General features: G+C 35.1%; 6 protein-coding genes and 1 long non-coding RNA gene across 17 annotated transcripts in view; 3 read left to right on the forward strand and 4 right to left on the reverse strand.

The window, feature by feature from the left end:
• Positions 1-13,870, reverse strand: part of LOC126823434 (general transcription factor IIH subunit 1) — a 34,369-nt gene extending 20,499 nt beyond the window's left edge. The window contains exons 1-2 of one of the 4 annotated variants that reach the window (XM_050552282.2): positions 13,853-13,870; positions 3,579-3,774 (exon numbers count right to left, since the gene is read on the reverse strand). In XM_050552282.2, coding sequence (XP_050408239.1) covers positions 3,579-3,732 — 154 coding nt within the window. In that variant the 5' untranslated portion in view covers positions 3,733-3,774; positions 13,853-13,870. Of the gene's footprint in view, positions 1-3,578; positions 3,775-4,458; positions 4,873-13,852 lie in introns of those variants that run through there. The other 3 variants (XM_050552280.2, XM_050552281.2, XM_050552279.2) reach the window with 3 other exon arrangements.
• LOC126823450 (protein pitchfork) lies at positions 4,903-20,320 on the forward strand. The gene is made up of 6 exons (XM_050552315.2): positions 4,903-5,061; positions 11,570-11,721; positions 15,804-15,902; positions 16,761-16,903; positions 18,949-19,075; positions 19,630-20,320. The coding sequence occupies exons 1-6, from the start codon at positions 5,055-5,057 to the stop codon at positions 19,693-19,695; spliced, it is 594 nt and encodes a 197-aa protein (XP_050408272.1). The 5' UTR covers positions 4,903-5,054; the 3' UTR covers positions 19,696-20,320.
• A 3,391-nt stretch (positions 20,321-23,711) lies between these two features.
• On the reverse strand, positions 23,712-40,549 carry LOC126823432 (zinc finger CCCH domain-containing protein 11A). 3 transcript variants are annotated; one of them, XM_050552274.2, is made up of 17 exons: positions 37,659-40,549; positions 36,458-37,181; positions 35,927-36,046; positions 34,795-34,906; positions 33,930-34,061; positions 33,581-33,688; positions 32,587-32,676; positions 32,285-32,386; positions 31,040-31,111; positions 30,597-30,725; positions 29,796-29,891; positions 29,478-29,603; positions 29,139-29,279; positions 27,937-28,001; positions 27,645-27,807; positions 25,617-26,430; positions 23,712-25,027 (listed from the first exon to the last, which is right to left on the reverse strand). In XM_050552274.2, the coding sequence occupies exons 2-17, from the start codon at positions 36,509-36,511 to the stop codon at positions 24,892-24,894; spliced, it is 2,460 nt and encodes an 819-aa protein (XP_050408231.2). In that variant the 5' UTR covers positions 36,512-37,181; positions 37,659-40,549; the 3' UTR covers positions 23,712-24,891. The 3 variants fall into 3 exon arrangements, with proteins under 3 accessions (XP_050408231.2, XP_050408234.1, XP_050408233.2); XM_050552277.2 differs by having other exon boundaries at positions 29,796-29,919; XM_050552276.2 differs by lacking the exon at positions 33,581-33,688.
• A 5,524-nt stretch (positions 40,550-46,073) lies between these two features.
• On the forward strand, positions 46,074-50,897 carry LOC126823451 (thyroid transcription factor 1-associated protein 26 homolog). Its single transcript, XM_050552316.2, has 4 exons — positions 46,074-46,327; positions 47,766-47,937; positions 49,364-49,439; positions 50,385-50,897. The coding sequence occupies exons 1-4, from the start codon at positions 46,234-46,236 to the stop codon at positions 50,559-50,561; spliced, it is 519 nt and encodes a 172-aa protein (XP_050408273.1). The 5' UTR covers positions 46,074-46,233; the 3' UTR covers positions 50,562-50,897.
• Positions 50,898-53,478: 2,581 nt separating this feature from the next.
• Positions 53,479-78,925, reverse strand: LOC126823439 (tRNA wybutosine-synthesizing protein 2 homolog). Of its 5 annotated transcripts, none has more exons than XM_050552293.2 (7): positions 62,517-62,549; positions 62,136-62,220; positions 58,582-58,934; positions 58,004-58,154; positions 57,335-57,444; positions 55,905-56,062; positions 53,479-54,022 (listed from the first exon to the last, which is right to left on the reverse strand). In XM_050552293.2, exons 2-7 carry the CDS (start codon positions 62,180-62,182, stop codon positions 53,498-53,500), a joined length of 1,344 nt encoding a protein of 447 aa, XP_050408250.2. In that variant the 5' UTR covers positions 62,183-62,220; positions 62,517-62,549; the 3' UTR covers positions 53,479-53,497. The 5 variants fall into 5 exon arrangements, with proteins under 5 accessions (XP_050408250.2, XP_050408249.2, XP_050408252.2 ...); XM_050552292.2 differs by having other exon boundaries at positions 62,478-62,545; XM_050552295.2 differs by lacking the exons at positions 62,136-62,220; positions 62,517-62,549 and adding an exon at positions 78,905-78,925.
• An 8,469-nt stretch (positions 78,926-87,394) lies between these two features.
• LOC126823443 (DNA damage-regulated autophagy modulator protein 1) lies at positions 87,395-121,593 on the forward strand. 2 transcript variants are annotated; one of them, XM_050552299.2, is made up of 9 exons: positions 87,395-87,568; positions 102,778-102,899; positions 107,943-107,996; positions 113,559-113,626; positions 114,697-114,845; positions 119,341-119,518; positions 119,701-119,759; positions 120,039-120,197; positions 120,724-121,593. In XM_050552299.2, exons 1-9 carry the CDS (start codon positions 87,521-87,523, stop codon positions 120,838-120,840), a joined length of 954 nt encoding a protein of 317 aa, XP_050408256.2. In that variant the 5' UTR covers positions 87,395-87,520; the 3' UTR covers positions 120,841-121,593. The 2 variants fall into 2 exon arrangements, with proteins under 2 accessions (XP_050408256.2, XP_050408255.2); XM_050552298.2 differs by having other exon boundaries at positions 87,402-87,568; positions 113,544-113,626.
• A 10,296-nt stretch (positions 121,594-131,889) lies between these two features.
• On the reverse strand, positions 131,890-138,972 carry LOC126823454 (uncharacterized). Its single transcript, XR_007681168.2, has 7 exons — positions 138,940-138,972; positions 137,120-137,199; positions 136,869-136,901; positions 136,410-136,460; positions 135,692-135,766; positions 132,502-132,561; positions 131,890-131,990 (listed from the first exon to the last, which is right to left on the reverse strand). It is a non-coding gene; the product is annotated as an uncharacterized LOC126823454 (long non-coding RNA).
• Positions 138,973-139,221: the final 249 nt, after the last annotated feature.

Consider the following 139,221-nt stretch of genomic DNA (forward strand, 5'->3'; position numbering starts at 1 on the left):
GAGATTCGATAACGAGTTGGCAGTTCTCACTAATGTAAAAGCAATTTGCTGAAAATTTCATTCAAATTGATCCTCTATGAACCGAGAACTAAGCGATTGAAATTTCCGCCTAGCCTCGATCATCATTATTTAAGTCAGTACGATAAACAGCATAGTCTCGATTATCCATTTAATTGTTAAATCGTAAAGAAAAGTTATGCAGTAAATCGGCTCATAATCCACTAAAGATCGCAGGCTAGCGATGCCATCTAGAGTTGATTATGGTCTGGATAGGTTAATTAATGTCTAATTAATAATTTAGATAACATTTCAGGCCTAAAGAAAGACCTGCAATAGACAGATTTAGCTCTTGCATAATGTATGTTTAAGTTAGAATGTCAAAAACGCTAACAACAATAACAGTCATAAACTCAGAATCACAATAGTACCTGAGTATGCCCTCTGCGTTTATGTGGTTATAAATTATTTTATAATAAGTGAAGTATAATAAGTGAAATATAATAAGTGAATATAATAAGTGTTTTCCTATCTTTTGTTTTTCTCATCTATGAAACAATAAGTAATTTCCCTGATAATTGTGTGCTATTATATAATAATTACCTTCTATATGTCTTGATGAGTTTCCTTCTGATCTGTTACTATAAAGTTTCCCCTAACCATTATTGGCTAATCAGATGTAATTTATTTTGTATGTTATTATAAGTTTCCCTTTGACCTGTAACCTTACTATAATTAGTGGTTCCCCAAATGGTTTATTGGCTATAACTAGTTGTTATATATTTTGTGTACAAGGTTTCATAAGCTCTTATGCCTACATCGAAGATTGACTTAATATATACTATTCAAAAAAAGTAGGGGATATTTGATTTTGGGGGCATAATACTAAAATATGCAAATGACTACGAAAACAGTCACTATAGAACCTAACAGAAGAAACATTTCCAGTTACATGTGACGCCCAAACGCACCAATAGCTACCGCATGGAATGCAGGTGATGCTTGGGATCATCATGGGGGTCCAACCCAAGATTTGCACGACTCTGACTTTTAATGTTACAGTCATTGTGGCATTGAATTCCAGGGTGGAAACATCAGTTTAATTGTTTTAGTGACCAGAAAACAAATTTTGATATGCGTCAGCTTACCCAAAATGAAAGGTTACGTGCCCTTGGCATGCTACAGATCGGCACAACACAGGCGGTTGTGGCGCGGACGATGAATGTTTCTCAGTCTGTCATAAGCAGGCTATGGTCCAGATACCGTGATACACAATCTGTACAGGACAGACCACGCTCAGGTCGACCAAGGGCGACAACTCAAGCCCAGGATCGATTTATCCGTACCTTGGCCTTGAGAAATCGTGTCATCACAGCAAATCAGATCAGTGCTCGTCTTCAAACAGACACTGGTGTGAGAGTGAGTGGCCAGACGATTCGGAATCGACTGCATAGGGGTCACCTTCGCGCCCGACGTCCTCGCGTAATCCCTTGTTTGAGAGATCATCACATTCAGGCAAGACGTCGTTGGTGTAGGGATCGTCAACACTGGGATAATCGACGCTGGAGCAATGTGATGTTTTCAGATGAGTCAAGGTTCACTGTTGATTTTTTGGACAGACATAGGAGGGTGTGGCGTCGTCGAAACGAGCGCTTCCAAGACGTTAACGTCATCAGACATAATCGATTTGGGGGTGGTTCTGTTATGGTGTGGGGAGGCATCACTGTTGCTGGAAGAACGGCTTTACATGTTGTTGCAGGGCGTGTTACAAGCCAGTACTACCGGGACAACATCTTGGCAGTCCATGTTTTGCCGTTCGCACGACGTCATGGCCGCCGTTTCATCTTCCAGGATGACAACGCAAGATGTCACAGGGCCAGGATCGTTACAGGTTACCTCCAACAACAGAACATCACCACATTACCTTGGCCAGCACTGAGTCCCGACCTCTCCCCCATCGAGCATGTCTGGGACATGCTTGGACAGAGGTTACGTCAACGTCAACAACGTCCTGCCAATGTCCAAGAACTTGCTGCTGCGTTGCAACAGGAATGGGACAATCTGGACCAAAATGACCTTAGACGTCTCATTAGGAGTATGCCACATCGGATCGATGCTTGTTTGGCAAACAGAGGAGGATTTACCCGTTACTGACTTGGTTGTGATGCTGCGGTAACTTTGCTGTTTGACCCCGGGTATCATTTTACCCTTATAATGGTCAGTCTGTGCCTTACTTAGTCTAACGATCATTAGGAATAAATCGATGAATGTGAACTTCATTTCATTTTGTCATTTGTTTCTTCGTCAGTTTCATTAGGTGACTTTAATAACACTTAAAAATCAAATATCCCCTACTTTTTTTGAATAGTATATTTAATGGTTTCCCTATTGATTATGATTAATTAGTTGTTACTTGTTTTTGTATACAAACCTTGTACATTATTTTCATTATCATTTGCTTGAAAACATTGAGAGAACCCTCAACGAAACGTCACTTTAATTAAAATAGTAATTGTGTTCCATATTATGTTTTTGTATTAGTGAAAATCAGGTTAGAATTTTGGAAAGAACTATAATGGTTACAACTGATTAACGTCCCTTGGTGTGTAGGCATTGTATACAGGGCTGCCGACAACCAGTATCGCAGCGCAATTTGCGATACATATTTTGTCCGTTGCTAACCAAAAATTAAAATCTAACGTTTTTGATTCGCAGTTACTGCGAATCATTAATATGCCTGTCATTTTGGATATTGACACAAGAATAATCCACATTTTGAAGACTAGAAGGCTTACTCAACACTTTCAACGTGTACAAAATGTTGAATAAAATTTTATAAACAAAACTGAATTCTCCGTGTGACATTTTCTTCTTGAACTGCCCAGACACAATACTATATAACACAGGGACATAACTCTATGAATAGGGACTATTAAACCGGAAATAGGGAATCGAGTAGTACCACTCACGTTGTGAGACATCAAGTAATAATATCATATTCATTTTGAAAGAAATAAATCCAGTGTATCTCCCACGTATTGTAAATAAAATATAAAAAAAATAAACACATGTTAACGTATTGTAAAATGATAAATCAAAGAAAAAATTCCCGTAAAATATTATTGTTTATATCGCGTGTGTCTAGTTAATCGAGGTGCGCCCGATTGAACAAAAATAATAATACACGATAAAAAGCAGACGAAATTGTTTTCTAACGAAGATTTCTAACGTAACAAAAAAATTACAATTAAAATGAGTGGGGCTTCGGAAGTCACTGTCAAGAATTGGCTTCAGACGTAAGACCTAACTAAATGTCTACATCGCATTCACAAACTGTCACAAGTACTTGTGGCAGTGCTAAAAAATCTAAGAATAGTCAGAATGGAATCTAATCATATTTCAATTCGTTATGAATTAAAGTAATATCTTGTTATTTAGGTGTTTTACGTTGAAACTGAAAAACTGCTAATCAATTTTTAAATTTGCTAATCAAATTTGGCAAAATTGGACTTTTTGATTAGCAGTGCTGCTAATCAACTGTGAAAAATTACCGACAACCCTGATTGTATATAAATACTTACATTTTATATCTGCATATAAATGACTGATAGTAAAAGTATCTTTGCCACCTGGCATCCATGCCAATCTTTCTCCCATCATATACAATGTTCCATCAGTCTTTCTTTGACGAACATGGTTCACAATTAAGAGCACTTCTTCAGAAGATCGAGACATGTTTACAAGTAATTCTATCAAACTAACTACACACAGATATATCTGAAATAAAAAATATATATTATAGTCTGCACATGGGTTAAAGATGCATTATGTAAAAGCTAAATCTGCCTATTGTTTACAATGCTATAGGCCTATAAATTATTATATGACAAGCCCATCACAACTGTAATTGTCAGCCTAAGAATTCCTGACAATCTATAAATGGCAATCTACCACCCTTAAAATTTTTACAAAACTGTGCTATTCCACAGACAAGAAGACAAATAGAAAATGATCCAGAAACATATTTGTGACAGTCTAATTTTCAAAATCGTCTGCTGGAGAACCATGGAACCCTGTCAGAGCACTCCCAAGCTTTCAGCACTTGCTTTGACAAAAACTGATTGCCCACAAAAACTGACTGACTCATAGCTAGTTATGCACATCTTTGGTTGGAAAATAGAAATATCTGCCTCTAGGCCAGCTAGTATTCAGTAACCACTTGGATTTAAAAGATGATTTATTTGCACGAATATGCATATCATTAATGCTCATTTGTAGCTGGATGTGAGAGAATTTGAATAGATAATAATAATCAATTTGTGATGAAAAATATGATGGTTTATGCTCTGTTATTGCCGTTGTGATTCACGAAAAAGGCTCTATAATTTAGGTCCTTATAAACTAGTCCAGTCATTTCTAATCTCAGACACAGGCAGTGGGTCAAGAAATGAGGCACGGTACCTGATTAACCAGTACCTTTGACTTGTATTCTAATTGTAATGTGGTATTGTCTTCTTCATAAACTTTTCGGCCAGTGATATAGCTATTCAATTTAAATCAAATAATGAAGATGATTGCCTAAACTTCGATCAACGAAGATTGAGAAGACTCGAAGTCGAGATGGTAATGATAATATTTTTTTTTTAAATGAACCGGAATCGACAGAAAATATCTAGAATAAGCCCATGTTTGTTGTCTTCGCTACGGAAACTACAGTCACTTAAATTAAATCATTATGTAAGATCAGTTCTATTGAGAAGCATGATATCGTTGACAGTTAAACGTAAAGCCGACAAAATGTTCAACCATAACTGCATAACATGCCTTTAGAAGTTTCGTCCATGACCCGGTTACCGGAAATAGGTCTTATTTACGACATCCAAACGACCACAAAACAGTATTTACGACGTGCCTGAAATCTTACATAGTTACCGTTTTCGTACATAGCAACCGAAGACGCTATTCAGAAAACTTGGATAGTATTACCAAATTTTCGTACTATTTGTATTACTATAGCCTTTCAAGCTGTAATTGTGTTTCTCAAGAAACAAATAGTCATGCAGGGTAAGTTTTTACGAACACTATAGGCATAGTTCAAACTAGAATTTCTACTACTACTTCAGAGTAGGCCTTGGCTTACCTCTCTCTCTGACTCTAGTAGATCTACTGTAGGCCTACTACTACTGTCTGAACCATCGTAAATTTTAAACAGATTTCTTAGATTATGAACAAACTACTTGACTTCGGTTATTATAAACTTCCCGGTGTGTTTGAAATTACCTCCGGTTAAATAAAATTCATAGTAATAGTACAACTAAATATAATTACGTCACTTGTCGGGACAGATCTGAGATCATTTCGTATGGGGTCTCAGTAGTCTCACTCTCAGTAGACTGAGTAGTCTCAGCAAGGCTTGTCTATCGTAACGCCAACAGGGTTCGGCTCTTTCACGACAATTCAAATTTTGTGTATGAATTATAAGCTATTGCTCTCGGACCCAGTAATGAGTTTATGGGCTTTTACAAACATAATAATAATACCCCCGTAGTCCAAACATAAATGTGGAAAAGGTGATTTTGAGATTATGATTAGCCTATACATTTTGTGTATGAATAAGCTATTGCTCTCAGACCCAGTAATGAGTTTGGGCGTTTACAAACATAAATATACGCCTGTAGTCCAAATACGCCCGTAGTCCAAACATAAATACGCCCGTAGTCCGTTATTTTTGTTTCCGTCTTGTATTATATAATATATATTTGGTTAGAGAGTTGGGTGGGATTATTTCTTTTGAACACACGTGACGTGCAGAACAAAAATGAAAAAGAGCGACATTCCTTTAATATTTCCTGATGAACTTAAAGTAGCTAAGTCTCTGAGTCTAACTCAATATCGTTCAAAGTCTTCGACATTGAAAACACAAATTATTTGTCACTTTAATTTTTTAAAATCAACATCGATGTTGTGATCTTATCGGGAAAAGATGGGCTTCTGATATCCAATACAGTCTTAAGACCAACTAGAAATCAGCCAGATTTCTTTAAGTTTGGGAATATGACCTCAAAGATTTGTTGAAGAGAATCCTGTCATCAACCTCTCAAAGACAAAAAATTGTCGCCCAATTATTATCTATTCAGATGGTGTATTGTATAAGTGTCATATTATACTGCTCTATATTTAGAATGTAAAACTTAAACTAAAGCTAGATGGGTTTGGAATCTGATTCTATGAGATTTGAATAAGAGTATTAAGAGAATAAAAAAAACTAATTAATCAAATTAAACATAGAAATAAACAAATTTAATAACAATTTACTATAATAAAAAAATTTGATTCAAATATTACATAATGTAATAATAAGCTTATTAATTAGATGTAATCAGGCGCGGGTCCAGGATTTTTTGCAGGGGGGGGTCTAGGTTGGATAATTGCTTAACTTATTGCGGTGCGCATAGCCCACTGCCGCGAGCGTCGAAGGCGCTAAATGTCGTAAGAGGGGTATGGGGGCCCTCCCCCAGAAAAATTTGGTAAATTAGATTCAATTTGGTGCATTCTGACGTATTTCTGGAAGGTAAATTCCAAAATTACAGGTCTAAAAATCGCCAATAAAATCGCATAAAATGTCCTTAAAATGTTGATGGGGAAAGCTCCCTTCACAGACGAGGAACAAAATATCTTCAGATACCATATTATGGTTGTTCTTAACAAGCTTTATTAGAAGTATCAATTTACTATTAGAGTAACCAGTCCATTTAAAGTAGCTAAGTCTCTAACTCAATATCATCCAAAATCTTCAACATTGAAAACACGATTTATTTGTCAAATTAAATCAACTTTCATGTTGTGATCTTACCAGAAAAAGATGAATTTTGATATCCAATATTTAAGACAAAATAAAAAATTTACCATTGGTACACGAATCGTGTTCCATAATGCGCTTCAGCCCCAGTTGTATCAGAGACTCGAGGGACGAGGCTAGACACATTGCACCAAATCAAACGGCGTATGTAGACTGGAATAACCAGACACTAGAAATTTGCACTCGCTTGAGACTGCTGGCTTATTTCGCCGAACATAACTGATTTGAAATTGGAGTAAAAACGGAAAGCATTGAATGTAAATCAGTTTATATACATTCATAATTTCATATTACAGTATTATATGCGTTGCAACCCACTTTTGTCAATTTCTAGGTCCCAAATGTTAGCGATATTGCTCCTTTAAGTATAGGAAAGTTGGTCGGGGTTTTCCAGAGCACAAACTTCCACAGACGAAAAATCTATACACTTGGTTTACTGTTTTTACTTTCAGCGCATAAAAATAAATAATATAGCTTGCAATTGTTGCACAGGCTTAATCATAAATGTAGAGGTTTACAGGAAATTTTCACACAAAATTAAACAGATTTATCTTCCAAAAATTATGTGGGACCTTCACTTTAACTGTGCAATGCAGAGAAAAGTCGGCGAGGCTTTTTTCTGATGAACTGTCCAACGATGTTCTCGACATTTAGCTGGAGCTTTCTGTTAACGTTGATGAGCACCAGGGCACTCTGGCGTTCTTATCAACGCTGCCGATAAAATTAAAAAGCAAACACAACAATATTCAACGTCAACAGGCGAACAGCGTTAATAAAACTCTTTAAATTTCAATAAACTTATATTTTCATACAGTACGGTATTAAAAAATTGCCGTCGTCAATAGGCGATTTGCCATGGGGTCAATTGGTCCCGATGGCAATTTATGCTGTCGACATTTTTGGCTAATTGTCAGAGCTGTATGTGACTATTTGTTTTTTCCCACAATGGAATGAAAGTCATGACTCAACTCAATGTATACAAACTCGCAATTTTTGGGTCAGATTCAGGCTTTTAGATTTAAGTTTCTCGGACCCTTCAAATTTTCAAGCCTGAGCAGGGGGGGGGGGGGGGTCCGGACCCCCTGGACCCCCCCCCATCTCTGGATCCGCACCTGGTAATATCTACAGCAACTTGTCTAAGCCAGGGTATAAAATATCTTACATTATTTTACTCATATACTTTGACGTTGACCAATTAAATGATTTTGGAACTTTTTCCTGTGGAGATTAATATTCATTAGTAAAACAAGGGTTGTTGGGCACATTACCATTGTATAACTCTTGCCAATTATATATTTATTTCTATAGAAAGGGTTCAATATCGAAATATTAATGGCCTATTGAGCCATCGTACAATACTATTTACAAACTTATCAATTATCATTAAAAGTAAAAGAAAATCTGATCCAAAATTATCTATGTTGGTGCAAAAATATGAACATTTACTGATTATTTACAAACAGGGAAAAGGTCACACCAAAACAATCTACATGTATTTGTTATTTGAAGGAGCTAAATCGCTAATATTAAAATTTAGGACCATGAAATTGACACAAATGGTTCGCGAAACAAATAATACATGTAATATGAATGTATATAAACTGATTTAGTATTTATTGTGCATGCCCTCCAGATAGGATGTAACCATTTGAATGACTTGTGGAATATGTCTAGCCTCGTCCTTCGAGTCCCTTGTTACAAATGGCGCCGAAAGGCATTCGTGAACCAATGGTAAAATGTTTATTTTGTCTTACAATTTTATGGAAGCCTATAACTGCCATTCATAATTTCTACTTTTCGCCCCTTCAAAACACGAAAGTCGAAAAGTGACCTTGAAAGTAGAGACTACATCAACTTCCGAGGCGAAAAGGCGACAGTACGACAGCAAGCCAGAATCATAGGTCGCTAATATCGCCATCAATACTAGACTTTATCATACAGACTATTTTGTTAACGCGAATTGCATGTATCCAAATGTGACCTGGTAAATTGAGACCTCAACAACTTCCAAGGCGAAAGTCGACAGTACGACAGCAAGCCAAAATGATAAGTTGCTAATAGCGCGTTGTGTTTATTTCCTAAATTCTACTTTCCGAGTTGCATTATGGCTTTGTATGCGTGTTGACGCCTTCTTACTGACATCAATAAATACAAAAATATGACTAAGACGAAAGTCGACAAGACGGTACACAAGCCAAAACGCTAGTCAAAAATAAGAAATTAGGAAAAAACGAGGGGTGCTATCATCGCAGTGTATTAGTTCTTAATTTCCTATTTTCGAGTTCATTTTGGCTGTATAGCGTGCTGTCGCCTCACATTTTGTCGTAACTTCTACTTTTCGACTTTTTGACTTTCGTGTTTTGAAGAGACGAAAAGTAGAGATTATGAACAGTAGTTATAGGCTTCTATACAATTTGGATATCATAAGCATAGGCCTATCTTTTCCCGGTAAAATCACAACATCAACATTCATTTAAATTGACAAATAATTTGTGTTTTCAATGCCGGAAGACTGTAGATGACTTGGCTACTTTGATATACAGTGTGAATTTCAATATGAAATATATTTGAAAAAAGCGGTTGCCATACAAGAGACGCCCACATTTCGCAAGAGGTGGACAGAGAACAAGCTAAAAAATGGGGTCATCATCCAGGCAGACACGGTCTGAACAAATCACACCGCACATCGGTTTAATTATCGGCAGATAGTCCCATGTCATTCTATTTCTCTTTGAATATTTTTTCCGTTGTGCAAAAACTGTTCAGAATTTTGCATCTCGGTAACACAATTAAATTCTGAAGATCCTGGCTTCGTTTTGAAATTCACAGGGCAATGTACCCAATGCGAGTGTACTCTCAGTTATTAACTATAGGCCTATATTATTAATATTAATCACAAGTACAACTCCATTTTGAAATCCACAGAGAATGGAATTTTCTGATGGCATTTCGTAGATCGCGATAATGCCTCAACCGATCAACGCTTTGAATTCTATTACCGGTACTGTAAAAGGTACCATGCCATATGAGTTATTGTATGCTACACAGACAGATGCAGTGAAAATGTTTAAATTTAGCGTGAAACTTGAATGAGTTTTTCCCCACGGTCTGCATAATTAACACACAAGACCCAATAATACACGCAATCTGTGATATCTCTTTTGACAAGTGATTTTTTGTTTTAAATACATTTTTATAAAGACGATAAACTATGTTTAGACATCCCAAACTGTTCTTATCAACAATGTTTGGATTTCAGTATCTGTTGAATAAACCCTCAAAAAGTAATTTAATCAGGAATATTATGGACGTGAACAGTCGGAACATGAATTTGTATATGGAAATTATTGAGAAGCAGTGGCCTTTTTTCATAATTTTTGTGGTAATCATAAAACTTTGAAAATGGACTAACAACAGCTGTGCATTGGGATTAGATCCCGCGTTATGAAATATTATCAAAAAGAATTATGCAATAAAGTGTGTTTATTTATAAGTGTTAGCCACAGAGTTGCATATAATTGACAGGGATGTAGGGCTTAATATAATTTATTAAAATATATATAATATACAGGGTATAATTTTACAATTATGGGGTCATGATGATGTGAAAAGCAATATTTACGGGTATTTGTGTAATCGGTGATATATTCATTGCGAATAAAATTTAGTAGACTGACAATCAACTGATTCCAAATTAATTTTATTGTCTTCAGTTGCCATTTTTGTTGCCCAAACTCAAACAATCGGAAAGGTTGCACGTTGTTGTGATTGCAGCACACGTGATTGTCAAAATTTGTCAACCATTGCCCCCTTCAACATATTAAGATGGTTTAGCTCATCACGTGACATGTACAATGTTGTGATGAACTAGTCGAAAATATAAGCAAAAACATTGACTTTTCAAGAGAAACCTTTTTTTTTTTCGTTGTGATATTCAATTGTGCAATGGATTTTATTCAACCGGAGGTGATTTCAAACACACAGGCAAGTTTTTAATAACAATTATTCAGTAGTTTGTTCAAAATCGACGAAATCCATTTAAAATTTACATTGGTTCAGACAGTAAGTACACTAGCCAACTACTAGGCAGCTGTTAACCTAGATTTAGGCTATATTAATAATAAGTAGAAAGGCCGTCTAGTGCTAAACTTTTTTGCCTAGGCCTAGTCTTTGACTTTTATACTTTAATATTAGTTATAAGCCTATAGTATAGACCTAAAAAATGTATTAATTGTTACACTGCAACAATAACTTGTATTTATATATGCCAGTATATAGGCCTACCTTAACCTAGCCTATGCCATTATAGCAAGTTTAGGCTTGCTATATGACGCTAAACAGCTAGGATATCTGGGTTTCACTTCCTGTGATGGTGTTGGCTGTGAAAGTTCCTCACCTCAGGAACAGTTGTGCAGCTATAAGAGTAAGATTGAGGGCCTGGCATGGAAATCCAAAATAGAGCAAACAGCCCTGCCCCTGACAGGTAAAATATGCCTCATGAGTCAAACTATTGCATGGCATAAGCAAGCTTATGTCTTTATTAGCTCAGTTGGTGCAGAAAGGTATGACGTTCAGCCCAATTTCATTTAATTAGATGGTGTGAGTCTGTACTACCTATTAATACTGTACTGCGCTACTGGTTGTTAGAACTTTACGAAGGTTGATAGTTTTGTTATTCAGTTATTTAATATTAGAATAACACTATATTTTCAGTGGAAAATCAACCCAATGTCAATGTGTCATTTATGACAACTCTGGACAGGGAATTATTCCCTACGAAAATGCCACCGAATAGATTTGGGAATGAAGTTGTTCCACTGCGAGGTGCACCACATAGAGGACCCGGATGTTATGAAAATGAAGAGGTGACATTGAAGTTTAAAGTTTAATCCGTTCAACATTAAAATTATGTATCTTAATATTAATATTATTACAATACTTTAATATATATTTGTATTAACAAATGTAATTTTTAAGCATACAACCTCATTAAGCTTTCATATTTCATATGAAAGCTTATTGTTTCTGTTAAGATTATTATTCTTATTTATTTTTTGGGGTTATTTTTCCACAAATCTTATCTTAGAATCTAACCATGGATTTTTTTTATCTGAAACTTTGCCTAAGTAGTAGTATTGTCCACATTTTTATAGTGGACGTATATTGCGGTCTGTGGTTTGCCTACAGGCCACAATTCTTAACTGATCATCTTGAAACTTTACATATTTATGCCTTATGTCCATTTCTTGTATTTGTTTGTTTGTTGTCTACAGACCGCATTTCTTAACGTATCATCTTGAAACTTTGCATATTTATTCCTTATGTCCTGTGTTTCGCCTACAGGCCACAATCTTTACCCTAAGGATGATCTCTATTGTTTTTTGGTGAATGGCTGACCATCAGGGACAGAGCTACACCCTTGTTTTCTTTGTGTGTCTGTGTATTGCCTACAAGCCACAATTCTTAATTGTGTTTTGGAACTTGGCATATATTACTTATAGGCTAAGGATGGAAACTATTGATTTTGGTGCATGTCCCAACTCCTAGGGGCAGAGCCACGCTCAATTTTTGTCTTTACCCTATACAGGCCGCAATTGTGAATGGATCAGCTTGGAACTTGGCATATGTATTCCTTATTTTTATAGCCTAAGGGTGGCAACTATTGATTTTAGTGCATGCCCCGACCCCCAGGAACAGAGCTACACCCAATGTTTGTGTTTTTTGTCTACAGACTGGAATTCAGAATGAATCATCTTGGAACTTGGCATATTTATTCCTGTAAGGAAAGCAACTATTTATTTTGGTACATGTCCTGCCCCCCATGGGTGTGGTACCACACCCACTTTTTTGTCTGTAATAGTCAACAGATTGCTATAAATTAACCAAATTTGTTCAAATTCAGCATATCAGTCATTTCAATAACAAGGTGGTACCTATTAGTATTTATATTGTTCCAAATCCAACCCCCAGGGGCAAAGCCATGCCCAATTTTTTTTATTTATCATCTACAGGCTGCAATTCTGAATGGATCATCTTCGAACTTTGCATATTTTTTCCTTATACCATAAAGACAGCAACTATTTATTTTAGTGCATGCCCCTACCCCTGGGGCGGTGTCACACCCACTTTTTTTGTTAATATTTAGTCTCTAAATTTGGCAAAACAAACCCAACGCCTAGTCTTCTTTGCCTCTTGTCATATTACAATCATTGCAGCTATTTCATAATTCATTCTCTTCACTATAAAAAGTACCATATCAATGAAAGCAGGAATGTGGATGTATATTGCAGCGTTAGTGATGCTTTAATTAGTTTTTTTTTATTATTACCCAAGGCTCTACAATGCGACTGAAACACTCGCATATAATTTGCGAGTGAATTTTGACAATGGCGACCAGATATTTATAAATGCTAGGTTTCTGGCGAGTGAACATATATCTTGAAGTTCCCAATTAACACTATAGCTATCTGAACTTTTCTCCGTAAAGATAACGTAATCGGAAATGATCCCGGTCGACTGTCACTCTTGTATAAGGCCCGTTCTCACGGTGCAACTTGTAGTAACTACTTGTAGTATCTACTTGTAGTTGCTCCATCTGTGGTACAAAGCGTTCTACCCAACGAAAATTTGGGAAAAGGTTAGAGCCGGTCTAAGATACGAGAATTAACATTGGAGTCAATGGGGAAATTGTTAGTGATCTGTGGCCAAATGAGTTGATACGACTTGGAATCTCGCGATAATCTCGTCTTGTCTTAGCATAATGGCGTCATCAAGCCATTTATTTGATAAATAAGAACAAAAAGAAAAAGAAAACCCAAATCCGTCTGGGTTAGACAGTGGATACTGCGTAGACCCACTGCCAGTGCGTACCGTCTGCTAGAAATTGAATAGGCCCACTCACGTCATCGCTCGGTCGCAGCTCTCCTGCATCTGCATGGCGATCATCGCCAATGCAGCCTGCCGCACGTCTCTCTTAAAATAAGTCTTATTACTCACATAATAATAATTGACAAAATTCTCTGTCTCAGCTTTGCTGAGCGGCTCTTGATGGGTGCGCTTCGCGTCCATGTTTATCAACAACAAAGGGAGAGAACTCGTGTTTGTATTAATACTCGACGTCTCTGATTGGTCAATTTCATACGATCTGTTGACTGAAAGAGGGAAGTTTCTATTTCGCTCAACTCGCTTTCAACTGGTTGGGAGCTGGTAAAAGTTGGTACGACTAGGGTGTTCTCACGCTGCATCTCGGGTCGATGCTACAAGTAGTTACTACAAGTCGCACCGTGAGAATGGGCCTTTACTTCCTGGTTTGAAATTGGGTCAACTCTGCGAGGTAATTCTCATGGCGCATGCGCTGTATTTATCGGAAGTTTACGAGACAGCTGACAGCATGGCTAGCAGACGAATCGAACCTATATCGTCTTACTTTACTAGTAAAGTAACTTCCTCTCGCAGTGAGTCTCAGTCGGGGAAAAATGATGATAGTCATGCTACTGACGCTAGACCACCCTAACAAGCAAAATTACAAGCTTCGCCGTCATCGTCTCGCAGTGAGTCCCAGTCGGAAAAAAAATGTTTAAAACATCTTTTATTATTATTATAGCCCAATATAGGACGAAGAGTTATGTATGTTCATGATATAATTTAGCTATATCATACGACAAATTATTCTAATCTTCAGACTTGGCAACTGAAAATTTTGTTTGGCTAGTGGTTTTGAAAATTTACTTATGTTTGCACAAGTAAGTTCAAAATGCTGTGTAGAGCCTTGTTACCACTCTCCAGGTCACAGTCCTTGACAGATTTTTAAAAAAATTGTAAGGCCTTTTAATTGAGCCATGAGGCAGACCCCAATCAAAATTTGATTGTATCATTCATTTATGTTTGAACAATTTGATAAAATCTTGTGAATGCAACAGGTCCTAGAGTTCCTAATAATAGAATTCATTAAAACTTGGTGGGATTTTTCCTTAGTATTAGTATTAGTAAAGGAAAAACTTTATTGTGAACACCATACAGGACAATGATATAAAACAAATTTATATATGGAAAACAATCACTGGGTTTATTTCACATATCAGATACTTTTAATTTAGTAAAACTATCCGCCGATACAAATATCAACAACAATTTGTATACTAAATTGTAAATAGACATATGACATGTGTAATTGTTGTATAGCATTTTTAATGTACCATATTTTAATTTAAACACCAGAACCAAATGCTGTTTGACATTTTGTTAACTTACTACAAAGCAATTTTATTGAGTGTGATGTGTCATAAATTGTAATTTTTATTGAAACAATTTACTTTTAAATCATATAAATCGTACCATTCTGCAATCTTTTGGCAGCGTTGAATCACCAGAAATTTTTGCAAAAATATTTTCACCAAAGCCGCCATATTAAAGTTGTTACATCAATATTTTACTTCTTACAAAAGAGAAAACAGCAAATTAAATTCAAAATCATGGCAGTTATTTTTCGTTTCAGTTTATAAATCTGTGATCTGAAAAAGTTTCTTTTGCGTAACCAGAAAATCGGTTGCATGGTTTTGAGCTGTCATCTGTAATGCCTGCTTTCATTTAGTGAGAGCTGGTGCTAAATTTTCAAATATTTATAGAGGTGATTAAAGTCAATGAAAATGATATGCTTAAATGTTAGGTGGGGTTTTACTGTCTATGGCAGTTAGGGTTCATGTTTCATCTTTTTTTACTGAAAACAACAACCAGCCGTTGGTTTCCTAGATAACAGGATAATATCAACTAATGGGAAATCAGGTCCTGTTCTTTTGTTTGTATGGGTGGGATCCGGTTCTATAAACCTTTGCCTATTGTTTATTATAATATGATGTTTGTCGTAATTTTGTTATATGGTAGACCTTTAAATTGTTATCTAAAATATTTTTAAAAATTAATTTACTTAACCTATTACAATTTTTTACAGAAAACAAATTTTTGGTATGGTGTTGAACATAAGATTACTAGTGAGAAAGGTTATACACTGGGTGCAAGAACAGCTGCAAGAATCCCAAAACATACTGTAGTAAGTTGACTTATAAAGCTTATAGGGGACCCACAGAACTTATAATGTACTGTGTTAAACTGTTATACATATGGCTAGTGTTTCACAGACAACATGTAGGCCTATCCAGTAAAGAAATTTATAATAATAAACTAAAGAAACATTATGTGAGATTCAGGGAAAGAGCTGGCCGTTCAACCCATAATAGTTCAAAAAAGGGAAAACGATTGTTATGAAAATTTCAGTCAAATTTAGTTTTTCTGAACAATGGCCGATAATTGCTGATCGTTGACAGAAACTTTGCCCACAGTTCATATCGTCAACCACAAGTAATTACTTGCCCCGCAATAATAAAGAAAGTCTCCATTGTCGTTCAGTATTTTAACAGCAGTTCCAGTTAGTAACATCATGTATTACCGGAAAATTTTGGCTTGATTGGCCATATTATTAGCATTTAATGCAGATATGGCTGGCATTGTCTAATCTACTCAATATAACTATAAGCCATCTGATTTCTGTAGAGAGTTGATTATGGGCTTGTTATGTGAATAAATGTCTAAATTACAATTTACCGACCATATTTGAAGCCATAATAATAGGTTTGGCAATAGACAAATTTTTCTCTTGCATAATGACTTTTTAATCAACTTAATCAATTGAAGCTTCACATTCATGAGCAGACATTTTAATTGACTTTTAGCCTTTTTAGCAGATATTGAAATATTTATTTTAGTTAATAACCAAATGAAATGATTAAATTTATTGAATTCCATGGTAAATGTGTTTTAATTTATAATTTGCTTATATTACCTCATTCTTTTACTGAATAAGAAAATGACAACTATTTATGAATTATCATACATTATCTTATAATTTTAGATTCAGAATCCTTGCCCTACAACGTATCAGAAAACATGTACAGACCCTAAAACATTTGAAACCTCTAAAAAACCTTTCGAAGTTGGAGCAGAGAGATTTCAGACAAAAAGAAGTTCAACATCTATTATGGAAGCAAGCCCAGGGTAAGAATGTGATGCAGATACATTTACACACGATCTATTTTGTGTTCCACATGTCATGTTTTGTCACTATTTAGGGTCCGTTATTTTATGCTGTTGTGGAGGGAGGCAGCTTCACAGAATTGCACCATTTTTTTCTGAGACAAAAGAAAAAACAGAATAACTCCAACATAATTACTACTGAGCAAACTAGATCCTTAATGCAGAGCGGAGCAAGTCCTAATTTATTTTTTATTTTTTTTTAACTTTTCTTAAAGGGGAAGACCAACGATTTTCAACAAGGTTTCCATAAATCTTAAATATATATATATTGATAAATAATCCCCTAACACAAACAAAAAAGTTTTTGTAAGCGAGAAATTAATTTTTATTAAAACCAGAAGTGACATAGTTGGTTCAACACGCTGACTGGGCTCTATAGTAAGCATACAGATTTGGCATAAGTTTACTGCTGTATTGTGTTCACGCGTCGTCCTTTGGGCAAAAATCTGATCAAATCGGTTGTTTATTAGGATATCATAAACACGAAATTTATGTATTTTTAACGTTTAGTACACAAAGCCATCGCATAAATTCACTCATACTAAACTGTACGCTGTGCCTCAATTCACGCCACATGGCTAATTGGTTACATCACATGGTTTGATTGACAGCTTGCAAGTGAGAAATATTTCGTCTGCTTGAATTTTTATGTGCATGCTGAATTTGCTGACGGTGTTTTTATTTATTTCAACGGACTTGTGGCACATATATATTCAAATAAATATATAAAATTCCAAAGTATGTCAACATCAGACAGCAACGTATTGGAATATAAAATATAACTTCTATGGGTGGTCTACAGTAATGCCGTAAAAACATTCGAGCCCAGCCATTCTCAAGAGGAAATGGAAGAAAAAAGGAAAAGCCGTTCACGTCGACATTATGTGCCAAAATGCACTATATTATATGTCTCACATGCCCATAACTTTGATCTGTTTATGTTGAAAAACGCGGTCAGCAAGCATAAAAACATCGAAGCAGACGAAACACATGTCACTTGCAAGCTGTCGATCAAACCACGTGATATAAACAATTAGCCATGTGACGTGAATTGAGACACAGTGTACTGTTCAGTATGGGTGAATTTACGCGACGGCTTTGTAATTTGTGTACTAAACGTTAAAAAAAGCATAAATTTGTGTTTATGATATCCTAATAAACAGCCCATTTGATCAGATTTTTGCCCAAAGGACAACGCGTGAACACAATACAGCAGTAAACTTGTGCCAAATCTGTATGCTTACTATAGATCCCAGTCAGCGTGTTGAACCAACTATGTCACTTCTTGTTTTAATAAAAATTAATTTCTCGCTTACAAAAACTTTTTTGCTTGTGCTACAGATAGAATTATTTATCCATATATATTAAGGTTTATGGAAACCGTGTTGAAAATCGTTGGTCTTCCCCTTTAATATTTTTCCAAGAAAACTCTCACAGCAAAGTGGACTAAATTGTGCAAATACTCTACAGGTTGCAATAATTAACAGATTTTGTTCAAATTCAGCATATAAATCATTTCAAAAACAGGGTGGTACCTATTTATATTGTTCCATATCCAACCCCCAGGGGCAAAGCCACAACCAAATTTATTGTCTACAGGCTGCAATTCTGAATGGATCATCTTGGAACTTTGCATATTTATTCCTTATACCGTAAAGACAGCAACTATTTATTTTCGTGCATGCCTCGACCCCTTGGGGTGGTGTCACAGTCACACCCACTTTTTTGTTAATATTTAGTTTGTAAATTTGGCAAAAAATCCCAAATGCCTAGCCTTCTTTGCCTCTTGTCATATTACAGTCATTGCAGCCATTTCATATTTCATTCTCTTTGATATCAATCAAAGCAGGAATGTGAACGGCCGGTACTTGAATATGTAAAGAGCTTGAGTACCAATAAGCCCAATATCAAACACAGGACATAGCGGTTAATTGCCATGAAGTTTATGAGATCAAAGTGTTAAATTGTCTGATATTAAATAATTCCTTTATGAATTTCTACTTTAGACCTGGTACCTATGATCAAAGTAATCCTAGAAATCGACAAGTACAATGGCACCAGTCTTTTGGGGGAGCTCCAGTTATGTTACCAGAGATTAGTGTTCAAAGCACAATTCATAAAAATACTGATAAGGTTGGTATAAATAATATTGGTAGCTATTCATACAACATTCCTGATTTACCTATTTTTACAGAATAAGTTTTAATCCTTAGTGGAATTGTCCATGTGTCCATGAGGGCATTCTAGGAGTATGTTTTCAGTCACTTTTTTACATTTAAAGCTTGTGAACATGATACAGGACTAAATTTGTGGTGGACATTTTAAAACTAATTTGAATACATGTAGTTCTTTGTGCATGTAGTATTAACACTTGAATAGAAATTTTAAAAATATCAATTGCAAATTGTGAAGTTATCTCCATTTGTTGACAATGATTTTAAATCTGGAACGGACCTGGTGGTGGGCTCAGGCTGTGTTTTCAAAATGGATGTTTTTTGTTGAAATATTAATACATGTACTTCTGTAGTAAGCTGGGAATTGATTTAGATAGTTGAATCATTGTATGATGATGTTCTTCAAATCTGTTTTCAAACCATATAGTTAATAGCTTCACTTGGAACAATCTGAATCTTTTCTTGCATCATTCATTCATTCCAAATTATCTTTTGTTTTTTTTGTGTTTTCAGTTATTTAGTACAAAAGAAGAAAAAAAATTCTTCAGAAAATTGGCATACTTAAAACTCTACTATTGAAGAACAGTTTAATTTGTTTTTATTTTGCGAAAAGGAAGAATTTCAATTTAATGTGTGATTGCTAATAACTTTAACTGTAACAGTGAAACCTATATGTATTGGGCTACATTTGGGAAATTTTAAAAGATGTAGTCCAGGCTATTCAGACTGTTGTTATAAAATTGCTTCCTGCCTATAATAAACACAGCCTGGAAAGTATTGGATAGCAATCGAGGGTAGAAAATCTTTTTACAACAAACCCTATTCTACTTAAAAAAATTTCTGAATAGAATATTTCCATCTTTAGAATTCGCATCAGATAATATAAATCTCTCTATCAATTGATACAGGACAATATTTTAACATGCCTAAATTTAAAGAAGAACTGCCAAAAAGGAAAGGATTTTGTGTAGGAATAAATTGTCTCCGTGTCAGTTTTCATTTCCTAAAGAATGTCAAGCTTTCAAGTGTTCCTTTTATTATTAATTGTTATTGGTTGTTTGTGACGATTGTTTTCCCATTGATCATGTAAACTCAAAAACAAGAAAATAACATATCTTTATATAAAATATTAACTAGGCCTGGGAAATTGTTAAATTGTAAAACATGTACAAAATTTTGTAAATAAAAAATATAATCTATTGTATTTTGTAGTGACAATTCATTTTTATCCCACATTCAATTTATTCATTAGTTAATAATGGAGATCAAGGGCGTGGATTTGTCATAACTTTTGAGGGGGACGGGCAAACCCTGGAACCTGGAACATTTCATTACCAAACCAAAACAATAATTACGGACAGTATACTGTACCATTGTTATTTCGATGAAAGCTGTAACTAGGGGTAATATGATGACGATATGGAAAAATTGACCACCTACAATTAAGGAGGAATATATCGTGAAGATCAGTAACTGTGGCGAGACCCAAGACAGTGGTTAGATGGCCTGGCGATCAAAATCATGGGGAGGGGGGGACAGGGGGGTACATCCCTCCCCCCCCCCCCCCCAAATCCACGCCCATGATGGAGATCCATGATTGACCAATCGACATTGTATTTGTTATGAACTTTCGCACATGATTTGCTAATCGACTGAGAATCTTCTTATATTTATATTTAATTTGGTCAAAGTTGAAATCCATTCTCCCATCCCTGCAGATGTTGCACTGTATGAATATAAAACAGAACAGTCTTAACGAAAATTATTTTGAATATAAATGCACTACAGATTATGATAATCAAATATTAAACACACCCATTAGTCATATGTTTAAGTCTGTACAAATGCAAAAGTGAAGAAAAAAATAGTTCTGGCAAATTCTAGATCATAACATCCATTGACATGAAGGGTCTATATCTAAGGCTAAGGTAACAGTGAGTTCTTATATTGCGCCCAGATCCATCCAAGTTAATGCCCAAGGTGCATTTAGCTCTCCACTTATCACAAGATAAAAACACAGTTAATGTTAATAGACAGGTGAAAAAAATGAGATGAAACTAGAGCCATAACTCTTAAAGTTATAAACGTACATTACTCGACCACGGACCGACAGAGGCAACAGCAATATACAACCACATTTCCATTTGGCCATATAAAAACAAACTTGTAATAATAATAATAATTTATAGGCCTATGACATGTTTTTTTTTTATGTTATGGCTGATCGACCTAGATCTTTTTATTTTAATTTAACAGTTCAGTCGACAGTACAAATGCAAAAGTGAAGATAAAAAGATTCTGGCAAACCCTACAAGAGATTGGTAAAATTTTTCTGTAACACTCAGTAAACAACACAGACATTGTACGTGCTCTCAAAATGTAAGATATTGCCAGGCAACGAAACATACATGTCCACAGCTGCTAAATCGTCCGTGCAGTCGACAGACTGAGCATTTAGTACATGACACTGATATCAATTTCATATAAGATGGATGTTCACAAGGTTTGACAAAGTGAAACAAGGGCCGTAAATGTAGACATTATTAACAGAATTTGCTTAATTAACTTCGGAAGGCATCTTCGATTTGGGCTACAAATCTTAATAAAGCATTTAAATTTAATACAGATCATATGATAATTATTGTAGTTATAGAGCGTTCACAAGGTTTAACAAAGTGAAACTAGAGCCATATAGGTCTAGAAGTTATAAACGAAAATCACTCCACCACAGACTGACAGAGGCGACAGCAATATATAACCACATTTCCATTTGACCATATAAAAAAATAGAACGTAACCCAAAAAAAAAAAAAAAAAATGGCAATAATTCAAAAGGATGGAAAAGAAATAATGCGACCGGTCTTAAAGGTGATTGCCTTCTGAATGGCGTTTCTTTATAGCGATAGTCTGCCAGTTGTTGCCAGGAATATCATAAATGGAAAATTCCATGCTTGAACTGGTCTTTTAAAGTTAACAGGTACAGATTTGATGATATATTTAGACTAAAAACACATTCAAACTAATTTATCTTTCAAAATTTTTCTTCAAATCCCTCTCAAAATCACTTGTCGTTAGTCATTGTCCATTTACCATAAATATTGAAGCCAAAGTAAATTCTTGGATTATCCTCGGAAAACTTTTTTTTACAGCAGTTTAATCGCAGTCTACTGGACGTTTAAGTCTCTTAATGTTCTGGCAACCGTTAGCCATTGGAGTCACGGTGACTCAATGAGTAAGCGCTAACACCCTTACCAGGAGGCCTGGGATTTGATCCTGGTGTTTGCCGAGAAAGTTCTCAAGATTTTCAAGCATGGTTTCCCTTTGACAGAGAGCCTGACACATAAAAGAACCCTTGACAGTTGGAATTCGAAATAAATTGCTGTCCAGGCAAAATTTCCATCATAGCACACTGCACGGCATATTCCAGAAGGAATGGTCCAAAAAATCCCACTCTTGCCATTGCTGGATTGGATTCTGATACTTAAGCTTTTGAGGGCGTGTCTCTATTCTTCCAGTTCAATCAAATCTATCCCAAGTACAGCCCTTCGTTTAATCTGGAGTCTTCCCTAAAACTATTAAAAACGGTGAAGTGAAAGTATTGTTCGTCTCCAAACAGTTTTGTTTGCATTGTATCCGTTTTGATAGCCTCATTTGTCATGCAATTAGTCTTTCTGCAATATTCTGCTATGGACTGGTTAATTGGGCGTAATAAAATCGTGAGTCATGACGTAACATTATGTAAACATATTTGGTCCAATTTGGAGCTCTGTTTAAAGCATTATGATATTGTAACGAAGTTAGCTACTGGTTGTTAATCGGACTATTGACCAGTCATAATTATAATTTTGGAACAGAAATTTGCTTCCATTACAGCAGTGTTAAGTGGGAACAGCTCTAATCAAACGTAACACTACACGGTGGACACCCATATTCATTAACCCCAGTCGATGCAGAAAAACAGGGTGTTAAACCTCATTTCATTTCAGATCAACACATAAGAGGCACTCTTTATGTCACTTATTGGTGCTGCCAGTTAAAGGCACTCTTACAATTTTTTTCTGTGGGCATCCTATGGGTGTTTTTCAGATAATCCAGTATATTTCTAGAAAGATTGAGTGTCTCTATTTTCCATATATACCATACTTTCATTGGAATAACTTCCCTATAAATAATTTCATTATTAAGTTATTATAAACAAGGGAATTGTAAAGCCTGCAACCTCATTTAACAGTTTCTAAAACTTTAATGTGGAAATACTAGTCACAATTTTGGTGGATGGGGATAATTCAATACATCTTTTTAATTTAACTTTATAGAAATTATTGAAGATGATCAATCAACTTTATTTGAGAAATATATAAAATTTCAGTCTAAAGTGAAGTTGAATCTGTTGGATTTAACCAAACTTGGTTTAGAATGATGATGCAGTCCCAATTAGAATCACATCAAGCAGACTTTTGGCAGGCAAAATCTGGTTTATCAATATCACTGGAAACAAGGTTACCTTGTCTACACAAGTGGCCTATGAAAGAATCATTTTTCCAACACAACCCACCCATCCAATTTTACATCACATATTCAAAGAGAAAGTCTGATTAAACAAACTGAAATAATAAATTTTATTATCCTCCTTGTCTCTGAGGATTAAACAAAACAAAAATTTAACAATGCATACAGTATAATTTACATTCAATACTTTATGGTGATAGGCTGATCTTTTGACTGTTTCAATGCACGGACAAAATCAAACATTTAAATCAGAATTTTTGATAAGCTTTGATACAAAGCTGATAAATAAATGTACACTGCACTATGACAGTTCCTTGCGCAAAACATAAATCTATGACTGACTTTAAACAAATAAAATATATAGCAAGTTGCTATTGAATTCATAATTCTTTTAAAAACTTTAAAACATGTATGATAAACTAACTTAAAGTCCCTAAGGTAAATCAATATTTGAAGTTACCCCTTTTGTTATATCAAAAACAAGACAATAAATGCACTATTAATTTTTTTAATACAAGAACATCTAATTTCTCACAATAACTTGGTCATAATTTTCACATTGTAATCTATAGTATTGTACTTTTTTACAATTGTAAAACTTATTATGAACAAGTTTTATATGCTAGCTTTAAAACCGGTAAATCAATATTTGAAGTTAACCCTATCACATCGTAAAAGGGCTTTAATTACCGTTTTCATTAACATTCAAAATCAAAAATAAAAAAAATCAGTGATATACACTCTGCTAAGGGAAGTATGGATGACATATTTTACATATATATATTACAAGGAAATCAATAATATACAGAAAAATATACAGATATAAATGTTTTTGGGTTTTTTATCTCAGTACAAATGTTTGTTACTGTATTTACGCAATCCATAATATAATTATTATTGTTATTTATAGTAAAAAATCTAACTGGGCATAAACCCTACCACTCATGATTTTCTTACTACAAAGTTTATAACCTGACATTGTTTTGTATGATTATAAATGAAACTGAGATCTCTTAATACAAATCACTGTGTAACTTGAAACGATGAAATATTTCAATATATGTAACAATTTTACTCATTTATTCTTATCATCAATTAGCACTTTCATATTGTAATTTATACATCTAAAGTTTATACAATCAAGACGAGCGACATGATAAAATTGCACTTTACTTGTAAGGGTTATTTTCAAAATATATTCAAACAGTGTACACAAGCTTGAAAACGCATAAAATAATTATTCTTATTATGAACATCTGAAATTAGTTAGGCTAACAAAGCATCTATATCTCCTAAAATATCGTCATCGTCAGACGACAGCGTAAAGTTTTTGTCATCATCTCCAAATAATAGATCTTCTTCTTCAGACATGTTGAAAGATTGTCGTAATTTCTTTTTATCACTGAAATAATAAATAAGAAAAGATAAAAACATCAGACTGGGAAGATAACAATTTTTAATGTTGAACCACCTGATTCCGCCAAGCTAATAATTAATAAGCTTTCTGTGTTGTTTTGTATGTCTCATTTTGAATTCAGCAAATATTAGAAAGCAGAATTGAAAATAAAATGAAATGAAATGGGGTTTAACGTCCTACTGTTCTGCTCCGAACTGGGCTAATGAAGACGGGCATACGCCATACAGTGTGCTATGAGGGAAATTTTGCCCAGACAGCGGCACTACGGCCTACTCTTATATCGAATTCCAACTGTCAAGGGATATTTTACGTGCACGTCAATGTGTACACGGGACCTTCGGTTTTTCGTCCTATCCGAACAACTAGACAACTGTCCTTATCAGGCCCTCCGTCCTGCATCACTGACAAGGGAGAACCACACCAGAAAATCTAGATGAACTTTCTCGGCCAATGCAGGGATCGAACACCCGACCTCCAGGCTAGCGAGCCAGCGCCTTACCCACTTAGCCACCGTGATCCCCCTATTAGAAAGCAAATCTTTAAACTAAATGGATGAGATCTTAACTATACTAACCTGTCTGATCCGACACTTGTAGATTTTCTTTTAACAGCCAAGGGTATTGGGACTGCCTCACTACTTTGATTAACACTTGAGTCTACATTTACTTTCTCAGTTTTAACATTTACACTTGATGTTACTTTTTTAGCTTTAACATTTGGAACATTTACACTTGATGTTACTTTTTTAGCTTTAACATTTGGAACATTTACACTTGATGTTACTTTTTTAGCTTTAACATTTGGAACAATTACACTTGATGTTACTTTCTCAGTTTTAACATCTGGAACATTTACACTTGATGTTACTTTCTCAGTTTTAACATCTGGAACATTTACACTTGATGTTACTTTCTCAGTTTTAACATCTGGAACATTTACACTTGAGGTTACTTTTTCAGTTCTAACATTTGAAACATTTACAGTTGTGTTGATATTTGAAGCAGAAACAATAATTGGTTTGATTCCAGTCCCTTTGTTATGTAATTCCTTAGACTGTACAACTGATGGAATGCTGGTTTCTTTTTTCAAATGGTTTGAGTCAACTAATGTTTCTTTAGATTTTTGTTTGCTTGGAGATTGATGTGTAGATTCTGTATTATTATGCGAATTATTTGACCCAGACGATGGTGAAACTATGGCCACATCTTTGATATAATGAGAGGATGTGCCAGTTGAAACGACTGGACGAACAATTTGAGTTTTGATATCTTTTGCAGGTAGTGATTCAGAATCGTTTTCAGATTTGGTGGGTAATGGTGTGACAAAAGCTGATTTCTTGTGTCTGAATGGTAGGCTTGCAGCAACAACTTTTGGGGTCGCCATTCTTTCTATAAAATAAATTTAATCATTGATTAAGTTCAAGGATAAACAAAGAGATATTCATTCACAAAATCTCTCTCAGATCACAAAATTATTCCAATTGATCAATTCTTTTCTATTAATTTAACACCAACATTTTTATTTGCCAAAGCCGATAAGAATTAACTTGAATTTAAATTTATTCTGTGTATGGGACATTTTCTTTCGTTGTTAAAATCAATAAACATTTATTTTCACTGCTAAATACATAGATCTTCATTTTGATATCATGTTGTCATGTGGCTAAATACGGATAAATTCGGGTTTGTCACATGGTCAGAAAAAAACAATGTTTATCACGTGAATAGGGGAATTAATATGGGGTATACCCATGATACTATAAATATATAGAGCCAGTTTACATTTGATACCAAAATTGCAGCCCACACAAAGTGAAATATTCACCAGTCAAAAAAACAATCACATAAAGTAAGTAGTGGAAGTAGCTGGGACATTGATCACAGCGCATGTGATATTTCCACTAATTTCCAGATGTCAGTCTTCAGTTGAAAGGGGTGAAGTAGATCAACTGCTTCAAGTTGGATATAAACAGATAAATAATCATTGAAAGGGAACTATAAACTTAAATAATACCAAATGATAAATGAATGCAAGCCAATCATAACATTGAAATGTACATTAAAGATGCATTATGTAAGAGCTAAATCTGCCTAATGCAGATCTTTCGTTTGACCTCAAATGTTATATAAATTTCGTTTGACCTCAAATGTTATATAAATCATTAATTAGACATTTATTTACATGCCATACCCACTCTCTAGAACTTCGGATGGTTTTGATTTTAACAGATTTAAATACGATTGGAAGTTAATGATATAAATTAAAAATGGATATCAAGATTTTGTTTATTACATAACAATGGTAGTAATGACAATGTAGACTACCATGTTCTTTAAATGATAATAAAATACAAAAACAAAATCTTTGTCAAATATTGGTATGACCAGTAGGGGACATATTCCTGCCTTTCTTAGCTCAGCACTTAGTTTACACTTACTTTTTTTTTAATGCTTGCTAATACCCAATACAATTTTCAAAAACAGATTTAAAAAAAAAAAAAAAACAGTTTTCATAACATTCTGCTGGATGAACAAAACCACAAGGCACACTTAAATCAATAATTATGAATGGCAACAGAACTCATGACACCATAATAACATACCTTTTTGATTTAAATCAAACACAATCGGGGTAAAGTTAGTACGTGTTGATTTTTTAGGAATGTTTTTCTGTATCTTCACTTCCATCTTCTCCTCTTCTTCCTTCTTCTTACGTTTCTCAGCCATTAATTCAGCAAAGGTTTTAACTCGAACTTTTGATTTCTCCTAAAATTCAGAGAAAAATAAAGTTATTACAATGGTTTATTTTACAAATTTCCTTATAATATTTTTTATAGATTCAATCGATAATAAGTGGTAACATTTCACAGTGTAAATCAAAAGATAAACACTTACAGGTGATTTTTCAGATTCAGGACTTGAAGAAAGCCGAGATCTCTTTGTTGGCGAAACACTGGTTTCTGTCAAAATAAAAAGTTAATAATTTAATTAATACAAATTTACAGAGAATATTTTTCTATATATTCATAAATAGAAAGTTTACTTCAAAACAAATGTTTACTGCCCAGTCTTACTCTCTTACTGATCAGATTGTGTTCAATTGTAACCACTGTTACAGTAAACATTATCAAAAGACCATTATTAGGATCAGAGAATATCAAATATTGTAGTTGATTCCTTGACTCAAGCAATTATTAATGGCAGTTTGAGATGCATTGTGTAAGATTTAGATAAAGAGCTGGTCGTTCTTGCAATAATAGTTCAAACCAGCGGTTGCCAGGCAATATACACCCACATTTAGCAAGAGATGGATAGAGAACAAGCTAAGAAAAAGAAGCAATTTTTCGTACAATCAGGGACCACAATCCAGAAAGTTATGGTCTGAAATGCACGAATGTCGAAAGGGACTGAGATATTTGGGATATAAACATAATTTCAAGTTTCATCAAAATCAGATAAAAATTGTGACGTCTAGAGGGTCCACAACCTTGATATTACATACTTTTACACTATTTGCTTACAAGGAGGAGCCATTTGTCCGGCAGTTTGGGTCTGACTTCCACGAAATTCAAACACAACTGTCATTAGGGTGTAACGGTGATATATTCAAACGTTTTTTAAATCGGAAAAAATATTTAAACTCTAGTGGGACCAAAAGTAGAGTGTCCATATTAAAAAGGCAAATTTACCTTAATTTTTTAAGCGGTTTCTTGCAATTTTTAATAATAAAAAAAGCAAAGGTTTGGCAAAACCATTTACAGAAATGCATATTAAAATGAAAGTCCTCACAGCTTGTTAAAAGAAATGGAATGAAATGGGGTTTAATGTAACACTGAGCTAATGAAGACAAAGGTTGTTAAAAAGATCATTTTTGATATGATGTGATTTGCCTATACCATTATATCATATAGCTTTCTCTAAGTAGGCCGAGATTGGATTTTCAATAATCAGAGAAGAATAACGTTATTTTAAATATCATATTCTTCAAAATTACTTTCATTTAACTGAGAAAAGTGATAATGCCTCTTTAATGCGATTGGATTATATTTATTTAACAATATGTGAACTAATGATAAATTTGACAAACAATCACTTACCACTTGTTTTCATGCCAGGAGGAACATATATTGCACGTTCTTGCTTGGCGGATTTTTGTTTATCAAGATGAATCAATCTCTTCTTTTTGTTTTCTTGTTGCACTACAGGTGATTTATTTACATTATCTTGATCTGTTTGTTCTGTAGATAAAATATAGAACTTAATAAACTATTTGTTCTGTAAACAGCTATGTCAATCACTCAAATAATCAGAAATTAATGTCATGACAGAATATCAAATCTTGCCGACAACCAAGATCGCACATATCTATGAATTACCAATAATATTTTATTTTTGGTGGTAAATCCTAGACATCATCATTTCCTAATGTAATTTACCTGATTCATTCTGTGTTTTTAAAGCACCTAAAGTTCTCTTCTTTCTAATTTCAGTCAGACCAGTGGTCTTAACTGTTTTTGATTGTTTAACTGATTCTTCATTAACTAGGGTAATTCTTCGTATACCTGAAGCAATAAAATAATGGATTATAAATATCCGTTTGTTATTAAAATGATGAATATATAAATATTCAATGCCACTATACTCTGTTTTAAATATAAAATATGAACCTATATTATTAGATAGCTAGGATATCAATTCATAAATATTTGATAAATGCTTTATATCTAGCCCTTCTATGAAAACAAAAATGTTACCTTTTTTCTGAGATGGTTGTGCTTCTTTATTGGATTTAGCTTTTCTTATCTCATCAAGACTTTTAATCTTTATTTCTGTGACATCGTCTTTATTTTCTAAGAATGACAACACAAGAATATAACTCTAGAATAAAAATGACTACACAATATAATAAGAATGACAAAACAAGAATGAAATAAAAAATAATGTTTTTACGGTTGTTCATGTCTGTGTGGTATTTAGCAGTAAAGATCAGTGTTTGTAGTAGAAGAAAACTGCTATATTTACATGAAATCTGAGATTTATAAAGGCTATATTTGATTACAAATTTAATCAAATTCTCAGGTTTCAAGTTTAAACATACATTATGCAAGAGCTAAATCTGCCTAATTCATGTCTTTCTAAATGTTTCTAAATTATTAATTAGACATTAATTAACTTATCCAGACCATAATCAACTCTCAATGCCATTAGCCTACGATATATTTATTGGATTTGAAGATATTTTGTGATGGATGATTTAATGTCAAAATGGATAATCAAGTCTGTACAACTTTAGTAATGATGATTGAGGCTAGACCCAAAATTCAATCACTAATATCTCGGTTCAGAGTGGAGCAATTTGACTGAAATTTTCAGCATATTCTATCCACCATTACCTATTTCTTAACTATCATAGTAGTTTATCCAATCTCCCATAATGCCCCTTTAATTGAGTATGTTACTTTAAAATACTGCACTATAAACTGATGAGAGTCTCTAGGTTTTAACAAATGACATACATTTTTCAAAATTCATTAAAGCTATATAAGAATCTATACCTTTTGTTGTTGATGAGGCAGACAGACCCAGCCTAGATGTAATTGGTCTAGGTTTTTCTTGAAGAGATGGAGTTGCTGAATCTTTGTTCTCCACGCCTAGTTTACGACTCAGTCTACTCTTAACATTACCTAAAAACAATGTACCCCCAGATTATTGTCCTGTACTGATGCCTACAAAACACACCCACACACCCACAAAAACACACTAAACATGATTATACTGTCATCATTTTTACTAAACATGCCAGATCAGTTTTATCTTAAAAACGAAGGTAAGAAAAACATCATCTTTCCTCCATACAAAATACCTGCAAAAAGATTCTGTTCAGTTTGTTATGGTATACCAATGGTCCTTAAATCACTACCTTTAATTGGCCATCTTTTTCCTATGAACTGCATGCTTTTTCAAGTAAAATATGACAATATATAATAAATATAACTACCTTTCACAGTGGGCGTTGGTTTACCATTGTCTACATTTGATACAATCTTAATTCTTGTTGGCAAAACTGGCTCTGAAAATACAAACAGGTGATAACTATACCAAAATAATGTTTTTATTTAATATAATCTTCTATGATTTCAATTATTTATCTTTTTCCTTCATTCTTGGTGTAAATTAGAACCATTAGACATTTTCTAGTCGGACCACAATGTGTGAAATGACAAAGATAGAAATCCAGACAGCAAAACATACGCCAACAGCAGCTAAATCGTCGGAGCAGTTCAAAAGGGTTATCTCAAATTAACTATTGTTTTGTATGAAATGGGAAAATTAAAAAGACAATAATAACTAATTAACCCTTGTGCATTTACAAGGGGCATTTTGCGACCTCACCCCATTTAACATTTGTGAATAACTGGTTCATAATTGTCTAGAAGGAATTTTATACATTGTCAGCTACTAAACGTTGAGTATAATGCTGCAAATAAAATGAAAGTGACGCAGTTTTGCAATATTCACCATTTGACAAGAAACTAAGACTATTACTTAAGAGATCTAGTGCCCCCCTCCCCTTTCCTTTAAACATTTTGCTGGTTACAAGTGTCGAATCTGTTCTGCTCTCAGTGCTAGCTTTGTATTTGGAATCTTTCTTACTAAACTGATGATATTGCATTGGTCATTCTAGTAATCTAGATCTGAAAACAAATCTAGGTTCTCTAACAATCCAATCAAAAGACGATTCCACATGGAAATGACAATTAAGTTATTTACAGATTTTTATGGGGTCAAAAATACCTGATAATTCATATCTTCACTGTTAATACCTCAAATACCTGATTATTATTCAGCCTTTATATGAAGCTGTAGTTTGATCGTATTTGAATATAATTATGCATCCAAAAACCAATTCATGTCTGGGGTCTTTGATTACCCTTTTTTGCCGACAACGTTTTTCGTGTGACATGTCTGCACAAGGGTTAACAAAAATAAAACAAATTTGATTGATTCTAGTTCTTCAAGAATCTAACACTTATTATGAAAATTAATAGGTATCATCACTGTATTAATTTCAAATCAATCAAAATACATTTTCATAATCTACAAGACGGTTTAAAGTGATCAAGGGCAATAACCCACACCCATTTTCCAAGTTATTCAATAAACATGAGTTTCCTGTGTAACTGTCGAGGATAAACATTATTATATTTTTTAGTATTAAAATAAATAGAAACAGGATTATTACCTTTCTGTGGTTTTTCGGGTGTTTCCAGAACTATCTTTCTAATAGGGCTTATAGATCTCTGTACTACTTTATAAGGTTCCAAATCATCTTCCAATGGTTTTTCTTTAATAAAAAAAAATTTTTTGATGAATATTTCTGTCAAAATAATACTCATGATATATTGAAACCAGATACAACCTTTACACAATCCATCCATGTGGAAAAGTTAGTGCCATCTCTTCCATGTATGGATGGATGGAGAGAGCTGAGAAAAGATTTATGATAAAATTTACAATGGATAAATTGAATGCTTGAAAGCTTACCAAGGCTCTCATTTATTATCTGTAACATTTCTTTTTCTCTTCGCAACTCTTCTAAAGTCTTGACCTCGATAGGTGGGGCACTATTTGTGTCTAAAATAAAACAAACTGACATATAATTTTAGGGTCATCCATGAGATATCTTGTGGAGTATAGAGAGAGAGAGAGAGTTCAAAGTCCACTCTACACAAACTAGGTCATATCGGGACTAACATGTTTTTTTTTTTATTTTAATAATTCGCTTGAGCGTAGTGGTCTTTAACTTGACACTTGAGGACCCGGAGTAAACCCACGAGGTTGGACATGCGACCCTACTGGGAATCAAAACCACATCACTTGACTTAATGACAGACCTTGTGATCTAATGTGCATGCTTTTAACCATTATGCCCCCCCCCCCCCCATGTGGAGTATACATGTAAATCTCATTAGCAAAATACTGTCATTTCGATACAAACATTCACTTGATCTGATATTTGTTGTTTGTTAGTCCCCAGGTTTGTCTTTCTGGTTTTGTTTGCATGTAGTGCAGTCCTCCTGCACTAACTATTAAACAGTTAGTTTCATTTACCATCAAGCATTCTTAAATGTGTAGCCTACACTGTTCGAAAAGTAAAGGAATTAAGGGGGACAACAGCAACGTTCAGGTGACCATGTAGTCAAATGAAAATCTCTAGAAATATTAATTAATACTTGTCAACAGTGGCTTGTATTGGCCAACAAATAGCTAAGCATGTAATTTTATCTATACATCTATCAAATAACGAATCACTAAAATATTATAACTATCAATAGTTTTAAGGCTTTTTGGCAGCATGGAGCACAATAAGAATGTTGGTTTGATATAATCCTTACGAATAAAACTATGCATATATGCAATTAACTACATCCGAATCTACCAATACATTATTTATTTATAGTTTTAGTGTCAAATTGGATGATACTTTAGACACATCACATCATTATCATTGTAGCTGTAGGTAGCTGAAATTAAATACCTGCTATATTCTTTTTAAAACTAATAATTTTTGGTCTAGAAACAGTTACTTCTGTTAATGTTTTGTTCTGTCCAGCTTGTTTCTTTAACGGAGATCCTTCATCAGAATCTACAATAACATGATCACTTGATTACAAACTATTCATATTAAATTGTATTGGACTGATATAATTCTTTGATACTACATAGTCATTCTTCTGGTGTCAAAATTCATTTAATTAACCATTAATGGATTTTTGAGTCCAATGTTCTATCTTTTCTAATTTCCTCAAAATCAAGAGATTAACCAGTTTTCTTTTGTCAGATATTATTCTTAAAAGTGAAGGGCACAAACTAATGAAATATCTTACCATCTGATGAAGGATTAACAACAACTGGTTCTATTTTAGGACTAGATCTACTATACTGATTAGTAGGACTGGGTGTGGACCTCTCTAAATTCTTAATAATAGATTTATTTACTGGAGCAATCACACAACGCTCTGCAAAAAGAAACAAGATTTGTTACTAAAGTAAATCTTTTAATAGATATGATAAATTGTAGGAACACATGCAAAAATAATAACAAAAGACAAAACATAGTTTAGGCAATACAGAATTTGACTTCAATGTATGATTGCTTAGGCTAAAGTAATATTGCAGCTATATATAATGCATGTAACTATCCCGAAAGACGAGGGTATTGTGATGGTTTAGTGGTCTAGAGTGTCGTGATCAAGCTCTAGCTGGCCAGTCACCTCTGACTTGTGGCCGTGGTTTCGATCTCTGGTGTGAGCATCTGTAGCTTGGAGATAGGGGCGCCTTCTCCACCTCGTGGATTTACTCCAGGTACTCTGGTTTCCTCCCACAAGGAAATGAAAATAAGACAACCCCTCAGTGGAAGCAGACATTAAACACTAAGAATAACAACAGGAAGACAGTGCTAGGAATTCAATGCCCCAATAATAATATACTGTACAGTAATACAGATCAGATGTTTAAAATGACAATTAGTAATTCCGTAAGAGAATTTTTATAACAGCATAAATAAATAGATATTGAGATAAATGTAGAGCCATGAAATGTGATGTTAGTGATAAGTATTTTAGTTTCATAATCTTTTGACAAATCAAAAACAAAAAAACAATGACTTCCCATTGGCTGATTAATAGTATTTCAAGTTACATTTGATATCAAGTCTGAAAATTAATATCTAAGTTATAATAATAGATTTACCTTCTATGGGGTCAGTTTCCACTTTTTCTGAATAATGTTTGAAGGGGCAGTGGGGTTTAGCACATCCAGTAGGCTGGGACTCCCAATAACAAGGTATGTTTGATCTATCAACCTGTCAAAGTAATTACATCAATCATTACAAAAGTATTCTGTATAAATATTATCAGTAAACAGGATATACATGTAGATGTTTGCATACTAACACTGTAACCTGGGTATCATTTAATCTTGTGTATTTAGTACTAATTTCTCTCACATTTGTTTAACATCAATTCTTTGTTTATACATCAATAATTTATTGGGCTGTTTGTTTTTTAACAGTGATCAAGAAATTAAACACTTGTAAGTTGGACACTCATTATCAAAATTGAATGGTCAGCTTTTAACTGGACACAAGTATAATTTAGCTGATTTTTGGTTATTTTAAACAATTTTTACGAATTATTAGACAGAGATTTGATATTGAATGAATGTGAAAGAAATTAGTGCTAAATACACTAGATTAAATAATACCCAGGTTACAGTGTAAAACACGAAGGAACATAACTGTATGCTTTGTTTTGCCAGAATGAATGTAACATCAAGGAAATATTTCATTTATCATTTGAAATATATGGATTCAACTAGCAGAATATTTTTTATAAAAAGGCCCTAATATTGGTATCTCTGCAATATTCTAACATTGTGGCAAAATCCCTAAAATTAATCAATAATTTATAAGATTGTCAGTAGATTTTAATTTAACTCATTAAATAACCTTAATACCCATAGAAAGCAGATTTGAAATCAATATTTTATAGAACTAACTGCATGTATTTGACCTCAAGCTCAAATGAGGGCATCCATAAATTACACAGCTGATCCCATCTGGTCAATTAATCAATAACACTATTTAGTCTCTATATAATAAGTTGGCAGGCAACAGAAACTACTGTATATCTGACAATTATAATTGGAAATGGTGAAAATCAATTAGCTTCCATGTCTTTGTAACCTATACACTATGTACAATTTGAGACTCAAGAGAATTGGAGCACCGACAAGCAATTGTGGATGACCAATAGAAGGAAGGGTGGATAACAATATGACCATATTTCAATGTGGGTTTATAAAAATTAACCTCTTAACTTACACTTATTTCCATATGCCTAAATCTACAAGAGGGTCTGGCACAATGTCCAGCTTTCCACAGTGAACAGGATGTTTCATTTCCTCTTGCTTCAGGGACATGTCGATATGGGCACATGGTACCCTAAAAATAAAAAAAAACATACACCAAAAATTCTAATAATTTGGGTTATGCACACACAATTTACTCAATTGTATTCTAAATATCAATCAAGTTCCAGTCATCGTAATCATACATGCTGATAACTATTTCTTCTAATTACTAACTAAATATTTAATTGCTTGTTGGTTTACATAACTGGCTGGATTAATAGTCTCTACATAAAAGTAATGCATACATGTAATATATCCCAAGCTTCTATGCCCATGTTAACGTCACATCATCAAACTGTCTTTGGATATGAAGATTTCCTGCAGAATTCAACTGGTTCCCGTTGAGGCCAAAAGCGAAATTACTGATCACATTGTGTTTAAAGGGAGACATTAAAATTATGTAATAAACCAAAATGGTAAAATGAATATTTAAAGTACCAACCTTGTTACAGCTTGAGTAGTAATAAAAATAACAATCATCTCCATATAAAGACATTCTATTGGTATTCGTCTCTTATCTTCTAAGCTTCTTGGCGTAAAGTCGGGCAATTCAAATACCCCACTTGTTTCCTACTGTATCTTGTTAACAGGCGGTTGGTGCATTAACTAACTGGTATTCGTCTCTTTCTAATGGGGGTTTCAATTTCTTCTTTTTTTGATGACTTTGAACTAGCTTGTGGCTTTTGAATTCTTTGAACTGGAGTTGTAAACAATTCTTAATAATGTTCTTGGAACAGATTATAGTTACTGTACTTTAACTTGCGAAAATTGATGTTTGGGACATGACATAAACATTTAATTGATGTCTCTCATAATGTATATAAGAGCTAACTAATCTGGATGAGAGTGTGGGTGACTTTCTGGATAAGGAGATCTTATTAACACAGCAGTATATACTAATTTTGATCAGAATTTGGAATGATTTTCAGAAATTAAATAGGTTGATGTTACACACAAAGCCACTTGTCCTGGAAATGCAAGATATTATTCACTGTGTGAACCCATTCAAGTCTATATTTGAATGTAAAGTTTTTGCTTTTTTTTAATAAGTGTCCAATAAAAAGATGGAAAATAAGATGTGAGTAACAGATCTTTCATCTCACTAAGGACCAATCTGGACTCCAGAAACTAGTATTTCAATCAACCCCTCAATTGTAACACCTTTCCTGAAATTGTAGAAATATAATGAAAAATACAATGGAGAAAATACATGTATATAAAAAATGTAAGGAAAGATAAAATAAGAATTTTTTTTTCAAATTTTCTACTCTAAATTTCCTTTAAATATGCATTCCCAAGAAAATAGTCATAGGGTAGTTATTCTAGAAAAATACTAGATGATGTAAAAAGGGGCACTTGGTTTTGTTGATCAAATTGCTAGTGGTTGTCAAAACACTGTCAGATTTTGTGATTAAACAACCGAAAAAGAAGTTGGCTGAGTCTAATCCAAGAATTTACTTGGGCTTTGATATTTATGATACATTGTAAAGGACAGCGAGTAACGACAAAGAGATTTGAGGCAAACTTTTGATTAACAGATAAGTTAGATGGAATGTTTTTTATTCCAAATATACCATCAAATCCGACAGATTGTACATGGAAAGGATCTTTGAGGATATGTGTAAACAAAGTGTTATACTTACGACTAAGAACTTTCATGTTCTGCTTGGCTCCACCATTAGTATTTCAAACTTTTTAATTTGGTGAAGCCATTTAAATTTCTTCTAATCTTCAAGTCAGCTACAACCCCCACCCCCGTCCAACTTTATTTGTCCAATTATTTAATATTAAGAACTTCCCAATCACCCAGTCCCGCCCTATTGTCCCTTTTCTACTTTGTAATTTGATCACAATTATACACACATGAAAATGACAAGAGAATCACTGTACTTGTAGAAACTGTTGTGATTACTTTACAATATTGATACAAGGTTTTCAATTAGACTATGTGTACTTTAGGACAAATGAGAGTTAACAAAAACTTGCAGAAAAGTAACTTGATTGGAATCAACCGATGAATAAGACCAAATATAGGCCTTGGAAATAAATTATGCAATGCGATCAAGATAAGTATGTTTATATAAATTTTCAATGTAATGAAAGATTTCATATGTCAAGTACATGTACCCAAGAGTAATAATTTTATAAGTTCATTGTGTGTGTATTAAGCAAAGGACCTCAAAATGGCATCATGAACATGAATTGGAGTCTAAAACACTACATAATCACACTATATTTGTGTAACTAATTTCAAATTTGTGGCAGTCTTTTCGTACCAAACTATTCCAAATATCATTAATAAAATCAGAGAGAACTGACAATTTAGTGATTACTACTGGTAGTCACATTTTACCTCCAATTTGTAACAAATATTTCCAAAATACAGCATCAAGATAGTTAAGATACCAATGGCAATGCATACATATTTTAATATGCTTTGTTTCAAGACACAATAACCCATCAAGCATTGTTTGTTCAATATAAAATATCACTAATTCAGCTACTGGCAAGTTCATCTCAAACCACAGAAGTAAAAGCGTGTGTCATTATTTACCCAAACTTACAAATCAACAGTACACACTAAAAATCAGGAGACAAAACATAAAGTACTGGTATACAAATAATCAACAGACATCAAAGATATAAGATCACCAAACCACAAGACGTTGTCTTATTGACATTATAAGAAAGTTGATTTCACAAACTAGGCCTAATCTATATTATTATTTTTTTACAGATCAAGACATGTACCAGGTACGTGTACTGAATTTGCTTTTCATAACAAATATTGATGGAATATTTGGCTTCAATCTATGTATTTGGGAAACATACTGTACAAGGAATAGTAAAATTGCAATGAAGGCCTTAATGAACATATTGAAAAAAGTATTGTTAGTGAATTAAGCCATTTCCTTTGCAATTGCAAAATTAACTTTCAGAGTAATGGCACAAAATTCAAAAAAATTTAAATAGTGTGACCAATTTCATATCCATTTCTATTAATGGTGATAAATTTAGAAAAATAAATCAAAATGCACACAGACCAATAGCGATAACCAATAGTTAGGACACACGAACCAAACGAACATACCAGCAGTCTTTTTTTTTTTTTTAACTTTTTCAGGAAAACATGATATATTCGGTCTGGTACTTCATTTCAAAATTTCCAGTTATAGTTATTGACTCACGGGGCAGAATAAATACCCACAACTAAATTTTATAATGCAAATTTGCAACATATGAAAAGGCGTGAGCTCAGACACAAGCACTGAATTTAATTCTCATACTGAGTCTAAGATCACTGTAGTTTTACATTGAAATGTGTCAACAGTTCTGGTTCCTTTTAGTCATAATTTATAATTATGAAAATAGTAGTAGTAGTACAGTCTGTAATATTAGTAGGCCTAGTAGGCTAGTAGTTTTTCTAACATCTAGTACTACATGTAGTAGATCTAGTGCTAACAATACAATTATGGTTTCTTCCAGACCATTTTCTGATATCATGTCTAATCATTAAACATAGATTATGCAAGAGCTATATCTGCCTATTGCAGATCTTCTTTTGGCCTGAAATGATATCTAAATTATTAATTAGACATCAATAAACTTATCCAGACCATAATCAACTCTCGATGTCATCGCTAGCCTGCAATGTTTATTGGATTAGGTTCCGATTTGCTGTTCGACTGCCATTCTTAATTTAATCTTGAAATGGATAATCAAGACAATGTTTTTTTATCATACAGACTTTAGTAATGATAATCGCGGCTAGGCCAAAAATTCAATCGCTAAAATCTCGGATCAGAGTGGATTAATTTTACTGAAATTTTCAGCAAATTCCCTTTACAATAATTATTAATTAGACATCAATAAACTTATCCAGACCATAATCAACTCTCGATGTCATCGCTAGCCTGCAATGTTTATTGGATTAGGTTCCGATTTGCTGTTCGACTGCCATTCTTAATTTAATCTTGAAATGGATAATCGAGACAATGTTTTTTTTATCATACAGACTTTAGTAATGATGATCGCGGCTAGGCCAAAAATTCAATCGCTAAAATCTCGGATCAGAGTGGATTAATTTTACTGAAATTTTCAGCAAATTCCCTTTACAATAATTACATTGTCATTAGATCTATCTAGTTTTTAATTATTATAGTGAGAACTGCCAGCTCTTTATCTAATCTCCCATAATGTATCTTTAAGTAAACCTCAAGTTACGCCATAAAGATGGAAACGCGACGTGATTGAATAATACGCAGTTATTCGGTTATAAAAGTAGGTCAAAATAACGGAAGCCATGGTACTACTTGCAAATCCGACATTTTTGTGTTGACAAATTTTACCAGAAAACATGACCAATAAAGGGGCTATATTGGACGTTTGAAAGCGTCAAAATATGTTAAACCAATCTCTAGACACTAGTGAACAACCTCCTATCAAACTTTTCTTCCCAATATCCGACAACAATGATATATCAAATTAAAAAGAATAGCTCTCTTCTAAATTTACCTTTCCAGACAATGCCCCAAGTACTACGTCACTAGTGGTTTATTTATAGATCAGTATACGTCACCAGCAAGTGCTTTTTTCACGAATATCCAGACCCTAATTTTGCAAAATTAAGATCGTTTAAATAACCCGAAAAGTTTGTTTGACTAAAATGGAAATTTAAATATATTCGTTGTTTTTATTTTTCAAATTAGACAAAGGTTGATAATCTGTTCACCATTGTCACCAAATAGTTTTAGTTTGAAGTACACATTCATTTAAGCCTTTCGGATAGTATATTATTTAATTATAAGTTTTTATGATGTCTCGGTCCAGAACCCCCTAGTCTTCAATCGTGACAACGAATTAGGATTAATTTTTTAAAAATATATATATTTTACAAAAAAAATAATAAAATAAAGAGTGTTGGATATTGAACTGGCAATGCAATCAAATGGATTTTTGAAATGGGTGTCAACATCTTGTTTTAGGACTAGTTACCTCCCTTAGACTTTGTCTATAAGACCGGATAATCTAGAAACTAGTGGTGACGTCACGGCCACTCTATGGAACATTTCTTTTAAGCAATGCATGCTCCCCAATCTCCATCAGACAATGATAGGTAATCAGTCTTGGAGCTATTAGAAATGTCCACGTAGATTTCCAGTCGGATTATAAAGAAGCCCATGAACAAATTTCAGTGTAATTAATAGGTGACACTGACTTACGGTAACTATATCCTTTATCGTCTGCAGTGGATGCCGAATATTGAGAAATTTCCAATTCATCATATTATATTTGTAAATACTGAAAGCGTTTTTTGACTGATAACCCTTTTAGAGATTCAATTTGATAAGCTTATTGTTTGCAAGAGATTAACAATACCATAATTTAAAATGTTTAAAGATACATTAGTTAAGAGTTTAATAAAGAGGTGGTCATTCTTGCTATAATAATTCAAAAATAGACGATAAAAAAGAAAATATTAAACATTTCAGTCAAATTACTTTATTCTGAACAGAGTTGTCACTGTTGGAAGTTTGGGCTAGAAATAGGCATCAACTGTGTCCGCGCCGTCTACGAGAATTGCCAATCGTTTAATTGACAGACGATATTCTCGCTTATCAAGTAACATTGTCAATGGCTATGATACCCTCGCTTGGTAGGCCTTTCATCATCAGTTTCCGGCAGTGACTAATGGTAAACGTTAGCTTGGTCGGCCAATTCTTGATTTAATTCTAAATGGACGACTGTTTAAATCCAAGCTGTACCCAAGCCATCCGCTGGCCTACAGAATTGATTTTGAGCTTGTCATGTAAATAAAGGTTTAATTAATAATTTCTATAACACCTGTAGCCTAAATAAAGACTTGCAATAGGCAGATTTAGCTCCTGCATAATGTATATTTAAAATCAGTATAATTTTGGATTATAATTTTTATTGCATATAGCTTTACAGAACAGTATAGCCGATCAGTTTTTACATGTGGTTGGCAAAAGGTAGGCCTATATTTTGCCAACCCATTACATTTTTCGAGCGATATTTTGACATATGTAGGGCCTACTCTTCTTATTCATTCTTCTATTTAAAGCTATTTTTTGGGTAGTCTCCAACAATGAATCCATATGTACAGACATGTATATTTCAGCCGACAAGAGTAGGTAGGTATATTCCGTAGATAGGGCCTACGCGAAAATATTTTATGGTGCCTATACCAAGGCATCCATCCATCAAATACAAATTATCAAAAAGAATAACAGTCATTATGCTCATTATACATTGCATGTATTGCATTAGTTTACATTAGATACATGTAGGTGACAGAATTAGGGTAGAAATGGTTCCACTACTGTCCCAATGTCTTCCGTCTTACTCCAGCCACAGTTTAGCGCCACAATATTGTAGCTAGGTATAAGGGCTACATTAACATAGCTTTTTTACTAGATTTGAAATTTGCGAATTTAGCAATGATGCCTTCTAAGTCTATGCCTCTGGTCAAGTCTGACTCAATTGTCAATAGCGATAAGTCACATAACTTCTCTTGTCCGACAGTCGAACGAAGCTGGTTCTTCACACGTTTAGTAGGTCTACCATGAACCTTATAATACATGGACCTTATGGCGTTGCATTAAAGTGCAGTTATCTGTAATTGTTATACTAGCCCTACTGTACTGTAAATTATATTTAATAAAAGAAACACAGCAAAGTATAGGCCTATTTAATATTCCATAGCAGGCCCACGAAGCCGGCGACCAACGTGCCCATCTCAGTATGGGCGCCACATAAAAGCGAGTGGCATTGGTTGGGCACCCACGACCAGATTGGCGGGGCGCCCAACCAATCTCACTTGGTTTTATGGGCGCCTCGCCAATCATGTTATATATGAGGCGCCCCTTAAATGGTGAGGCAACTAATATAATGACTCACACGATTAACACCACAACTTGATTGATGGGGCGCCCAAAACGGTTTGATCTGTGGGGTGCCTTATCCCGAGGGGCACCCATAATGACATGATTGGTGACATGACATAATGACAATATATAATTGTGGGGCCGCACGTAATGCATAATGCCTTCTAAGATTGGTTGGGCGCCCGCGACTTGACCAATGGGGCGGGGCACCCATAATGCCGAGTGAGATTGGTTAGGCGCCCAAAAGGGCGTGATAATCTTCAAAATTCCAACAAGTCGCATTCTAACCCGATCCCGAACTTTCCGCTTTTTTCATAAATTATTACAGGTACGTTAAAGTCGTATTCCCTCCTTCAAATTTTTATAATGTTCATATGGAAATATCATAATACGCCAATATCACAAGTTCAGCCTCAAAATATTCCATTAATAACATAAAAAAAAAACATTATATATATATATATATATATATATATATATATATATATATATATATATATATATATATATATTTAATAAAATCAACGTTTATACATGTGGCCTCTCTCGGGTAGGTCCGTGCTTTTAGTTCGGTATAGGCCTGGCCTATCGGTAGCTAAAAACCAACTCTTCATTTATTTTTGATAAAATCCTATGCCAGTTTTTTCAATGACTCCTGAAATATCGTGTATCATACCTATAGAATGCAACTGTACTACAGATTTGTTTAATAACTTGGGACTCCTTGAAGCTTCGTAAACTTTTCCTCTCCCCCCCCCCTCGCCCCCCCCCCCCCACACTGCTAAAGTCCCTTATGTTAACCCGAAATGACCTAGAATCTGGTTATTCCTGTCTACGCCGATAATATTTATTGCGCATGCTCTCCTCCAGATAAGAATATGTTGCAAATCAAATAGCACCGGAACGCATTATGGTACACGATTCGTGCACCAATGGTAAAATGTTTATTTTGTCTTAAATATTGGATATCTGTGGTGGCTGAAATCGTCCATTTAGATCGGCGGGTTTCTAGATACAACGCGAGAGTCGCCGTTAAGCCAGCGCGACGAAAAGGTGCCGATCGGCGACTTTTTCGTCGTACTAGCTTAACGGCGACCCGCGACTTTCACAACACGAGAGTCGCCGTTAAGCCACGCGACGAAAAAGTCGCCGAAAAAATCGGCGACTTTTTCGTCGCTCTGGCTTAACGGCGGCTCTCGCGTTGTATCTAGAAACCCGCCGATCTAAATGGACGATTTCAGTCTTCCCCTTACGGTATAAATTCCAGAATTTGGAGAGACCAATAGAATAGCCCCTTGCGTTGTAAACAAATAAATGCACGTGTTACTATTGAGCTGAAGTCAGCGGACACTACGTTCAACGGACGTTTTATGACCTTGACCCTCATCGTCGAAAGCTGCGGTTAACAAAACACAATGTTTAGACGTTAACAAACGCCCGCACTACTATTTAAACCATTGAAGATACACAATAATTGGCATGAAATAAAACAGTCTTTATCCCCCACTTCTGTAGCACCATAAATAATTTCTGAAAGTCACTTGAATATACCACAAAACAGGTTGAATTAATTACCGGTATAAACCGCAAAACAACGGAATATACTGATCTCCTTTTTCTATCGATTTTCATTTACCAAACATAAATGTTTCTTTTTTTTCCTCAGCCAAGCAATGCATTACATGGCACCATAGAATATTTCTGAAAGTCCTTGAAATAGTATGAAATACGTCCCGAAAAAGCACTATTCCTCCTCCCCCCCCCCCCCATCACGCTTTTTTGGCAATTGTGATTTACCAAACGTCCGCTGCTATTTTATTTCCTTGAGCCACCCAATACATGGCATGGAATGAACGAGTGTTTATCCCTCTTTCAGGTGGCACCCTAGATTATTCCTTAAAGACCTCGACTTAGTCTGAAATCGGTCCCCGAAAAGCACTACCCCACCCCGTCTTTATTTTTTCAATTCCGTTTTACCAAACGTCCGCTGCTATTTTATTTCGTTGAGCCACCAATACATGACATGGATTGAAAGAGTACTTATTCCTGGGGCGGATTTCAGATTATGATGAGGACTTTCAAGAACAATCTATGGTGCCACATTGTAGAGAGATAACCACTCTTTCATTCTATGCCAAGTATTGAGTGGCTCAAGAAAATGAAATAGTGTAGGTAGGGGGTGGGTGGGAGCTTTTCGGACGTATTTCAATCTATATCGAGGATGTTAAAGAATAAACTATGTTCCAACATGAAAGAAGGATAAACAATCTTCCATTCCATGCCAAGTATTGAGTAGCTCAAGAATATGAAACAGCGGACGTTTGGTATGGTTATTGACATAAAAGAAAGGGGTGCAGTTTTCCTGGGATAGATTTGAAAAAAAGAAACGGGGTGGGGGTATTGCTTTTCGGGGACGGATTTGAGACTAAGTCGAGGGCTTTCAGAAATAATCTATGGTGCCACATGAAAGAGGGATAAACACGCTTTCATTCCATGCCATGTATTGGGTGGTTCAAGGAAATAAAATAGCAGCGGACGTTTGGTAAAACAGAATTGAAAAAATAAAGACGCGGTTCGAGTAGTGCTTTTCGGGGACCGATTTCAGACTAAGTCGAGGTCTATAAGGAATAATCTAAGGTGTCACCTGAAAGAGGGATAAACACTCGTTCATTCCATGCCAATTATTAGGTGGCTCAAGGAAATAGTAGAGGGCGTTTGGTAAATCACAATTGACAAAAGGGGGCGGGGGATGGGGTGGAAGTGCTTTATCGGGACGGATTTCAGACTATTTCGAGGACTTTCAGGAATATTCTATGGTGCCATGTAATGTATTGGTTGGTTCAGATAAAACATTTATGTTTAGTAAATGAAAATCGTTAGAAAAGGGAGATCAGTATATACCGGTAATAATTCAACCTGATATGCGGTATATTCCACTGATTTTCAGAAAATTATCTATGGCGCTACAGAAATGGATGATAAAGACTGTTTCATTTCGTGCCAATTATTGTGTGTCGTCAGGTTGACGTTTGTTATTCATTCCGTCCGCTCACTTCAACTGCTAAACATTGTGTTATTGTTAACCCATAGAGTTATATGTAACTCTATGTGTTAACCGCACTTTCGACGATGAGGGTCAAGGTCATAAAACGTCCGTTGAACGTAACGTCCGCTGACTTCAGCTCAATTGTGTTACTGTTACCATCTCGAACTGAAATTTAACTTTCGGCATGATGTTTGCAATTATTTGAGGAGCAATTTCATTATAATTTTTAAATTATTATTACTATCCAAAAAAAAAAAAAATATTATGTCCGAAAAAATACAGAAATATGGTGCGAATAGGGCCAAACCGTATGATAAATCACGTCTTTACAAGAAACACATCGGCAACAAATCTGAGGGTTAGTGGTGTTATAATAAAAGATAATATTCACTATTTATTATTATTAAAAACATTTCTCAATGCATTCAATCAAAAACAAGCCTGGAGAATTCATTTATATTTTTTTTTGGGGATCACGTGGCTAAGTGGGTAAGACGCTAGCTCGCTAGCCTGGAGGTCGGGTGTTCGATCCCTGCATTGGCCGAGAAAGTTCATCCAGATTTTCCGGCGTGGTTCCCCCTTGTCAGTGATGCAGGACGGAGGGCCTGACAAGGATAGCTGTCTAGTCCTTCGGATGAGACGAAAAACCGAGGTCCCGTGTGTACATTGGAATGCACGTAAAAGATCCCTTGGCAGTTGGAATTCGATATAAGAGTAGGCCGCAGTGCCGCTGTCCGGGCAAAATTTCCCTCATAGCACACTGTATGGCGTATGCCCGTCTTCATTAGCCCAGGTTAGGAGCAGAATAGTAGGACGTTAAACTCCATTTCATTTCATTTCATTTCATTTCATTTCATTTATATTTTATCCAAAATAATTTAGCATTTACTGTGTAGTTCTTTGTTTTGCGTGTAGTGCGATCCTTCAGCACTTACTATTAATAATTAAGTACTTCTATTAAACAATGGACCTTATTATAAGGTCCATGGCCTATATATAGGCCTACTCTTTAATAAAAGTAGGGGATATTGAAATGCAAGTACCTATGCAGGTTGCGATATGATAAATAGTCATGGACACTTGACATGCTTTGAGAGTATGTTCACAGATGAAGAACTTATCGCCCCAACTTAACCACTGAGCTGCATGTGCGACACACAATAGCGCCATACACGTGGAAGGGGTTAATTTTCAAATTTTACACTTCAAGGAAGGGTTGATGAAAACTGCCGTTTACAGGTTTATCCTATCCATGTTTGCTTTTCTATCGATTCTTGCATAAGATTTACTGTTTAGCATATCTTTGCTTTAGTGTGTTACGTTTAATTTGATCGAGAGACGTGTTCGTCGAAGTCAACGTCAACCGACAACATTGCAAGAATTGTCCGTGGCACTGCAAGAGGAGTGGGTCAGATTGCCCGAAATCGTGATTGGAGGGTTGATTAGGAGCATGCCATGACGAATTGCTGAATGTCTGAGGATTGGTGGAGCAATTACTCATTATTAAGACAAAAATCAAAAACGTCCATTTTCACTTTTGACAGTGTATCTCTTTGCGAGTGAAATGGGGCCGTCAGATAAGCCGCCCATATGAACTATTTATGTTCATGTGTAGGCAACTGGCCTGTTATTAACATACACTGGTTACCTCTAATAAAAACAGCACTGCATTTCCGCAGTTTTGTATTGGTTCTGAATATCCCCTACTTTTTTTGAAGAGTATATAAGATGAAAAAATAAGTGTAAATTGTAGCCTAAAGAACAAGAAGCAACAAAGGTATATTTATTACTTACAGGACAAGGTTTTGCTGACCTTAGAAAACAGAAAATCAAGAGAGGATATTTTAAACTTATGAAAAAACAGGATAAAAAAAAACAAAGCGAAGAAACACCACAAGGAAGTAAAGATATCACATCTGATGAAGAAACTTTTTCTGACAAACAGGTCAAGTTAAAGCGTGACAAAATGTAAGCTCAATAAATAATTACATACATTGTGTGAGAACATCACTTTGAATTGTGCGTAAATCAAATTGCTTTAAGCAATAAACCATTGTTCAAAAGACAAAGTTAAACTTAAAGAATCTCTGAAATATACTGGACAGGTTTATGTATAAGAAAGTTTGCCAGGCATGGAAACATATGCCCCAGGGGGGAATTCATCTTAGTAGGCCTAGTCTATGAATGTAGTTTTATTCTTTTGATAGGCTTCTTCCCATAGTGCTAACATAAATAAAACATGTAACTGTAATCCAGAGGTGGGAACTTGAGTCTACATCAAAGACTCGAATTGAAATATATATCGAGGCTTGACTTGGTAGTTGTGACAACATGCGACTTGAAAGAGATAAAGATTCGTCATGGTGAGGAGACATGTATTGCGGACTCGTTTGATGAACTGGTGACATGAACAGGACTTTGGATTTGTGAAGACTTAGGGCATGACTCGGTATTAAAGTCAGTGACTTAGGTCTCGACTTGGTACTAAAGTCAGGGACTCGACTCAGACTCAGGATCCCGTGACTTGTTCCCACCTCTACTGTAATCAGATGATAACTTTAGCTGTTTGTATTATCAAAAATTGTTGAAAATCAGTACGCTTCCCATCTTTGTACCTTGAACATAGATGCCTTGCATAAATTTTAAAGTCAAGAGTATGATAACTGTAACCCCCAGATAATCTGCAAGATTTTTGAAAGTGACCAAAGGTCATACATGTATCTCTGAAATTAATCATCAGAAAATGTTGAAAATAAATAGACTTCTTTGTCTCATGAATGTAGACAGTGTGTATAAATTTGAAGTACCGGTAAGTGATCTAGGGGCATGACTATAAAAGTAATTATAAGAAATCGTCTTATGAATGTAATAACATTATATAAACTTTAGCCTCTACAGAACATCCACTAGAAATTGTAAATGACAGACATACGGATAGGGGTTATGACAATGTACATGTAGGACCCCATTTCAATGGGTGTGCATATAAAGATTCTTCAGTTGTTGATTTGGTTAGAGGTTGGAATTGCCTAGTGGTCTAGAGTGCTCTAGTTGGCCGGTCAACTCTGGCTTGTGGTTGTGGTTTTGATATCTGGTGTGTGTGTATGTGGCTTGGAGATGGGGGCGCCTTCGCAACCTCGTGTGTTTACTCTGGGTACTCCGGTTTTCTCCCACAGGAAAGACCCCTGCATGTGCGCTAAGCATAATAAAAAAGACAACTTGTCTGCGATATCACTATCAGTGGAAGCGGACGTTTAGCACTAATAGAAGAAGAATTTGATTTGGTCAAGGATAAAATAATGATTTTTATTTTTTTTTTAAGATTACAGTTTATGATTAGAAATCATTGTAGTACTGTTGTCATAATATTTTCATTTATTAATTTCTTTTTAAGAGACAAGTTGAACCGATTTTCCAAAGCTAAAGAAGAATTTCAAAAGAATAAAGAAGAAGAAATCAGGAAGAAAGAGGTATAGAGTAAATCCAATACTATATTCACATACTACTTTTCTGAGAAAATATCATTCTTTGAATTAGTTGGTTGTGATGTCATTTTTTATTGACCAAAATATGCATTGAAAGGCTCCTATTTGCATGTTCCCTAGCAGTTTTGTGTAAATCTAAGGTAAAGAGCGAAAAATGTTGTATTTTTTCCAAATAATTTTTAATGGATTTTGTCCATTTTACTGCTGAATTATCGAACAGTTGGTGAAATAAAATTGTACAATAATATTTGACTGCGCATCATCCGAAAACAAATAAGTCAGTCTGTGCTTGGATGGATGATCAACCAGCTATATTAAACATACATTATGCAAGAGCTAAATCTGTCTATTGCAGGTCTTTCTTTAGGCCTGAAATGTTATCTAAATTATTAGACATTTATTAACCTATCCAGACCATAATCAACCCTAGATGGTTATGCTAGGCTGCGATCTTTAGTGGATTATGAGCCAATTTACTGCATAACTTTCCTTCACGATTTAACGATTAAATGGATAATAGAGACTATGCTGTTTATCGTACTGACTTTAGTAATGATGATCGAGGCTAGACGGAAGTTTCAACCGCTTCGTTCTTGGTTCATAGTGGATCAATTTGAATGAAATTTTCAGCAAATTGTCTTTACATTATCTAGTTTTTAACTATTATAGCGAAAACTGCCAACTTGTTATCTAATCTCCCATAATGTATCTTTAATATATAATGCCCCTTAGAGGTTTAATTGAATATAACTTTAAACTAGACTCAACTTGCATTCATAATTCTTTAACTGAGAAATAATATTGAATGTGTTTTGGCATCAGCTGAATCTCCCAGATTTGGATCTTATCTAGCTGTTTATCATGATTATATCAATGTCTAAAAGCTTAAAGAGTTTGATTTACATGTGCATCTATCATTTTATTTTACAGGCAGCCTTAAAAGAGAAAGAAGCCAGAGAAGAAGCACTAAGAAAATATCATGAAAGAAAGAATGAAAAACACAATAAGTTTAAATTAAAAACAAGTAAAGGACAACCTATTATGAAATATAGGATGCAAGACTTATTACAACAAATACAAACAATGAAATCTAAGGAAAAACAATAAAATGCCATTAGTTTAGTTGGAGTACAGATGAAATGTGATTTGGTTATTCAGCAGACGCTATGTATATTTCCTGTACAAAAGTTATGTATTATAAATCATTCATGGGTTATGTGATTTCATGAAGGATTAACTTCAACTGATATGGATTAAATTGCTAGTTTTTTTCATCGAACAGCACATTTACACTAATTTTACTCATCTGGATAGAATATTGTCTTGGAAAATTTGGTTAATCATTCTTCAGGAAAGTAGCTATTAACCATAAAATATTGATATTAGATGCCTAAAGGTATTACTGTTGGCAAAATCCTAACAAAGTTTATTTAAATTTCAAAATTCGGAGTTTTATGATATGTAATCACGTCAATTTTTGATAGTACCAACTTGCCAGCTGAAAAATAAAAAAATAGAAGCTGGTGTCACTGGCATGTTCTAGCTAAAGAGTTAATGTAGACCATGAGTCGGCACACTGTAAAGAAATGAATGAAATGAAATAGAGTTTAACATCCTACTGTTCTGCTCTGACTGAGCTAATGAAGACAGGACGGGCATACACTATAGAGTGTGCTATAAGGGAGATTTTGCCTGGGGAGCAGCACTATGGCCTACTCTTATATCAAATTCCAACTGCCAAGGGATCTTTTATGTGCACGGCAATGTGTACACAGGACCTTGTTTTTTTACCTTCCAAACGACTACATGTATACTTTTCCCGCAGCACTGAGACAAGGGGAAACCACACAGGAAAATCCCAATGAACTTTCTCAGCCAATACCGGTGGGATCGAACCACAGGACCTCCAGGTTAGCGAGCCAACATCTTACTCACTTAACAAGTACTGCGTATCCCACAGTTTTGTGGAGGGGTAGGGAAGGTAGCAAAACTGAGACTAACTGATGCAAAGGCCCCTAACAAAAGTGACATAGCTACGAACCAAGCGCCACAGGTGCAAGCTTTCTAGGGATGTTGGGGGACATACTCCTTCGGAGAAATTATTGAATCGAGAGTCACTGAAATGCCATATCCTGGATTTTGCAGAATTCTGATGGTCAGAAAACACATATATGAGAAAAATTGAGTACTACACATGGGAATTCATGTTATTTATTAAGAATTTTGCAGGAACGTATAAAGTACTGTGAATCTGTTACAGTTTAACCACCAATCGGTGATTTTGTCAAGATTGATTGTGCCCGTCTGGTCAAGCTCACACAGCAGAGTCAATAGTTCATTGAGGAGTTCCAGTTTCATTACTGAATGCGTAAAAGTTTTGACTAATTCAAGCTTTGAAAAACTGGTGCTTATTGTGATATCCAATCAAAGCAATAAAACGCATACATGTACAGGGATATATTCATATATATATTATGTATTTGGGATTTTCCCCATCTATTTTGGCATTGTTTGTTTATCTCATTAATTCATTTAGTCGCCAATGCAGAAATTTGAGACGAACTGCACTTACTTTGAGACCAAAGTATTGTCTATTAATATACTCTTCAGAAAAAGTAGGGGATATTCAGAAACAATACAAAACTGCGGAAATGCACTTCTGTTTTTTGTAGAGGTAACCAGTGTATGTTAATAACAGACCAATTGCCTACACATGAACATAAACAGTTCATATGGGCGGCTTATCTGACGGCCCCATTTCACTTGCAAAGAGCTACACTGTCAAAAGTGAAAATGGACGTTTTTGATTTTGTCTTAATAATGAGTAATTGCTCCGCCAATCCTCAGACATTCAGCAATTTGTCGTGGCATGCTCCTAATCAACCGTGCAATCATGATTTGGGGCAATCTGACCCACTCCTCTTACAGTGGCACGGCCAATTCTTGCAGTGTTGTCGGTTGACATTGATGTTGACGAACACGTCACCCGATCAAATTAAACGTAAACCAAAGATACGCTAAACAGTAAATCTTATGCAAGAACCGATAGGAAGGCTAACATGGATAGATAAACCAGCATGCAGCAGTTTTCATCAACCCTTCTTGAAGTGTCAAATTTGACAATGAACCCCTCCCACGTGTATGGCGCTATTGCATGTCGAGCTCAGTGGTTCTGTTGGGGCGATAAGTTTTTCATCTGTGAACATACTCTCAAAGCATGTCAAGTGTCCATGACTATTATCATATCACAACCTGCATAGGTATTTTCATTTGAATATCCCCTACTTTTTTTGAAGAGTGTATTATAAAGAAAATCCAGTGATGCTCTTTAATAACTTGCTTATAAAGCGAGAGAGAGAGAGAGAAATGGGGTTTAACGGCCACTTGAAACAAACTAGGTCATTTTGGAACTAACACATGTTTCAATTTTATTTTAATAATTCGCTTGCGGGTAGCGGTCTTTAGCAGTGGGAGGACACCGAAGCACCCAGAGAAAACCTACGGGGTTGGACAGACATCCCTACTCCTCGTAGCGTACAATCGTGGAACCAAAATCAAGCCAGTTGATTCAATGACAGACCTTATGATACAGTGCGCACATGCTAACCATTCAGCCATCCAATCCCCCTGCTTATAAAGCATCTAGTAATCAAATTGTTTATCCCATTGCATAACCTAAGCAGAAAATACTCATTATTGAACTTCTATTTGTCGAAGTATTGATGTAATCAGTGAAACTATACACCAAGTTTTATCACGCCTCATCAATTAGAAGCAGAGTTAGGCCAATCAAATTGTTTATCTCAGCATATCCTAAGCAGAAAATGCTTATCATTAGATGCAGTTAAGACATCCATTGGATGAATAACTACACCAAGTTTGAACATTCTAGCTCAATTAGAAGCAAAGTTATTGTGTCCTAAAATGTGTGACGGATCGACAGACGAATCCATTCTAATAGTCCCCTGCTTTCTTCGACATAGTCAAATTTGAAGTGCATGTCATACCTTTAAATACAACTGCAAAGATTATGATAAAAATATTTATATCTGTGTATCAGGGCGACATTCTAAATCTAATACTAGATGATTCACATGTGGTGCATATGATTTAACGTTTTCAATATGTTTAATACTACAAGTCCAGTCACATTGATGATAGTTAATGAGGAGTTGTCTTATCTTGATAGAAACACACTCTGCCCATTCACTCCAGCTACAATAATTGATAGTTTTTGTCATCTGATTAGTTTCATTACAAGAATTAGTTCCATAGTTAACTGACACATCACAGCTGTTTATTCTAGTCTGTGAATTAGAATATGAACAGGATTTATGAGGCACCTCAGTAGCAGTATCTTTATCACATTTTTCTTTACTGATTTCATCACTTGAGTTTTTAGATCCATTCATTTTATTCCTCTCAGATTTGTTAGAAGTAACATTACTATGAATATGTAAAATTCCACCAGTTTTCTGTTTAAGAGCAACACAAGCCACTAGCCACCCATGTTCAGAACTTGGTATTAATCCAAGGTTAACTCTATCTGCAATATCCACTAAGTCAACCTATTAAAATAAAGTGATAATCAAACAAAATATACATTTGTTTTTTTTAAAGATTGGTTGCAACTGCACGTCCACAAAACATACGCCCCCATGCAGCAGTCTACAAAGGTTATGTCACATTTTTATTCTTTTGTAGATACATGTATGGTAAGTGGAGCATTTACAAAACAAAACTTATCAAGGGCAACAACCCCTGATCTAAATATGAGAAATAATTAAAATTTGATGGGCCTTTCCTATCATTTCATTAAACAAAATCTGTTTGAAAATTGTGAAAATAGGTTTCTTCTTTGTCTAATGAAAATAAACATTATTCAAGAGAGAGAGAGAAATGGGGTTTAAGTCCACTCGACACAAACTAGGTCATTTCGGGACTAACATATGGTTTAATTTTTATTTCAATAATTCGCTTGCTCATAGGGGTCTTTAGCAGTGGGAGGAAACCTGAGGACCCGGAGAAAACCCACGGGGGTTGGACAGGCGACCCTACTCCTTGTCACGTACAACCCGGGAATCAAAACCCGGCCAATTGACTCAATGACAGATCGTATGATACAGCGCGCGCGTGCTAACCATTCGGCCATCCAACCCCTCAAACATTATTCAAGTCAGTCAGCTAATAGCTTTAGACTAAACAGCAACAAAAAGATTTTTCTAAGTGATTACAGGCCAAACGGTGCAATAACCCTGAATATAATTATTGTAAATGGTTTAAAACAAATCGACTTTTTCATTTTAAATAGATAAACACTATGTATAAATTCTAGTGATCAACATAATTCTGAACATTGAAAGAGAGAGAGAGAAATGGAGTTTAACGTCCACTCGACACAAACTAGGTCATTTCGAGACTAACATATGGTTTAATTATATTTCAATAATTCGCTTGCGCGTAGCGGTCTTTAGCAGTGGGAGGTAACCGGAAGAGCTGGAGAAAACCCACGAGGTTGGACAGGCGACCCCACTCCTTGTCACGTACAACAGGGGATTCGAAACCACGCCAGTTGACTCAATGACAGACTTTATGATACAGCGTGCACACGCTAACCATTCAGCCATCCAACCCCCCTCTGAACATTGAAAACAGCATTAGTACATAAACACCATATATAAATTCTAGTGAACCAAGAGACTTCTATGCTTCCAGTATATAAACAACATGTCTAAATTCAAACACTCTTGAAAAATGCCTTACTCTTTGAGTAGATAGTGCCTGTTACTCAAAATACATAACAGTTCATATTCTTGGTAGAGTGATAACTGATAATGCCTCTTTAAATTAAATTGGGTTTAACATCCTACTTTTCTTCACCAATGAAGATAGTCATATATGCCACATAGTGTGCTATAAAGCAAATTTTGCCTGGACAGCAACATTTCTGTCTAGGTTTCATCAAATTCCAACAGTTAAAGGCTCATTTAAAGTGCATCTCAACAAGCACACAGGACCAATGACATGGGGTAAATCCTGAAGATTTCTCTCGCCCAGGTAGTCTTGTGTTTGCTCCTAATATTGGCCGAGAAAGTGTCTCAGGATTTTCCAGCATGGTTTCCCCTTGTCAGTGGTGCGTAACGAAGGCCTGGCAAGGACAATGTCCAGTTGTTCTGATGGGACGGAAAATCGAGGTCCTGTGTACACATTGGCATGCACTTAAAAGAACCCTTGACAGTTGAAAAGGCACAATTCCCCCCCATAGTACACGGTATGCCTATGGCATAAGCTCATCTTCATTATCCCAGTTGGTGCTGAAAAATAGGACATTAAACCCCATTTCATTTCAAAATGTCTAAAATAGCTTGTGCCCCACCAGCCAATAATGGGTATGTCTACTTTCCTGGGTCTCTTTTATTTTATTTCAAAATCTTGAATCCTTATACATACCTTTCTATTGTCGCCATAATAAATTGTACATTTATCTTGTACATTATTTAATACCAAGTTCTTTTTCAGAGCTTCTACAGCATCAGGATTCCATTCACAAGCGTGAACATGTTCAGCTTTAGCATGTACTAAATATGGTATAGTAAAATAACCAATTCCTAAAATAAGCACAAAAAATGAATTTTTTATTACATATCAGTGCAGATAAACTGAAAAATAACTACTACATGTAGAAGACAATGTTTTTTGGGGTTTTTTGTTGTTGTTGTTTATTTCTTACAATTTCTGTGTAGTTTGTCTTGTCCGCATGTTTGTGTTTACCCCTTCTGCACCTACTATTACACTGAATTAGAAAAACTGTGTCTTATAGTAAAATTGGCTATATTATATGAAAATTTTTCTTGCTTACATGAAATAACAAAGACTAGTCAATTCGAAAATAACCTTGTATGGTTATTTTGAAAGGCCGTTTTAAATTTCACTTGGTAGACACTAATTTCAAATGCAGTAAAACAAATTGAATAGCCTGAACTAGACAGCTACCTGATTGTGTATCCAGAACAATACAAAAAATAAATTGACAGAAATGCCATGGATTGACATGGAATGCAGCTCTGTCACACTCTATTAGGTGTTGTTAGAACTGTGACATAGTCAAACATAGGTTTCAGCTGTGATGACTGGCATACACCTCACAGTGTTTCGTTTGATTAGATCTAATCCCATTTTAGTGACTGAACACTGCTGGACTGAATGATTGTTGTTAGTTAGTTGTATTTTACGTCCGCTTCCACCGAGTGATGACTCCTGTCCCAAATTAAGACTGATTAACAACCAATGCATTACAGTGTAACAGATCAATCGAGATTAACCAGAATTCTAAATAATTTTATGTTAATGTAAAAGAGTATAATGACAATCGAGGCTACATTACATCACAAGCCGTGATATTCAATATGAGCGATTAAACACAGAATACTGCAGAAAAACTAATTGTGTGACAAACAAGGCTAATAAAAATGACTGCAAACGTAAACTTAAGTTGAATCTATTTATTATCTGTTGGACCATGCAGCAGACGAACAGTATTTTACACTGTCTTTCAAGACCACATATCTAAGAGACATACTGCCATTTTACATATGCATCATTTGTTTCAACAAACTGAATCGAATCCAACAACCAACAATGGAAGAGAGGAGAGATTTGATTAGGTGATAAAAATATACACACTCCGTGGAAACCCAATTATCGGTTCCAATTGCAGAATGGCTAGAGAGAGATTTTTCAGGCCATTGCTTCAGGAATATGGGTAACTGGTGGAAATGTTTTCTTGTTCACTTGATTATCACTGTAAGTTGTATAGAGAGAACATTACATATGAAATTTATTTAAGTAATTTCAAATGCAATGCTCCTGTCCACACTTACCTGCATACAAATCCACAACTGTTTCACCAACACAGTCGAATTCAGAAATTCTTAATTTCTCACTGATATTTCCAATACTAAACATACATTTAGTTACATCATATGTAAACCTGAAATGAAAGTTCGAGCTAAATTTTAACAATCACAAAATGATTGGAAAAATAGAGAGAGAGAGAAATGGGGTTTAACGTCCACTCGACACAAACTAGGTCATTTCGGGATTAACGTATGGTTTAATTTTATTTCAATAATTCGCTTGCGCGTAGAGGTCTTTAGCAGTGGGAGGAAACCGCGATTTTTGTCGCTCTCCACAATTTCCATATTTCACTTTATATCATTGATAAATGGTCAAAATTCACTGTGTAATTTATGTAAGCTACTTATAGAATCCAGTCCTGTTTATATAGACTTTAAATCTTATGAATGACAGGATTCACTTCCCATATTATCATATAACTCTCCTTATTTAACAAATCCCTCACCATGTCTAAATTGAGAAAGCTTTTTAGGAGAGCAATTTTTGACATTATTGCAAATTAAGGAGAGCTTTTTCTATCTTATCAGCGAAATAAAGAAAACAAGGATGAATAGTGCATAAAGAATTTGGAGAGCACAGCTGCCACAACAATACCAATGAATTTTGACTATACACATGTAATCGCAGCTTACCTTAGTTTGTTATCTGTCTGGTTGACCCATCCATCTTGTCCCAAGAGCAGTGATACCTGTGGTGTTCGGAAACCATTATTACAGATAACTGACTTTTGGGCTACTCTGTTACATCCAAGACTTTCAGCAACTATTTTCCACAACTTTTCTCCTAAATACAGAGACCCAGTATTAAAGTAAAATAAAATAATTGCCAGGCAATGAAACAAACAACCACTACAGCTAAGACATCCCAGCAATCCATAAAGGTTGGTGCATTGTGTAACAATACCTCTAATGTATAATATCATCGGCACTTTAATTCTATGATATAACCATGGGCAAAAATCTTTAAGTGGCATTTATTAACTGGATCGAGTAATAAACTATAACACATACATATGTAACACAAACATTTACTGATATGATGTTTCAAAGAGTATTCTCTCAAAGTTATAGTTGACAACTTTATAAACAATTTGTGCAATTCAATAGACTTAAGCATATTCCATTTACCTAAGCATAGATAACCATTTAAAACCTAGGTAATAACAGCTACTTCATTGAAAGTGAATTTTGTCAACACTTGACATACTCACCAAATCCCTGCCATAATGAAAGTTGAAACGATGAAGCAGGTAGTAAAATCAAATCTCCATGTTTTTCCCAGTAATTTGGTAAATCATTCAGTACTTTTTCTGTCCAAAACATGTCAGATTCAACAAGCAGTTCTTTTATTGCATTATACAGACAATCTTGAGGAGTTATTATGGCTGCTTTTTTCGATTTTGCTAAGATCATGTCAACTATTTGCAACTGTGCTTTTTCAACCACTGGAGACAAATTTTCAATATCAAAATCTTTGGATAAAACAGGAATGGCAACTTTTCCTCCATCGATCTTTTGCAATTTTCTACTCTCATCCCAAACTTTCATGTCTTCTAATATTTTTCTGAAGAAAAAGAAGTCAATAATTATACTTAAATATATAACAACTGTAAGTTAATTGTATTATTTATATTGTGTAGTACCAGGTGTTTGGAATATTAAATAGCTTTGTTTATATCTTATTGTGTCATAATTCCATAGAATACAATTACTACTGATTACTGAGCGACTTGACTATTTACAAAGATAAGTTGCATTGAAATTGCATCGATCTATGCAGCTTGCTATGTACTAAGCTCACCGCCATAGTGCCAATTGATGGGCCTGTTTTAAATCCAATGGAATTCAAGCTGGCAGATTATCTAGTATTGGTGCTTTTCTTAATCAAATGTTAAAGTGTAGTAGATGAGAAAAGAATAATTTGCTATCCTGCATGTTATTTCATTATACTACTACATTTCATCGGTATCCGTACATATTCCTGGGTGCGATACAATTCCTGGGTGCGATAGAATTCTAATAAACTTCTGGTTCTGATGAAAACAAATTGTTTGATTTGCAATTTTAGAGCACAAGCAATATTTATGCACTCTATTATGTGTAAGACATGCTAAGATTATCAATATCAAAACTAAAGTTAATCGCATAGGACCTGCCTTGTCACTAATTGAATCGAAATAACACATCAGATTAAACCAATTCAATAGTTGATGTATGATATGGATGAAATTCAATTCAAACTCTGCCTTTAAAGATACATTATGGGAGATTAAATAAAGAGCTGGCAGTTCTCACTATAATAGTTAAAAACTAGATAACGAAAAGGCAATTTGCTGAAAATTTCAGTCAAATTTTAGCGATTGAATGTTGAGTCTAGCCTCGATCATCGGTACGATAAAAAAACATAGTCTCAATTATCCATTTTTTGATTTAATTATCAATCCAGAAGATATTGCAGGCTAGCGATGACATCAAGAGTTGATTATGGTCTTGATAAGTTAATTAATGTATAATTAATAATTTAGATAATATTTCAGGCCTAAAGAAAGATGTGCAATTGGCAGATTTAGCTCTTGCATAATGTAAGTTTAATTCTTATTTTTCACTTTTGTGTGGTTTTGAACTGAAAAACACTAGCCTTGCTTACTTACACCATAAAAAATATCTCCAAATATATCAATAATTATGCCACCATATTCATATAAGCTTATATAAGAAGCTTTACCTTATTCCCCCCCCCCCCCCATCTATCATCAATAAAAAAACCCACCAGTAATATTGAAGTTATATGAAAAGCAAGTTTGGAGATTGAATAAATTTTGATTTCGCAAACATGTGTTTAAAGCAATCAAATGAAAGTTTTGTATACATTAAGAAAACTATAGAAAACAATTGCAGCAGTCCTGATACTGCCTGTTCAAAAAAGTAGAATGCATTCACAATCTTCAAAATAACTGTTTATAAAAAAAGTCAACTTATAAATACAAAAAGGTACAGGTGCACCCCAAACACATTTGAGAGAATAAAGAAATTGATCTACTTTTGCTGTACAATGGAAACTCGGGAAACATAAAACAAGTATTTTATAAGCAGGTATTTGAGAAAGTTCCTCAGGATTTTCTGATGTGGTTTAACCTTGACAGAAGTTCAGGAGTTAGGGCCTGGCAAGAACAGTGGTATGAAAAACTCAATGGCATGCACGTAAAAGAACCCTAGACAGTTGGAAATCAAAATAAGGGTAGGCTGCATTGGAGCGCTGCTGTTCAGACAGAAATTTCCTCATAGCACACTGTATGGCGTATGCCCGCCTTCACTAGCCCAATTGGGGCAGAAAAAGTAGGATGTTAACCCCATTTTATTTCCTCATTTACTGAATGAACAGGTTAAAGTAAGACTTTGTGGCGATGATATACCGAAGGACAGAAAATTGCCACTTTAAATTCCGTACCGTAGTTCAGTAAACAAGGTAAAAAGATTTTTAACCGTCTGTTATCTTTCCATATTCAACTATCATGCAGGGTTATGTCCTCCTGTAGTTCACGTGACAAGGAGGAAAGATAGGTTCTGGTGATGAAACATTATCGTCTCCAGCAAACCACAAATCATGGATATGGGAACATTTTTTTAATTAAAATGCCGGATGGAAAAGCCGTGGCTAATAGAATGACCTGTCGCCATTAAATATCATGTACTTGTTTTTATTTTTTAAACATACATTATGCAAGAGTTAAATCTGCCTATTGCAGGTCTTTCTTTACGCCTGAAATGTTATACAAACTATTAATTAGACACTTATTAACAAAACAAGACCATAATCAACTCTCGATGGCATCGAATCCTATTTTGTTTTGTTTTTTATAGTTCAAAATTTTGTTTTACTTGTCTTTACTACACTAGGATCTGGAAGAGTTGTTATATTATTACTGGCGCTTTGGTTAAAGTGAGAGATTAGCCAAAGTTATGGCAAGTTTGTGGTGTGCAATGGACAGAACTGTGGGTAAACCACTAGAAACATCAACCTTGATTGATTAATCTATGTCTGACGTCACAGGGTCAAAAGCCGTGCATATGACCTCTGACGCAACCTTCCAGTACAACTTGTCAGATCTTCATATATAGAAATATAGATCTGTATTTTTATCAGATTGGATTTTAACTATATTAGAACGGTTCGCCATTTAAGAATTTAATTTAAAAATGGGAAAGCGAGGCTAAGTCTCAAATATACCAGTGCCCTGGTTACCATTATTGCACACATCTTGTCAAAACTACAAACAGTGGTAACTTGGCTGAGAATGAAGTAATTTGAATGAAATTTTGAATATTTTCATTTTACATTATCTATTTTTGAGCTATTATAGAAAGAATGGCCAGCTCTTTATCTAAATCTTATATAATGATTAATGTATCTTTAAGTAAACTTGGAAAGAAAAAAATACTGTGATAATAAATTACAAGCATCTGCTGAAAATGCATGTGATGTGTCTCTATTCATAACTTGAACAATGGTCATTTGAGGGTGAACATTCACGAAAGTTAAAGTAAGTTCAAACTTTATTATGCTATTACTAAAAGTATTAGAGCCAATTTCTGCGTCGATTTGGCTAAAATTTGGTTTGAAGTCATGGCTAGTCCCCTTTAACATCCGTAAACCCTAAAAATTTCAAGTCTCTAAGACCACAGGAACTGGTAGAAGTGCGAAAGTGCATAGTGCCCATGTATTAGTATATGTGGGGTTGCTACCCATGATTTTTGTCATGTTTACCTAATGGTTTGTGCAAACATTGATGGTACAACGACAGCGAAAGCCATTATTTCCTACTGCTACTAAATGTAATTCATTAGAGGATCTGAAATGAAAATGATCACAATTCTATGAACATGAAATGAACAAACTAACTAATAATCAAAACAAAATTTTAGCTTTATGGGCGCAGACATCTTGGTTTCTTTCAGATTTACACGTTACACCCAATGTAACGAAACGAAATACAGAAAGTCAAACCACCACAACTGAAATTGTGATGTTACTTTAACAATGTAATTAGACCCACACTCTGCCAAATAACTGGGGTTTTTTTTAAATAAATAAAACAAAAAAATATACTAATGACTGTAGCCAAGCATTTAGTAATAACTACTAAACTAGTGAAAGTTTGATGAAACATGAAACCAAACAGATGCGTAGACAAGTATTAATAAGCAAGGCTTTTGCACGATGATCAGCTAAAAGCCAGTAGAGTCACGTGGATAATTTAAAAAAATCATCGTAGACTCGATTGTCTGCCTAGTAGTCCGGTGGCTGAAGGGGGGGGGGGGGTCGCCACCCGAGCTGTGAATTTATGAGACCAAGTTTTTCTAGACCAGTTTTTTGCGTAGATTCCGAATCTGGGTGGTGATCAGGTGTTTGAGGGGGCGTTTTCGAGATATATGAGGTCCAATGTCTAAAATTGGGGGAAAATGTGATTATGTTCACATAAATGATGATCATGTTATATATTAATATAAGTGGTTTCTGTCCCCAAAAATACATTTTACTCCCACCCGCCATACAATGGGACTCTGATACATATATTTAGAGATGTGCAATGAAATTAAAAAGTAAAGTTTTCATCAAGCTCTAAGAAAATCATCATTTAAATCAACGTGAACTCATTTCTCGCCAATTTTATCCCCCCACCCTTCCACACACGGACAAATCAAAACAGTTGTCCAAGGGGCATCATATACACTTATTTAGAGGTGGACAGTCCTAGAAATTTATGTATTATTAATATATAACATGATCATCATTTATGTCAACATAATGACATTTCCCCTCAATTGTAGACATTGGACCCCCTTATCTCGAAAACGCCCCCCTCAAACGCTTGATCACTTTTTGCCCACACCCCACACCCATTAAATGGGAATTTATACTCATACTTAGAGATGTGCAGCGCAATTTAAAAAAGTAATGATTTTGTCAAGTTCTAAGAAAATCATCATTTAAATCGACGTGAACTCATTTCCCGCCAATTTACCCCCCCCCCCACTTCCACACAAGCACACCTGCAACCACCCACCCCACCTCGCCACAAATGAAAACAGTTGTCCAAGGGCATCATATACACTTATTTAGGGATGGTCGGTCCTAGAAATCTATGTTTTATTTATATATAACATCATCACCATATGTCAACATAATCACATTTTCCCCCAATTTGTAGACAACGCCCCCTTCATAGCCTGATCACCACCCAGATTCGGAATCTACGCAAAAAACTGGTCTAGGAAAACTTGGTCTCATAAATTCACAGCTCGGGTGGCGATTCCCCCCTTCAGCCACCGGACTATAGCGTAATTTAGTGTATATTGCTACTGCTTGACGGAATCTATTTGCCCCCCCCCCCCCGTTAGAAATTGTAATCAGACCAGTTATTTGATAATCTCGCTTACGAACATGGACGTAACAAGTCATAGCTTAATGTTATTTTTGAAATATTTTCCACGTTACAGGCGCCTGTGGTACAAGTAGAATATAATGTTTACGACTCGGAATGAATCATATATATATATCTTGGTGATCAACCTGGCACGTGTCGGAAGTTTGCATACAATTCAAGATGGATACATAATATAGTTAAATCACGACAGATCGATTATCGTGATTTTACTTTTAAGGCGCTAATAATATATTCTTCTATAACATTGAAACTATATAACATAGAATTCAATCAGTTTTAACTATAATAAGGTCATCTTTAGGCCGACCATTTATTTTAAAACGAGAGAGAGAGAGTCCACTCGAACAAACTAGTTCAATATTTCAATAATTCGCTTGCGCGTAGGGGTCTTTAGCAGTAGAGGAAACAGGAGGACCGAGAGAAAACCCACGAGGTTGACAGCTGCGACCCTACTCCTTGTCACGTACAACCGAGAATCGAAGTTGACAGGCCTTATGAAACAGCGCGCACGTGCTAACCATTCGGCCACCCAACCCCCTTATTTTAAAACATGACGTGGCCTCAAATTAATATGGAGTTGTCAGAAGGCAATATGTTAACTACTAACGATAATTGTTTATTGATTCACAATAAAGTTTGTCTTAATATCTCCCTTATCTGTTTACCTTCATTAATAAGAATATCAAATTTCGCATTTTTCTAGACGTAATCAATTTCAATATATATTAATATTATCATGAAAAACAAAGTAACTATACACCTGAGCTTCGAATTAATACGATATTATATTGGCATATTTCTGAAGACCAGAAGCGTTTCTGTTCAGTACGGATCTAGAAGCTGTGAGTGCAGCGGGGCGGTCCTAAATCTAGGTCGAGATCCACAATCCCACCCCACAATGAATCAACAAACTACTGGCTATAACAATGTCTGAGCGCACCGGTAGAGCATAGATCGTATTGCCTATATGGTTGTTCGTCGATCGTTATCTCGCTGAAAAGCAGTTTTATTCAAGTTGTCATTAAGTTCTTGTCATTTTATTGATTTTTTTTTCAACCATACAGAAGTAACTATAACACTAAGCCACATGAAGGCTTGGGTGGGGGGAGGTGGTGATCTGTAGTGGAAGGATGATGATATAATGGAATCGAGCACCGTAGGCGCGAAAAATTTCAGACAGCTACGTATAATATTTATGTAACTATAACTAGGTTTTTGCGCCTTATAATATGTAATTTGGGACTGGGTCTGAGGGGACTTTGTCTCACAGGGGTGCTAATTACTTCATCTCATGTTTCTGTTGATTCAATGCCGTCAGTTTTTCAAATCACTGATTCCAATTTCTAAAAGTATTCCCCATTCAAGTTCATTCTTTATTTTGGTTCACGGACTTGGTAAATATGTATAGCCCAAGAACATAAGTGAACTTTAATGGGCTTCAGGATGGAAACAATTAAAGCCACGAGATCAGAGGGGAGGATTGAGGAATTTGAGCAGGAAGAGTCCGGTGATGGTCTGGGGGATTACTCGAGAATTTAATAAAATCAGATGCTCTAATGCAATATTTATACTTATGTCATGAGTGTATATACATGTATAGGATTAAAGTGAAGTGAGGCCAAACCCCTGGAGATAAACCCCTTAGGCTTAACCATATACATGTAAATGCAATTTCAACCACTGACGTTATAATACATGTATAGGTCGAATATTATCAATGGTATTCCGATATTTTCCGATGTATTTTTAACAAAAAAAACCTCCTGATTTTAAGACGATTTTAAAACTTCAATGGCGATTCTCTCAAAGCTTACTTTTTGTCACTTAGACTATTTTCATTTAACACAATACAAATGCCAGGTAAATCCAAAACATGTTAGTGAACTTGTCACAAGTCTAAAGTGTAAATGGCAAAGCATATCCTATGCCAAGTAACGTAGTTTAAAATGCCTTGATAGTATAATAGTAAGTGCAAGAAGACCGCACCACATAAACAATCACACAAGACAAACGATTGAACATAACATAATATAGACATACATTTCAAACAACAAACGTATGTATCAAATCAAGTGAATGGACTAGTGGCAATTCCATTGACCCTAAAGGATATTCAAACTCGCAGTCCTTCAATACAGAGAGAGAGAATGAGTGTAGGCTAGTACGTAGATTTCATTAGGGGGACGTCTATTATGCAACTTGAGATAATTAAAAATTTATAGCAATTTGTTTGTCTGTTTGTAGAAATAAAGTGTTGCTCTCAGGCGGCAATTACCTAATACTTATGTTATTTATTTAAACTTATTATTGAACTTATTATTTCATACAAAGTTAAATAGTGTTTAAATAGAAAACGATGCAAATTGTATGAATGTAGAATAAAGGATAACGAAATGAAGTGGGGTTTAACGTCTTACTTTTCTGCGCCGACTTGGCTTATAAAGACGGCATACAAGATACCATTTTTATTGAAGTTAATGTTATCTTTTCATTTAATGAAGTGATTTAAAGAGATTATATTAATCATATATTTTGACATTTTCTCAGCATGTAAATAGTGTAGCAGGCGTGAATTGTCCAGCAAAAACACAGAACACAGATCATCGAAAATCTCTGAGTGAATGGCAAATCCCTTGGCAACGACATATGTAAACCTGGCACATGGACATCATTGTCGGCGATATTACTTCGGCGGAAGCGAACGTTTAATAAAACTATTTCACACACATCATTCTGACTCCTGTATAATCTCAGTGCTATACAATGTTTCTTTCTTGATTCCTGTCCCAAACAGTGTACATATTATGCACAAAATGTGTTTAATCCCTTGTATTTTGTAGAAAACTAAGGTCACCTGTACACATTAACATTAATAGGACAGGTAAAAGATCCCCCAGCATTCGAATTCAGAGTCGAGTAGGCTGAAACTCTACTATCCGAACAAAATTATACTAGTGTTCGGATATTCGAACAAGAATACTATTTGAATATTCGACGGGTCTTGAAAAATTTGTATTCGAATAGCATTCGAGCACTATTTGAATATTTTCAATGTTTAATAAAAATATATTTAAAGTGGTTTATATTCAATTTATTATAATTTCTAACTAATTATGAAATACGTGAAATTTCTGTTGACATGTGACATAATTATATTTGAGCAATTGCCAGTGGATCTTTTACGTAAACTGCCAATTTGTACACAAGACCTCGGCCTTCCATGACATCGCATCAAGTAGACGCGGACCTCAACAACCATACTCCAGTCATCTGCAATCTCCGTTAGATGCTCTTTTAGTTTATCCGAGGTATGTGAACCCGGACATGATTTCACTTCCAGAGTCTTAGCCACCATCTCCCTATCTGGTGATACAAAATATATTGACAATATATACACCTCTATGGTCAAGACAGCCAACTCTATCGCAGAACTAACTGGCTAACCAAAGTAGGTAACAAGCTACTTACCGTATAACTAACTGTCTCTGAAGACAGTAGATCTGTGTAGGGGTAGCACCCTTACAAGCTGCGGTTAGGTAATCTAAGTAAGCTTTGAATGTAAATGTGGCAAGGGAAGTCGCGTTTAATCATATTTGAGAGCAAATAGAATAAATAATAGATATTCGAAAATATTCGAATATGGTAATTGCTATTCGAATATTCGAATATTATATTCGACGAGCAAATATTCGAATATTCGTGCCGAACACTAAATTATACCCCTCGCATTGCACAGAGGTAAAAGTAGAGTTTCAGCGAGGCGTTATAATCCATGCCACGCAGAGTGTGCAAAATTAATCTAAAGACCGAATAAGGATTGCAAGACAGCACAGTAACCTACGTTTCAATTAAAGATATATTATGGAAGATTAGATAAAGAACTGACAATTCTCACTATAATAGTTAAAAACTAGATAATGTAAAGGGAATTTGATGAAAATTTCAGTCAAATTGATCCACATTCTGAACATCAGAGATACGCTACCTGCGGATAAAAGCCAGCTACCATTTAATTTTCGTACGTTAGTAACGTACGGTTGATCAACACTGAATCGAGAATTGAGCGATTGAATTTTGAGCCTAGTCTCGATAATCAATTCTAAAGTCGGTACGATAAAATAACAGTCTCGATTATCCATTTTTTGATTTAATCAGGAACAGCAAACCGGGTTATAATCCAGTAAATATCACAGGCTAGCGATGACATCGAGGGTTGATTATGGTCTGGATAAGTTAAATAATAATTTATATAACATTTCAGGCCTAAAGAAAGACCTGGGCCCGATTCCTAGAAAATTCTTAAGCACGTTTTTGTGCTTAGATTTAAGTAGACTTTGCATTTAAGTAAACTTAGGTGCCTACCTTATTTTGTGTTCCCAGAAAATTCTTAAGAACGTTCTTGTGCTTAGATTTTAAGTAGACTTCATTGTAAGCACAAGAACGTTATTATGCGTTCCAAGAACAAACTTAAGCACAACTTCGTTCTTAAACATAGTCAATCTAAGCACAAGTCCCAAGCAAGGTATACGGCTTGCTTACCAACCTTAAGTCTGTTTCTGCTTCAAAAAGATGGCTGACCGTAGAATTATTCGACGGCATTTCCGACACCTTTTGATACCAAAGAGACAATTACAAGACAGAGAAAATCCTTCTCCAGAAGAAATTTCAAATTAAGAATGCTATAGAAAATTTCGCTTCTAGGCCTACCCTGAAACCATTTTATTTATTTGCCAATTAGTAAACAATAGGCTACAAACACACAGGCTACTTTAAGATCAGGCGCTCTCACAATTATTCAGTTAGTTTGTATGTGTCTGCGTTTTTTTTTATTTTGTGGCACATTTTATATGTGAATAGGGGACATGTTAAATGCATCGAAATGAATCATATATATATATATATATATATATATATATATAACGTCAATGAAGCAGACGACAAATTTAAGACGTTATTCGCATACCAAAGTTGTTTTTATGACGTTAAAGAGCATCGTAGTCTCAGTTTATGGTAAACTTTACCAGTCACAATGTGCTTAGACTTATACTTGACTTGTGCTTTTGTAAGAATGGTCTTGAGAATTTTCTAGGGACGGTATTTTTATAAGTTTCTTACGTAAGAAAAAGTGAAGCATGACTTTGTGCTTACTTTAAGAATTTTCTAGGAACCGGGCCCTGCAATTGGCAGATTTAGCTCTTGCATAATGTAAGTTTAACTGTCCTGGTCAATACTGACCTTAACTATTGATTGGTGTTCAGTATGACATAGTAGAAATTTATACATGTAGAACACCATTGAAAAAGTTCTAAAAGACTTAACACCGAACCATGTACCCACGTCCTCATTTAGGGTTATTTGGTTATTCTTGACGTTAATGTCTTATAACATCGATATCGATTTACTGATATTTATTGGCTGGAAAATGGACAAAATATTGACATTAATTTATTTATGTGTAAATAAAACTAAGTGCACATATGTGTTCAACAACCATTGAACGTTCGGTATAAAAAGGGGAAACTTGCGGAAAGTTGTTTGTAAGTGTTCTTTGTTAACTAATTATTCTGGAATTTGTAGACATGTATAAGTGTATAAAAATATATTACGTACATATTCCATTTTGATCTTGATTAATTTTTCTGGTATCAAATTTCCGTTGAGGTAAACGGGCTTATTGATTTATACTGACTTTAAACTCAGTGAAAGTGAATTGTTGGGAAGTTGTAAATATTGCCGAGAAACATATCAAACCTTTTAGAGATTAAACATATCTGATAAGTGCCGCTCTTTGAATTTACATTATTGATTAATCATTTAAAATAGCTGTTAATTGTCTACAGATAGTTTAACGCGTGTAAAGTGATTATACAGTTATATAGCCATAAGAAAATGTGTTTGTGACGTCTTATTGTTTTCATAAAATTTAACTTTGTAACATTTTCTTCAGTGCTCTTGGTGTCTTACACATTTATAATGAATTCGATAGGACGTTATACACTATGTTCTTTCAGTTTGTTTAATCAAAGCATCATTTTAGGTAAGTGTTTCATTTTATTCTGAACGTCTTGCCAACACTTTAAGTTGACCCACCGTACACTCTTAATTTTTAGCGGTTGCAGTTGATGTGTGTGGGTGGGGTGAGTGGGGTCGTTTATAAATAATGCCAGGGCCTCGGCATTGCACTACTATTTAATCGTATGTTACAATCAGATAATTTGGCATCATAGCCCAGTTAACGTCCTCGATTTCTGCCACACTGGGCTAATGAAGACGGGCGTACGCCATACAGTATGCAATTTGATGAATTTTACCAGGACAGCGGCGCTACGTCCTACTCCTATTTCGAATCCCAAGGGTACTTTTACGTTCATACCCTGTGTACACGGAATCTCGGTTTTGCCCCCATTCGAACGACTATACGATGTTGCTTACCAGGCCCTCTGTCATACACAACCGACAAAGTGGAATCACGGCCCAGAAGAAGACGTGACTGAAGCAGTTTTGACAGTCCTAAAATATTTACTGCTTTGTCTATGGTGGCTGAAAGCGTCCATTTAGATCGGCGGGTTTCTAGATACAACGCGAGAGTCGCCGTTAAGCCAGCACGACGAAAAAGGCGCCGATCGGCGACTTTTTCGTCGTACTACCTTATCGGCGACCCGCGACTTTCACAACACGAGAGTCGCCGTTAAGCCACGCGCCGAAAAAATCGGCGCCTTTTTCGGCGCCTTTTTCGGCAACTTGCTTAACGGCGACTCTCGCCTCGGAAGTTTATAGTTAGTTACATGCGCAATGGCTACATTTTACACACACAGATCACCAAATATTTCTACGCCGTAATGTAGGGCGAAAGTTATTTTTAATACATTTTCTGCCAGGTTTTGGTGAATATTCATGATTTTGAGAGGTCGGTTAGGTTGAAATGTAGGGCCGAAAATTGCATGTTTACTTGTCCCTACTTCCAGCTTGTGTATTTCAAGTTTTTCATGGTAAACCTCATGTGCAAGAGTTTGCCACATGTTGCTCCATCTGTGGCAGAAAGTAGGCTAGCCTACAAGTCCTAACTCATCCAAAAGCTCCTCCATTTTATATACAAGAAGTAAAATGTAGCCATTGCGCGTGGCTTAACGGCGACTCTCGTGTTGTGAAAGTCGCGGGTCGCCGATAAGGTAGTACGACGAAAAAGTCGCCGATCGGCTTAACGGCGACTCTCGCGTTGTATCTAGAAACACGCCGATCTAAATGGACGCTTTCAGCCACCATATTTGTCTGTTACAATTTTATTCTCCAGTTTTATGTATCACCATATCTACAAGGAATGAGGTTGATGCTGTGAGAAGTTTTACCAACATCATTTCTAATTTTAAAGATAGGATATGTTCAAGCCCGAAGTATGCTGGTCGATTCAGCATGTGCAAAGATTATTTGAAAGAGGACCAAACCACAACACCACCTCTTGAAATGAACCCTGGAAACGATATTGAAACGGTAACACAACAAGTAGTATCAAACGATATTACGCAAACGTTAGACGAATCCGAGTCGACATTGGACCCAGCAACAAATCTAGGACGATTAGGTGTTATAATGTCTAGTAAGTTATTCGGGTTATTTTTTAAAAGGATTTTTTTGTTATTTTATTTAACGCACCAATTTACCTTTACCCGCTGCTATCTATCGTTAGAGATTTTAACTTATAATTCAAAATATAACAAGATAACTCAGTGTCAGAGAGCAAATCTTGAGTTTTTACAGTAGAAGCTATGTATTAGAATTTGAATAACAATATGTGATGTCATAATTATGTACAACGCATGCGGTATATTAAAGGCTCAATACCACTCTTGTTGTAACTGAATAATATGTCCCAATCTTTATTCTGGTCAACAAATTGTACTATTTTACAATATTCCAATTAATTGATGATACAAATTTCATCTTAACACATCCAATTTAAAAAATTGGAAAAATTCAACTAAATGATTTGTAAAGCCTGACGTAAAGCTTTTCAAATGTGACTTGGATTTAAAAATATTTCTGAACCCTCTGGACAAGTAAAATAAGATTTAATGGATAATTTACACAACAGGTAGGACACTGACACATCTAGTACTTAGAATAAGGCTATTTTTTATTTTCTGGAACTGTCAAGCCAGCAAGAGTGTTATTGTCCCTTTAAGGATACTTTTCTTGTTCAGTTTGCTTAATCTTGTTTTACACCAGAGCCACATAATTATTTGGGACTCGTTGTATTCATTATATTAATTCAGAAATAGTTGAGATTTCAATGACCTGTTATTGTCCATTTGAGCAATACTTAAGACTGGTAATACTGCCGATCGAAGATAGGCAAGAATTATTTAAATAGTAATTTTCATAATTTGTTATGTTCGTGTTTAAAATTAGGAGCTGGAGGCCGAATGGTTTAACGCGCGCTTTAGATAATAAGGTCTGTCATTGAGTCAAGTGGTGTGGTTTCGACAAATACGTGGCAAGTGTAGGATCGCCTGTCCAGCCTCGTGTGTTTTCTCCTGGAACTCCGGTTTTCTCCTACTGCTAAAACCCCCGCGCAAGTGAATTGTTGACATAAAATTGAACTTTCTGTTGGTCCCATAATGACCCAGTTTGTGTCGAGTAAACATTAAACCCCATCTCTCTTTTTGAAATAAAACTCGTACCGTATGTTCATCGCGAAATGAACTAATTTGCTCGGAGAACAGTAGGACGTTAAAGTTAATACCCTATTTCATCAATTTCTTAAACAAATTGCTTCGACGACCATATTTTGTAAATAATTTGAGGAGAACAGAACAAAAATGAAAATGGCCGACCATGCTTCTTATATAACTTCATGCCGGGGATAATTTCTTATAATCCTCATTTTATTGACTGACGGACTTACTGTGTGAAGGAGAATTTCCGCTATATCGACCACACCCTAGTTCACATTAGCATGTTAAAGTAAAATTTCCACCTTCCGTATTACTCCGATGAATGATAATATTATATGGTTGTAGGTTCCGTATACAAACATTAGTACATACATTCGATTCTTTTAGGCTAATTCAGTTTGTAGCCTATCATTAGTATCAAATATGGTTGAGGTCAGGGACGACCTCGGTCCATCGGCCCCGATTGAAAAGAATGCACTCTTCAACCGGGTAGTACTCCTAAATACGCAAATGACAAAATATATCGAATATGAGTTCTGGTTTCTATAGTTAGATCGAGTGTCGAAGCCTCAATTGTCAGGGCCAGCGGAAGCAATTCTTGATTGGGGGGGCTTCCGTCCTAGGTCCTTATAGGCAAGGGTCCAGGGGCCGCAATAACCTGGAGAAAAGAGCACTTGCGGCCAAATTATTGGGGGGGGGGCTACCCCCCCCCACTCCGCCGGGCCTGATTGTTACTGATCGATAGATCATGTCACGTATTCTTCGTCGCGATGAGGGCCCAAGAAAACCAGTCCTGTTGGTCCGAGAGCCCAGAACTACGCAGTCCGTCTCCTCAGGCTACCCCAAAGGTATATTTTATTTTTGCTTTGATGATATTAATTGGAAAGTACAATAGACAACTTTTATTCAACAGATCGTTCCCGTCACGCCATCGTATCACGTGGCCCAGATGGAATACGAATGAAGAATGAAAGATCTACATCAAAAGTATTTTCCCTACTAGGGTGTGCATCCTCATGTGTTTCAGTCGTCTGGTGTCAAGCATTTACTTTTTCAAGACAAAAATCCTTGTGTCAATTGATGTCCAGCGAGGCACTGGAATATGACGAATTCGTGGAAGAAATTGGATGGCGCCTGTATTATATGTAGTTGTGCAGAGATTATGTAGAATACTAAAGATGCATTTCGTCGATGTTCTTGACAAATTTTTTTATGACAAATAAGTATTTATAGTAAGAATACTTAAATTCAGTATGGTCCTATTTAGATTATATATTTTATTTATTCTAGCATGTTAGAGATTAATGGCATTATCTGTTATTATGACACTATTGACATGTTTCGGAATACTTGGCACCATCTCCTTGCATTTATCTTCTCAAATATCTAACCTTGCGCAATCTAATAACAATAATTTGTATGCAAATGTGCAATTTTTACAAATAAAGTAGAATTAAAAATGATACGACTATTAACATTTTGTTTTTAGCGTATACATCTCCCGAAACAATCATATTCAATGGATATAAAGTAGAAATAAAAATGATACCACCAACACACATTTTGTTTTTAGCGTATACATCTCCCGAAGCAATCGTATTCGGTGGATATATAGCTTTGACCGTGCTTATTCCGAACTGTTTAATTGTGTTGGTCATTCACATAGGAGTGGGGTGGACAAATTTAGACGTATTAGATTTCTTCTATGGAACTCAACCAAAATTGGTTTATATAGGTACATTCAAGACTAAATTTAGGTATTTCCTAAACATTATTTGTAGGAATGTTGCATTTGTGATACCTATGCAATTGTATGTGTGTAAAATAGGGATATGACAGGGGTGATTTGAAAGGGTAAACGTAGACATTTTCGACAACAAGAACTGCTTCTACTATAGATAATGGTTAACGTCCATTCCGCCGAATGTGGCATCGCAGACAAAATTTTACTTGGCAGAAACGTCAGAATTTGAAAATCAAGTCCAGCATAGGGTAGGGATGTGAGGACCACTTCATCAGGACAACTGGTGGCGGGCAGATGCTAGAGAGAGTTTGATACATAAAAAGGTCGGTCGCTGACCAACAGTAGAGCGATGACGGCCCCAATTACCATTCTCGTTCCAACAGCAACGTGTTGATGCTGGGTAAATGTCGCAAGACCCGGGCATTTTCTCTTAATCGGGGGCTAAATATGCCCTATAAAAGGTCTTATTTAGATATTTTCTACTTAAACAATATATTTTAGGAATGTTGGTTTGGTGGTATACATATCAAAATGTGCAGTACAAAATTATTAAAGGGGCATAAATATGTTTAGCTTAACAAAGGTTATATGGGATCAGACTAATTGTTGTCCACCATTGCTTTCAATGTTAAATTTATGACATTTCTAGGCCTATAACATATTTTTTAACATTCCGATGATCTTAATCTTATAACCATAAACAGTCCAATATGCCATCTGAATAAAACTATTGTAGGGGTTTGGCCATTTTCATACTTTGCTGGGCCTGGTCAATAGAATCTACAGGTAGTGACGTGATTGTAGTAGCCGATCACCCTAATTCATATCTGTTTACTTTCTAATCTTTCCACCTTAAAATCATGGATATTTTATGGAAATTCAAACACTTTTATTCGATTCTAAACCAAATAGTCAACAAAAAATGGCATGCAACAGTTTGTGCGCGCGTGTGGTTGTGTGTGTGGGGGGGTGGGGTGGGTGGGTGGGGGGGTATACACGTGCATACCGTTTTGTTCGAAATAATTATTCATGATAAATACACACTATATGTATAGAGAAGAAAATCTGAAATAAATAGGGGTGTGTGTGTGTAGGGGGGGGGGGTATACACGTGCATACCGTTTCGTTCGAAATAATTATTCATGATAAATACAACCTATATGTATAGAGAAGAAAATCTGAAATAAATAGAAAGTGAAAAAAAAGTCTCTATATGAGAACAAAAAAATTGGTTTCTACTTTAACATAATGTAAATGTGGAATTTCCCATGACGCTACGGGAAAATTTCAAAATTAATGTCATATTCCATTTTATTCTGTTATCTTTCATCCATGTTTTCCTAAAATAATCCTGATGTAATGTATTAGAATATTCTGACTATTTACTGAATTTATGTAAATACGAAGATATCTATAATTATAGAAAACTAGGAAATTCCAATAAATTTGCAAACAGACATTTTGTTTTTCCCGGGTGCAAAAAGATAAAATATTACGCTAAACTGTAAAACTAATATTAAAATATTATGACAATACAGGTAATCTACAATTTATCGTAGGCGGAATTTGTCAATCTATGACCTATTTGAAATGAGGTTTAACGTTCTACTTTTCTGCATCAACTGAGCTAATGAACGCGGCTATCGTCTATCTCACCTCGTAGAAAAAACAAATGCCTAATAACTAAAATTTTAACAAGTACTGGGGCCTGTTTCACGAAATTTTAACTAAGATAAAAATCCAAATTTTAGTAATTTGATTGGATAATATTAGATTGATTTTAGTGCTTAGCCAATCAAAATTGAAGTATCTACTAAAATCTGGATTTTATCTTTAGTTAAAATTTCGTGAAACAGGGCCCAGCACACAAGACTTGGCAAGCTTACTCTATATGGAAAGAACCGATACAATACAGAAGTCTGAATTTCTGACCCCCGTTTACTAGAAAAGTAGTCTAGCCATGTTAGTCTCAAAATATCTTAGGTCCACGTCTTCAGTTTATGAACTAAATAAAAATTTGAAAGCTAATTATGTTGGTTTTTACAAGGTATATTGGATGATCTGGAATATTTGAGTAGATTTTGAAGTGGACATACTTGAAAAGAGTAATTTGACTGTCATTTATCATGATTATTGCTAATTAAAAAGATAATGTGTTATTGTGTACTGGATACTGGTTTCGCCCGGGGTCTAAATTTTCCCGGAGCCCAAATTCTCATGAGACCAAATTCGCCTGCAGCCCAAATTCGTCTGGGGCCCAAATTCGCCGTATGTATGTATGTTCGCCCATCATGCTTCGCCTGGCCCAAATTTCGCCTAGAGCCCCTGGGCCCCAAATTTGCCCGGGGGCCCCATTTTCGTCCCGTCGTCCAAATTCGCCCGGGTCCCAAATTCGATGGCTTAAAACATTTGATACCACATGTGTTGCTAGAGCGCAGCGACGAAGCGTGATTCGCTCGGGCCCAAAGGGTATTGCCGTGTCGGTAGTGTTTAATTCTGACCTTTAAAATTAAGGATGCATTATGTAAGAGCTAAATCTAACTATTGCAGGTTTATATTTTGGCTTCAAATATTATATTAACTATTATTAAGATATTAATTAACATGTCCAGTACCGTTGTTGCGATAATAAACACTCATAACTTAGCTCAAAATAAAGTAATTTGAATGAAATTTTTAATATATTCATTTTTCATTATTTACTTTTGAACTTTTATAGCAAGAACGACCAGCTCTTTATCTAATTCTTACATAATGCATATTTAGAAATACATTTATCAGATATATCCTGGTTTGTTAGATCACACTAGACTAATGCGTTAGTTATAGAGGTGATTTCGCATATACGTTGAGCCCTGGGAAATCTTAACAATATATTCAATGACTATCACATGATTTATCATATGATTTTTCATTGCAGGGTTTTACCAGTTTTTTTTGTTATAAATTAATTTTGTGCACGCGTTGAATTTCGCACACTGATATATTTAAATCTTAAATCAAGATCATATGACTAGAAATCCAAATGTACCACGATTAAACATTAACAAACCCCAACTATTCAAAGTACTTTAAAAATATGTGATATTTCCATAATACATGTACATTAATCGCCATTGATATTTACATTCAGTGTTGATAATGGGACAAAGAGAGTTTAACCTGCATGCATTTGACTGTAGAACACTGTGAATGTTTTCAAGGAAACTTAGGTATATGATTTCTTATATCTACATCTAGCTAAAAATGTATATTGAACAGCCTGGAAGTTATAAATGATTTAAAAATAAACCTATATATGGAATTCCCAATTTTAACTCAATTTCACGTGATATTTACCATTAAATAGTAAAAACGTGTTTCATCATAATCATTTCACCATATTTCAAAAGCTATAAATTCCCGAACTAAGTCTGTAGATTTTTAACTTTAGAAAATATATGTTAAGAGAAGAACAGAATTTAATCAGAAGAAAATTTTCTGTTTCCTGATTCTCAAGGTAACCATTTTTATTTTTCAAAAGTTTTCAAATTTAAAACAATAAATCCATCTTTTAATCTTAATATACAGTACTATTTACATGCTATATTTTTTAAGGTTTCCGTTACCTATTTTGTTTGTCTTCGAAATTCCAGCAGAAAGCAATAACCGGATATACCCCAGCTATCAAACTTATTTCTATATATTATGTAACATAGGCTTATCGCTTTCGCATACAAGGAATGATTTTGACAAAACATGTGGTATTTCAAAATCAACTGTACAGTGGGAATGAGGTTAGGCGGGCGGGGGGGGGGGGGGGGTCTTTGTGTGTATGTTGGGGGGGGGGGGCTATTTGACCCGAATTTTCAGAGTGAATCGATCTTTAACTAAAACGAGTTTTCCACAAAGCTATGATGGTTGTTTACTTTTAATTAGTTACACAACAATGTAAATTTGTAAATTTATGATATTATATTTAACAAAAAAACAACTTAATGTTCCCCATTCACTGATGATAGTGCCCGAAAAAACGGAAATACATTGCCCGATAAATAGACGAGGCGGTTCGCCGAATCGTGGGCGGGTGGGGGTGGCAGCCGCACGGCTCCTATACGCCTGTGGGAAGGGAGAGAATCTTTACAAAGCAAAGACGTTTCCGCCTACTTTAAAAAGAATTAACTCTCAGGGAAGACCAAACGTTGCTGTGCAAAGAAATATTTTATTGCTAATCTATGTATTAAACATGCTTTTAAGTACAGAACTTACTTTTATGGAATATAATTACGGTAATTGTATTTCACAGAATTCTATTCAGTTTATTATTAAATGCTATTGAAACAAGATACATGCTTTGGTGGTATACTCTATTAAAGTGGCTTGATTTATAAATATTATATTACATATAATAATTAATCGCTATCACATGTGAACAGTTAGTAACACAATTATGTCAATAATTACTCAGATGTGTATGTGTATGTGTATTCGAATTCGCCTGCCGTGACTGGTAAGAAGTGGTGAAGTAAAACCAGCCCAAAAAGGCTAGATATAGTACGAATTAATAATCCAGCCCATATCGTCTTACCAAATGTTTCCCTTTTACAAACAGAACGATGACCCTTTTCTTTATTGTTATTATTTTTTTTTTTTTAAAAACCAAGAATATAATAAATCATAGATTCTGATTTACCAGAACTTTACTCGTTTAAATTCTTCGGGTCAAGTCTAGTTAAACTATGCCATATCAACCTAATTTTCGAAGAGAGTGAAAGATAAATAAGTTCCAGTGTTTTTTCTTGCGTAATTTACTGGCAAGGGATGGATGTATGTGGTTTAACAGCATATATCAGATTTAAGAGATAACACGTTCAGTGCTTTTACACTCTACCCGAATTTGATTTATATATTTTTCAAGTGAGGAAAGACGTTAACTCGGTAACTATATGATAAAAAGTCTGCGTTCTGAAATAACAATTATATAACCGCCACCTTTAGACGCATAATAAAGAATATTTTATATACCTCGTGACTTTAGACAGCGGAAATGGAAACCACCACTCAGGTAGGCGTATGTGAAGTATTAATTTAGTAAAATTAACTTAGGGGAAACAATCAAACAATTCTATATTGTAAGTAATGGAGGTGTGGTAAATTTTTCAAAACCAAACATTGAAATTATAGATTGCTGCTCATGATCAGTTTCTTGAATCGTCAGTTGTTCCATGGATGTTTCTAAAAGGGAATCATCGAGGGTAATCCCAAGGTCCATAGAGTCATCTAAAATGTTACAGGTATCATGAACAATTTCGTGCAAATTATCGTCATTTGTGTACAATGGATAATTCGAGGACAAACCAACTGGAGATATCTGAAACACAAAAATAATGATTTTTAGAAAGTATATTAATACAAACTAGATTTTAAATCTTTGCAGTGTGAAATATTTTGAGTGGGACTATGTGTGGAATAGAACTGACATAAACATTGCTTCCACACATTCATCATTTTGAAATAAGATAGGTATGGTGAAATGTTACCTGGATTATAGGAATAGGGGATGAATCGTCTGGTGACTTCAGTTCTACAACTGGCTCAACAGGTTTCAATGATGTACATTTTGGCACCATCTCTTGGTTGAATACAATGGCTTCTTGAATGAACTTGTTTAGCCATGATGTCTTTGGAAATGTACAAGTGGTATCTGAAAATGTGTAAGATATTTATACTAGCTGTAGGAAGAACTAATAGGATTGTCATTGTCATCTGTCAAGAAAAAATAAATTTTGAAAGTAAAACCCTCATTAACTGCAAGTTTACAGGATCATATTCATATTTCTCTTGTTACCCAAATTTGTAACTCGGCCTATTCTTCCAATACAAAAAAAAAACATTCTTGAATGTAGACCTTAAGTTAAGGAAAATTGTTTCATGTACCTGGGCCCTAAACCGTTGTATACAATGGTATACTTTTCTAAAGAAAGGCTAAATATCCATTATTTATAGCTCAAGGAACAATTCTTTTCTTTTCAAATTTGCCAGATTGTTGATGTTAATGCACAGTAATAATCTTACCTTGTAACATTCTCCAAAGGCTATTATTTCCCCATCTACATATGTTGTTAAATATTTCTAAACTGCTTTCCTCTGAATGTGAAAGATTCAAAATGGTATCAAAAGCCTCTTCTTTGCTCAAAAATAGCCGCTTTTTACATGAGCAGTGTTGTGATCCATCACAGATATTCACATCATGCCAGTTTTCTGTTGCTTTAGAGTCTTTTGGCAACCCCTGGAGTGTTATTGGTAGCATGCACAGTTGTTTTGAGCGATGTTCTCCAGGATCGGGATCACAGTGATACTTCAGACGTACAAGATTATCCAACATCAAAATCAAGTGACACTGCCTAAGGCTAACCATTTGAGTCACATTACCAGCAAGAGTATCATATGTAATAGCTGATCATCTATCGACTTTGAAATAAGGTTGTTTTCAGCAAATGTCAGTGATGTTGTAAATCCATATTTACTTGTGATATTGAAAAGCGTACTTATGCTGTGATAGTTCATTAAAAGTTCATCTGTTATTTTTTGTTGGAAAATTCCAATGAAATTTTTGTTAAATGTATTCAATAGAACTTCATATACAGAGTACAATCGTTCGTATTTTTTATTTAAGAAATTTTCAGACAAGTTCTTGTGGTAAAGACTATCTTTGTTAATGAACATTTCAAGAATAAGTTGCATTTCCAATGGTACATCCAAATGAAATTCCTGGAGAATGTCGAAATTGGTGACAGACAAAGGCTTGGGCAGTGATATATCAAACCATGACTGGCATCTTTCCATTATTCCGTTGACCTTAATTTCTTCTGGAACTACATTTTCTTGTAAAACGTTGCATAAAAACAATATATGTGTACTTAATTTATTTAACCGGAGGTCGTCATAAAGACTAAATCTTGCAATATGACCATTTTTTTGCAGGTATGGTGTTAAAGAATTGGAATCAATGAACATAATATGATGACAATCCAACGAATGATATTTGTTGCATATGTTCAATATCATCTGTATTGTTAATTTGTTGGTTGGTGCTTCACAGTTACTAGTACAGCCGACAATAATGTCAACTGTATCTAAAAATTCCTGGATACCAGGACACATACATTTTACGCATGTAACTGATTGTATTTCAACAGGAAATATTGTTGTGAATGCGTTGGAAATTTGAGATTCTACAATAGAAGGCCTATGTTTGTTAATTGTGGATAATTGTATTTCTTCACTAACAGCATTTGATGTTATCCTTTGACGTCTCAATTTAATAGTTTGTTGGGCACTTTTTACAACAGATTTGCTTAGGTTTTTAGCTTCTTTTAGTGATTTGAGATAGTCCCAACGCCTTTAAAAAACTATCACCTACAGGCTCACTGCACAAGCTTTGCGCAAAATGGTGCTCGAATAAACATATTCTTGACCATTCTTCATTTGTAAAAATAGCTTTATATGAATGTTCAAGGAATGGAATTTTCAATTCATCAAGCTTCAGATATTTATGATCGTCCTTCCCAACAAGTAAATTTGATATTTCTTTGTAAAGATCTAATAGTGTACCTTGTGATTGAATTTTTGATGGTACCGAAGAGAAAAAATCTTTACTTATTTGGTTTCCAATGGAAAAACAATTTCCAAAGTCCTCGGAATGATTAAAAATATATTTTAGAATAGCCAAAGTACTTATGCATTCTGTGCCACCAACAACTTTGATATGTCCTCCCTGGTATCTTTCTACTTCTCGTTTAATGTTATATTTCTTCAATAATTTAATCCTATCCTTTTCTGATTGATTGTTCTTAAGATATATTATAAAGTCATCCAAAATAATCCACAATCTGGAATCATTATCATCTCTTCTCAGTGGCAATTCTCTTAATTTCAACATAATGAAATTCCAGTTTGAAAGGAACAGTACAATATAATATAAGCCGTCTGCTAGTATATCAAATGATACAATGAGCATTGGATATCTTTATATTATACAATATTAACATCGGTGTGGAATTTGATATTGTGTGCCAACATAGATAGCACATTCCTCCCACAACCAAAAAATATTGAAATACAATACATTTATAAAGATAAGATTCAGTTGGTCTATGGCCATGTGTTTTATAATGAGACAGTAGCTATAGGTGTTGACAGCATTTTGGCTTGTGTGTAGGACTGTATATGCGTATTACGTAATCCATCCGGGTTGAACAGAATTTGTTTTAAATATCCGACACAGCAAAACAACTCTTGATCTAGTGATATCAGTTTTCTGCGTAATAAACCCGGATGTTGAACAGAGAATATGAAACATTTTTTGTCTACAAGGGTTGCATATCGTTTAGAGTGTAGACCTAATTTATTTATTTCACGCGTTCAAAATACTAATATTATCCCAGTAATATATATTTTGTGAAATATTAATTTTGGTCAATCTGAAGTGCTCAAACAAATTTCGTAGCCAGATCAACGACCTGATGTTAAGTTTCCGAGATTTGTGTTAGATGAATTCAAAATATCTATCAAATACATGTGAATAGGGTGTTGTCAGTGTCGCAAAATTATTATCTAAAGAATTAAATCTAAAATTTATGTCCAAAATTGATGTCAGATGATAATTTGATATCTCTCTTCCCCCCCCCCCCCCTCCCCGACCTATAACAATATACTTTTGTTCTCCTTTTCTGTAATTTGACCTTTGAATACTACATTATATGAACAATTACGGCTGGCGAGACACTTGTATTTCTTCATTGTTCATTTCTGGCGTACAAAGACCGCAACAAAGGTTAACACGCATGCCGATATGTGAGGATCTCGTATAATCTCGCATGTCGTCCAGCGTCATTGCCACATGTCAATCGTAAACCAACAAACCAACCGATATAACAAGCTGCCAGTCGTCCTCTTAGAACAAACTAACGAAGCAATCCATTATACGAACAAACAATATAAGATTAAGTTGTATTATCTGTTTTATCGACATTGATATATTGAACAATGAAGAAAGATAGAGAGTCGTGATTTGAAGATACTGTACCGGCTATCTGGGAGGCGAAGAAGGGAGGTTTCGGTTTATATTAAGTCAACAACTTATGTTTGCTGTAAACTTCCGTCTTATTTCCGCTTTAATGTTGATAAAGTTTTTAAACAATTTCAGATATCCGTGTCTATTCATTCTTATCAGTCATTTTAATCGGTTACGATCGAGAGATAACGATTATTCACTATGCTTTGATTGATCAAATAGACAGTAGTTGGGAGAAAGCTTTATCACCCAACAACACATTCTACAGTAGACATCGCTTGTGTGATAACTTTCATAATTTACTGAGGGATATCCCCAGTGGTCGCATTCGGTTCTACTCCACTATACCCTGTTTCAAATTTATAATGTATAAATTTCTAATTCATTTATATTTAATTGCATTATCAAAAACTGTAGTATCTTTCGCAGATTTTAAATATGTATAACATTTATATGTTTGACTTTTGTTAGTATTAAAACTATTCGTTCTGTGTCTGAAATGATTCATTCTAATATTTTTATTATTATTGAACGAATACTTGGCAATTTGATTCTCAATAAAACTCTTGAACCAACATACATCTATAAACACATGCCCGTTCTTCATTAATGTATTATAATTGTATAATTTGGACTTTTCTCATTTAGGCTACCTTCAGGCTAATGCCTAACCTTGAAGGGGAGCCTTTGCGTTTTGCTTACTTTACCCGGTGAGAGTTGCTTCCCTTTGCCAACTCCCTTTTCAATTAACGATTTATGGAATTGGTCGATAAAAATAGCACAATCATCAAGGGCAGATAACTTGAAAACGTCCCCCCCATCACATAGATTAACCCAGTGGTTAGTGGAGCAGAACGGAATGGGACCACTGGGGATACCGAGGATGTGTCCAACGGGAATTGAGTATCATCCGCAAACAATACATAGGTTTTCCTAAATGTGATTGAAAAGTTTTTTTGCTACTCTGCGACCTGCCCATTTACATCTATAAAAGTTTAAATAGACTGGGATGTCTTTCACTTACGCCCTCTCCTCCTCTCCGCAGCTACACTACTAATCGCCGGTCAAAAGCAGTGCCTAAGCCATTGGCTCGGTCCGCTCTCAGGTTATAGGTCAATCAAATGAATATTGAAATCACAATAAAAATATTGAGCCCGATCCTTACTGGTGGGACGTACAATTCCCAGAAGGGTAGTAAACACAGTTCTTCGATTGTTATCGACGACCTATGACTAACTATTTAAAATTTGGAAAGTATATACAAACGTAGAAAGTCTAAAACACTGAACGCTAACTAATCAACTAAAGCTACACCATTCCACTAGTAATTGATTTGCGTAATACTTTGGATTGAAATTCAATATCACTGATTTTAAAAAATAACATAAAGATTGAATTGAACCGGGTTAAAATATTGGTGTTTCGTGCAATTATCTATTTTTCTATTCTGTGTACATATATTTAATTTCATCGACGTGCAGGAAGATACCGGTGGGGGGGGGGGGCTTGCAGAAGGGATCAATTTCAGGGAGCATCCTATTAAAGAGTGAAACTGATTTTGATAAAGAACTGACTGTTCTTGCTGTAATAGGTCAGAGATTTTAATAGATAATACAAAATGATGATATTGAAAATTTCTTTCCAATTACTTTATTCTGAGCCAAGTTATCACTGTTTGTAGTTTTGACTAGATGTGTGCATTGATTGTTTATTATCATAACCACGGTACTGGTGTATTCGAATATTAAATTAAATCATTAAATGGCATCGAGAGTAGATTAATAGTAATAAATTGTATAACATTTAAAGCTCAAAGAAAGACCCGCAATAGCAAATTTAGCTCTTGAATAATGTATCCTTAAGTGTTTTGAAGTTTGAAACTATCGCTGTTCACTTTGATGTACGCGTTGCCCTACTTATTTGGACGAAATATTTTTTATTTCATTTGTTTTTAAATGTCTTTCTTTTGCAGATTGCTCAGTGCTAGTCCCTATATTTGGGTCTTCGGGCATACAATCAATTAATAGGTCTAGAGGCATCGCCAAACCTCTGCATGCCACTGTTAATTTGATTACGTCTGCGGATCAATTTCTTTCTCCATTTTTATACGCCCACATTGAAATGTGGTCGTATATTGTCGTCGCCCCCGTCCGTCCGTCCGGCGTCCACAATTGCTTGTGGACGCTCTAGAGGCCAAAGTTAATATCTGATTGACTTTAAATTTATACACAGTGTTTGAGGTCTTGAGACGAAGAAGCGATTTCCAATAATTATTGCCAGAGTTATGGCCCTTGATCACTAAGTAAAATCTTGTGGACGCTAAGATTTATACACAGTGTTTAAGGTCATGAGACGAAGAAGCCTATTGATTTTCAGCGATTTCCGATAATTACTGCCAGAGTTATGACCCTTGATCACCTCAAAAAATCTTGTGGACGCTCTAAAGGCCAAAATTAAAATCCGATTGACTTTAAATTAATACACAGTGTTTAAGGTCATGAGACAAAGAACCCTCTTGATTTTCAATGATTTCCGATAATTACACAGTGTTTAAGGTCATGAAACAAAGAAGTCTATCGATTTTCAGCGATTTCCGATAATTACTGCCAGAGTTATGGCCCTTGATCACTTTGAAAAATCTTGTGGACGCTCTAGAGTCCAAAGTTAATATCTGATTGACTTCAAATTTATACACAGTGTTTAAGGTCATGAGACGAAGAATCCTATTGATTTTCAACGATTTCCGATAATTACTGCCAGAGTTATGGCCCTTGATCACTTCAAAAAATCTTGTGGGCGCTCTAAAGGCCAAATTAATACACAGTGTTTCCGATAATTACTGCCAGAGTTATGGCCCTTGATCACTTTGAAAAATCTTGCGGACGCTCTAGAGTCCAAAGTTAATATCTGATTGACTTCAAATTTATACACAGTGTTTAAGGTCATGAGACGAAGAATCCTATTGATTTTCAACGATTTCCGATAATTACTGCCACTGCCAGAGTTATTGACCTTGATCACTTTGAAAAATCTTGTGGACGCTCTATAGGTCAAAGTTAATATCCGATCACTTCAAAAAATCTTGTGGGCGCTCTAAAGGCCAAATTAATACACAGTGTTTAAGGTCATGAGACAAAGAATCCTGTTGATTTTCAATGATTTCCGATAATTACTGCCAAAGTTATGGCCATTGATCACTTTGTGACGCTCTAAAGGCTAAAGTTATCATCCGATTGACTTCAGATTGATACACAGAGTTTAAGATCTTGAGACGAACAAGTATATTGATTTTCAATGAATTTTTATGTCTTGAACAGCTAAATCCATGATATTAAAAGTTTTGTATACAAAACGTTAGCATGGGACAGCACTTTATAAAAACAAACAAATTCTAATGGTTTTCTGATAATTACTTCATGAGTTGTTGCTCTTAATCAGATTTTAGTGTATTATAAATGTTTCATTACCGAAAAAAGTAAAAATATGCAACAACTGTTGTTGACTGCCCGGACGATTTAGCTGTTGTGGGCGTATGTTTCGTTGCCTGGCAACCTATCTTTTACGTTGATGGACACGTCTTACGTATAATAGTACATAGTTCTAAACTAAATAGAAGCAACATGTGTCAGTTCGGTGCTTTGGTTTATGGTGCCGTTTGTCTAGCGGACTCGTTAGATTCATTGTTAAACTCTAAATATTTACTTATAATGTTCCCAATTAAATAATGAATCTAATTATTGGAAGTGAGGGGTCGGCTTGTTTATTTACAGTAACTGTAGACACTTGGCTGTGTGAAGCAAGTTATCGTTCTTCTAAAGCAATCTAAAACGAACGGCTTTAATTGTCTTCGAGTAGTATTATCCTAAGCCGATGTAATAATCCTTAGGGATAATCTAAGGTGATTAATACAAATTAATGACCCCATTTTATTTGGACGTCGTGAAAAATAAACAATCTGGGTGATTAGTGTACACCTTCCCACAAGCAAGGGTTTAAATCTTCTCAGCGTGTAATCAACAAACGGTATTGTTCTTAATTACAGCGAATAATACTCGAACTGGGATTCTCCAATACCACGTGATTTCTAGACTACGATATACGGCGGGAAATGTTATTGATATCAAGCGACTGTCGTCTGCTAGTTATTTATTTTGTTGACGACTGTCAAAGAAAGAGGACGTGTTGTTATTCGTTTATATAGAACAATAAATAAGGCATTCGGTCGATTTGAAAATGGAAGAAAATGCATGTTTTTTGAAACAACATGATTTACGGGATAAGGTAAGTTTATAAATAATGTATATTTTGTACTGCTGTGCGGTTGATAAGTGTTAAGATTCGTTTCTAGGTTAAGTTTAAGCCAACTCAGTCAGATATAAGCACAACTACAAACTTGTTACACATATTAAAAATCTTGTCTTTTTTGGCAGAGTCTATCTCTGCTATACATTAACATCTTTTGCACATAGTATTTTTAAAACACATTTGCCATTCGTGTTGGTGTAAAACCCCTTGGTTCTAACTTTCTCACAAGTTTGCACGCATGACACCATTTTCTTACGGAGTCTTAATCGGTGCATAAATGAAATTACGCAGACTTCGACCATATATATTTTCGATTCTTTTTTTATTTACTGGTTTAATCTATCTGTAGACTAATATGAAATACAATGATATATCGGCAAACATTGAATATAAACATAATATGTACGCGTAGGATTTGTTGATAGCAATGAAACAACACGGTTAACGTCCCGGGCGTAATAGTCGTTAGAGTCATTACCCACGAAACCGAGTAAATAGATTACACTTCCACTATATTAATTCCAAAAATAAAACGGTTGTACTTGTAGGTGGTAGGGGGTTGCCGAGTAGTCCAATGCACGTGCGCTTTAGATGATAATGTCTGTAATTGAGTCACGTGGCGTTGTTTCCATCCCACACTTGTACGTGACAACAACTATGCCTAACATCGTGGGATTTCTCCCATTGCTAATGACCTTTACGCGTTGGCGAATTGTTGAAGTAAAAACTCGTACCTAGTGTTAGTCACGAAATGAACTGGTTTGTGCTGTGCTGAGTGCATGGACGCACCCCCCCCCCCTCTCTCTGGAATTTTAGTAGCTTTATAGAATGAAGTGTGTTTGTTAAATAATATTTATCGACCGAATTTCTGACCCAATTTTTAAGCCATTAACGTTAAGAATAAAATCCTGTTAAAGATAGTCCAAAATATGATATTCATAATTAATATTACCCAGGTCGGTGATTCTAACCTTGTAGAACGTAAATAAGCCCAGTTTCTGTAAGGTTCATTGTAGACTTTGATGCAGTAATGCAAAAATACAAATACCTTTTGTCAGTATATGTTTTGCCCTACCATCATTTTACTAATCCCAGCATATGGAAAGGTCAATCGGATTGTAGAGAAAATGATATTCATTTAGATTTGAAGAACGTGGATAGAAAATGATAACAAAAAGTGAGACTGCATGCATGTCCGGTTCTTATATCTTTATAATAAATGTCTGCAAGTCGTTGCACACATCAGGCGTTTGTGTATAGAAAAAGGCGCGCGAGGCATGCGAGAAGACTGAGTTTTTATCTTATTCTTCTGTCTATTATACACTCAACTGATGTCTGCTACTTTCACAGAACTCTTTCTTTCTACACGCGCATTTATATAAGCAAAGAACGCATGCAAGGTCTCTATTTTATTTCAATATGTGTGATTGAAATAACACATATACGCTTAATATGTGACGGTTTACCAAAAAGGATTCGATTTTTATTCTAATTGAGTTTTAATGGAGTGAAACTTAGTATTTTAAAGATTATATACAGTGGTGTGTGTGTTTAAATTGTCTTTAGAACTGTTATTCACGTTAAGAAAAGGAAGTATGATATAATAACTCGTTATCATTATAATATATAAGGTAAGTTATCCTCTGATACTTTTTATTGCATGCACCCAGTTTCCCCTGACAGCTCGAGGCTTTGCGGACAAGAAAATTATTACGGTAATAAAGACTTATTTTAGTCTCGAAATAATTAAGTTAAAGTCTAGTTGACGCTAAACACAATTTCTTATAAACTTACTAAATAATACATGAAAAATTCGTAATAGATAGAATTTTAATCTGCTTAAATCCACTTGCCTCGATTACCATGCCAATTGAACCATTGTGGGAATGTAACGGTAACCAATGCACCAGCGAAATATAAATACAAGAGAATAATGATCTGGTTATTAAACCACTTTGATTATAACACTAATATACAAAGGATACACGTTCAGCCACAATCTGATTACAATTTCGTATCGTTTATTTTTCCTGATATTTACTTCATATTGTATTATATGCTCGTAACCTAACCAACCCTCTATCATTACGAAGTTTTTCAGGAAGATTAACCATTATACAAGACTATATTATTCCAAATAAATATAACCTCAAATCACTGTACGTTTTGTTCGATAAATGCAGCTCCGTATACCAATACACAGAATTTGATTAGTATGCCACATGTCAAAATAATACAGGAAAAGAAACAAAACGATTTGTACTGAAACGACATATCCCATTTTCTCTTTAACAATACAACGAATTGATTACCGTTGTCTGAACTCTAAACTATTACATCACTGCAATAAAACTCTTCACATTCTTGATGTAAATGTCAATAAATGATTAGAGTATCACCCAGTTTACTACCACTATGTAAATTATTTAATTACGAGTTTTAGGTATATAAATGACAATAATGTACGTATTATGACGAACAGATCATTACAGGAACAATTCACAACCACACTGAATATAATACGATTGGATAAACTGCTATCATAAGTTGTTATGTAATATGTTATATACCTACATCAGTCTACTCTTGTTATCTACTTGTCAACATGTCACCTCAGCAGGTAAAAGACAAGGATTATCATAGTACCCGATACTGTCATAACAGGTTCTTGTATCGCAGACAAGTTCTATTTTCTTGTTTTATTATCTTAGCGCACACGCAGGGGTCTTTTCTGTGGGAGGAAACCGGAGTACCCGGAGTAAACCCACGAGGTTGAGAAGGCGCCTCTATCTCCATGCCAGGTACGCTCACACCAGGGATCGAAACCACGACCACAAGCCAGAGGTGACCGGCCAGCTAGAAGTCGAAGCGCGACACTCTAGAACACTAGGTCATCCCACCCCGCTAATACAGGTTCTTCGATAACCATCAAATATATACCCGAGGGCGCCTTTGAAATTGACGTGATTTGAATTTCAAGTTACTTCATTACATAAACAGAATAATTTGATATAAGTCTGCCAAGCTATCTCCGAAATGTGCACTTGTAAATTTCCAATTTACCTTACTTTTAAGTAAATCAATGCTAAGTAAATTAGGCGATTGTCGGTTATATTGTTCACTGGAAAGATACGTATCATTGTGCATCACCGTTCTATCTTCCGAAACGGTGACTCGGTGAGTAAGACGTTGGCTCGCTAACCATCAGGCCCGTTTTCAATCACTGTGTTGACCGAGAAAATTCATCGGATTTTCCGTCGTGGTTCTCCCTTATGAAAGTGGATCAGGACGGAGGGCCTTGTATTTCTGGCAAGGAACAACGAATAGTAGTTCGGATGAGATGAAAAACCGAGAACCCGTGTACACATTGGCGTGCACATAAAAGAACCCTTGACAGTTGTAATTCGATATAAAAGTAGACCGTAGCACACTGTATAGCTTATGCCCTTCGTCTTTATCCCAGTCAGTGCAGTAGGACGTTAAACCCCATTTCCCTTTTTTCTTTCGTCTTTTATTGGGCTCTCCGTAATATTACCACCGGTCCGTACAAACGCAACAAAGTGAGTTCTGATGGGTGGATTGAATATATCAATGTAATCGAACGTCACAGCTCTACGCAAACAAGATTGTGAATTTGAAGCCCTCTAACGTCGAAATCTATTTCCCCCAGTGTTCCAAGGTTAATCTTGTGAAATCAATTTCGTTTACGAGATTTGAAATCAAAGGCAAAATGGAAATTTCATTTGTAAAAGAAGTTGTTCGATGTTTTAATCTGTGTCGAAAGAAAATCTTGTTACTTTTAACAAAAGCTATGTATATATTACATTATTGATTTCAACTATTAGATTTAGTTTAAACATCAATAATGTAACAGAAGTTCTGTCCAAGATTTATTTTTGATATTGACATTTATTTAAAACTAATCAATATCAATTTAACCATATTTAATTCATGGTGGTCTGTATCCGTTTGATACCTATTACTGTTTTATTGTGAATTAATGGTACCAAATTGAAAGTGGAATCTGATCAATTTCAGCAGAACAGTAGGACGTTAAACTCCATTTCATTTCATTTCTGATCAATTTCCTTTTTTTCTATTGATGGAATGTTTAGGATACTGTTGGTTGATTACTTACGGTTGTACTTGTCGATTCCTACTTTTATTTTTTTAATTTTGTGTAGCCGTTTCCAGTTTCCGCGCTCTTATTGCATTTTATATTAAGATGTATTTTACAATCAACTGGACTCTTAATATATTTATATCGTGTGCAGCAGGCAGGTAATTCAGACTATTTTAATCTTATTCCACATCAAAGGCATCGTTTGCAGACGCGTGTTTTATTTTGGGAATGTACACCACTAATCGCCCCAAAACTTAAGTGAAATCGACATGAAACACCTTTGCAGAAATTTCAGAATCTTTCCACCGCATCTCTCTTCGCTGTAGCCTGTAATTCGGGTGAAATCAGAGAAGACAGACCAATGCTATAAAGTCATCATTTTGATCAACGTAACCGATTTTTCAAAATTGTCTTTAAGGAAGATAAAGACACATTATGTAAGATTTAGATAAAGAGCTGTACATGTAGTTCCAAAATAGATAACTCAAAACGAATATATTGAAAATTTCATTCCAATTACTTTATTTAGAGTCAAGTTATCACGGTTTTGACAAGATGTGACAAATATTGTTTATTACCGTAGGGACGTTACTTGTTAATCAAAACCTAGCCTTGCTTCTCCATATTTAAATTCAATGAGTAAATGGCGATCGCATTTCTATCGGTTTAAATCTCTCCAGTCCGACAGTCTAGAGATTTGATTATAGGCTTGTCACGTGAATAATGCCTAAATAATAATTTATATAACATTTGAATTTATATAACATTTGAAGTGAAGGGAAAATAATAACCCGCAAAATGCAGATTTATCTCTTGAATAATGCATCTTTAATTTCTTGGTATGGTACAATAAACTTACTAGAAATACCCCTACTTTCTTTTTCGAAAATTTGAAAACTCCGACTTTCAGGATGATGGATTTTTACGTTAAAGTCACAATGCACCAGAAGGCTAATAGTCATTTTCCTTATAATTGTGAGTTTAACTGGAATATGCGTAGGTCTATAACAGACATTAATTGATATTTTTACATTTATCACGCCTTCTGTACGTTATCTTAATTCTTAATTGACCCAATAACGATAAAGTGATATGAATGTCTCTATTATATAGATATTATGATAAGTATTTCAACATTCTATTGTAAAACCTAGAGACAAACCGTATGACATGGTGAGTGTTTGGCGCTATAGATAAGATAAGACTTTTCGAATGATTAGACATTATCAGTATTCTATCGCAGCTATGATGCGCACCAGAATTTACACGCTTATATTCACATACTTCTCCGCTACACCCGAAACTAACATAGGGTTATTTGCATTGACTATAATTTACTTTAGCGTGGTTTTATACCTTCGATTTTCGCCCTACAATCTGCGACAGAGAAATACTTTTTAGAAAAACTAAATGCACTAATAGATGGTGAAATTATTCCTTTTTTATGTAACAGATAAGAATGAATTATTAAAATCCCAACTATAGACAGTCGTTAAAACTACCAGATTTCTACAAAGATAAACAACAAGAGGCCGTGATTTATTTAAAAGTCGTTTTGGTTTACCTATATGTGTAATTTGATTATCGTTAATGTATTACGCTAAGCCATAAAAAATAGCTTAGAAATATAGTGATAGAGTAGTCGAGGTCAGATGTCAAAAACACGAAAACGCCACTTCTGTGTAGACTATATTTGAAGCCGCTCAGAAGAATTTGGCATGTTTCCTGGAATATTTGGTACTGATAAACATTTTATTTAATACCCTTTTAACCGAATTGACTGATTTCTCTCTGAAATAAATTTACAAATTTATATAACATCACATTAAGTTCAAATGCCGTGGTAATGGAGTACGCGACTAAATTTGAATAAGGTGACAAGGAAATTTAATCGGATGATCTGGTGCGAGTGTTTCTGGGAAGATTAAAACATGGCTAGATACAATAAACTAATATTTAGCTTTAAACAATGACGGGTGTTGTAGGCGAGGCAGAATTTGCTGACTCGTTGTATATTTTTGCTACACTTGACAAGCATATTGGCACAAAGATATGACTTAGAAACTAGTGTATTTCTACAAAAGCAAAAACGATGATCAGCAATATGACTTACGGATTGAATAAAGACACGCCATATTTGACAAATTATGGAATGCTCAAAGTGGAATAATATTAATTAATGTAATAATATACAGCATATACACATGGCAACGATTGATGTCTGTTCGAAGAAAATACACCATGTATTATCAGCTTTTTATATATCATAAAACAGTGTACATCCTGTTTTAATAAAACACATGAATAATGGTTTGTGTTCAGAGAGAGAGAGAGAGAGAGAGAGAGCGAAATAGGGTTTAACGTCCACTCGACACAAACTAGGTCATTTCGGGACTAACATATGGTTTAATTTTATTTCAATAATTCGCTTGCGCGTAGGGGTCTTTAGCAGTGGGAGGAAACCGGAGGACCCGGAGAAAACCCACGAGGTTGCACAGGCGACCCTACTCCTTGTCACGTACAACCGGGGATTCGAAACCACGCCAGTTAACTCAGGATTCTTTACAATAAAATTGTCTTATCATTCAAAATTATTACATTTAATACTCCACTTTATCTAAATTTCCATTTTATTGAAAAATCTCTTGTTTCTAAAACGGATATCTTGCTCCGTTCACAGACCAGTAAATCTCTTTTTCTTCAAAAATGCAAAACGGAATCCATGAAACGTACTTTTCATTATTCTGCATGTCTTTTATGGAACAATCTGCCTTTTGATATAAAGATGTGTAAAAATGTTGAAAATTTTAAGATTAAACTGAAAACTCATTTATTTTGCACACTGAAGGAACCATAATATTCAACTGATGACATACTTATTATTTTTAACTTGCAACTGCATTCTATTTTATTTTGTGTGTAATTATAGTGTTCTTCCTATATTCTACTTGTATAATGTATATGTTTTGTAGTTTGGGAGTGACTTATCAAACTTCCCACTTTAAAATGCTATTGCATTTCTAATGATTTAAATTTATCCTGATATTACATGTATATATGTCTTTGTAGTTTAGGAGGGACCTATGGAAGATTAGTTGTTTTTTTTGCAAACTAAATACGTTGCCTCATTAAATAAAGTTTTTATTATTATTATTATTATAATGGCCCCGGTTTGTGTTCTGTCTGGTTGTAATAGTGCATGGTTAGGGAATATCTGTAGGTTACCAATGCCGATGATAAGGCCAAATAAAGGTTACATAATATTATGCACATAGGACAACGACTTTTTGGGAATTGAGTTACAAATATCTGAAATAATTATCGTAAGCACTAAGAGAAAAGATACAAAATGGGCTTTAACATCTATTTTGTTTTGCCCTGACCGGGCTATTGAAGTCGGGTTATCAAGTTTGAAATTGAAAAGTAACCACCATTTAGATTGAGCAGTCTTGTTTATTCTTTTATAGTTACATTAGCTGATGCTTTAAAATAACAGATGGGATAGTAATTTGTAAATCATATACCAACATAAATATATATAGACAAGAATCTTTATACCAATAACAGGGGTCAAAGATATACTATAGATGAGGTGTGGTGAATTGTATACTATTTAATTTGTTGTTGCCCTTGGTTCAACAGTATGTTAAATCCATTGGTGTCAATTAATGCATTTTTTAAGGTACCACACATGATATTCATCGAATTTGAACCCGTTACTTTTTTCAAAGTAAAACCATAAAATCTGAGTTACAGACCTTACAAATAAGTAAATCGTATGCTAAGACCATTTATAATAATTGATATAACCCCTGCGAATCGATTATATTTGATAAATAAATTAATATTTTGAACTCTTTTTGTTACAAAGGTCAACTTGATCTCACACTACTTGGTAACTTCCTCTCCACCAGATGTGCCATTTTGGAAATCAATTCAAACCGAAATCAAGGCAGTCGTTTTGCTATAGAAAATGATTGTGAGTAAATAGAGGTCCAGCTTTAAAAAAAGTAAAGAATAAAGTTGGTTTATTAATTTTCAGCTCGTGTCGTGAAACAGATAAATTAAAAGTCGCCGTCAAGTTAAAAACAAAATATTGTTTGAATATAGGTTTGAATTCTTGAGAAAATGATACCACTGCAACCACTGGCCAAGGAGGATTGGGCTCGGGACTTTTAATCATCGAAAACAAATCCCCCCAACGTGGATTGAAGAAAAGTCGTTTGCACAAGGACAGTTTACCCGAAGTTCGGATAAGAATATTACCCAAAGTAAATTACGGGAAGTATTTGAGTTCACAGACACCAAGCGCTTTGGTAATTTGTCCGCGATTTTCAATGCATTCATTTTGCATTATTTATTTTTAGACTATTATAGCAAATACGGCCAGTTCTTTATCTAAATTTTGCATAAGATTTCACCTTTAAGCTCAATGTAGAAATGGTGGTTTCCAAAACAGTCTTGAGTAATTGTTTACGAAACATTAAATATCACGACATTTTGATGTCAAGAGCATTACAGAGATGTTACGTACACATGTATTTCTGACATTCAATACAATTATTACATTATTAAAAATAATTGACATGCTATATACTGTTAAAAGCTTAGTACATTATATATGGGAACTTGTGTAAAACTACACCATTTAGACGACTGTCATGACCCTCAAATCCGACATTTACAATAGATTGTTTATATTATTACGAAATCGTGTTTTCACATAAAAATATATTATAATTCGGTATTATATTACATTAAACTACGTGCTTGACTTCAACATGTTTGTACACATTGGAACCAAATTATATTATTGACTCAAGTGGATTAACAAAAACACCAACAGAAAGGCAAATGTAATTAAAATTTAATTAAAACAATACTGCCCGATATTTCAGCTGTGTATGATGCATGGTATATATGCGGAAATAAAGCTGGCTTCTTGATTTCAATGCCACGCTAATGGGACGTCAAAACATCGCATTTGTATGTTGTTATTTCGTGTTTTGAGCAAGTTTTGTGTACCGGGCGCAAGGAAATGTCGATGTTGATTAATTAGGCATTATTTATTTTTAAATCAATGTCTAGCTGATAGTAATTTTTTCTTTTGCCAAGCGTAAGATTGATTTGCTTCTCTTGAATTCAGCAGTGGAATACCACAAAGTTACCAAAGTCAGCCTTAAGAGGCGGGCGTGAATCATTAGAGTATACAGATTATAATATACAGTGTAAAAATTAAAGACAGCTAATTCTCCCTAAAATAAGTTATGTGTCCGAGTTTGATCGGGAAATCGATGATCCAATACGTACAGAAGTTGAATACCTTTTAAAATTCTAAACCAGGAAGCTGCCAATATTCTGGTAGATTTTGCTGTTATCTAACGCCAGAACCTAATCTGAGGGAAGTAATTTAAAATTGGTATTTCATGGCACGCCAACTCATTGCCGGAACAGGGTATCACGTGGCTAAGCGGGTAAGACGCTAGCTCGCTAGCCTGGAGGTCGGGTGTTCGATCCCTGCATTGGCCGAGAAAGTTCATCCAGATTTTCCGGCGTGGTTCTCCCTTGTCAGTGATGCAGGACGGAGGGGTTGACAAGGAAAGCTGTCTAGTCGTTCGTATGGGACGAAAAACCGAGGTCCCGTGTACACATTGGCGTGCACGTAAAAGATCCCTTGGCAGTTGGAATTCGATATAAGAGCAGGCCGTAGTGCCGCTGTCCGGGCAAATTTCCCTCATAGCACACTGTATGGCGTATGCCCGTCTTCATTAGCCCAGGTTAGGAGCAGAACAGTAGGACGTTAAACTCCATTTCATTTCATTTCATTGCCGGAACAAGGAACAAGTCATTGCAGGGATTTTTTAAAAAAGAACACGGAACAGCAGTTGTATTCAAATCAGCTTCACCCCAAGTCGCTTATTTCGGCACAATAATGGCGAATCCCTTATTTCATTATATATTTGGGTGGGGTGGGGACACTCCAGGTTAGACGCATCATACAAGACGGGTTGTCAATCTTACGGAACATACATCGTACATGCACCCCTGAATGTGTAGACAGGTGAACAGACAGACAAGAAATAAAATAACTTCTATTCTTCACACATCTATATGTCTATAAACACGTGGTGAAAACTAACATAAAGCTCTGTTTATATAGACCACCTAAATTAAATGGACAAATTATTGAATCCCCTCACTACTGGATAACACGAAGCAATTTGTCATAAAACAGGCAGACCAAATGATTGCTGTGCTGAAACAATAAAATGTGATCCATATGACCTCATCTGATGTATTAATGCAATTGTTATGGGACCTCCCACTGCGATATTGGTTGTGATTCACCCATGATAAATGTATTGTGGACATAAGTAAGACAACGAGAGATCTACTCTCCATTAAAATGTCAAAAGAAATAATAAAATAAAAAACTGGTTAAATGAAAAGCGGTGTACATATCATTCGTTAACGATATCTTCATTAATTAGAAACTTTTGTGATGAAATTTACCAGAATATTTTCTTTATTCTCGAAAAAGACCGACTTTGAAATAGTTTTCTCTGGTGCTGTTCGTATCCTGTTTAGCAGTTACTTACTAAAAGAGCCATAAATTGATTACATATTTTAAAAAATACATTGAAGGAAGCCGTTTACCCTGTTGCGATTATATGTAATAGATTTAAAAGATTAAACTTTTGTGACTTTTTTGGTAATGGACAGCAGACACAAATTACATCAACCATAACTAAAGTTGAACCAAACAGGCCGTAAATTTCTAACCTGACCGTTGACCATTTCCGCTACACACCATCGTCTATATACCTTGCCTAAGGTGAATAATAAACAGTAATAGGTCAGCTTGAAGGCACAATAGTAAAACAGTTCACATTGTTTAATACACGGGAGAGAAAAGGGAATCCTACTCCGGACAATGCCTCCCCGGTGAATACTATTTTCCACAAACATGCACATATTGTTCTCATTATATTTTTATTGAGAAGTCTTCGTGTGTTCGTGGGATATGTAGGCCTATGTATAAACATGCCAATGTGCTCTAATTTCCTTATAATACTGGAATTGGAACCGTTTCAGGAATATGCTGGTGCCACGTGAACACGCGATTGTTTAATTAGATCATTCATCACCGAAACGTTATCGACATTCGTTTATTTGAATTCTGCTGAATTTTACTTTAACTGGTTAGGTTTGTCCTGAGGGGCGGACTATTAAATAAATAAAATTTGATAAACTGTGCTTGATAAATTTGACCGGAAGAAGATCCAGTTACATGTTAAGGTGTTCATTTAGTCACAAATTTATATGCATGTTTTGATCGGTCAGTTGCAGTCTTTACCCATGATTCGCTTATATTAATGATATGAACTTGCGAAGGTGTGGACAGATTTATTATCGTACGATCTAACGAACTAAATACACACTTGCTGCTACCATACAATAGCCTTTATTATGAAGTAACAGGTCTTGATATATAGGGAAAGAGCAGGTGTGTGGGTTTGGGTGGTGGGGGCGGAGGGGGCGAGTAAATGTGACCTCAAATGCGTTAAATGTAAGAAAGCCGGGCAAATGAATAAGCCATTTTTACTTATAATAACACCTTATCAATATAAATCAACCAGTGGGCCACAGTAGCTCCGCGGGTAAACCGCTGCCCCACTAACCAGCAGATGGGTGTTGGCCGATAAGTATCTCTGGATTTTTTAGCGTGCCCCCCACCCCACCCCCGGTAACTGGTGCAGGTTGGGGGGATAGGAATAGCGTCTGTGTGTTAGCGTGTAATTAAGTAAAATAACCCTAACAATATTGGAATCCGACGAAGAGTGGACGGATATGCCACTTACGGGCAGAATTTCCCACATAGCCCATTGTATGGAGTATACCACTCTTCATTAGTCCTTTTGGAACAGCAAAGTATGACGTTAAACAGCATCGTATTTTATTTCCAAGACATAATGGATGCAGTAACGGCGGCCAATAACGTTTTTAAAGGTTGGCTGCTTATTGCCATCCAGCGTGGAATTATTAACTTACGAGATGAAAGCATGTTCGCATGTCTGTAGAATATCAGGAACCAGGTGCAGTCTGTAATATGTTCCACTAATTCCACACACAGTACTCATAATAGCTGGCAGTATTGAACTACTATATTATGTTCTTCAATTGATAATATAGACAAAATAATTACTGACGTTGACGTAAGGTCTAAACCCTATTGTATCGTTGACCTTTCTTACCAATTCCTATTGGCATCCTTATACTATCGTTTATAGTGTTAGCTTCTTCATCAGTACTACTTTATATTGGTTATTTATGGTTTCTGATAATTTGCAGGTGGATTTTCAAAGATTGTCGACAATATATTAAACATTGTGCTAAGTCATTACACATACCATATAAATACATAGATATTTTGAACTTTGATTTGGGACGCCGAAACTGCTTTGTATAAGATAGACTCACCTTCAAAATGTACCACTACGTTATTTTTGATTGAATTAATATACTGCATGTAATCAAGTGGTTAAAATTCAAGGGCCCAAATTTTATAATGTAGTCCAAATATTTTATGAAACTAACCGTTAAGATTCAGATGATCGCAAGTTGCAATAATTAAAAAAATCGCTTTGTTATGAAAATTATGTGTTTCAAAAATCCCTTTGTTATGAAAATTATGTATATAAAATTCTTTTGTGATAAGTGCCGAGAGATTAAGATGAGTGAACACGTGACCCACAAGTTAAGTCAGCCGTTGACTATTCCCTGCAATGAAACTGAACTCAGCAGTGTTCTTCATAGTGATAATAGACTGGAATTTCAATTTTTGATGGAAAAGATTGTTTTATATTCACAGTGAATTAATGTGAATGAACCCGTAAGCATCAAGGTCGTAGGGTTACTTATTACTTTTGACAGTGTTTTGAATACTATTCGGGTCACATTGATAGCAGGTGTTGTTGATTTGGTAAACATGAGAGGTGAATCGGCATTGATACCAACGAAGGAACGACAATATACCAAAAATTCATCGGTTGAAAAAACAAAAAAAAACAATGACCTTTTCTAGTTTTTTACGACTCGTCTACATTCTATTTGTATCACCATTAAACTAACGCCTATTTCATAGGATATATAACACTGTCTAAAAGCACTAATTCAAAACCTATAGTTTTGTTGATGCCTTTAGACTTCAATTCAAGCCGTTTTAGTTTATCAGAAATTGTTTTTGAAATCTGCCTCTTGTAATTTCGGTGTCTATTTATGTCGTTGTTTTGTGGTGATAATTCTGAGTTGTACTTAAAGGACATATAATCAAAACAACAGTAGCTGGGTTAGCTTTTGAACTTCCATAAATCGTGCCTTGAAAAGGTGCCTGGTTGTTGGGGTGGGAAGAACAAGCCCCCCTTACACGTTGGTGTGCACACAAAAGAACCCTTAAAGTTTGAAATTCGATGAATATTATCATTACATGTAGATGAAAACACCGCTGTTAGAGCAAAATGTCCTTCGCAGTACACTACATGAAGTATGTCCATCTTCATTATCCCGATTGGTGCAGAAAAGTAGGACGTTAAACTCATTTTCATTCATTCAGATAGTATCTGGGTTCAGTATTATGTATGATTTATTTTGTACCATTTTCACACTTCAACAATCATCAATAGACAGATAGATAATAATATTTATACTTAAAGCCCACACGTGACGATAGATTGGTCAGGCACTAACATGAGAAACATTGTATATTATCATGTAAATAAATAACTTCTTGTTTTCTCTAATCATCCATTAAACTAGGTTACACATTCTAACTAGAAGTTTTGATACTTACTCTCTTCAAATTACACTGTTTATTTTCTTACTAATTCCCCTCGTGTGTTAATCAACATCTAGCTAGCTGTTTGAAAACCCGTTCTGTAACCTATTTTTTATGGTTGAATAAGTAAATCCAAGCATGAATTGGCTGCTGTGATGTGAATTGTTAACCTCTGGTGGTGTTTTTAAGACAATAATTTTGAACAGTGTCATAGTTAAAATAAGCTTATATAGCCTACACCGAGTAAGATATTGTAATACAAAAAAAAATAATAAAAAGTTGTATCATTGGTCATGGAATGGCGGGTTTTTGTCAAAGTTTGCATACCCCCCCCCCCCACACACACACACTCACACACCCACACACACCAACAAGACATCGGCAAATAAATAACAAAATCCACAATGCTAATGTCTCTTTAAACACGGCTCATCGGCACCCCCATTGTGTTTTGACCATACAGTTATTTTATTTCCAGCGTTTGTCGACCAAATGAATTAAGTATTGTTCTTCCATAAATACGTGTTATAATTTATACCTCTAAATCCCTTGTAATGAATTGAGCAAAATATATAGATAATTCTGACATTTCCACACTGCCGTCTGTGGAATCGGTTTATGTTCACAATCGGTTAAAACCAGAGTAAATCTGTTTCCCTTGCCCACGTTTATCTGAACTAATGAGTTGTTTGTTCGACATCTCTTTATATCTCAATCTATACAGCTGTGTAAGAATTATATTCAAGATTTATTTACTAATGTTGGCTTATTCTTGTTCATCATGGCACTGACCGCCTACAGCTCCTTGGCAGTGTTTTGATATGGATGATGGAAAGTCAGATTGATAACCCCAACTTATATTCATCATTAGCATTAACAAACAAAATAACCCACAAACTTCATCCTGTTCTATTATTTTATGAGAAACATGTCTTGGAATAACCAATACTAGTGTTTTGTCTCTGGAATAAGTTTTTGAAATTCACATATATTGATTTTCTTCATAGTGTATAGATTTCGAGTGTTTTGACAAAGGCAGTGACACGTTTCGTGTATGTACAACTATTTAATGTAAATTAGATATTAAACAATGTGCATTCCAGGCGGTCCAAATCCATCCACAAGCATGCTCAAACGTAACTCAACATGTAAACTTTTACAGGAGTCCGTATTATAACAAAATTTTCATTTATTTCATACGTTCAATACCTTTTATATCTGTTTCAGAAACCCACAAAGGAACAGGAAGAATACGAAGACATGGCTTTGTGTTTTTTCTTCTTGAAGAGACGAATTCATTATCTTCCTATTCTGACGTCATTGTTTATTATAGCTTCCTTTTTTATATCGTAAGTTTTCTTTTATGTTATTTAATACTCGTGTACCTTTCCCTTCTTTAAGAGATGTATCTTTTATCTTAAGTGGGTTGTTTTTTTTAAAGAAAAACCCAAAGAATTAAAATATAATACATATCAAAAATAAGAGCAACTGTTAACATATTTATCTGTATAAAATGAAATGGGTTTAACGTCCCACTTTTCTGCACCGACTTGGCTAATAAAGACATGAAATGGGGTTTAACGTCCTACTGTTCTGCTCCGACTGGGTTAATGAAAACGGGTATACGCCATACAGTGTGCTATGAGGGAAATTTTGCCCGGGCACCGGCACTATAGCATACTCTTATATCGAATTCCAACTGCCAAGGGATCTTTTACGTGCATGCCAATGTATTCACGGGACCTCGGTTTTTCGTACCATCCGAACGACTAGACAGCTGTCCTTGTCAGGCCCTTCATCCTGCATCACTGACAAGGGGGAACCACGCCAGAAAGTCTGGGCGAACTTTCTCGGTTAATGGCTAATGAAGACGGGGATACACCTTGCTGTATGGTATGATATGAGGGAAATTTCCTCAACCGGGCAATACGGCCTACTCTAATATTTCGAATTCCATCTACCAAGGGATCTTTCACGTGCACGCCAGCTTGTACACGGAACCTCGGATTTCGTTCCATCCGAACGACTTGATACTGTCCTCGTCAGGCCCTCCGTCCTGCACCACTGACAAGGGTAAACCCGGCGGAAATTTCTAGGGCACTTTCTCGGCAAACATTTGGAGTGAACCCTATAGACCCCCTGGTTAGAGAGCCAGTGTCTTGCTCATTCATCCACCATGACTCCTAATTTGTATAAAGATCTTAAAAAACACACAATTAATTCATTTCACAATTTCTTTAAGTGCACATTATTTCCTGTCAAACGAAAATGAAGGATGTCATTTCTGAAGATCCCAGATATAATTTTACGATCTTAATATATCATATTATTCATTACACCCTTCTTGTAATATGCCGATTCATTAAATTTCATCAATACACAAACCAAAATTCTTGTATGTAGGCTATATATTTTGTTTTTTAAGCTTAGAACATATATTTAATAAGAATAAGTAACCCTATTCAAACTATGCACACGCGAGTAAATCTAAATGATAACTAATGTAGTCTAGACTATAATATAGCATTCATTGATAATAGAAACATAAATTATATTATATCCTTATCATGCATTTGGTATATTAGTGAATGGCAGCATGGTTTAAGGTGTTCAGAGCAGAATTACAAATGTGACCATTTGATGAGATTTCAATTCAATGAAACTTCTAAATTAAGTAGAAAATATACCCAAATTTCTTTTGCAAAATGCCAACCTGATCAATTTCCTTTTTGTACGCCCACATTGAAATGTGGTCGTATATTGTCGTCGCCCCGTCCGTCCGGCGTCCACAATTGCTTGTGGACGCTCTAGAGACTAAAGTTAATATCCGATTGACTTTAAATTTATACACAGTGTTTAAGGCCATGAGACGATTTCCGATAATTACTGCCAGAGTTATGGCCCTTGATCTCTTCAAAAAATCTTGTGGGTGCTCTAGAGGCTGAAGATAATATCCGATTGTTTGAGGCCATGAGACGAAGAATCCTATTGATTTTCAACGATTTCTGATAATTACTGCCAAAGTTATGGCCCTTGATAACTTTGAAAAATCTTGTGACTGTCTAGAGGCTAAAGTTATCATCCGATTGACTTCAGATTGATACACAGAGTTTAAGGTCTTGAGACGAACAAGTATATTGATTTTCATTGAACAGCTAAATCCATGATATTAAATGTTTCGTATACTAAACGTTAGCATGGGGCAGAACTTTATAAAAACCAAACAAATTCTAATGATTTTCTGATAATTACTTAATGAGTTGTTACTCTTAATCGGATTTTAGTGTATTATAAATGATTCATTACCGAAAAAAGTAAAAATATGCGATAACTCTTATTGACTGCACGGACGATTTAGCTGCTGTGGGCGTGTGTTTCGTTGCCTGGAAACCTATCTTTAAATTATAAATCAAGAGATATTTCTTCGAAGCAGTGGATTTATTTATTTGCTTGAATAAATGAACTATTTTTGATGGATTCCTGTCACGTTCCAACTTGCCACATACTTAAAACAGACGCTTGTTAATTGTATATTGTATGGTTCAACTATCATTCCATCAGTAGACTGGATATGACATGACATACAGACCGTAATTTTATCACGATCCCAAGGGTTCTTTAAATCGAGAGCATCTGCTTAACAATCTGTAGACGGTTGACCACTGGTCAAGCAGTGTAAACAATCTAACCGCTTGATGCAATTGAAGTGTTTGATTTAGATTGAGTGTCCACTTGCCCATCTATATTATAGCAATCATGTGTTATAGAAACTGATAACCATCTCTGAAGAGTAGAGCACTTAAACAACGATACTGACCAAATTTTATCAAGTAAATAGGCATACCACACTTGCCTAGAATTCTCCGATAGCCCTAATCAGTGAATTGAACCAATTATGACTCGGCTAGTGCTTTCGAATTCGATAATGCAGTCCTGCTCACAAGTCCCAAAAGTTACCCCTTTTCAGATTTAGAAACGATATCTACTGCTGTCACCAGTATGACGTACAGTAGGTCATTGTGAACACCAGGTTGTAATTAAAAATTGTGGATATGTTTTTCCCATTAATTATTAATTACAATTGGTGATAGTTAAATAAAAGATACAAAAAATAGTTTATTTCCGTTCAGTATCTTCAACTACATGACCAACTGAAAATTTATCAACATTCGGCGTCCGTAGTATGGACTATACAAACAGGGTATTGTCGAAACAAGCCAGCGCCATCTACAATCATACAAGCACCGGGATTATCTACATTTTAATTATTTCAATTTTTTCCCAATTAATAGTTAAAATAATTAATTTGAGTATATTTTAGGATTGACTATTCCGTTAAAAACTTCACATTGTTCGAAAAATGCGAATGACCATCAGCGGCGTTAAGATGCGTAGTTTCGCCTGCAATTATATCTAAACTTTTGGACTAGTCGTGAATAACGGCGCAATCTGTGTTGATACCCCACATATAAACATGTAGACATTATCTAGTATTATAAGGAATCAGACGAAAAGATATATCTGGCAGTACCATGTCTATTTCTAGACTTTTAGACAAGTGCTGAATTCTTTTAACCCAAAGCTTATCTTGGTTCCTGTAATTGAACAAAACGTGGTACCACAGATTACCAAATAACACAACACTAGTCATTATTGTAGTAGACAGTTTATTTAGATAAGGCGCATTCTTTTATACTTCTTTCGTTTGAAGATAATAGCTAGATTGACTACTGTTCTTCACAGATTAGTAAATGACATCCGTTTCAGACAGTTTTCAAAGATAAGTCTTTGTTTTTAAAGCGATAATCGTTTCCGTCATAATTTATACATTTTTTTTTACAGGGACTTTCCAATTACTACTCTCCTAGTTTGACCTTAATTGAATTTTTCATGAGTTCACTTGCCTTTCAAAAGTGTTTTACAATAAAAGTAATATAATTGCAGATGGCAAAGTAATAGGTTCATTAAGACATCAGGCCGTGTTATAAAGCATCTTCCCCCGATGTATATGGTTAGAAGCGGAGCAAAGCTCCGAAAACTGTATATTTTTGCAGTATAAGTTCAGTCGATTAGTTTAAATGTACAAATTAATCACCACAAGTCAATATCCTTGGTGATTCCCCGTTTAGTCAGTGCACAAAGAAAACATTCAATATTCCATACTGTCTACTTGAGTACTTCAGGTTTATTTCCTCTGTATATATGATATGCTTCTATATGGATACCAAACGACTAAATTGACATGCTGCTCATACATACACTCAAGACTTTAAACCTTCGTAAAAATATGATATGGGTTTTGAATAGACCACCCATACCTATACTTAAAAAACCCCCAAAACTACATGTCTATAGATATCGATCATTGCTTTCTTGAATAATTTTGAACGATTAAAATTCTAAACTATGCATCGGTGGACGGTTTTGATGGATGATATAATGTAAAATTTATACTGGTAGACTTCCATGGGGGGAATCAAATGTGTAATATGCAGGGCCGGGTTAAGTTTGCATGGGGCCGCCCCTGGTTGAATATGTCACTGGGACTCTTGCATCAACAGTGAAAAGAGGGAGTGTTATGTAACTATCTGTTTATTGTCCGCCACACTCACACAATTGCTATTTGTATGTCAGTATGATGGATAGATTTATTTGGAACAAATTTGGTGGCTCCCTTTAATACTGCTCTGGTAATATGTGTTATGAAATGATAAATTCTCAGCCAAATTTCTCTTATCCTTTTACAAATAAATAATTGAAAAGACTTTTTATCATCTTTAAATGTAACTTTACTGATTATATTTTAAATGTATATATTGATGACAGACGTAGTATATTAAATCATATATCTGAAGAGAAATCGCTAGAAAACTCGTCATTGCTTCGAAAAGTGATAAATCATAGTTTTCAGCAAAAATCGCCATTATTAATGTCACGCGGATTTTAAAATTCGCAGTAACAAAATTGTGTTTAAATATTTTCAATTGATTATTTAAGAATTCAGACATTACACAGACATTACTTTTCACGCATTTCCAGTTTCCGAAGATCCTGAAATGGTGCCACCCTTTTACCAATGGAACGTGATGGTGACATTAGTAATAAGCTGCCATTCTGTAGAAGCAAGTACAGTTTAAAATTGTAAAAAAAGGTTGCTGAACTTAGACCCCCCCCCCACACACACCTTCTTTTATCCTGACGTAAATAACATTTCAATCATGAGCCATGTTACCTGAGCTGTGACTTCAGGTGTACATGTAGTACTATAATATGTTGACGTTTCATCCATCATGACTAGTGTAGGGGGTATGGTGGGTAATAGAGAAATGATGCTTCTCTGTTAATATACTAGTGATAAATAATACCTGTTTGTGTTTTATCTGTATTTATAGATATGCTGTATCTGTGAGTCAAGGTCATGTGGAACCAGATTTTCCTTACATCAGGTAAGATATCTTAATATCATAACTAACATTAAATTATTACATATGTAGAAAATGTCAAATCAGCCGATTTAAATCATATGCACTCATGTTTGCTGGAATATCACTGTCTAGCAAAATGTACTCATCTTTACAAGAATATATGGACACCATTACAGAAACAAGTTGTATCCCGTTGTTATTGAATAGCATATACAAAATTATATAGAAGTGGCACTGTTAGTCATAAAGGCCACAGACTGCCTTGGTTTTACTGAATGCCATATTTTAATGTTACCTAAGTTGATTAATATCAGACGCCGTAACCATATGTCTTGTAAACTGATTTGGCGAATAGAATGTTCCTGATCGAAAATAATGATCCGGATGGGGTTTAATGTCGTCAATGCAACATTTTGGTTGGTTTGAGACTATCAATTTAATGGTTTAAAACGATGAAATTGGAAGCTAGAATTTTGTCCAGTCACCGATGTTTCCATCTACATGAAAGGCTTCTAATACATGCACGCTAATGTGTAGACTGGTTGACCTCTGTTTTTCGTACTTCCCGAACGACTAGACACTGCAAAGTGAGAACTGGGTTTAAAAAAACCCGATGGTTCTTCTCGACACAAGCCGGGTTCCCATCCCTCAGCATTACTGTTGAGTACAAAACGATCCTTCTCGATTTATTCCAGTTCCATTCCCACTGACGTGGTCACGTTCGGCAAGTAAGGTGTCATTAGTTGCCAGGATTGTTAGATTTAAATATCAACACTGTGTTGACGACCTGTTATTCATCATGCCTTTTCCTACCAGAGCTAATCGGCTAAAGAAAATAATAAAAAAAATCCCAGCCAATGGAAAGCAGTAGTACACCGCAGTTAAAATTTCTTCAAAAATATGTCCTTGAAAATCAGATTTAATGGTTACTAAACATGCTTCCAACAGGGTTACTATATTTTTTATGCACCGAAAGTGTAGAATTTCCACACTGAAAATAAACGACCATGTACAAGTACACGAACATAATATAATCACAAAATCTTAATGGCTTAACCTAAAACTGACAAATTTCACTTATTTATGTATTTGGCATGATAATTGGCCAGAAATAAAACAACATATAAACTTAGAGATACCCCCATTACATAACTTAATAATTTACACTTGTAAAAACAGATATTATACCTGATTTTATTCTACTTATGTTATAGGACCATTTCCATAATGCTGTAAATGTTTTTGCCAGCTTTCCAATAACAAGGATAAAACAGGGTAGAGATATAATCACCCAGAAAGACAGAGGAGGGGTGGGGGATTATTAAAACTAAACAGAGATTTCAGTCTGCTAAAGATCCCTAAGCGCAAGTGAATTGAAATAAAATTGAACCATATGTTAATCTCCAAATGACTTAGTTTGTGTCGAGTAGACGTTAAACTCTCTCTCTCTCTCTCCTGAATACCATAAGCATTAAGCCCTAAAACCGTATTCATAATTTTAACATTCACACATGCCCTTTTAACATTGCTATTAAATTACCCCACAGGAAATAAAACGGCTTCAGTAAAATTGAGCTTGTGGCATCAAGAGTTCTCAAAGAAACCGGAACCGACAGCAAAACATGGAATTATTAACTTAGAACATATGTCAATGTTCTGTTTGTTATTAATAATTTATTCTTATTTTCCAACATCCACCGATTTAGCTTATTTCTTGATATGATATTGGAATGTTAAGTTGATTTGCATCACTAGACGTACGCTTTGTAGAGATATATAAAGGTTGTAGACACATTAGGGACTAGGAATTAAGTATTTAATATCAAATACTAGTATTAAGAGAGAGAGAGAGAGGGGGGGAGAGAGAGATGGGGTTTAACGTCCATTCGACATAAACTAGGTCATTTTGGGACTAACATATGGTTCAATTTTATTTCAATAATTCACTTGCGCGTAGGGGTCTTTAGCAGTGGGAGGAAACCGGGGGACCCGGAGAAAACCCACGAGGTTGGACAGGCGACCCCACTCCTTATCACGTGCAACCCGGGAATCGATACCACGTCAGTTGACTCAATGACAGACCTTATGATACAGCGCGCACGTGCTTACCATTCGGCCATCCAACCCCCACTAATATTAAAGATACATTATGGGAGATTTTTATAGAGAGTTGGCCATTCTTGCTATAACAGTTCAAAAGTAGATGATGAAAGAAGTCAAATTACTTTATTCTGAACATAGTTATCATCGTTGTAATATTTGCCTAGAAATGGTAGCGAATTGTATCTTCACCTTCGCTGATCGTTTGATTGACAGGCGTTAACTCCACCTACATATCTCGATTATCAAGTAAAGTTTTCAATGGCATACCGAAACGCTTTACAGCGGGCTCGCTAAGTACACTCTATCATTTAGCCTCGATCTAACTGACGTATTTTCATCAGGTTACCCCTTATTTGATTTAATCAATTAGTGAAATCCTATTTAAATCCGAGCTGTAGCCGAGCCATCCGTGGGTCTACAGAGTTGATTTTGGTCTTGTTGTTTAAATAAAGATCTAATTTATAATTAGACTTAGCTCTTGCATAATGCCTGTTTAAGAGCTGATGTTGAAGGGCCCAATATAAATGTAATATGAATCGTGTAGAATATTTGTAGCGCAAGTCCTACATTAACACTACGATCTGTAAGGTAAATATTTGAGGCATACATTTAACTTTAAAACAAAGTTAGAGACACCTTTGTCATATCTATATGATCGTATTGATTCATACTATTTGTTCATTGGAATCAAATATCATAATTTTATACGAATAATGAATATCACTTACTTCAAACAAATATTTGTTTTAGAGTCTAAAAATGCAGTTTTTGCCAGAATGACATAACTTTCGGTGATAATGAAAATGTTAAATTAGTTTTACGAAATCATAAATGGGATTAGGCATCACAGGGTGAAAATGTTATGAAAATCGAATAATAACTGACATTTTTATGGACCAAAAACCTTGAAAAGCGACTTGTAGAAAATCGTTTATTTCTAACCAACTGAACAAGTTAGAAACCTTTCGTGATATCTATATGACTGCATTGTTTCATTTTGTTTGCTGATTGGAAGCGAATATCTTAATTATAAACAAATTACAAATACGACTCAAGTTAAATAAAATATTTGTTTTGAAGGCTAAAAATACAGTTTTTTCCCAAATGACGCCAGTAAAAATGGGAAATTGGTTCCGCCAAGAAAAAGTGGCATTAGACATCACATGGTGAAAAACAAAATCGAAAATCGGATTATAATTATAAGTGTCTCGTGCAAAATTGCCTATTTCTCGGCAACTGCTAACTAATTTTGACATACATTGTCTTCGTATGGATTAATGCTACAGGTTTATGAAAGTTGTAAATAAATAAATTAAAATATGAAAAGCCTGAATGCATGGTAAATAGCCCATTTTAACACCCTTTTTCACCTTTAAATCAAAATGGCGCAAATGCAAAACCGAAATTAAAAAAAACTTGTGTTTCTTGTAGGAGCATTCATCTTGATGTGTTAGATTTGTAAAAAAAAATCAATAGTTGCTTTTGAAAAGACCTTTCGACATGTCAAAATAGAAGTTTTGGGGAAAATTACGTCACTTACGGTGCTGACAGAAAACATTATCGGTATAAAAAAGTTGAGAATGTGCACGACGGAGCATATGAGCTTTTCTTTTATACAAATCGGGCAATAAATGAAATGAAAATGTGAAAAATCTTGCAAATGAAGATGTTAGAAACACGTTTTTGATATCTATATGATCGTATTGATTGATTCTATTTGCCCGCTAGAATCAAATATCAAAATTTTATACGAAAAATGAATATCGCTCACTTCAAAAAAATATTTGTTTTGGAGGTTAAAAATACACATTTTTCCAAATGACATTACTTCCGGTGATAATGAAAATGCTGAATGGTAAAGAATTTATGAAAATCGAATAATAATTGACACTTTTATGTCCGCAAAACCTTGAAAAGCGACTAATAGAAAAGCCATTTTGTGATATCTATATGACCGCATTTGTTCATTCTATTTGTTGATTGGAATCAAATAGCTTGATTATAAACAAAAAAGAAATACTACTCAGTTGAATAAAATATTTGTTTTGAAGGCTAAAAATACAGTTTTTATCCAAATGGCGCCACTTCCGGTGACAGTGAAAATGTTAAATTGATTTGTCGCACGTGACATTAGGCATCAAATGGTGACCCTTTTATGAAAGTTCAATAATAATTGTCTATTTTACAGGCAAAATAACATGATAAGCGACTCATGCAAAATTGTCTATTTCTCAACAACTACTCATATTATTACAGACTATGAATTTGCACAATGTGGCATATGATTGGGCGATAACTACTTAAACTAGAACCCATGAAATGAATTAGCCAATAGCGGACATGAAAAATTATCGAGAAAAAAAAAATGTTCACATTTTTGCTCAAATCAGATGACTCTTTAATCCTGGCTAAAATGCCATAAAAAATATTCATTAATGAAAAAGTTTTTCGTAAAGATTTCAAAATTTGGCGCCTAATATCTCCGAAGATTCTTCGAAAATCAAAAATGTCAAAATGTATCAAATATTAAAATCCGTCGATTATTGTTAATATTACGGCATTAGTTTCATTATGTAATTTCACACAATGTAATAACATTTCAACCGAATATGGGCGGAAAATCCCATATCTCCTAAAACACCCTACTCCAGACAATGACATGATTAAATGGACAATTTCAAACATCATAAAGTGTTGATAAAATACTTAAGTGTATGACCAGACTATTAAGGAAGGGTAAGCGAACTTAATTTAGTTACAAGATTAGCCCTTGATTGTATTCTATTTTTTTATATAACTCAGCTGCTATGTTAGAACAGGTGAGAGGATGGATGTCATCTAAATAAAGAAATTTCTTATCTTGTCATTACTCACTGTGGGCGCCAAATTTAGATAAATATCAGCTCGTTTACCTAACAATATCATACCCACAGTATGCATTAACTGTTGAGTAAATTTTATATATGAAAACACAAATTTAATAAGAAATATTAGGGGTATAAGGTGTTCCAGAAAGACTGTGCATATATTGCGTCTTTCACTACACAAGTCATCACTTATTTAACTGACTGGACATAAATTTCAAGAGCCGAAGGCTACTGTGTAAAACATATCATTACCGTTGCTGATCATCAATCCTTCGTCAAATACTACGTGATTAAAACTTCTAAATCCCACCACGTCTACCCGCGATTACAGCGTTTGATGGGAAAACCTCTGGAAGTTATTACTTACGGATTGTATTAAACATATGACACAACCCAACTGTCCATCAATTAAAAACCTTTACAGGTCTATACAAACTCCAAAGAATGCACACATATTTTTTTGTTTAGATTTAAAATATTTCGCTAGATACCAGAATGAATATGTTTTATCTAGGATTAAGTATTAGTTGAAATTAGTAACAATAATACCATCGATCTAAATAGTAATGACAGTGTCTAACTACGTGAATTTATTTAGATCTTGCTTTTCCAGTTATACAGCCATCAAAGTACCAGAAAGATGTATATTTGCCCAGCTGATAAACATTGGAGCAACACTTTGTAAGTATTAATAAACTTATTTTAATTTACCAAGTATAAAATAAGAATGAATATATCTAAGAATTGATGTAGAACAAGGATTTTTTGGGTAGTCAAAATCAGAATGGCGTACAGCTTACAAATACTCTTTATTATAGGGCTAATTAAGAAAAACTATATCATAGTTGTTATGACATATTAATTGACATCTTCTTTGAAGAATAGTCATCGGTTATTTAAATATTTGGCAAATAGCTGCCAGTATTTCTCGTTTATTTTTAAGTGGTATTTTAAATCTTTTTAAAAAGCTTGTATTTTTCTCTAATTACTGTCAAAATCTATGGGTGGTTTTCTGTGATTAAATGTTATGTTTAAAACATGTTTGTAGTTTTAGTAATGTATGTTGTTATCTAGATGTTTTAAACAGTTGGGAGTCATATAAATCTCTCGACACCTGCTTTAAAACATTAATTTCGTATACTCTATACTACTTCTAAAATCCAGGTCAAAACTCTTGACACATTTCAGATTAACAAAACCGTTATAACGCTTGTCTTCATATACGTTGGTTCGTTCGCTAACCAGGAGATTTGGAGTTCAATCCCGAGAGGCCTTGATCTCGGGCTCATTCCCGGTGTTGGCTTGATCTCGAGTTTAATCCCGGTGTTGACTTGAGAGAAATTGAAATAAGAGTAGGCCGTAACGCCGCTACCCGGAAAAAATGCCCATCATAGTATACCCATAGCGTATGCCCATGTCAGTGCAGAAACGTAGGACCTTAAAACTCATTTCATTTCTCTTCATACAGAGCAGTTAATCTGCATGTATTTAACTACTTATATTAAAGGAACTATCACAAAATAGACGATCCATATTTATTCCATATTTACTGAAATACTAGGAAGTAATAATTCTATTATCATGAGTCCATTATTGATAGCCTAGTCGAAAGTTGCGGTTTCTTCAATTATAATATTACTGCAGTTATCTCCTCCGTGTGTTTTCAATCTTGTAACATTTTACCATCAAGCGTTATTAACCATTAGAGACGGGAGACTCCATATTTTATCATCTAAAATATTTTATTTCAGTGGCATTTAATGTTTATATTCGGTATTTAACCATGAAGGCAATGTTAATAGCAGCAAAACGACCACCATGTGATCGCAAGTACAATGTAGCTACGTTGATTATGGGATTTCTATCAGCTCTTGGTCTCAGTATGGTGGCTAATTTCCAGGTTCGTGGGCTTACACGTTTCTTGTTTGTTTGTATTATATTTATTGTGAGTAACAACGATATTTAAAAAATCGACCCATGTGCGATGGCAAGCTATTTCTTACATTCGGTAGTTATGGAGACTATCGTTTTCAATGGATGTTTCAGGTATTCTTGTAATGTTCTAAAAGGTGCGCTGTTGATCATAATATCCTAGTCTACGTAGCTTGAACTGACAAGGAGTTGTGTCGTTCCCCAAAGAGTCTTGTACCAAAGCGGATTATTGAAATGAATATACCATATGTTAGACTGTGTTTCTACTTTTGTACTTTTAAATAAAACAAGTCTTTGATAAAGTCTTGTAACACCGCCCTCGCGCTTGTCCACACGAAACGGATTTATCAAAGAATCTCATTATGGACGACCGTTGTATATAACAATTTACACGAACGCTGCTTTGATATACGAGCAGAAAGAATTTTTGTCGTATCTTTACACTATTATTTACAATATGATCCCCGCCCTAACATTGTTTTATATTATCTAAAGTTAATTATACTCGAGGTATACTGTAATATATCAGTTGCTTAAAGCAAAACTTTTTATCAGTTTGTGGTTTTATAAAAAGACAGATATGAGCTTATAATAAAACCTCTCACACAAACCATTTGAGAGAAAATCCTCCAGATTTCTGAAATATCAAGAATATTTATAGAATCAGATTAAAATATTTAACTTCATATCAGATAATTTGGTGTTAGAAAACGGAGCAACAAAACATAATGGAATACATTCTAATTCTAAAAGATGTATAGAGTTACTTTAAAATCTACATTTTATGATATTTACCTTAATGTAAGTATGGAACAAAGCCACGTTTGTTCTTTGTCAGCTAACCCATTGACCCAATACTAGATTACTGAACTATTTTCTTTGGACACATGGGACTTTCTTTTTTCCTCGTCTGGCAAGTACATGTGCATATCATATCAAACACTGAACAAACGGCCGCCCAGGTTAACGTCATATTAGGCCATCGTCGTTAGCTATTATTTATGTTCTAGAACCTATCTAAGTGACATTTGGACAATAAATATCAAATGAAGCTCTAAGATATAGATAGAGAATCTCCTACCAGTAACAAAAAACGAGGCTCTGCCGAGTTTTTTTTACTTTATCAACGAGTGTTGATATTTTTTGATATAAAAAAAGACGAGTAGTAGATTTTATTTATCACCCAATCCCTTCTTACATGCACAAATAGATAAATATAATTCTTTGCTGTAGATTTCACTTTTACTGAACATTACGGCGTAGTGATACATCATTTTTTGACAGCAATTCAACCATTGCAAAGTCCTTTATATTGACCCAGTGTTTCCATCAAGGTCAATTGACTAAGAATAGTTCATTTTTAATTTAATAAAGTTATTTTTAATAAGAAATGAACTGTTCTTTGAAAATAAAAAAAGTAGTTCCTTTTCAACTGACCAATCAAATTCATGTAAAGCGATATCTCCTTGTAGATTATGAAATATATCACACAAGCGATATCTACTGTAGAATGTATTATTGGGTGATAAAAGCTAATATTGATATTGTCCTGTGAGATCCGGAAACAGCTTTGTGTTTCATTTGTCAAAAATAAAGTGTAATCCAAGATAACCATTTTTAGAATGAAATGTGATGTATATTGTCGCCATGTACCCACTGATAAATTACCTTTAGAGGCTAAAGTGATCATCCGATTGACATGGAATTTATACACAATGTGTATGCCATTGAGACAAAGAACTTTATTGATTTTCAACAATTTCCGATAATTACTCACCCTTGATCAATTTGTAAAATCTTGTGGACGAGTGCGTTTTAAAAGTGCTAAATCGCTATTTTTTGGCACCTAGAAATGGACACAAATGGGTCGCAACGCATATAATACCGTAACAAGAATGTATATAAACTGATTTACATTCAATCGTTTCTGTTGTACTCTTAGTTCTAATCAGTTATGGGTGATATTGAGTTAAAGACTTGCCTCCTTTAAATGCACCCGTTAACTACAAATAATAAATATGCGACGACTATATTGGACTGCTTGGGGGACTTAGCTGCAGTGGGTGTATATTTTGTTGTCTGGCAACCTATCTTTGTTATTAATGATAATTTCGTTGCCTCAGGTAATAATACTTTTAATATTAACACTTAAAGTAACACCTCTTTAATAAAACGATACACAGTGGGTAATAAAACAAAACTGGCGAAATATCGTACTTCAGATCAAGATGGCGTATGTCAATATTTATGTTAAACTCTGTCAACGGTTATTTACATTATGTGTTTATGGTTCAATTACCAATAGAAGATATCTAATTGTTAACCCATTTATTTATTGGGATAAATGAACACATAAAAAGTCGTTCGCAACTAAACAATTTTCTCGAAACTCTAATGAGTCTGTTTTAACGGAAACAATCTTGGAACTATACCCCCCTCCACCGCCCCACCTTCTCCTTTCCCTTCCCGTCCCCAAGCCGCTCTCTATATCTCTCTCCCTCTCACTTGTCTCACTCTCTCCCATTTTGGTTTATCTCTTACCATTGGTGCAGAACGGAGGGTCTGGCAAGGAGAAGTGTCTAGTCGCTTCAATGGGTTGAAAAATCGAGGTCCCGTGTACAAATTGTCGTGCACGTAAAATAACCCTTGATAGTTGCAGTTTGAAATAAGAGTAGGCAATAGCACTAATGTCCGGGAAAATGTTTGTTTATAGCACATTGCACATATGCCCGGGTGGTACAGAAAAGTAGGACGTTGAAACACAATTTTATTTTTCTCCCTCTCTGTGAAATCTTCCCACACAACGCACAGTGGTGAGTTGTTGACGATGATGAGTATTACTAATCACACACCTGTATCTCTGCTACATATCTGGTACATGTATCTGATCTATATCAAGGATTAACACACATACATGTGCACATGGCTATTGTCTCGTTAGGGCGGGCCTCAGCACCTGTTAAAGATCAGCAATTGTTTACCTGTAACCCAGATAAGGAAAATGATGTTTATTTTATAATAGATTGATGTAGAATATGCAGTTATTAACAGCTGCACGCGCATGTTTTATACCTATACTTAACCAAGTGCTAGAACGCCATGTGTGCCAGGAGCATCTGTAATTTCATAGTCAATATCTATCTAGATTACAGACCAAGACATATGTCTACACCATTTTTAGAATGTGAACCCCTGCTAGAATGCAAGTCATGCCAATGTGAAACATCCTATCTTCAATTATTTTTATTAGTTATTGGTCAGAATTATTGACCATAACATTGGAGCTATGCTAGATTAAGTCGACCAAAGTTTTAGGCTCATAAGTAATTTAGAAAATGTATCCTACACGTGTTCCCGTCTTCATTAGCTCAATAGGACGTTAAATCCCATTTCATTTCCAACATGTGTTTATTTGTTAGACATGTTATCTGTTTATAGTTACATATTGAGACATATACATGTACTTCAATGTGTAAACCATCACACGTGGTTTTTTAGATACTTAAAGATACTTTCCAAGAAAAGTATTTATCGGGTGTTTATTTCCAATAAAAGTATTTATCGGGTGTTTATTTCCAATAAAAGTATGTCAATTTTGGTATATATGGAAAGTAGAAACATCCAATCTTACTAGAAAAATACTGGATTCCATGAAAAACACCCATGGAGTGCACACAGGGCAAAATGTGAGGGTTTCCCTAACCGGCAACCCGACGATTAATGATGTCCGCTCGAGTAACGTCAAAGGTAGCACGCGAAGAATGCCGTATCTCCCAGCGCTAGTGAGCGTTTGGTGTATTTTCATAAACTTGGTGGCGCAACAGTTTCTGAGTTAAAAACCACGGAAAAAAAACTGGGCAGTGGATAATCCGAGAATTTAATGGGCTTCGATATTTGTAATAAATAGTTAGCGATTAAAGACAACATCGTCTTGTATATGTAATGAATCCTCCCCCGGCTTCGCACCCTTGCTAGGTACCGAGAGAGGTAAGTCACGTGACAGAGACAAAACCTTTTTTGGCAGATTTTTTAAAGCAGGGGTATTCCTTGACTTTTACAATGCTTTGAGACGGATTTGAAGCAAAATTATGATAAATTAATTGGTTTGAATTTGTTTTTAGTCTTAATATATCATCAAATCACCCCCAGTTTGTACGCGGAAATGTATCTTTAATAGATTTTACCAGTGTTACATATGAAGTACCCAAAACATATTTTAGTTTTTTGAACACACCAAACGAAAAGTGGTATCAATGTTCTGAACAGTCCCTGGATCGTATACGGTACATGCCGCGAGGTGGCACATTGAATTTCCTGTCTGATCTCCCCAGGACGGTATAGCAGGGCAAGGAAAATCGTCTTGTTGGTGCCCATCCGTGCAATTAGTGCCCCCTCTTTCAATTTACGGAACGTTACATTCTTTGGTTAGAAAATATTGTCAAAATGTATTTTCTTTATTTCAGACTGTTGATATCAAAGCTGCTCACTATGTTGGTGCCGGTCTCGCCTTTGTACTTGGTACTGTTTACTGTTGGATCCAGTCTTCATTATCATGGAAATTACGCCATGCTTTAAAGAATAGTTATGTGGCCGTGTGGCAGTTTGTGAATAGTGCCTTTCTTACCGCATTCCTAATAACATGTATCCTTAATTTTGAAAAAGAAAATATTGAAATTTCAATAGCTCCGCCCAATGACTTTGAACTATTTAAAATTGAAATGTTTCTACCTTATGGTAATTTACATAATGATGTAAATTGAATCATTAAATAAAATGATACTTTCAGTTTACATAATAATATTATTATCCTTAATGATTTAAAGTTATCATATCTAAAGCTATTTATAAACTAAGCGAGTTAAATGGTCTCGGAACAAAATGGGTAAGTCGGTGAACATGATTATGCTCGTTGTAATATCAACAATGATTTAATGATTTAAACAGTCACAATTAACCCCTTATTTTTCTACTACATATGGTCATATTGTTGTACAGGTTGAAAGTTCGGAGATGCACCTTTAATGACGTTTAGAATTGAAATCGCCCAATTTGCACTATCCACAAGTCATCAAATATCCCATAGATTATCTTCCTTAGGGCATCTATCTTTGTTTCTTAAATTGTGTTTACACGTATAAAAATTGTTTTTATTTTTCTTCAGGATACGTTACGAATTCCCTACCTGATCTCTACAGCAACAGAATGGTTAACAGCAGGCGCCATTGTCACATTTGTCCTGACCTTTATACCGGACTTTAAGAAATCTGTTTTAATTGGCCCAGTAGTTGAATTGCCGCTAGAAATAATTACAACGATAAACGTAAGCATGGTTTGTTTACCTTTACCTAAACGGAAATAAACAAAATCTCATAAGACAAAACAACGGACTAGACATAGTAAGCAGTAAACAACAAGCACATATCGTATCAATTGAAGGGATCTGTGACCCGGCCGTGAGCGTCCACTGCACTGTATAGGCCCGGGCTTGTAGTGATAATTGCTTCACTCAAAATGAAAAGCAACTAACAGTAAGCGAAACAATCCAAACAAAAAGGGAATATTATCCAAACGCTCCAACATTCTTATGTGAGTCATGATCGGCTATGTGGTCGGAAAATAAATTTCTTGAGGATGCGAAGGGAATAATTCTATGGATAGCGAGGTCTAGATTTTAGCAGCAGTTGTTGTTGAACAGCCTTTAAATTTGATTTGCTTACGAATATCGCTTCAGTGAACTGGCCCTTTTCATCACCCGTGGCTGAACTTGAACACGGTAAATTAGGACCTCGCCATTTGATTTCGTATCTACACGTTCATCTATAACTAATTGTTTTCATATTTTTCAGGAGTGCCCATCTATAAATGGATATAACCCTAGTCCTAGCTCCAGTGTAAATACCGAATTATTACCCAGTAAAATAGACAATAATGGTTTCATGTGTAAACGAGAGCCTATCCTTTGATTTTCTCCACCAGATATAATTATGTTTGTGGAACATTAAACCAGCGATTGTGCTTGTACACGCAAACAATGAAAATCGTCATGGGTACGTTGTTTGACGATGTGAGGCGAGGCGATGTTTCATGTGTAGATCCGGTACCTTGGCTTGAAATGGGACATACCTTGTTATGTAAAAATACAAGGATTCTTCAGCTGGAGGCGACGAGCGTGTTATTTATATCATTGAAATCCCGCTAAAGCCGGATTAACATATTTTGATTAACAACAACGGGTATTTTTGACCAGGCTACCATAATAATCTTTCATTCATTTCTCTTAAAGACGTTTAACAATGAAGTATAAATTGAAATGAGTGGTCAGAGGTCCTTGCTTAAGTTCTTTTGCCACTAATAGTCTCATACAAAGTTCCATGTAACTAATTAATTTCAAACTGAAAAAATATCCCTACTTAGTTTCCTGTGGGTTATTTGTATTGCAAGCAACTTTCTATAGAATGCCCCAGGTCAGCACAAGCACGATTAACGGGCGATAACTCCACTAGTATTATTAAACATAGTTTCAGACAGAAAATAAAAGAAATACCTGTGATTACGGTTACTCGACCGATCCCTAAACTTGGCGTGATTTTCAAGAATCCTACTCTGTAATTAAGCTATAAATGCAAGACAATATAGATGAAACAAATTCCACGAAAATGAAATAGTAAAAAATTAAAATTATTAATAAATAAGGTGATAAAAAGCTAAAAATAAAAGATAATCCGACCGACCTACCGACTCTATTTTTGGAGCCAAGTAACTGTAAACACATGTATTTTTTCTTTGCCTAATGCATCCTAACACAATGAATCCAAAGTTGTCTACAGAGAGACGGTGTTTTAGAGAGTTAGTTTTTTAAAAAAGATATTTAAAGATAAAAATAAAATATAAAATGGTGCTATTTGAATTTGTACATATTTTTTTTTATAGAATTCTCAAAGAATACGCCCACATGTTTTCTTTTTTTTTGATCCGAATTAAAAACCAATGACAACACAATTATGTAACAGATTTAGATTTTTAAAACCATAAATGGAACGAAACATAATTGTCTGAAAAGGTTTTTGCATACACAACGTATTCATTTCCGATCACGAATGGAAATAAGAATACTGCTAACTTACCAAAACTCATACAAATTAATATTCCTTATCAAGTTAGTAAGTAATAAATTAAGTTTTTATTCATCCAGTATAATAAACGTCTCTAATGTATTTATTATTTTTGTTTATATTATATGTAATTGTTGTGTATATTGGTGACTACGTCGTATATTTTGTATATTTTAAGTTAATATATTATATTATTATTAATTAAATAAAACTGATATATATCTGTATATCTGTTTGCTTTCTGTTCCTACTGACTGAAACGTTGACCCCCCCCACCCGACGTAAATTCTCAGGTGACGGCTAATAGTAAGTGCCACATAAAACAAAACAAACGCAATATTAATGTTAAATTTTTTTATGTCAGCCTTATTTATACCAGATTTGATTATTAATTACCTTAACTTTTTTATAACTTTGAAAAAATGTTTTGGCTGTTCTAGACGTTAAATTTAGGCCTTTGCAGAGGAGGGACGGGCGGCCGGCCGGCAGGCGCAGTTGGAGGGGTGGGGTGGGGTTAACGCATGCGCGTTGTATCAGAAGGTCTGTCATGTGGCGTGGTTTCGTTTCCCCGCGTGTACGTGGCAAGCAGTAGGGTCGCCTGTCCAACCTAGTGGGTCCTTCGATTTTCTCCTAGTGCTAAAGACTCCTTCGCGCAAGCGAATTATTGAAATAAAATTGAACCATATTTTAGTCCCGAAGTCACCTAGTTTGTGTCGAGTGGATGCTGAACGCCAATTCTATCTTTCCTTCTCCAAGAAACCGACCCACCCAATATATGGAAGGGTGTCTCTGCCAATATTAAATGTTCTACTAAAATGTCTTTTCCAATGACTGATATCAATGCATTCAATAAGAGTATTAAAATATGTTGGATCAGAAGATCACTTGTTAATTCTCTGGTCACTTCTCGATTAGATAACTTTAATTCACTTTTAGTTGGTTTACCTTTAAAGCTTATAGATAAATTACAAAAAGTACAGAATACTGCGGCTAGACTTGTTACTTTAACTAAGAAATGTGACCACATAACTCCTGTTTTATATAAATTACACTGGTTACCTGTTAAATATCGAATTGATTTTAAGATTTTATTACTTACTTTTAAATGTTTAAATAATTTAGCTCCTGTTTACCTCTCAGATCTTTTAGAACTTTATACACCTGGCCGAACATTACGTACATCAGATAAACTACTTTTAAAGCCCAAAACTGTTCAACTATAGTCTCCTATGGTCAGCGCTCTTTTAGTTATCAAGCACCTGTTTTATGGAATAATCTACCATTTAGTTTAAGATGTTGTACATCTCTGTATTCTTTTAAAAAACAACTTAAAACACATTTATTTAATCAGGCTTTTAACTGACTCTGTATACAATCGTTAACATGCCCATAATCTTGTTGTTTATGTGTGATTTACATTGTCACTTTGTGAAGTGCCCCTGAACATGTTATATGAAAGGGTGCACTATAAATATGCTGTAATAATAATAATAATTGTCAAAACAGTAATTGTAGTCTTTTCATAGACAATTATTTGAAATTATTCCCTTTTGGTACTTCCGGGGTAGGGTCCAATCTAAATATTTGATGTGATAGAAAATCCATTCTGGAGGGACACTTATAAAGCATGGGTTGAGTTAGTTGAGATAACAAAGATATGAGAGAGAGAGACCCGGGGGTTAACGTCCACTCGACACAAACTAGGTCATTTCGGGACTAACATTTGGTTTAATTCAATAATTCGCTTGCGCGTTGGGTCTTTAGCACTGGGAGGAAACCGGAGGATCCGGAGAGAACCCACGAGGTTGGACAGGCGACCCTACTCCTTGTCACCTACAACCGGGGATTCGAAACCACGCCAGTTGACTCAATAATACAACATCGAACATGGCGACCTGTGAAAATCTAATCTAAACTATCTGTTTATTGCATAGTATTAGTTATAATTACACTAGACATTATGCTGCGATAACTTTTTTGGTGATTTACATATATGTGTAAGATATTCACAAGAAGACGTGGCAATAATAATAATAATATGAAGAAGACAATAGTGTGTGTAGGCAGTTCATATAATTATTTACAGGCTGACCTGATCAGACATTTTGCAACCTTCAATAATTTGGTATACTGTTGGGGGAAAAATAGAGCAATCGGTGAAGCGTATATAGAGAATAAAACCGGATGTGTACAGCTGGCTGAAAAGAAACAAACTGGAAGTGAGATCGGCTAACCTTTCCAGGTCATAAGCCTCCATATCCGCCATATTATTTCATAAATTGGAAACAAGTATGGCGGCTTGGGGATTTAACTTTTTTTTATTTAATTATTTCGGTATTTTTGTAACCGGAGTTCAGCTTTAAGACTTTGTACATTGTACTTTTTACATATAATCAATGGAAAAGACATTTTAGCAGAGCATTTAATATTGGCAGCGATATCCTTTTCCATACCAATCTAGCAAATTATTTGAGGGAACAGGACATGGGTGTAAGACCCGTGGGTCATTTCGTTTCAAGATATTGATCCAGTCTTAGTGACATGACCAAAAGAAAGTTACAGGTGCATGCGGACCACCTAATATTCCCCATTGCCTTTTGTCCCGGCAACAACCATTTCCAAAATATCTGTTGGGCTGAAAACTCCTCACCACAGACGGGGTAGCATGTAACATTTTGTATCTCCAAAGCTTGTGGGACACAAAAATTGGAAATACGTTGTAGCAAATTAGCAAACATGTAACTATCCACTGTAACCAACCCCTTCGCTCTCATATCCCCCCCGTCTCTCAATCGTGAATATTTACCAAAACATGGCAGAAAATCTCAATTCAAACCTTAGACTCTAGACCAAATACGTTAAACAAAATGGCCATGCAGCAGGAGACGAAAGCGTAATGAAATGAAATGGGGTTTAACGCCCCTACTGTTCTGCTCCAACTAGACAGCTGTAATTGTCAGGCTCTTCGTCCTGCACTACTGACAAGGGGAAATTAGGTCAAAAAATCCCGATGAACTTTCTTGGCTAATGGAGGGATCGAACACACAACCTCCAGGCTAGCGAGTCAGCGTCCTACCCACTTGTCCACCGTCGTTCCCAGAGGGAAATGAGATAGAGTACGAAGTTTCTAGTGAGCGTAAGTTACCTTATTGGCCAAGAGCGGACTCAGATCAACTAATAAATAGTTTGTTATTAGTGCACATGACGTATCTTTGCTGGAATGTTTGTAACTGGTGACAAGACGGCATACATGTCATCTCGAACTCACTTATCTCCAGGGTGATAGAAACTAGACTGGATGATAACCTAGTATAAAATCAGAAACACAGACGGAATTGTAATTTAGTTAAATTATATTCTGTCACGATAAATATATGACTTGTACGCACCAGACTTATTGAAAGATTGAATGACTGATTGATTCAGACATACTATATTACATGTATAGATAAAACGCGTCAGCATTGTCAACAAATAGTAAATTGATGTCTCTATTGATGGTGATAGATCGAACATGAAATACACTTTTAATATTCATGAAAAAAAGGGCAATACAATAGTTAGTTGGCGACATCACATGTCCAGTCAATCAAATACACTGGCAGTTTATGTTAATTTATAAAAGATAGTAATAATGAAGTCACATTCCTTCTTTAAGAATGACATTGGTGTATGATGATAATTGAAATACTTTCATTTAAAGTAACTGTACGTCATTCGCATTTTTCCACGGCTTCATCTACGTTCAAATGTACTCAGATTTAATTACGACACAATATCAGCAGAATCTAATTCCAAGGCTTGTTTTTAATCGGATTAAAAAGAAGCTCATCAAAAGAGTTTAGCGAGGATTACAGATGGTGCTGCCTTTTGACCATGCCGTTTATATCGCCTGAAAAGAAGATACCGAATGTTGACAAATTTTTAGTTCATGAGATCTTTGTGTATACAGCACGGTATTGAACCATTTTGGGACTAATATTAATTCCTTTATACATTCAGCAATCACAATATTGTAATCAATTCGGACATTACAAACATTTATCTAGAGGTTATTAATTTGAAATGATTTACAAACTATACATTGTACGAAAATGTGTTTTGTTGAATATAAACCAGCGACTGCCAGGCAGAATACGCCCACATTTTCGAGTGATGGATAGAGAACAAGCTAAAAAGAAAGTGATTTTTCCTACAATCAAGGGCCATAATTCAGGAAATTACAATTCGATATACGCAAATATCGAAAGGAACAGAAACCTTTGGGTTATAAACTTACATTTCAAGTTTCAACAAAATCGGATAAAAATTGTGACCTCTATAGGGTCCACAACCTTGATATACCATATTTTTAAGCTATTTGAGAACGATGGGCGGCCATTTTGTCTGTCAGTTTTTGGCTAATTTTCACGAAGTTCGAACTCAGTCGTCCTTAGGGTGTAACGGTGATATAATAATACGTTTTTTTTTTTAAATCGGATAAAAGTTATGACCTCTATAGGGTCCACAAGCTAAATACGCGATTTTTCGTACAATCAGGGGCCATAATTCAGGAAGTTACGGTCCGATATGCGCGAATATCGACAGGAACCAAGATCTTTGGGTTATAAACTTATATTTCAAGTTTTAACAAAATCAGATAAAAATTGTGACCTCTATAAGGTCTACAACCTTGATATACCATGTTTTTACGCTATTTGAGAACGAAGGGCGGCCATTTTGTCTGTCAATTTTGGGCGGAATTTCACGAAATTCGAACTCAGCCGTCCTTAGGGTGTATGTGGTGTGGAAATATACTGTATGTGAGTCTGATGAAGATTCTCAAAACTAATTGATGACACTAAAGACATTTCCATAGCGTAAGGTATGTTAAATGAAGTCGGCCAGCTCCAAAGGGCAAGGTAAATTAAATAAGGTGAGGTATGTTAAATGAAGTTATATAGCTTCATAAGGTGAGGTATGTAAATAAAGTTGCTCAGCTCGATAGGGTGCGGTGTGTTAATTGAAGCTGCCCGCTTTATAGAGTGAGGTATGTTTATTGGGTAAATGATGATCTTTTAAAACACTTTTGACTTTGGCGTCTAAACGCATTCTTTAACGGTGCTAATTATATAGATTAGGTATGTTAAATGAAGTTGCTCATCTCGATAGGGTGATGTGTGTTCGTTGAAATTGTTCAGTTTGATAGAGTGGGGCATGATAAAGTAAGTCAGTCTCTTAACTCAATATCATCTAAAATCTTCGACATTGAAAACACGAATTATTTGTCGGTTTAAATCAACATTGGTGGTGTGATCTTACAGGGAAAAGATGGCCTTCTGATATCCAATATTTAAGACAAAATAAACATTTTACTATTGGTACACGAATCTTGTACCATAATGCGTTTCAGCGCTATTTGTAATAAGGCACTCCAAAAACGAGGCTAGCATTTTCCACAAGTCATGTCAAATGGTAACGCCATACTCTTATCTGGAGATCCTGCGCAATAAATACTATCGGCGTAGACTGGAATAACCAGACGCTAGAGATTGCCATTCGATTGAGACTTCTGGCGTATTTCGCACAAAACCAGACCCAACTTTTCTAGTGGGTTTTAGCAACGTAAATTTACTTTGGAATGTCTAAAACTAAAAAGATCTGGCATTACAGGACCAGTAATCAATCCGCCGTTGGGGCGTTTCCGAGATATTCGGGGTTAAAAGTCAAATGAGGTCATTGACACTGAAAGTGAACACGGAGTCATTCCTGTATCATGAAAACATGCTGAAAATGATCGAACTAATCACTCTTTCAATAAAAATGTAAACATGCCAAGTTTGCCGTTTTTGCACCAAGAAGATTTAACGCAATACATATCAGCTATTCCATTGTTTTTCGAACAACTAGTTGTGAAACTAAATCGGAAAGATTTTTATTTGACTATTTTTATGTTTATTTGAAACATGTTTCGAAATGTTTTGGCCCTGTTATACCAGATCTTTTTAGTTTTAGACATTCCAAAGTAAACGTACGTTGCTAAGACCCGGTACAGATAAATTTCAAATGTACCTATTATTAATAAGAACAGGTTCGCTTTAGCTTTTATATTTTACACTGACGTGTATTGCTTTAAATCCCCCTAGTGCAAAAACAGAAAATTTGATCCTTTGACCTTCGGCGTCACAAAGAATGAATGTGAATTTAGCAAGTTTATATTCTTATTGAATGAGTGAACAGTTTCGATCATTTTCAGCATGTTTGCATGATACAAGAATGGCGCGCATTCACATTTAGTGCATAAATTACCTTATTTGACCTCTGACCCCGAATATCTCGAACACGCCCCAGCGGCGGACTGTTTACCACTCGGCAACGTATTTTAAATAAAGTTGCTCAGCTCCACAGGTTTGGGTATGTTAAATGGGTAAATGTTGATCTTTTAAAACATTTTTTGACTTATGACTTAAACGTTTAAACTGCGTAATAGAGTTCATTCTTTAATGGTGCAAATTATACAGATTAGATAAATACAATAGTCCAGCTATAAAAGAGTGGGATACGGGCATCTGAAAAGGGCAAACAATAACTACTCGATGGATTGTAACCACATTTAGTAGATACGTTGCCTGGATGTTGATTATTCAAATTTTTTTAAAAGCAGTTCAGACTCATCTTTGAGGCATCTATTCAAACCCCAAGAGAGGGGTTTAGATGGACTTTGCCTGTTCCCCAATTCCCTCAGTTTCTGAATAAATATTGTTTATATAAAAAAAAATGTGAGTAAAGTAATGGTGATTATGCCAAAACAGATCCAAGTTGTGGGCAGTGCATGATAAAAAAACAAACTCTAGCTACACAAATTTTCTCCCTGTTTATTGTTTATTTGAAGCAGTGTAAAATTTCTATGGTGTTTCTTGGCATCAGCAGAATAGTTCCAGTGAAAATGCTAAACTGAATACTGGGAGGTTCTGGGCGCCCGAAAATAAATCACAAATCAATAATTTAAGAACACGCCCCAGCGGCGGACTGTTTACCACTCGGCAACGTATTTTAAATAAAGTTGCTCAGCTCCACAGGTTTGGGTATGTTAAATGGGTAAATGTTGATCTTTTAAAACATTTTTTGACTTATGACTTAAACGTTTAAACTGCGTAATAGAGTTCATTCTTTAATGGTGCAAATTATACAGATTAGATAAATACAATAGTCCAGCTATAAAAGAGTGGGATACGGGCATCTGAAAAGGGCAAACAATAACTACTCGATGGATTGTAACCACATTTAGTAGATACGTTGCCTGGATGTTGATTATTCAAATTTTTTTAAAAGCAGTTCAGACTCATCTTTGAGGCATCTATTCAAACCCCAAGAGAGGGGTTTAGATGGACTTTGCCTGTTCCCCAATTCCCTCAGTTTCTGAATAAATATTGTTTATATAAAAAAAAATGTGAGTAAAGTAATGGTGATTATGCCAAAACAGATCCAAGTTGTGGGCAGTGCATGATAAAAAAACAAACTCTAGCTACACAAATTTTCTCCCTGTTTATTGTTTATTTGAAGCAGTGTAAAATTTCTATGGTGTTTCTTGGCATCAGCAGAATAGTTCCAGTGAAAATGCTAAACTGAATACTGGGAGGTTCTGGGCGCCCGAAAATAAATCACAAATCAATAATTTAAGAACACGCCCCAGCGGCGGACTGTTTACCACTCGGCAACGTATTTTAAATAAAGTTGCTCAGCTCCACAGGTTTGGGTATGTTAAATGGGTAAATGTTGATCTTTTAAAACATTTTTTGACTTATGACTTAAACGTTTAAACTGCGTAATAGAGTTCATTCTTTAATGGTGCAAATTATACAGATTAGATAAATACAATAGTCCAGCTATAAAAGAGTGGGATACGGGCATCTGAAAAGGGCAAACAATAACTACTCGATGGATTGTAACCACATTTAGTAGATACGTTGCCTGGGTGTTGATTATTCAAATTGTTTTAAAAGCAGTTCAGACTCATCTTTGAGGCATCTATTCAAACCCCAAGAGAGGGGTTTAGATAGACTTTGCCTGTTCCCCAATTCCCTCAGTTTCTGAATAAATATTGTTTATATAAAAAAAAATGTGAGTAAAGTAATGGTGATTATGCCAAAACAGATCCAAGTTGTGGGCAGTGCATGATAAAAAAACAAACACTAGCTACACAAATTTTCTCCCTGTTTATTGTTTATTTGAAGCAGTGTAAAATTTCTATGGTGTTTCTTGGCATCAGCAGAATAGTTCCAGTGAAAATGCTAAACTGAATACTGGGAGGTTCTGGGCGCCCGAAAATAAATCACAAATCAATAATTTAAGACTGGCTTCCTTCACCGAAAAGTAAACATTCTACAGGTCACAGATACAGTTAATTTGCAGTTAATAATAAGGGTTTCACCATATTTACAAATGAACAATTTCATTGACACAAATGCATCACCGTGAAAATAACTTTTGACACTTATCATTCCAAAGTTCGGTAGACGTATACATTACACATTAACATCTCATTTCATCAATAACTATGTTATGTAAAATACAGGAATTAACTCGGCTATTGGTGATAGAAATATTCTGGATTTCGATAGTTTTATTCCCACATTCGTTTGTTTCAATATGCAATCCCGTTAAACAAACTTAGCTATTCATATTCCCCGATACCACCAGAACGAAGTAATTGAATTGGATTTCTAAATTAAATTCCTCAAAATTTGCTTGCTGACCCGATTTGACGCTGTACCTGATGATGAAATTTAGCAAATAAAATGACAGACATTGTAGCAACGTGTTCCACGAAATTATGTATTAAATTAATTCTCGGGTGCAGAGAAGCATTAAGATTACGATTTTGTATAGGCCCCCACTTGCATATATAATAACCCTACACAATACATGTGCCAAATGGGATGCCAACACGGAAATCTCTAGTAGAGCATCCTAGCCATTCGTGTACCATGACCACAAAAATGCTAGGATAGGTATTGCGATTCATAATGGTGTGGATTAAAGTTCTATACGATTAAATATTATGTGAATGTCTGATTTGTCAACATCCTACTCAAATGAAATGGGGTTTAACGTCCTACTGTTCTACTCCGACTGGTCTAATGAAGACCTAGAATGATTTCAAAACACTAAGCAAAGTTCGCTTTTGTTAATTGTTGGAGATTTTGTAATACAATGGTCCTTGCGACCAAAGTGTATATTCAACTAATTATTTGGTTCACACTTTCTATAGAGTCAATTCACACCTACTTAATGAATTGAGTGATATATTTGTATTTATAAAACAGTGATATTTTGGTAAAATCCTTACCATTGTCAAAATATCTATCAAATACTATCTTGTTTATGACATGTGTTATAATGTCCCCAACCACCCGGTCTTTGGAGAATGGGGATGTTTATTCCATATTTGGGAAGGAAATTAACGCCAAGGCCAGTCTATGACGTACAGAAATTAGGGGGTTATAAAAGAGGGTGTTGAGCAAAATTCATCAGAGTTCACCCAGATATTCCGAGCAGCTATCATCTATGCTTTATTGAGAACAAGGAAAATCAAAGCCAAACAGTTTAATAATAACTTTGTAGTAACGACCTAACCTGTAGATTTATTTACGGTCACAAAGAAACACATCAAGGAAGTCCGATATTACTACAATTAACGTATTCCCGTCTTCATTAGCCCAGTCGGAGCAGAATAGTAGGACGTTAAACCCCATTTGATTTTATTTCATTTAATGCAGTCTTTCGACTATAGTGGATTGGGTCAAGACCAAATCGAATTGTGATAGTATGAAAATATGTTTTCAAACTTTATATAATTTTCTTTCGAACAAGTTAGACAATCAAATGACTGTATAGAGAAATTTAACAAAAGACAGCCTCCACACTTAACTGCTTTATTGTTCTGTGATATAAAGCTCTTTAATCTTACATGTGTATACTTGTTAGTCTTTCGACATTACTCAAACAGCCGTCACAAATTTCTGAAATAAAGATGACTGTTTTTAAATTCATTAAATTGTGTTGCTTACGAGCTGAAGAGATCAGTTATTTGGAGAAACGTTATAAGGATTTTTCGATTGCGATCATAAAAATCTGAATTTCGAATGCTTTATCCTAAGTCTCCAATGAATATAAAATCTAAGTTTTAACATATTACTCTAATAACTTGCTAATACACAGTACTCACAAGCTTTAACAGCTGAACACGATTTTATCGGTAAACACATTCGGGGTTTTCGAGTCCAAAATGTTTTCCATACACCCAAATGAACAATCTTACGGAGATTTACGTAACGGTATGTACCCTATCGTAAAAATGACCACCAAATGTAGCACCCGACAGTAATTTTAGTAGTGGTTAGAGCTTGGGCTATCATGCAGAATCTAATTTAAAAAGAAACTGGAAGGTACACTTAAAGACTGTCCTAACCAGTCAAATTGACATTTAAGATTGTTAAATAAGAGTGAAGACGTGAATGGATTATTTCTCACCTTATTAGTAACGAAATCTCGGAAATCTCGGTCTTGACACGAATCTTGACCCAAATCGAGCTGAAAATAAAGTATTTATTGGGTTGATCTGATGTGTTATTTCAATACTTAATGGGGAATTATGGGAGATCATATAAGGAGTCGACAGCTCTCGCTGCAATAGTTAAAAATAGATAACGTAAATAGAATATGATGGAAATTCAGTCAAATTGATCCACTCCGAACCGAGATATTACTGTCTGAACCATCGTAAATTTTCAACTGATTTCTTTGATTATGATCAAACTACTTAACTTTGGTTATTATAAACTTACCTTTGTGTTTGAAATCAACTCCCGTTAATTAAAATCCATTGCACAATTTAATATCCCAACGAATACAAAAGTTCTCTCTTGAAAAAATCGAATTCCCACAAACTTATGACAATGAGAAATACCAAAACGGAAGCCGATTACGTCACTCTTCGGGAGAGATCATTTCGTATAAAGGGGTTACAAGATGTCACGGTTTGCGGTACTTTTACGACAATTCAAGTTTTTTGTAATCCCGGCTCGGTATTGAGTTTGGGCGTTCACATACATAACTGCCCGTATTCCTTTATTTTGTTACCATCTTTAACATTCTAGTAAAATCTCTGCAAAGTTTATAGCTTTTAACTTTTGAAATAATTTGTTTTAATCATATGTTTGATTATAGTCGGGTGGATGAATTTTCTTTTGAACACTAATACGACACAAAAACAATGACATTCGTTTTACGGATCTTAAATTTTACCCATGAATATCTTTAATTTGATATATAACATGATAGATCTAACGTACATGTACAGGATATTTAAAATTATGGGGGTATATGCATGTTCCTGAAGCAACGACTATGGGTTTTACAACATCTGATAAGATGTACGTAGTTAAAGCGAGATTAAGCGATGGGGCTATGATGTGATTTAAGTATTATTTACAATAAATTAAAAAAAAATAATTGATATGGAATGTATTTTCATCATGAACAATAAATATTGTACCATATCACAATACGGTAAAAACTGTCTTCAGTTGATATTTTTCGTTGCCCAAACTCAAACGATCGAAATGAGGACGCTTTGTTTTGATTGCAACGTCATGGTTGTCAAAATCTCTGTCATACCCCGCAACAGATTCAATGGTTTCGTCCAACACGGGAGGAAAGCCATGTTGTCTTGAACTCAGTCAAAAATGCAGTAAATACATCAATTTTTTCAAGAGAGAACTTTTTTATTCGTTGGGATATTAAATTGTGTAATGGATTTTATTTAACGGGAGTTGATTTCAAACACACATGTTAGTTTACAATAACCAAAGATAAGTAGTTTGATCAGAATCGAAGAAATCCGTTTAAAATTTACGATGGTTCAGACAGTAGCTTTTGAATTTTAGGCTAGCTTCGATCATCATTACTTAAATCGGCACTATAAAAATCAAAGTCTCGATTATGCGCTTTTACGTTTAATCATCCTTCACAAAATGTATTCTAATCCGCTAAATATCGCAGGCTAGCGATGGCATCAAGAGTTGGTTATGGTCTGGATCAGTTAATTAAAGTCTAATTAATAATTTAGATACCAATTCAGGCCTAAACGAAGACCTGGAATAATCAGATGTAGCTCTTGCATAATGTATGTTTACGAAATCAATACGAATTTATAACGTTTGTTATGAAACATTAAGAGGAATTCGGTGTGTTTGTTAAATGTTGGGGATCACGTGGCTAAGTGGGTAAGACGCTAGCTCGCTAGCCTGGAGGTCGGGTGTTCGATCCCTGCATTGGCCGAGAAAGTTCATCCAGATTTTCCGGCGTGGTTCTCCCTTGTCAGTGATGCAGGACGGAGGGGCTGACAAGGAAAGCTGTCTAGTCGTTCGGATGGAACGAAAAACCGAGGTCCCGTGTACACATTGGCGTGCACGTAAAAGATCCCTTGGCAGTTGGAATTCGATACAAGAGTAGGCCGTAGTGCCGCTGTCCGGGCAAAATTTCCCTCATAGCACACTGTATGGCGTATGCCCGTCTTCATTAGCCCAGGTTAGGAGCAGAACAGTAGGACGTTAAACTCCATTTCATTTCATTTTTGTTAATTGTTATTTCATTTATGGCTTTCTCTGTCGACACGGTAATGGAACGCAAAATAGAGACTTTGGCAAGCGTAAATTCCTGGTCCGTATCCGTATTGATTTTGCATGTGACGTCATCAATGCGTGAGTATTTCCCATACTTGATACTGCACACGGATACGGCAGCACGTATCGAACAGCTTTCATACGGAAAAGGTCCGTATAACATCGTCGTTTTTTTACCTTATTTTTTGCTACTTTTAGACGCCGAAATGTTGTGTCGTAGCGTTTTTATGAATCTATGTGTATCCTAGAACACGAAGATATATATTTGATGTGATTTTAACTAGGATAAAGACTGTAATTTAATCATTACTTATTTTGATGATCTTTTCGCGGAATTTTATTGTTCCTGTCTGTCTGCATACTGGTTGACCTACGTGCTAAATTTAGGGAGGTAGGACCTTGCAAATCTGTAAAAGGGATACTATTTGAAATGATGCCTTAGTGAAACCAAAAACTGCTGTTGAGTCGAAGTCGAAGAGTTTTAATAAGATTCGACACTAATCATTTTTAAATTTTAAATAATTATCGAGCGACTTTACTCCCTTCAGGAATTTGTTGGCTACGTACTTGACTTGTACTGATGTTGTTCATGGTAGATAACTGCCATCATGCTGTAACAGAACTAAACCCAGCTCACCTACCCATACGTACGCGGCCCGAAAATCTGCCCAAACTCTAAAACTACATTGAAGCAACGTGATACGGATGGGAAAAATCCCGCTTGCCAAATGTCTCTAATCAATTGTTTCAACACCTCCTCTGTCTATTGACTGTGTAACAAATTATATCTAGGTTTACTGCGTATACGGAATGTTGGATTTTTTTAGATCTTTCAGGACTACTAATAACTCTCTAAATTACATAAATACTTGAAACAAAAAGAAATATTTGTTTGGCCAGTACCCGATTTCGATGGGGGTTGGGTGGGGGGGTGGGGGTATTGTCACCAGTCTCATTTACAGACAACTTTTATCAAGAATCACTACGATGTCATCATATTATTAGATGTACGTTAGCTTATTAAAACATCTTCTTACCATCGTAAACGCCTCTTCGGGGATCTCCAGAACGACGATTGAAGCGATAATTATCGTTGTCTTCACCATCATAATCTGTATGAATAAATAAATAAATAGATAAATAAATAAAAGATATGTATAAGCCCACAAGATCGAAGCTGTTATTATAATGACGTTTGCTGCATGGTCATCTCATAGGAGGATCGCACCACACATAAACAGTTATACTGGTGGAAAAAATATACACATACGGTATACACAATAAACAACAAAAATATAACAAGTGCATAAATATCGAATCATTGATGCTTCAATCATCAAGTTGCAAATTATTGTAAAATCCGTCGGACATTACCACATTACTAGCTGATATATTTGCTGCCGAAGACAAGAAACACATCCATTATGACTAGCACATTATTAACAAAACTTTCAGCGCGTGTACTACTGTATCATTAGATCTCAAATCTATTGAATGACAAAGTTTCTTTTAATTACTGTATTTTCCAGTCTATAATTTTATATCGAGGCGTCATAAGAAATATTTTACCAGCGTAAGTAGGTTTTGAATAGATAAAACTAATTAACCGAAAGGATATACCGTTATTTTAAATTCCGGTGATCTCACAGGTTTCAATTTTCTTGTGTTTAGGATAAAAACGAACACAATTGCTGTTTTGTTTTGTGTGCCCGGGTAACGATAATTTAAGTTGTCTGTCCAGTGAAATAAACTTACAGTTGTCGTTGTCATGTCCATCTCGTCGTCGTCCTCCCCATCTTGAAAAATCTGAAATTTGAAATGAACACATTGATACATTCTAAAACGGTACTGTAGAGCATGGCTCTGCCACAAATTTTACATCTGTATTCAGATAAGGTCGTACACAATGAAGAACCCTATTGAAATTGAAAACTATTGATGTATATCGACAAATAGCCTAAATAATATATTCAATAATTAAAAGACAATGCTGCTGTCAACTGTTTCTTTTTTTGGGAGGGGGTGGGGGGAGTGTCTGTGTATCGGTACAAGATTCGTTTTCTTCTCATGTGTAATGAAATGAAATGGGGTTTAACGTCCTACTGTTCTGCTCCTATACTGGGCTAATGAAGACGGGTACGTACTAAACCTTTAGTAATGCAATGCATACGCATCTAACTTTGCATATAAGGCGAATACAAGAAAAAATCTTACCATTGTCGCCGTCATCATGTCGGTTAAAACGATCTGTAATAGAAAATGATTCTCACATGAATCTCTATGACGAAGAAATAGAGAAAATATTTCCGATCTATTTAATATAGATAATTATTTGGGTACACTCGAAATGAAATATATCGTGTTTAATACATCTTTATAGAGCAATGTTGGAGCTCGTTTATAAGAATGCCAATCTACTTCCATGATTATTGAACTCGGCTGATAATGTGAAGATCATTACTCACCTCTGTTATAAAATCCTAGGGCGACAGGAGATAAAATCAAAAAACAGAACAGAATCAACAGCTTCATCGTGACAGAATTGCTGAAATAAAATTTTAAAAAATATAATAAAATTGAATGGGGTTTAACGTCCTACTGCTCTGCTCCGACTGGGCTATGAAGACGGGACAATACTTTAAAGTTTGTCCCCGGAACACATTTTTGGATTGCTACGCACCCAGCCCGACATATATGAATTTCGAGTTACCTTTGGTATAATAAGCATCAAACGTATAACAAAAATAACCACGAATCGAAAAATAATAAAAAATAAATAAAAAGGAGGATATGTAATCTTGTAGGGGTAAATAATATTACGATACTATATAATAATTAATAAATGTTTATTGCATGGAGCCAATTTAATATCTCCGAACCGTGGAGTGTTTACTCTTGATAGGGTTTAAAACAATGAAAAACAAAATTATCCAAATTTCCTATTACCTGTAAGCAAAGTGTTTACAATGTTTCAGTAACTGGTGCAATAAATCTGATTTGCAGGAGTTTTTTAAATGGTGAACGAGCAAATGGGCAGGGGGGGGGGGGGGTGACGATAAATACGCACATCAAATGTGGGTGTACAAAAACAAAAACGTGCAAAAACGAAATTCAAACTGGAACGGACTTGTAGTCATCGTACACACTGTTTCGACCCCATTGTCCTAATAATAACTAGTTTTAAAAAGGGCTATAACGTCCTACTTTTCTGCACCAACCGGATATTGAAGCAAGACATACCGTGTGCTGTGCTATAACGTCCTACTTTTCTGCACCAACCGGATATTGAAGAAAGACATACCGTGTGCTGTGCTATAACGTCCTACTTTTCTGCACCAACCGGATATTGAAGAAAGACATACCCTGTGCTATGAGTAACAACTGTTTAAGGACAATATTGGTGCCAGTCATTATCACATATGTGATAGAACTGGTTAAACACGTTCCAAATTTTATTTTATCACAGATATCATGGCTACGATAGATGCGTAATCAATGTTTCAACAATCGGAAGTGACGAACGCAAAAGGAAAACACGAGTTATCCCTCTATATAACTGACTGAAGTGACTGGTAATAACAGATACATGGACGAATGTCTGCTCACTAATAATTCATTCGAAGACGAAAAGTTGTTGTGTGAGACTGTGAAAGGATATCTGACAATTCACAAAAAATTTATAAGCATAGAATGAATAAACACACGTGAATGTACGGACTGTTTCTATTTTTCTCGTGTTCTCTTATCTAATGACATTTAATTACTTTTTTGAATTGGTCTTCGAAAGAATTATAAGTGAGCAGAAATTCGCCTATGAATCTGTTATCACTCGTTACTTCAGCCAGTTATATTTAGGGATAACTCGTGTTTACCTTTTGCGTTCGTCACTTCGGATTGTTCAAGCATTGATTACGCATCTATCCTAGCAATGATCTCTGTGATAAAATAATATTTGGAACGTGTTTAACCAATTCTATCACATATGTGATAATGACTGGCACCAATATTGTCCTTTGAGGGTTATTTTCTGTGCACGTGCACGTTATACACGGGACCTCAGTGTTTGGTACCGCTCGAACGACTGGACACCTTGCTAGACCATACGCCCGGTTCTACTGACAGGAGAAATCTAGGGGAACTTTCTCCGCCAACACCGTGATCGAACCCTGGATCTCCTGATTAGTGAATCAACGGCGTATTCACGGCACCACCGTGGCTCAAACGGGTTTAAGATAAAAGTAATATATGTACATGTACATTAAAATAAAAAAAGAGCCATACTTACGATGTAGAGGCTGAGAAAAGGTCTTCGGTGTAGTGAGATGCACATATTCAAACATATTTATATACGCGCAAGGCACACCCTAATCATTTTTGTTTAAAGCGATCAATCTCAATTGCTCATCATATTCACATAAAACCTGTAGTATCAACCTGTCAAACATCAAGTGATAATGGTGCATTGTAAAGTTGTATCAATTTTGGTGTTTTGTTGTATGTTACATATTAGAACGCACGTGGAAATTGGTAGAAGCTAATAAATTCAGAGAAATACAATAGTACAATG

Source organism: Patella vulgata, chromosome 6 (assembly GCF_932274485.2).
Source record: "Patella vulgata chromosome 6, xgPatVulg1.2, whole genome shotgun sequence".
In the NCBI taxonomy this organism is placed as follows: Eukaryota; Metazoa; Mollusca; class Gastropoda; family Patellidae; genus Patella; species Patella vulgata.

Bases quoted from the DNA above. Each gene is read 5' to 3' on its own strand.
- LOC126823451 (XM_050552316.2), top strand. From the start codon at position 46,234: ATGTCCGAAAAAATACAGAAATATGGTGCGAATAGGGCCAAACCGTAT. The intron at 47,938-49,363 runs GTAAGCTCAATA...TTTCTTTTTAAG, and splicing joins AAGTTAAAGCGTGACAAAAT to AGACAAGTTGAACCGATTTT. The intron at 49,440-50,384 runs GTATAGAGTAAA...TTTATTTTACAG, and splicing joins AAGAAATCAGGAAGAAAGAG to GCAGCCTTAAAAGAGAAAGA.
- LOC126823439 (XM_050552293.2), bottom strand. From the start codon at position 62,182: ATGGCTTTCGCTGTCGTTGTACCATCAATGTTTGCACAAACCATTAG. The intron at 58,935-62,135 runs GTAAACATGACA...CTTTTTCTTCAG, and splicing joins ATGTTTGCACAAACCATTAG to AAAAATATTAGAAGACATGA. The intron at 58,155-58,581 runs GTGAGTATGTCA...CTCTGTATTTAG, and splicing joins TTCATTATGGCAGGGATTTG to GAGAAAAGTTGTGGAAAATA.
- LOC126823443 (XM_050552298.2), top strand. From the start codon at position 87,521: ATGGAAGAAAATGCATGTTTTTTGAAACAACATGATTTACGGGATAAG. The intron at 113,627-114,696 runs GTAAGTATTAAT...ATTTTATTTCAG, and splicing joins AAACATTGGAGCAACACTTT to TGGCATTTAATGTTTATATT. The intron at 114,846-119,340 runs GTTCGTGGGCTT...TCTTTATTTCAG, and splicing joins GTATGGTGGCTAATTTCCAG to ACTGTTGATATCAAAGCTGC.
- LOC126823450 (XM_050552315.2), top strand. The intron at 11,722-15,803 runs GTGACATTGAAG...AATTTTTTACAG, and splicing joins GATGTTATGAAAATGAAGAG to AAAACAAATTTTTGGTATGG. The intron at 15,903-16,760 runs GTAAGTTGACTT...TTATAATTTTAG, and splicing joins GAATCCCAAAACATACTGTA to ATTCAGAATCCTTGCCCTAC.
- LOC126823432 (XM_050552274.2), bottom strand. From the start codon at position 36,511: ATGTCTTTATATGGAGATGATTGTTATTTTTATTACTACTCAAGCTGT. The intron at 30,726-31,039 runs GTAGTTATATTT...CATTGTTTTTAG, and splicing joins ACCAACGCCCACTGTGAAAG to GTAATGTTAAGAGTAGACTG. The intron at 28,002-29,138 runs GTAAGTGATTGT...TTATTTTGACAG, and splicing joins TCCTGGCATGAAAACAAGTG to AAACCAGTGTTTCGCCAACA.